The sequence below is a fragment of the Phycodurus eques genome, chromosome 10 (assembly GCF_024500275.1).
Source record: "Phycodurus eques isolate BA_2022a chromosome 10, UOR_Pequ_1.1, whole genome shotgun sequence".
Lineage (NCBI taxonomy): Eukaryota > Metazoa > Chordata > Actinopteri > Syngnathiformes > Syngnathidae > Phycodurus > Phycodurus eques.
In genome coordinates this window covers 4,028,707-4,133,274 of record NC_084534.1, presented here as the reverse complement: position 1 = coordinate 4,133,274, position 104,568 = coordinate 4,028,707, and the positions used below count along the sequence as shown (strand labels likewise).

General features: G+C 42.0%; 3 protein-coding genes across 5 annotated transcripts in view; 2 read left to right on the top strand and 1 right to left on the bottom strand.

Annotated features, from left to right (window-relative positions):
• The first annotated feature begins 11,483 nt into the window (after window positions 1-11,483).
• phactr3b (phosphatase and actin regulator 3b) lies at window positions 11,484-71,214 on the top strand. 3 transcript variants are annotated; one of them, XM_061687795.1, is made up of 13 exons: window positions 11,484-11,820; window positions 39,496-39,654; window positions 39,795-39,869; window positions 40,044-40,184; window positions 41,456-41,647; window positions 41,739-41,946; window positions 43,390-43,541; window positions 49,041-49,194; window positions 64,174-64,229; window positions 66,561-66,622; window positions 66,775-66,915; window positions 67,463-67,539; window positions 68,922-71,214. In XM_061687795.1, the coding sequence occupies exons 1-13, from the start codon at window positions 11,712-11,714 to the stop codon at window positions 68,935-68,937; spliced, it is 1,542 nt and encodes a 513-aa protein (XP_061543779.1). In that variant the 5' UTR covers window positions 11,484-11,711; the 3' UTR covers window positions 68,938-71,214. The 3 variants fall into 3 exon arrangements, with proteins under 3 accessions (XP_061543779.1, XP_061543778.1, XP_061543780.1); XM_061687794.1 differs by having other exon boundaries at window positions 43,351-43,541; XM_061687796.1 differs by lacking the exon at window positions 11,484-11,820 and adding an exon at window positions 31,291-31,387 and having other exon boundaries at window positions 43,351-43,541.
• Window positions 71,215-79,363: 8,149 nt separating this feature from the next.
• Window positions 79,364-80,263, bottom strand: ppp1r3db (protein phosphatase 1, regulatory subunit 3Db). The gene has a single exon (XM_061688719.1). The coding sequence runs from the start codon at window positions 80,261-80,263 to the stop codon at window positions 79,364-79,366; it is 900 nt and encodes a 299-aa protein (XP_061544703.1).
• Window positions 80,264-91,585: 11,322 nt separating this feature from the next.
• LOC133408922 (solute carrier family 41 member 1-like) overlaps window positions 91,586-104,568 on the top strand; it is a 13,776-nt gene continuing 793 nt past the window's right edge. The window contains 11 exon segments of the mRNA XM_061688310.1: window positions 91,586-92,536; window positions 92,538-92,628; window positions 94,167-94,274; window positions 94,383-94,454; window positions 94,887-95,031; window positions 95,124-95,270; window positions 95,524-95,668; window positions 95,741-95,820; window positions 99,760-99,894; window positions 100,084-100,232; window positions 102,074-104,568. The exon segment at window positions 102,074-104,568 is cut by the window's right edge and continues 793 nt beyond it. Coding sequence (XP_061544294.1) covers window positions 92,436-92,536; window positions 92,538-92,628; window positions 94,167-94,274; window positions 94,383-94,454; window positions 94,887-95,031; window positions 95,124-95,270; window positions 95,524-95,668; window positions 95,741-95,820; window positions 99,760-99,894; window positions 100,084-100,232; window positions 102,074-102,238 — 1,338 coding nt within the window. The 5' untranslated portion in view covers window positions 91,586-92,435 and the 3' untranslated portion in view covers window positions 102,239-104,568.

Sequence of the window (104,568 nt, the reverse complement as noted above, 5' to 3'; positions counted from 1 at the left end):
ACAGCAATTGATATCAATGTTGGTGAAATTAGGGTTTTGTATTTACCAAAAACGTCCATCCAGCTGTCCCACAAGGAGTGTTGATTGAGGGTCCGTAGACCATCGATGGCTCTGGTCAAGCTGCCATCTGAAGCAGTATTGTTTGTTCTCCAAACATACCGCAAACACCTCCCTCTCTTGCAAGGAGCATGTCGACAGCTATGCGGTTTTGGAACGTCCTTGAAGAGGTAGCTTTGAGCTGCTCATGCACAGCTTCCAACCCACTCTGAGTCCAATTTCCTAATCTCTGTACATTGAAGTGGATATAGTTTACCCCATCAACATTTTTATTAATCGTACACCACCAGCATATGAAGTATTCAAATCCTCCTGCAACTTGGTCAGCTAATTTGTATTGATTAGGAACCCCACGAGGAACACCTATGGCGTTGATGTATATTTTATGTTGGATAATTTTGCCTCTGCCAGGATAAATCTATTTTTTGTCTATGTTCTAGATTGGACAAAAACATTGGTGCCCTTTCCATTAAATCTTGAACAGGCATAGGGTATACTGACACATGCAATATCAAGGTGATAATAGTGCACAATCCAGATTTATCTTTAGGTAATCTATCAAACAGTCTATCATCTCCGGACCACCACCAGCTGCCGCTCCGTGATACTGGCATCAATTCTGGTCCGACTTTTAAGGTTACTTTACACTGTGTGTCGTTAAGTGGTCCTATTTTATTATTTTTTTTCCTTTACTAATCATGTTTATACAAGTGAAATTATTTGGTGCTACTAAAGTAGAAAACATTGGTTTGTGTTTATCTGCTTTTGTTACGGGATATATAGGATCCCACGATTTACACCTCGCAGTTGGTACAGTAGCGTTCATTAATGGAATAATACAATCTTGTGATAATTGTGCCGGAACTATGCGCAACAAAGGCCTGGGACCCATGCAAACCACACAATCTTTTCTCGCTACATTTGCTGCTTGTTCCACCAATAGTAACCAATTGTTATTTTGTCCTGAAACTCCTGTGACTACAAGGAACCAATCATCAGTAGTTATGTTATTAACCATTAAAATGTGTTCACTTTTCTTTGAAGTTTTTTAATGGCATTTCTGGTTCAATACGGTTGCCATAACACAATGCTACTCGGAAGTGGGGATCTTTTCCGCCAGAATATGCCCACAAACTCATCATCAAACACACTGGGTGACTTGATTTGTATTTCAATATTAAACTATGGGCCGTTTTGCTTATGTTAAACTTCTTTCTATATTCTTTTGCTATTTTTTGTGACCAACTGGACCAATCATAACCTGTTTCACCAATCCCCAATTCTGCCCATTCTCTTGAGCATCATTGGTGAGAGCCGCATATGGAATTATGATTAAAGTATCTTGATTTTGGGGGGCACAAAATATTAAACTGTTTTGCCGCATTTGGAGGTCATGCCCACAGTTCTGATCATCAACTGTACTCCTTTTGATACGAGTTAATGATTCCAAATTTTTTATTATTGGGTTGGTCATATTGGTCCAGTTGGTAGGTGATTTCCTATCTAAAAAATGCGTTGTATCATTTAGGGTGGGACGTCCCATGTACCACAAAACAAAATCAACACTATAGTAACCAAAGTTGCTATGTAACAACTCATCGAATCTCGTAACCAACGCGGGTGTGCCATTCTGCTGAGTTCTCACTAAACGGGTTGGTGTCTTTTTTCTTCACTGACCAGCAAGCGTTTTCAGAATCTACACATCTGCTCCCGCTCCGTTATCAGACTTTTGCTCACCTTCCCTATTTGAGTACTCAGCTGAAATGACCTCTTTTACAGTGTGTTAAATGAACCCACGTGTTTCTTTCTGCTATTTTTTATTGTCCCGTTCATTCTTTCCACTCGACCTACACTCTGAGGGTGGTAAGCACAATGGTTTTTCAAGTGGATGTGGAACATGGTTCCTATTTCATTGATTATTTGATTTACAAAATGAGTCCCATTATCGCTGTAAATGGTTTCAGGTATGCCATATCTTGGAATGATGTCTTTACATAGTGCTTTTGCCACCGTCAGAGCATCAGGTGATTTTTTGGGAGAATAATTCGATCTATTTAGAAAATGCATCTATGATAACCAAACAGTACTTCTTTCCTTCACTTTGACTTAATTCTATGTAATCCATGTGAATGCGTTGGAAAGGGTATGTAGACACTAGAAATTTACCTTGAGTAGGTCGCAATTGCCCTTGCGGATTATGTCGTGCACAGATCATGCATGCTCTACAATAATTCTTTGAATATAAATTGAAACCATAGGTTGTAAAGTGTCGATGTATCTGTGCCACCATCCCTCCTGTTGAGACATGTGACACACCATGGCTCAATATAGCAGCCCATTTGAATAGGTTTTTTTTTCTTTCTCTTTGCTAATGTAAATTTCATTTTGTAGTTTTGCACTTTGAATTGCTTTCTTGTTGTGGAACCCTCATACTGGCTATCAGTATAGATTGTACCATCTTTATTTATTTTTAGTTTGCATGCCTCGGTTAATGCTACTAATTCAGCAGTTTGTTCGGCCAATTCCTGACAATCATGCTGCGTGCCTTCATCAGGTAAGGGTATTAGTGTGGCTGGATTTAAGGTTGTGCATCGCTCAACAGTCAAATGTGGTTGTGACAGCAAGATGGCCATGCAAGATAAATGTTTTGCAGGTGATAAAAACGCCATATTGGTTTGCAATAGGAGAGCAGACACTGTATGTGGGACCTTAAGAGTTAATGGATGAAATAACACAATCGTGGAACTGCTCTCAATTGCCATCGAAGCTGCCACAACTGCTCCGACACAATGCAGTAATGTACACGTCACGTTGTCCAATTTAGTCAAAAAATAAGCCCAGAGTCTTAGCATATCACCGTATTGTTGTGTAAGTACGGAGGTCATGTCATAGCTTTTACAATCTACCATTTGAATGAATGTTTTATCATGAAATTTGGAAGGCCGAGCGCAGCACTGGACACCAAATGTTGTTTAATGTCACAGAAGGTCTTTTCCGCCTCTGTATTCCATAGAACAGGTGATGTCATTTTAAGGTTTGCTTCATACATCAATTTTGACAATGGTGCAATAATTTTTTGCATAGTTTTGAATCCATGCTCTCCCTTAATTTGTCAGACCTAAAAATTACATCATATGTTTCTTTGTTTGTGGTTTAGGGTTTTTTAAAACTGTAGCTTTTCTGTCTTTAATATAGTCCTTCCTCCTACACTTAGATTATGTACCAGATATTTGACTTGTTTTTTACACCATTGCAATTTATTCTTGTTAACTTTATGTGCCTCCTCTGCTAGATGACACAGTAAGGCTAATGAATCTTTGCATGTCGCTCCCTCCTGGGGGAGTGAATTTAGACATGCTTGTTATTATTACTTGTGAATAAATGGTTGGACTTTCACAGTAACCTTGTGGTAATCTAGTAAATATATATTTTCTCCCTCAAATTTAAATGCAAACCAAATTTGACTGTTCTTTTCTATTGGTATAGAAAAGAAGGCATTGCTTATGTCAATATTTCTTCATCAATTTCAGTGAGGATCATTTGGTCCAATCATACAGGATGCATGTGTCTCCCTTCATCAGCCTGCGTTGTCCAAAACATCGCATTCCTGATTAGACCAGTTGACGCACTGTATTCCAGTTTGTTTTCTACTTGTCGCCAATCATTTGTCTCCTATCCTTGTTTCAGTAATGTTCCCACATGTTTCCATTGTGACCCATAATCTTTGCACAATGAAATACGTGGGACACGTATTTCAATTTTCCTTTAATTTGTTCGCTAAAATAATTCCTGTCGCGACTTTTGCTTCATTGTCTGAGTACAGATAATCTACAATAATTTTATCAGGTGTCGCATGTCGTAACTTGTTTTCATCTACTGGGTCTTGCATTGGCGTGTTTTTGTACCACAGTGTTATATGCAGCTCATTATTGTTTATTATTATTATTTTTTAATCTTCTATTTGTGTGATAAGCTGCAAGGCTGCAGACAACAGGGCCTCTCCCATGTTTAACGGTGGTTTGTCTGGGATATCGATTGTATAATAGAATGTACTCTCTCTGTTTTCTCGTGTCATATCGAGGTTGTCTCTTTTTAAGTCATGTTTTCACTACAATATTTCCATTTGATGATGGAATGAGTATAAATCCTAGTTGGAATAAGCCATCTCTTCCCAACAAATTCACAGGGCACTCCGGGACTTCGAAAATTGGTATTTTACAAGTTCTCCCCTGAGGGAGAACTCTCTCTAATCCACACAGGCTCACACAAGTTCCATGGCAAAAAAAAGTTCCATGGCAAAAGTAATTTGCCTATTTGTAAATTTAACTATTGCCTTATGTCCCGATAGTTTGGAACCTGGGATCTTTTCCCTACATGCTTTTGTATCGCAAGGAAATTTCATTTCTTTCCCATTTATTGACAAGGTTATTTCAGGTTTTTTTTTTTTTTGTGTCCAAACTCAGAATGTCCTGTAAATTGAAATCCACTTCCTCATTCTCTGTAATAATTAAACAAGAGGATTTGTTGAGTTGGGAATCAGGTTGGCTTAGTCATGCGGTTGTTTGTCCGTATTCTCTGTTATATTTCTTAGGGCAGTTACGTGCGATGTGGCCTTTATCTCCACAGCACCAACAGATGGTATTATCATAACATTTTCGACCATATCTTACTCTCCCACGGCCTCTGCCGCGTCCTCTAAAATGATTTCCCTCTTTGCCTCGATAGTATTTCTTTTTGTCCTCTCCTTTTTCTCTTTTAGACGCCATGTTTAGCCAAAAAGTAAGTCGTCAAATCCATCTTTTTCCATTTGTGATGTATTATTTTTGTGTCGGCCCTCTATTTCGTTTCGAAGTTGAACTAATTTTTGCGAATTTAGCTGGACAGCGAAACCGTATTTGGTGATCCACGTGTTTAAATGTTTTATTTTGGAAGGGTTTTGAAGTTGTACACATTTCCAATCTTTACACGTCAGGCTTTCTGTTGGATTCGTTTTATTGTTATTGTTTCCCATTTTTGTGAATTTGGAAGTCAGTTTATTCGCACCTAGAGTGACCTAATACTGACTTTATTAAAAAAATGACTGGGCGACAATGAATGTCTGAGTTCTGGTAAACCTCAACCTTCTACCCCAAATGGGGCGGAGGATTCTTGCCTCTGCTTCCAAACTCAGTTGTCACTTACAATCCAGTCTCATACATCCATACTTTTACACACACACACACACGATATTAGTAACGTTTTAACAAACACACGAAAACATGGAAACACGGAAACACAAAGGCACGGAATTTTAAGCACGTCTAGGACTCCGCCGTCCTTTATTTTTTTAAATTTTTTTATTTTATTTAACACGGAATTTTAGCACGTATAGGACTCCGCCGTCCATCAGTTACTTGCCAGTGACTAGTATTACACAAGGTTTATTTCGCCGCAGACTTCTTTGTCGCGCAATACATTCATCCGACTCGAAGGACCAATTTAATGTTGGATTTATCTTGCCCAACATTATAAAAAATAGACACAAAAGGAATGAAGACGCTGGTTTCTTTTTCTCATGAGGAGGGCGCATGGGAGATTGTTCAGATTACAGCCTCTCAACATGCTCTAAACAATCTCTCCCGTCGCTCCTGCATTTATTTGAAAATAGGGAGGTTTCTAAGTTTACAAGACATAACGTACTAAGCTACAAGACACAACACACTAAGGGGAGGGTTTCAAGGTGAAAACATGGCACCAACACCTGCCACGTCCCGGCCACGTCCTTCTCTCAGATGTTTCCTGCTGAGTCATCTTCTTGAAGGCGAGACATCTTTCTTTCTAAAAATTGTCCATAATACTAATGCAAGCTAAGCAAATAAATGATAACTTCTACAATATATCCAACATTTATCAACCCGAGTGTGTCACAAAGAAAGCGAAGAAGGAGGTAAAGCTATAAAACTCCATTGTATTATTCACCAAAAAGTTCTATGTGCCAAACCGTTTCCGTGGATCTCGTTTCCGTGGACGTTCCAGCCCACCTGCAGTTGGAGCTCATTGAGCTGCAGTGTGACACGGAGTGTCGCAGCCGGTACCAACGACTCCCTCTTGTCAACTTTTACCAGCAGCTGGATAAAGACAGGTTCCAAGAGATTCGTACATTTGCTAAGAAAATGTTGAGCTTGTTTGGCTCGACATACTTGTGAGAAGACATTCTCAGTCATGAACATGAATAAGAACCGCGTGAGGACACGACTAAGTGACTCCCACCTGCGTGACATCTTGCGTATTAAAACCACCGCTTTTGAGCCAGACCTGCCCCATTTACTGCAGTCGAGATCTCAGTATCACCCTTCACATGAATGCAAACATGTTGTTTGTTGATTCTGATGAATAAAGTTTGAGTTTGAGTCAAATTTCATAAAAATACTTTATTTTGCATTTCATTCATTTTTATTTTAACATTCATTTATCCAGGTCAGGCAGTTATAAGATCTACCTAGCAGCAGACAGCATAGTAAAATAAAAATACAAAAAAGCATTTCCCTCGTCGGTAGCATGCCAAATTAATGCTGGCCCGCATGACAATTTTTTTACAGCAATGTGGCCCCTGAGCCAAAAAGTTTGGGCACCCCTGTTTTTGCATGTCTCACCCAATAGATAGCAGAGTGAGCTAAATAATGCACTTCTGAGCCACTAAAGTGATGAAAAGAAACAGGACCGTTTGGAAGAAGGAATAATTAAATGGAAGTGAACTGTAACGACAAATTTGAGATATATAAAAATGTTTCACTCAAACAATGACCATGTTATATTTTATCCTGTTTCGTATTTACACAGTTACTATAACACATTGGGTTTCAATATAAACTATACATTAAAATGTGCCTAATTTTAATTAGTTTTGACTAGAAATAAAATATTCTTGATAAGATTTTGAGTTTTTGCAGAGTATGTCCATTTTTTCTGACCCATACTCTTAAAAAAAACATGTACGAACACACCCTATCTTGGCATAAGATACTTCACAGAGACAATTCATATCGTATCAGATACACTGGCAAAACTCTTTGCTAGTCAATTAGCTAGCGATAGCGCCAAGTACCTAATTAGCTTATTAGCTAACAGCTACGCAGTAGGCACCATTACAAGCCGCTGCCGACATACAGCAATTCAAGAGGAGGTGTTGAAACATCGCCGTGCGGTCAACTGTCATTTCATAGATTGTGTCAGTGTTGTAAATCAAGCATTACCAGGTCATGAGCATTAACACAGCTGAAAATGTGTGTCGTGGTTCTGACTATAGATATGAAGACTTTTATAGACCAGCGGGTTGCAGCAGCCCAGCTAACCGACGTCCCTATGTGGCAGCCATGATGGGAAGGTCGATGTTCCCTTCAAAGGCAATGCATGGACATTGAAATTAAGTCATAACTTGCTCATTTTCAACCGATTTTCACAAGGTTTACTTTTTTTGTCAACTAAAAAACACGTGTTATCACCACAAAACATTTATTAAAAAAAAAAAAGAAAGATAAAAAAATTATTTCAAATTAATTTGAGGACCAATTTACAAGTGAAAATAGGGCTGGCCGAGCCACTGGTCCTATCTCAGCCGATGGCAGGGCACATATACACCGTTTACAACCATTCCCACTCACATTCACATGCTCCTAAGGATAATTTAGAGTCTTCAATAAATCTACTATCAATTTTTTAACTTTATATTATTATTATTATTAGTATTAGTAGTAGAAGTATTAATATAGAAGCACTATCAATAAACCACACGGGGTCACTCAGGGTATCACAAACTCATTCCCACACATCTCCCCAAAACACAAAGTAACCATGAAATTGGAAGGGCACATATAGCCAAACAACCATTCAACGCTCACGTTCATGCCCCCCGTTTCCATTTAACCGAATAAGCCTGTTTTTGGAATGTGGAAGGAAACCCAGAGAAAATCTATTTGAGCAAGGGGAGAACATGCAAACTCTACACCCAGAGAGACACAACGGATCCACTATTCAACTTTCTGATGTGTTATTTAATATTTAGTTTTTGAATTTCAGTTCATCCCACTGAATAAAGCAATAGGTGTCAAACTCAAAGTCTGGGGTCATCATTTTATATGGCCCATCCATCCATCCATCCATCCATCCATTTTCTACCATACTTGGCAAATAAAGATGATTCTGATTCTGAAGCACCCCCCACAGGACCCCCCGAGGGACACGGTCGAATGCCTTCTCCAAGTCCACAAAACACATGTAGACTGGTTGGGCGAATTCCCATGCACCCTCGAGGACCCTGCCAAGGGTGTAGAGCTGGTCCACTGTTCCACGGCCAGGACGAAAACCACACTGCTCCTCCTGAATCTGAGATTCGACTTCCCGATGGACCCTCCTCTCCAGCACCCCTAAATAGACCTTACCAGGGAGGCTGAGGAGTGTGATCCCCCTATAGTTGGAACACACCCTCCGGTCACCTTTCTTAAAAAGGGGGACCCCCACCCCAGTCTGCCAATCCAGAGGCACTGTCTCCGATGTCCACGCGATGTTGCAGAGGCGTGTCAACCAGGACAGTCCTACAACATCCAGAGCCTTGAGGAACTCCGGGTGAATCTCATCCACCCCCGGGGCCTTGCCACCGAGGAGCTTTTTAACCACCTCGGTGACCTCAACCCCAGAGATAGGAGAGCCCGCCTCAGAGAACCCAGACTCTGCTCCCTCATGGGAAGGCATGTCGGTGGAATTTAGGAGGTCTTCAAAGTATTCTCCCCACCGGCTCACAACGTCCCGAGTCGAGGTCAGCAGAGCCCCATCCCCACTATACACAGTGTTGGTGGTGCACTGCTTCCCCCTCCTGAGATGCCGGATGGTGGACCAGAATTTCCTCGAAGCCGTCCGGAAGTCTTTCTCCATGGCCTCACCGAACTCCTCCCATGTCGGAGTTTTTGCTTCAGTGACCACCAAAGCTGCATCCGCTTGGCCAGCCGATACCCATCAGCTGCCTCAGGAGTCGCACAGGCCAAAAAGGCCCGATAGGACTCCTTCTTCAGCTTGACGGCATCCCTCACCATTGGTGTCCACCAACGGGTTCGGGGATTGCCGCCACGACAGGCACCGACCACCTTACGGCCACAGCTCCGGTCGGCCGCCTCAGCAATGGAGGCGCGGAACATGGTCCACTCGGACTCGATGTCCCCCGCCTCCCTCGGAACATGAGCAAAGTTCTGTTGGAGGTGGGAGTTGAAACTCCTTCTGACAGGGGATTCCGCCAGACGTTCCCAGCAGACCCTCACAATACGTTTGGGCCTGCCACGTCGGGCCGGCATCTTCCCCCACCATCGGAGCCAACTCACCACCAGGTGGTGATCAGTTGACAGCTCCGCCCCTCTCTTTACCCGAGTGTACAAGACATGCGGCCACAAGTCCGATGCCACGACCACAAAGTCGATCATCGAACTGCGACCTAGGGTGTCCTGGTGCCAAGTGCACGTGTGGAGACCCTTATGCTTGAACATGGTGTTCGTTATGGACAATCCGTGATGAGCACAGAAGTCCAATAACAGAACACCGCTCGGGTTCTGATCGGGGGGAGGGGCGTTCCTCCCAATCACGCCCTTCCAGGTCGCACTGTCATTTCCCACATGAGCATTGAAGTCCCCCAGCAGAACGATGGAGTCCCCAGCGGGAGTGCTCTCCAGCACCCCCTCCAACGACTCCAAAAAGGGTGGGCACTCTGAACTGCTGTTTGGTGCATAGGCACAAACAACAATCAGGACCCGTCCCCCCACTCGAAGGCGGAGGGAGGCTACCCTCTCGTCCACTGGGGTGAACCCCAACGTACAGGCGCCGAGCCGGGGAGCAATAAGTATACCCACACCTGCTCGGCGCCTCTCACCGTGGGCAACTCCAGAGTGGAAGAGAGTCCAACCCCTCTCGAGAGGACTGGTACAAGAGCCCAAGCTGTGCGTGGAGGCGAGTCCGACTATATCTAGTCGGAACTTCTCGAACCTCACACACCAGCTCGGGCTCCTTCCCTGCCAGAGAGGTGACATTCCACGTCCCTAGAGCCAGCTTCTGTAGCCGGGGATCGGATCGCCAAGGTCCTCGCCTTCGGCCACCGCCTTCGGCCACCGCCCAGCTTGCACTGCACCCGACCCCTATGGCCCCTCCCACAGGTGGTGAGCCCATGGGAAGGGGGACCCACGTTACCCTTTCGGGCTGTGCCCGGCCTGGCCACATGGGTGCAGGCCCGGCCACCAGGCGCTCGCCTTCGAGCCCCAACTCCAGGCCTGGGTCCAGAGGGGTCCCCGGTGACCCGCGTCCGGGCAAGGGAAACCGAAATCCATTAATTGTACTCGTCATAGGGGTTTTTGGAGCCGTGCTTTGTCTGGTCCCTCACCTAGGACCTGTTTGCCATGGGTGACCCTGCCAGGGGCATAAAGCCCCAGACAACGTAGCTCCTACGATCATTGGGACACACAAACCCCGCCACCACGATAAGGTAATGGCTCAAGGAGGGGATGTGGCCCACTAAAGCAAAAAATAAATAAAAAACAAACAAAAAAGTTTGTCGACTTCACGTTTTTTGTTAAATATATTTGTTCATTATTTTGGTAGTTCTATATTAAAATTGCAATTTTTGTATCCTTTTAACATATACAAACATTTTGCCCCCACCAAATCACTTCTGAACATTAACTGAACAATAGTTGTCACTGTTATTAAATATTTGCCCGCCAAAATGTTCATGACTTCCGATTTCAAAATCAATTTGTTGCTGATCTATAAAAACAATCAACTGTGTGTCATTGGTGTGACTTTCAGCTTGTCCCACCAGGGGTCGCCACGGAGAGTCACTCGCATTTGACACAGCATTTATTTCTTTATTATTTAATTTCTTTATTATTATTTTATTTTTTTAATTTATTCCTGACGCAACACATCCTGACCTGGGATCGGCCTGTGCAGTGGCTGGGCAATCAAACCGCGTGTAAACAGATCTGAACGAAATGCATACACCTGTACATTTATATGCTTTTCACAGTCACATATAGGCCCTCTGAGGGAAATCATAATTACGATTTGGCCCGTGACGAAAAATAGTTTGACACCATACAGTCAACATTTATGGCTAATTTGGAAAGCAACCTCCTGCATTACCTATACCTAAAAATGTAAGCAGCATTTAAAATGTCAAGAGAGAGAGAGAGAGAGAGAGAGAGAGAGAGAGAGAGAGAGAGAGAGAGAGAGAGAGAGAGAGAACCTATCAACTGAAATTTAATATTGGGTTGTTGGTTGTTTTTTCTTGCCTATGCACGTCCTCCACATAGGTGTTGCATCATTCCCCCCCCCCCCCCCCCTTTCTCCCCCCACGCACATACAAACATTGAAGAAAGCAATTCTGTCACATACTCTCGACAGAATGGGTAATCTCGTTGACAAGAAGTGGTTAATAGGGTTGTATGTATCTGCGGGTGTACGCGTGGTACTTGAAGGCGGCATGATGCGACGTGCGTGATGACTTTCCTCCGCGCTGCTTCTCAGCGAGGACCAGAAACCGCATCATCGCGCTGGTCCAGCTGCATTATTACATCGTCTGCACCACTTGATGCTGGTCACCTTGGTCGGCGCTGGGCACGACTACCGGCTTTCTCTTTATCATGGCATCGTCAGACTGCTCTGGAGATGACTGCATCTTACAGCGGGGGAGATCTCAGAGTGACCCGAGCAGCACCACCGAGGTCCGCCTGGGTGAGGCGCACCGAGCAGGTAAGAAGAGAAGGGGGGGCACTTACACGCACGTTTATCCGCTATCTCATCCATTAGCAGGTTGGTTTGGAAATGTTATTTCACGCCCGGGATCACTTGCAGCGCGTGGACGCATCGGTCAAATCACCTCACAGCGATGGTCAGTGGAGAACGTGCGTCACGGCATTACCCCGTTGTGTATGTACAGTATGAGTCCTCACAGTTCCATGATGCAATTCGCAGTATTCCATCATACATTGCAGAAAAATAGCAGATGACGTCCAACTGCTGTGGTGTAGTCAGAACTGGAGTGATTTCCCCTTATAGTCACTCTGGAATGCACGAGGTTGCAGATCACACCCACATTTATAATAATGTTTATTAGAGTATACATATGTAGTTTCCCCAGCTGAGTTCTCTTCCGTCCGTTTAAACTAACCCATTTTCTGCCATAACACCAATTTGGTTGGAAAAGCGCTTTTCCATGAGTCATGATGATGACGATAGACAGAAAGAAAGAAATTGGTATCATGCAGATAAATGAACCAATGTTATTTGTTTTACTGTACTCGTTTGGGGTACAGCGTTGACAGATTGGGAGCAAAATCTGCAATCACATATGAATTGTAGTATGTTGAGTTGAAGCTGATGGGAGTGCTCCTTGTGTATTTGGTTGTTTCCATGGTGATATAAATGGCAGGAGGCAGTACTTGGCATTCTAAATGTGAGCTGTCATGGTGTTTGTTCCACTAAGTGGACATTTTGTTTCAGAATACACAGTGTAAAACAACACGCTTTTAGCAGTTAAATATCACACACAGTAATTTGTGCGATTAACACAGATTGAGTTGATCTAGTTAGATTCCCCTGACATTTTGGTAGTAGCATCTCCACAAACTGTATAAATTACATCAATTTGGCCTAATCTGCGGCCAGTGGTACTGTATGTCTCAATCGAAAGCTTACATGCCAAATTAGTCAGCCCGTGTAATACTGTGAAGAGTTTGCATGCTGTGCTTGTGTGGGTTGTTTCCAGGTACTGTACTGAAGTATTCTCCCACACTCCAAAAACATGCACATCAAGTTCATTGAAGACTCTAAATTGTTCATACAATTGTGAATGGTTGTCTCTATAGCAGCCTGATTGATGGGCAGTTAGTTTGTCTTATATACGTGCATTGTAATTGATTTATAAAGTAGTATCTGTTGTGTGGTGAATACATACATGCACAGCCTGAGGTGTGGGGCAGGTGGAGTAGAACATTTGTACACTTGTACAAGGTTTATGTCTGTATTTTTCTGTACGTGATGCCCAGAGACATAGAACACAGAGGATGTTCAAGTACTGTCCACGAGATATTATTGAGTCTGTGCCCTCCATTGTGAATCCAGTACTTGGTTACATAATGTGAAAGTAGCAGGATCGCCCCGTGATGCATCATTCTTTTAACTCTAAGTCAACTTCAAAGACAGCCTCAAGAAGAACTGCAGCAAATTTCATCTGGAGCTGATGACTTGTGCAGGAAGATGTGGAAGATAATACAGCAGTAAAATGTCACATGCAATCTTTCTGTTAGCTCTCCTTAGAAATAATACTTTTGTAGCACTGCTAGCACTTATTAGGCTCCGATCAGCCATGTTTCCTGGAAAAAGAGTACATTTATTGAGACATTTTCATGGAACCATGTTTGCTAAATAAGACAGAATTGAATGAATATAAAAATGACTTCTAATGGATGGTGGGAGTAAAGTAAATTCCCCCTCCCCCTCCCCCCATGTTATCACAGCCTTAACCTGACGTTTTGATGTGATGCCGTAGTTATTTAGGTCATTCCACCTGAGATCAGCTTTGACAATGCCTTCGTCTCCCAGAGACTGTGCAAGATTTTCTCTGCTAGCCATAAGCACGTACTATATAATAATGATACCATTCGTTCTCATGGCATGCATAATGAGCTGTGTTAGAGATGAATAAATGCATTAGTGCTGTCCGAACATTGCATCTCAATCGAAATGTTGCATCTGTACTATATCAAACATATAATGAAAGGACCGGGACACTAACGCTTTCATTCAACTGAATATGAAGGGTTGTTGTATGCCATTATGTCTGTATGCCAAGCGTGGTACAATGAGCGCTACTCCCCAGACAGCAAGCCACTCATAAGGCAGCACTTGTCCTTTTTAACAATGAAATGTGCATTTTGTTAAAATGTTATGGGGAAATTATAATGGGATATAACTATCGAATCTTGGACGCCAAAGCGGACTACCAAGGATGAGCAATTAAACAGGGCTTTATTGAACAACGGTAGCATGTTATTGTGATAAACAAACACAAAATACCAATGAAAAACAACGACGCCAAATAGTCGACTGGACTAATTGCACAAACAATAGAAAATAGTGATGAATGGAGCCACATTGGAAGGAACACGCCACTAAATAGCAAAGAAACAAAATCTCAATTACAGAAGTTAAGAAAACCAAACTAGCACAACAGAGGACACAATCCTAATTACACAAGTTAAGTATCAACGAGGAAACAAAAAACAATAGTTAAACTACTTTCGTCAACAGAAGTAAACCAATAAGGTTCAAGCAAACAACCAAACTCTAGAAGAGGCAATGCTAGCAAGTAAGCAGTAATCATGGAAAAATCTGTGTCCCATCATAAATTGTGACCCTACGGGCCAATGTTGTTTGAGCTGTTTTTGCTTGGGAGCTTAAGGGTTCTGCGCAGGATCTTAGGTGTTCCAAGTATTGCGCTCTTTTAGACGGAGATCTCGGATGTCCTTCCTGGTATCTGCTGGAGCCATCCCCAGTTTGGGGGTTACTGCCCCAAGTGCCCCAATCACTACGGGCACCACTGCGATTGGCCGGCAACCAGGTCAGGGTGTACCCCACCTCTCGCCCAGACTCAGCTGGGATAGTCTCCAGCTCACCCGTGACCCTATTGAGGATAAGCAGTACGGAAAATGGATGGATGGATGGATTTTATGATTATTTTATTTTGGCAGGGAGACCCTTGCCAGTTGTCCGACGATATGACAGCTGATGTTGCCCGTGGATCTGTCACACAATGCCACAGTGCACCCTAAAGTACCGTTTGTCAACCATAGTACCTCTTTTCAAACATCGTTGAGGCATTTGTGATGCAATCGATACCAAATTAAGCTGACAAAACCCTTTTATATCTGCAACCACTTACCTCAGAGACGGCACCAAGTCATTGCTTTGCAAGTCACAAGTAAGTTTCAACTCTTGCCCTCAAGTCCCTAGTCAAGTCTCAAGTCGCACGTTTTGCGTTTTGAGTCCTTTCGAGTCACAAAATAAAAATCTATTTTAATATATATAATATTTAAATTTATTTAATATGTATGTATTATATACTGCATTTATATATCTAATATATTTAAAACTCAATATTTATTTATCAAAACAAATTTGATAAACAAGACATGATCATTAAACATAACATAACCATAAAGAAATTAATGATGGTTGTTCAGTCATCAGTCATATTTAAAAAAAAATAAATAATAATAATAATATTTCAGGCGGCACAGAGAGCGTCTGCCTCACAGTTCTGAGGACCATGGTTTCAATACCCGGCCCCGCCTGGGGGGAGTTTGCATGTTCTCCCCGTGCCTGTGCGGGTTTTCTCCGGGCACTCCGGTTTCCTCCCACATCCCCAAAACATGCGTTGTAGGTTGATTGAAGACTCTAAATTGCCCGTAGGTGTGCATGTGAGTGCGAATAGTTGTTTGTTTATATATGCCCTGCCACTGCTGACGACCAGTTCAGGGTGTACCCCGCCTCCTGCCCGATGACAGCTGGGATAGGCTCCAGCACGCCCACGACCCTAGTGAGGAGAAGCGGCTCAGAAAATGGATGGATGGAAGTGCAATTGCATTGAAACTTTTTAAGAAAACTAGGGGGCAGATAAATACCACTTGGCGTGTTCCATACTTATTACCTGTCATTTCACATTGTTACACATAACTTAATTTCTGAGCTTATTTGTTCTTCTTTCTTTGGATATATGGATTACTTGAGCTGTTCCCAACATCTGGTGAAATTTTCATGTCAATAGCACCTTTGGAAATATAGTTAGTGTGAAAAATAGTGACGTGTTAAATACTGTAGTATTGCACAAGGTAGGTAAGTGAATGTACAGCAGACAGAACAGTGCTAAATTAAAGTGCTCACCAGCTCTACTTTCCTTTCTTCGTGCAATTTCAGATCTCAAACGTTTTCGTTTGTCTTTGAGTTTTGGGGGTAAGTCAGTCTTTTCAAGTCAAAGGGCTCAAATCCAAATGAAGTCTAGAGTCATTGCTTTTCAAGTCCAAAAGTCGAGTTGCAAGTCTTGTAACATTTTCAACTCGAGCTGAAAGTCATCAAATTCATAACTCGAGTCTGACTCGAGTCCAAGTCATGTGACTCGAATCCACACCTCTTGCCATCTTCATACTAAACACAAACACACCTAGGGCTATATTCTCCCGTCTGATTAAGTCAGAAAAGGCCAGCAGCCCTGCGCTTTTCGCTCTCTGCCATCCACTTACTGTAAGTCTATCACTTATGCGTCTTCTGGCCATGTGCGCACTTCAGGTGGAGGAACCCTAAAATGTGGCCGTTCCCTTCCATATCTGGCCTTGCACGTATTCTGCCCAAGACTTAAGCGGGGTAAGTGTAGCGTCCCGGGGTGGTGAAACATCATATTGCACATTTTGATTCGCTCGTGTTCTCCGAGCCTCTGACGGCTGGTGGCGGCCGGGCGACTCACTCGGCATGCTGACGGACACCTGGCCCATATACGCTCACAGACTGCCCAACGGCCGTAAAGTGTCCTTGCCACATTACGCCGAACGACGTCAGAATGACGTCAGAACATCGACATTCAGTCATTCATTGATTCTCTGTATCGCTTCTCCTCACTAGGGTCATGGGCGTGCGAAATGATTACAAGCCAATCGTAGGGCACATATAAACAAACAACCATTCACATGCACATTCACACCTATGGGCAATTTAGAGTCTACAATTAACCCTGGTCCTCAGAACTGTGAGGCAGATGTGCTAACCAGCGTGACATAGTTCCCAAATAGATTTCTACGTGATTCAAATGTCTCAGGAAAACTCCACATTCTGGGAATTCTACCCACCCGCAGACTTCAATAAGTCACACCTCTCAAACTGGCCGGGTACCTCATAATGGGAGAATCGGGGCATCTTGACAACGCACAAGCCAGGCGCGTAAAATATCGACTTACGCACCAATGGGAGAATATGGCCCCTATGCAGTATATACTGTAGTGTACATCATATCAAAAACAACTATAAAGCAAAGGTGTGTCTTGGTTAGAGACGTTAATCTACGGAACAATTATGAAACAGAATTGAAAAGCAGTGAATCACTCGCTGTGTTCAAAAAATATAGTAAACAATATATGTAACTCAGGTATAAACATGAGAATGTGCCAAAATCTCAGAATTTCTGGTTGCTTTAGTATGAGCGTAACAAAAATATATGTATGTATAAATGTGTATGTAGGAGTACAAGGGTTAAATGATAGAGGGGCATGATTTTTGTTTTCTTTTGAGATACATAACGACATATGAATAATCTATTGAGTATTAACATTATATGAGTCAAGATGTATAGGCAACTAGGGGTAGGACTAGGTGAGTTTTTTTTACTTCTTCCTAATTCTGTTTGAACATGTAAAGGAAGAAATCTATTGATGTTCTTTTCCTTTTTAAAAAAATACTTTTGTTATTATGAATGAGTGTTACGTTTATATGTTCAATAAAAAAAAAAACACTCAAATATATATAAAAATACAGATTTAAACATACACATATTTACAAATGCACATATATACTGTACATGTAAGTGTCCAAATATAGAGATGGCATGTCTAAAGATTGATTTAATGACTGATGGAGAGAGTGAGACATCAATTTCCACATGTAATATACTGTACAAGCATGAGCAGGGACAACACAGCAGTGAACAATCATATATAATACAAATATCAAACTTGCATACTCTTTACTTGACCTTGGCTGACTTGTGTCCTCATTGATTTAACTATGAGGTAATTTCTCCACTGGCCACCGTCAGCAATCATCTATTTAATGACCAAACTCCTCTAATCACCCACATCAAGACCATATTTAATAGTCTATGCCAGCAGTTAAGATTCACAGCGAGTGTTTTTTGTGTCTGTTTATACATCTTGTATTTTGAGCAAATTGAGTAGTTTGAGACGACTGGTTAGCCCATCTGCCTCTCAGTTCTGAGGACCGGGGTTCAAATCTGTTCTTCCTGTGCCTGCGTGGGTTTTCTCCAGGTACTCCGGTTTCCTCCCACATCCCCAAAACATGCGTTGTAGGTTGATTGAAGACTCTAAATTGCCCGTAGGTGTGCATGTGAGTGCGAATAGTTGTTTGTTTATATGTGCCCTGCCACTGCTGACGACCAGTTCAGGGTGTACCCCGCCTCTCGCCCGAAGATAGTTGGGTTCGGCTCCAGCACGGCTGCGACGCTAATGAGGATATGCGGTACAGAAAATGGATGGCTGGATGTCCAGTGTAAATTTGCCACTTACTGACCCAATGTCAGTTACGGTGAGAAACCTGAAATGACAAGATGGCCACTTTATTTTGCCGAGCCATGTATCCTCATTTTGTGACTCTATGACCTCCACGAGAAACAGACACAGCACACCTTTTTAGCAGAGAAGAGGAAAAACTCTAATCACACTTTTGTATGTTTGCCGATACCAGAACATTACGTTTACTGGCCGTGACTGTGACTATCACCCCCCCCCTCCACCTCCCACGTGGGCTCAAGCAGTAAGAAAAGGAGCATGATTTCATATCATATTGCTTTCAATGGTACATTTTAAGTTGCTTGACCATATGTACAAATTCAATCACCGAATACCACAGGATTTAATTACTGTATATTATCTTAATGACATACAGTAATGTGTTGTGGTATCACTCGTCTCATCCCCTTCCCCCACTACACACATATGACACAAGCACACACACACACACACACACACACACACACACACACACACACACACACACACACACACAACCCTGTCAACCCTCCCCCAACAAAATTCATAGTCTGGCATCAGTAAAGTGCAAATGCCACACATACAGTACAGTAGGTCTTAAAATGCTCTCTGTTGTGTTTTTGGGTGACATTTCAAACAGAGAAGTTCTCAAACCATGGCAAAAAATACTCTATTCCCATCAACAATTATCATTTGTTTTGAAAATTTCATATCGTGTTTTCTTATTGTACCCACTCCCCCCATGTTTTCTCTCATAACACTTCTTCAATCCATTTTCCATACACATGTCTGCCCTTTATGTGTTGGCATTTGCAGTGGTGGAATTACAATCCTGTTTGCCCCATTAGGCGTAATCTTGAGGGTTGATGTACACATGAGATCTACCCAGTGACTGAGTTAATGGGCCATATTGGAAGATTTGACTTAATTTGTCAACCATTTACATCAGGGAGTGTCCAAAGTCCGGTCTGACTCCCCAGGCCATTTCAGTGACTATATAATAACAAGCAGGTTGGCGAATAATGTTTTAAGTGCAGGAAAATCGTCATGAAATCAAGAGATGTGCTAACTGTTTAACGTCATTGCAGTATGATATACTGTAATTTTAGAAGACACGATGAAGAGGCAGCACAACATGGGTGGCACATCTACATTTTGAGTTTTGGGATTTGTACAGTTTTGGCCGTAGAAAAGGGATGGAAGGATGGATGGACGTTATGAAAACAAACATGTATGTGTGTCAACAGAAAGTCAGACAGAAAACTGCTAATATGATAGATCAACAAATGTTTTATGGTGCTGAAAAACAAATGCAACAACCACCAGCCATGATGTAACTCATTTTAAGTTCCTGTTGTAGGAAATGAAACTGAACTTTATTTGAGATTAATCAGAGGCACATTAAATGGTGGCATGTGTGTGCTGACTCCCTTTGAAAGAGTTTCAATGTGATTGGTTAATTCTGGACAGAGCCGCATCCGCATTCCCAGCTATAAGAGAGTGTGCACAGTTGTGCAACTGCATTACATCAGGTTTTTATTTTTACTTCCCCTCTCGAAATGATGAAAAAAATCAATTGAGTTGTAGAGGGTTTAGGACACATTAATTTCGTCTTGCTGTTGTTGTTGTTTTCAGAATCAGAATCAGAATCATCTTTATTTGCCAAGTATGTCCAAAACACACAAGGAATTTGTCTCCGGTAGTTGGATAGTAGTTTAGTTTAGTTTGATTTTTAAAATGTTTTACTTTCAAAACGCAAAGCCATTATAAAAAAATGCCCGTTATTCATGTAATTGGTTCACTTCACCACAATCAATGATGATTAATTACTTTACAGCTCCCACTGGATCCAATGTAATTTGAACTCTGGCAGACACTTCTCCTCTCAGTATGGTTTTCAAATTCCAATTTTAAACGTTACGTCCGCATTGGCATATTGATAGACATAGCACACTTCATTTCACTTCATGCGACAAGTGTGTGTGTTTTGCAGGTCTTTATAGCTGTCTGACAAGGGTTTGTGTTTGAACTTGTCATCGTTGACTTTGGATTTTCTTCCAGTACTTGACTGTGCTCTGTTCAGTCGCATTCTCTCACAGATGGAAAATATACTAGCTAGGTTAAATGGCCATTCCAGATTTCCTCAAAAGCAGGGGTGTCAAACTCAGTTGTGTCGGAGGCTACAATGTAGTAATTGCTTCAGTTAAAGGCCTTTTATGACTATGAAAACATCTAAATGTATCATATTATGTCATATACACACCAAAAGAAATGATGGATAATTTTGAAATATGAAGGTAGACAATTACTTCAATTTTTGTTCAATTTATTTTAAAAAGTGTTTTGGTAACGAAGAAATGCTTGCAATCTCTTCATGTTATTAAACGTGAAGACAATTTGCTAGTTTGGAAACGATTTAGCACATGAAACATGAAGTAGATGCACATGATTTGCTTTCGTGGGCCACATAAAATGATAAAAATGAAAAGAGAAAGAGTGAAACCTGGCTAGCTGCAGTTTACAAGTCCGGCCTTCCTGGCAAGTTTAAGGCCTGGATATACCAACATGGCATTCTCCCATGGATTCTCTGGCCACTCTTGGTCCACGAAGTTCCCACTTCTAAAGTAGAGGGCTTTGAGAGGAGAGTCAGCAGATTCCTTTGGAGGTGGCTGGGACAACCGTGGAGCATGAGCAGCATCGCTGCGTACGGTCATAACAACAAGCTGAATCTCCCTAGCAGCCTGAGTGACGAGTTCATGGTGACCCGTTTCAAGGGCGTGCTGCAATACCGAGGGTCCAGTGACCCAAAAGTAGCCCAGGCGGGCATCGAGTTCAAGATGGAGAGGAAGCACAGTTAAAGCACACAAATCATGGTTAAGGTAAAAGGTGCTGGTGGGCACGGTTGTCCTGACCTGGCCAGCAGCAAAACACCCTACTACGACAAGGAACAGGGGAAAGACAGGAGGTGCGAGCAGCAGTTGATTAGAGCCAAGCCAGATGGTTGGAATGTGGCAGCAGGGAGCCTGGACAAGATGGAAACAAGCGGAGGGTCTCATCAACTGAACTTTGGAAAGCTGAGCTCCATCGGATAGTTCTTGATCCAGGCTGTCTACTGTATGATGTTTTGCCAAGCCCATCAAACTTGTTCTGCTGGGGTAAAATGGAGTCCAGCCCAGTGTGCCCTCTGTGCCTGAAGAGAAGAACCCTAGAGCTCAGCTGCTGTTCAAAAGCCTTGGGTGAATGGTGCTACTGTTGGTGGCATGACCAAGTCCTCAAGGCCATAGCTGATGCTATCTGCAGTGGGATCAGCCAGAGCACGTCCCTTTGTCCAGTAGGGAACACCATCTGTTTTACCAGAACTGAGTAGAAGCCTACAGCAGCCGCTTGAACTACCTCCTCTGGCCTATTAGCAATGGCACAAGACTGGTAGCTCAAAGTTGATGTGGGGAGGCAAATGAAGTTCTCAAAAGCTGTCGCCACAATATTGCTCAGGCTGGACATAGTGTTCATCTTAGAAGCCTCCAAGGGGGTCATTCTCATGGAACTCACCATGCCTTGAGTGGACTGCATCGAGGAGGCCATTGAGAGGAAGAGGCTTCTACTACGAGTTGGTGGAGGAATGCTGGAGCAATGGGTGGAGGGCGAGGTGTGGGCCTATTGAGGACGGATGCAGACAGTTTGTGGGCCAGTCCCTATGGAAGGACTACAGGATGATGGGCATCACAGGGGTTAGCATGAGAAGGGCAATCAAGGTGGCACCTAGGCAGCAGACGTTGCATTGTGGTGGCTGTGACTCAGGAGAGGAGAGCCGTGGATGGGGTAAGTTGGGGCTTGATCAATCCCGGCTGGGTAGCCTGGGTAAGGGTGTCTGATAATTGAAAGACCCGACACACTCAACGACCCCAGGTTACATCTCTGAAGATCTGTCCAGGTGCATCCCTCGTTGATGTATGCCAAAATAATCAGTCCAGTTGCTATTTTTAAGCAGCACACAAGTTTTAAATGTTTTTTTTTTTTTAATCAGTAAGGAACATAAGAATGCCTACCTAGCAAATTACACTGTATATGTACCTGTACATCATATGATGGATGCATAGATCAACTGGGCCGGCAATACTGTCATGATCCAAAGTTGATTAGTTTTGTACCACTACCGTGAACTGGCCTTGGACAGATGAATGACATCTCTACTGAGGTCAATTCCGTCAGTTTCAGTAGTTGTGGGGAAGAGACTCTACAGTGACAGTTCGACTATGCATAGGTTATGGAAATTGTTTCCAAGGATATAATCCATCATGTAAAATATGTTGAAAACCCTTATTTCCAATGTCCTGTCTATGATTAACTGTTTTTGGATGAAGCAAAACAAAAATACTTTTTTATATATAAAATAGGTAGCTCAACTGTTACTGACCAATGGTTGTTCCGTAAACTGTGTCAAAATATGCCTCTATACTTCATTTTTGTTTTATTTTATATATATATTTTTTGTTGTATTTTGTTGACAGGAATATTACTTGACTGGCCCAAAATCTGTACTCTTGGTTGGTCCATAAATTAAATTCAGTTCCGCCAAGAAGGGTTTCGATAGCTTTTATCTACAGTAGCTACAAAAAGCAACCAGAGGAATTAAAACTTACCAAGGCACATTTAACCAAATATTAAATGTGGTGTATATATAATTTTTAAACCCTGCACTGAAACAGATATAATTTAGAAATGTTTTGCTTGGTGTATGTAACCTGGACACAGTGAAGAATCTGTGCGGCGGAACTACCAAGTTATAATACATATAGTACATTACTGTTGATCAAGTATAATACATTCAAACAGATCACACTTTACTGAACCCGGAATCCTCTTTAGTTTGTAAAGGGACAGTATCAATCAATCAATCAGTGAAGACACATTATACTTGAGTGTGGCAGTTATTTCTAAAGTATTTTGCTACAAATTGCTCCACAAATGAGCACTCTAGATATTGCTGATCGAACCCACATTTCTCTGTTCTCTCCCTGGTGGCTCAACACACCCACCATCCATCGTGTAAAGTGACAATGATGAAGGACCACACCAGTGACACTTTATTCACTGCAGTGTCAGCAGAATAAGAAAAACACCAACACGTTGTTATATTAGTCTTCATAACAAATGCACTTTTGTATCATAACATTGCATTTGGACCTTTTAGATCATTTCAATTAAATACAGAATTGGAATTTATTTATACTGAGCCCCTTGTCTGTTTGTGTATTCTTTATTGGAAGGGAGGCAATGTAGTAGATTTGTCCCAGTAGCTCAGGCTTATGGACTTAATAACAAGGGAGGAATTCAGGGGTAGGAGATAAATTACACTAATAACATGAATGTCAGTGAGTTGAATGGACAGGTCAGGGCCTTGCGAGTAGCGAGAACAGAGTCGCGTAGAATAGAATACAATACAATACAATACAATTCCACTAGATCTTATTGTACTTTTATTTTTATTCTTATCCTCAACACATCTTACTTCAGTTTTTAATGTTTATTATGTTTTGCTTTGTTTTTAATTTCATATATGTAATTATCTGTATTTTAGTGCTGTCTTCTTTATTGGTGAGCGAAAGACAAATTTCCACCACAGTGGACAATAAAGAATGATTCTATTCTAGTCAAAATTTTAAAAATAAAACAAAAATGCACATATACATAAATAGTTAATTTGGAAATGCAGTCATGTACAGCATAAAATGAAAAATACAGCAGAAGTGGAGGTTAGTAACAATGAGAACTTGTAATTTCCTGAATTGAAAATTTACTTTCTGATGGCTTGGTGGATGGAGCTATTACAGAACCTGGGGGTCCTGCACCGAATGCTACGGTATCTCTTTCCAGAGGTCAGCAGGGAAAACAGACCATACTGGAGTTATTACTTTCTTGATGTTTTAAATACTGCAGTTGTACCCCACCTCTCACCCTGCGTTAGCTGGGATACGGCCCCAGCATGCCCGCAATCCTAGTGAGGATCAGCGGAACGGAAAATGAATGAAGGAATGAATACTACAGTATGTTGAGTAATGTCACTGGCCAGTCAGTGATTGTATGAATGTGAATGTGAATTGTCTCTATATGCTCCCTGTGGTTGACTACCGTCCGTCCATAGTCAGTATAGAAAATGGATGGATGGATGTTGAATAAGCTCTGGATTGTTTGTTGTTCTTATTCATCCTCAAATCTTCTGTTAGGTTGTTATTAACCTGTTGTCAATTTCTGTTGATATTTGACCCACTGTTTTAAATCAAGCCTTGTGAATATTGAATGAAATCCATATTCACAGAGTAGTCTTTGGCTTTGTTTATGTTCTTTGCTTACTGCTTGTATCCCAGGGGAGAAATCCAGCCATTGACTTTTATTGTCTGTGATGTACTCAGCTTTCCTGCTGTTGTGTTTGAGTGGCCCTTGTGAAGATCGATATGGAACCGCAAAGCTTCTGTTTACACATCTAGTAATGTTGTCTGAATAATTGATTAGGTGCAAGCGAACGCAGGCAGCTCATTTTAAAACAATCACCGACCACAGGATTAGATACGTCTTCACAATCTTAGACATTTCAGTATGATACAGAGCATCAAAGAGAACAAATAAACAAACAAACAAACAAACTAACTAACTAAGGTAACTGAGTGAGTGAGTGAGTGAGTGAGTGACTTAAAGGCTTGGTTTTTCGTGTTAAAACTGCGAGCAATATTTGCATGTAGCCCCACTTCACGAATCTCTCCACCCCCTCGAGTCTCTGTCCAAAGCCACAGCCCTTACCATTGTGCAGATCTGTGCTCTCCTCATTAGTCAACTTTCAAAATTTGAATTGCCGGCACACACCCTCGCAACGTTAGAGATTACAAAGCAAAGCAAATCAAAGCAAATGTATTTATATAGTGCATTTCACACACCAGGTAACTCAATGTGCGTTACATGATTAAAAGTATTTGAAAACAAAGAAAAACAAAAAACAGCTGATAAACATTTAAAACAAAGAGAAAAAATAAAATACAATAAAAACAATGTATATTCTCAACGAGCTGCAGCTGTTTCATGGTCTTTTTGGGGAGTCCAGTCAGGAGACCATTACAGTAGGCAAGTATACTTGAGATTAAAAACATGGATGAGATTATCCAGGTCTGCATGGCAAATTCATTTTGGATATGTTCTTCAACTGGTAGAAGGCTGTTTTAGTAATCGATTTGATATGACTACAGCTATATGACTACGACTACCTCCTTGAGCCGTCACCTTATCGTGGTGGAGGGGTTTGTGTGTCCCAATGATCCTAGGAGCTAAATTGTCTGGGGCTTCACGGCCCTGGTGGGGTCACCCATGGTAAACAGGTCCTAGATGAGGGAACAGAAAACATGAATACAATAAATGGAAATAGATTTCCCTTGCCCAGACGCGAGTCACCGGGGCCCCCCTCTGGAGCCAGGCCTGGAGGTGGGGCTCGAAGGCGAGCGCCTGGTGCCCGTGCCTGCACCCATGGGGCCTGGCTGGGCATAGCCCGAAAGTAACTTGGGTTCACCTTCCAATGGGCTCACCACCTGTGGGAGGGGCCATAGGGGTCGGGTTCAGTATGAGTTGGGTGGTGGCCGAAAGCGCGGACCTTAGCGATACGATCCCCGGCTCCAGAAGCTGGCTCTAGGGATGTGGAATGTCACCTCTCTGGCACGGAAGGAGCCCGAGTTGGTGTGTGAGGTTGAGAAGTTCCGACTAGATATAGTCCAGCTCACCTCCACACATGGCTTGGGCTCTGGTACTAGTCCTCTTGAGAGGGGATGGACTCTCTTCCACTCTGGAGTTGCCCACAGTGAGACGCGCCAAGCAGGTGTGGGTACCGTATTTTCACGACCATAAGGCACACTTAAAAGTCTTCAATTTTCTCAAAATGGACGGGGTGCCTAATAATGCGGCGCGCCTTATGTGTGCACCAAGTTCCAAAATCTGTAAATGTTGTTGTGTGACTTTAATGAGCGCTCCGCTTGACTGACTGGGAGCATTTCCTGCCGACACGCTGCTTATATAGAGGAAGGCGGACGTTACTGAGGACAGCATGTTGACGTAAAGCGGGAAGGGTGCGCGTGACAGAGGACGCTAAAGACACGCCCCAGTAGGTATATAATTCCGGTATGTGCATCGGTTTGGCTAAGGACCCCTGAAAACGGCACCTACGAAGAGACACGCTTACGAAGCACCGTTTAAACTGCAAGCTATTAGTTACACAGAGGAACATGGGAATAAAGCAGCCGCGAGAGAATTTAAGATCAACGAATCACTGGTTCGCAAGTCAAGAAGACGAATCTGAATTTCCGCGGAAACAAGGCGAGGTGGCCCGAATTGGAAGACCAACTCGAGCAATGGATGAAAAGAACAGCCGGGAGAAGAGTCTCTCCAGTCACCATTCAATTGAGGGCAATAACGCTTGCATAAGAAATGAAAATCGAACATTTTCAAGGAAGTCCGTCTTCGTGTTTTTGTTTTATGAAACGGCGGCATCTATACATCCGGGCAAGGACTACCGTGGCGCAGCAACTTCCGGCGGATTACAAGGAAAAGCTGGCCATTTTCCGCTCCTACTGCAGTAAAAAGATTGCTGACAAACACATCTAGCCCAACCACATTACCAACATGGACGAGTTGCTGCTCACTTTCAACATCCCGGGGAACCACACTGTAGAGAAGAAGGGGACCACCACGGTAGCGATACGCACAACGGGGCACGAGAAGTCGGGCTTTTACTGTTATGCTTGGTTGTCATGGTAATGGACAGAAACTGCCACCTATGGTGATTTTTAAGAGGAAGACGCTGCCTAAAAAAAGGTTTCCAGGCAAAGTCATCGTTGAGAGAGTGGCTGAGTGAGGTGTACGTAAAGAGACCAGATGGTTTTTTCCACGCGTCACCATCCCTGTTGATCTGTGACTCCATGCGTGCCCATCTCACAGCCGCTGTGAGAAACCAAGTGCAACTAAGACTGGGAGGCAATGCCGGGCGAGTTACGCCACCATATGTGAATGGATTGTGGATGCTTGGGCTAAGGAATCTGCTTTGACAGTTGTCCGAGCGTTCGTGAAAGCTGAACAGCCCCCCGGCAACGAGACTGACTCTGACAATGGCGGGAGGGAACCCGGCATGTTTGTTGGAGAATTTGCCCAGCTGTTCATTTCGGATACAGAAGATGAGGACTTTGATGGATTTGTGGATGAGGGTTGATCAAAAAATAACGTGAAAAATAACGTGAAACATTGTTAAATACTTCAATAAAGTACAACCCGCCGCCTTTTTAAAAACATTGTTTTAGCGTGCACGCATGCTACCGTATGTTTTAAGCTAGCATATGTTTTACCATGCCTGCCAATAATACGGTGCGTATTATGTATGTGTTAAATACAGAAATAGACCCTGTAACTGAGACTGCATCTTTTAATACCTATACCTATGGGCGTGAAAATGCAGTATACTTATTGCCCCCCAGCTCAGCGCCTGTACATTGGGGTTCACCCCAGTGGACGAGAGGGTAGCCTCCTTCCGCATTCAGGTGCGGGGACGGGTCCTGACTGTTGTTTGTGCCTATGCACCAAACAGCAGTTCAGAGTACCCACCCTTTTTGGAGTCCTTGGAGGGGGTGCTGGAGAGCGCTCCCGCTGGGGACTCCATCGTTCTGATGGGTGACTTCGATGCTCACGTGGGCAATGACAGTGAGACCTGGAAGGGCGTGATAGGGAGGAACGGCCCCCCCGATCATAACCCGAGTGGTGCTCCGTTATTGGACTTCTGTGCTCACCACGGATTGTCCATAACGAACACAATGTTCAAGCATAAGGGTGTCCAGACGTGTACTTGGCACCAGGACACCCTAGGTCGCAGTTCGATGATCGACTTTGTGGTCGTGCCATCGGACTTGTGGCCGCATGTCTTGGACACTCGGGTGAAGAGAGGGGCGGAGCTGTCAACTGATCACCACCAAGGTGGTGAGTGGGCTCTGATGGTGGGGAAGATGCCGGTCCGACCTGGCAGATCCAAACGTTTTGTGAGGGTCCGCTGGGAACATCTGGCAGAATCTCCTGTCAGAAGGAGTTTCAACTCCCACCTCCGGCAGAACTTCACCCATGTCCTAGGGGAGGCGGGGGACATTGAGTCCGGTGGGGAGAATACTTCGAAGACCTCCTCAATTCCACTAACACGCCTTTCTATGAGGAAGCAGAGTCTGGGCTCTCTGAGGCGGGCTCTTCTATCTCTGGGGTTGAGGTCACCGAGGTGGTTAAAAAGCTCCTCGGTGGATGAGATTCATCTGGAATTCCTAAAGGCTCTGGATGTTGTCTGTTTGACACGCCTCTGCAACATTGCGTGGACATCGGGGACAGTGCCTCTGGATTGGTAGACCGGGGTGGTGGTCCCCCCTTTTAAGAAGGGAGGTTGTGTTCCAACTCCAGGGGTATCACACTCCTCAGGCTCCCTTGACTCCGCCAATGCTGCCCTCTGGTACCGATTCTGTTCATAACTTTTATGGAGAGAATTTCTAGGTGCAGCTGCCTTTTTAAAAACATTGTTTTAGCGTGCATGCATGTTACTGTATGTTTTAAGCTAGCATATGTTTTACCATGCCTGCGCCCAATAATACGGTGCACCTTATGTATGTGTTAAATACAGAAATAGACCCCGTAACTGAGACTGCGCCTTTTAATATGGTGCCCCCTATGGTCGTGAAAATACGGTAGTTCATATTTCGTCTTGTTTTATCTCAGTACAGTATGTTGCTGACGGGCTATTCCCCTAAAATACTGGCATTTCATTTTTCCATTGTTGCCACCCATTCTGTCCACACTATTAGCCAGCTGTAGCTTTCACCCTACAATCTCAAAAACATGAAGAAAAACTTGTTGATCGAATGGTCTTTTTAAAAATCATTCAAACAAAAAAAACAAAAAAAAACTGGACTTTTGTCCTTAATGCGCAAAAACAGGCAACACAGTATGACAGGAACAATGCTGAAAGGATATTGATAACTTTGCATTCCTCCCAGCTCTGGCTGACTATATTAACAAAATATTATTCCATCTATTCTTATACATTATATTCTTATATTACAAAACAAAATACATTCCATATCATAACAGCGGCACGGGGAACGACTGGTTAGCATGTCTGCCTCATAGTTCTGAGGACCGGGGTTCAAATGCCGGCCTCGCCTGTGTGCCGTTTGCATGTTCTTCCCGTGCCTGTGTGGGTTTTCTCCAGGTACTCTGGTTTCCTCCCACATTCCCAAAAAGATGCATGCTAGGTTAATTGAAAACGCAAAATTGTCCGTAGGTGTGAATGTGAGTGCGAATGGTTGTTAGTTTATATGTGCCCTACGATTGGCTGATCTTCTCGCCCAAAGATAGCTGAGATAGGCTCCAGCACGCCCGCGACCCTGGTGAGGATAAGCGGCACAAAAAATGGATGTCCATCATCAATTGTCTCAGTGCACTGCAATGACTCATGTACACACAAGGAAATGGAGAGTTGAGTAAAAAAATTAGACCTTGCCATGGAGCAGGAAGTGGAACAATTTGTAATTCTCGTGATTTGGTTCTGAAACGTGGCACGGTGGACGACTGGTTAGAGCGTTAGCCTCACAGTTCTGAGGACCCGGGTTCAATCCCTCCTGTGTGGAGTTTGCATGTTCTCCCCGTGCCTGCGTGGGTTTTCTCCGGGCACTCCGGTTTCCTCCCACATCCCATAAACATGCATTCATTGGAGACTCTAAATTGCCCGTAGGTGTGAATGTGAGTGCGCATGGTTGTTTGTTTGTTTGTATGTGCCCTGCGATTGGCTGGCAACCAGTTCAGGGTGTACCCCGCCTCCTGCCCGAACACAGCTGGGATAGGCTCCAGCACGCCCGCGACCCTAGTGAGGAGAAGCGGCTCAGAAAATGGATGGATGGATGGTTCTGAAACGGATCTCCTTGTCAGTGAGGGCGGCACCGTGGGCGACTGGTTAACACAGCCGCCTCGCAGTTCTGAGGAGCTTTTTGCGTGTTCTCCCCGTGCCCATGTGGGTTTTCTGCACGTACTTCGGTTTCCTCCCACATTCCAAAAACATGCATGGTAGGTTAAGTGAAGACTCTAAATTGCCCGTAGTTGTGAATGTGAGTGCAAGTGGTTGTTTGTTTATATGTGCCCTGTGATTGGCCGGCGACCGGTTCAGGGTGTACCCCGCCTCTCGCCCGAAGATAGCGGATAGGCACACCTGTGACCCTAGTGAGGATAACCGGTTTAGAGAATGGATGCATAGTTTCTTTGCATTTTTGCATAAAATCTGAATAAATGTTTTTTTTGTTATATTACTGCATCGCCCTGTAAGAAGCGCGATACTTGCCTTGGGCCTTGTTAAATGTTACTTTTAGTATATGACAAGGACTGCGGAAAAAAAAATGGACGTTGGGCCACAAATGGCCCCCAAGCTGCATTTTGTCTCTTTCTTTATCGACCATACTTTTTGCACACAAAGGTACCCTTCCCAAGCTATTCAAACAGAGTTGGAAGCATAGACTAGTCCGGTGTGTCTCGGTGAAAATGAAGAATTCTAAATTTGGGACTTAACTCCTCTGATTGATTTATTGTTTGATAGGTTGGTTGGTTGAGAGTGGCATCTTGTATATTTTGTCGATATTGTATAGTGTTTGATGAGTGTGCTTAACAGGAACTAAACGCTTGAACAGTGCACGCACTGTGTCGCGCGCGCGTGTGCGCGTGTGTATGTGTGCTGGTTTAGTTTCCCCATGCTGTCCGGAGGGGCGGGGTCCACATGGCGCGTCGCGCTTGCAGCCTCCGAGGCTGCTTTTTCACTCCTGATTCCAACCACCCCCCGCCCCCATCGCCGTGAAAGCAGATTTTCAGGCGTTTTAGCTATATTCTCTTTTACTTTCGTAGACAGATGTGGAATGATAGGTCGAAGAGTACAGCGGTGCAGCGTTTTACACGTGAGTGACATTTTCCGATTCGCTCAGTACTACTGAGATGTGTGTTCTTTTACTTAATTTACTTATAAAACATGTTTCTGTTGGGCGTTAATGAGTTAAAAGCATTGCAGTTGCTGATGGTACTTGTTTTTGTTATTTTGAGCAACAGTCATCCAGCACCACTGAATGCAGAATTGAGTATGCGTGCGATGGATGTGCAGTACTACTACTACTTGTAGTAATGTTCTGTTTCCTGAATGGTGCTTGATTTCTCCTCTTTGTGCTCGCAGAAAAATACAAGAAAATACAGTTTTTAATAAATATTTCAAGAAAAGTTGCAAATTAAAAATACAGTGGCTTACATTATGCATTATTATCTGCTGAGCTATGATTGGTTGCAGTTTTCTGTCTCTCTGTGTGGCAACAGCCTTCCCATCCACCCAGCAACTCCCAATTTCTTCTGCTGTGGTGATTCTCTGCCTTCCAGGGTCTTTTTCTGCAGCATCCAGTGTGGTAACCATGGCAACGGCAGCCTAACCCTGTGCGTGCTGTAATAGCGATGGCACGCTTGACCTAAATTTCTCATCACATCATATGGAGGCAGACATTACTTGGGCAGTTGACCTGCTTCTGATTGTTGGTGGTCAAGGAGCTTTGTATCACTGAGAGTCAAAACATTTATTTGATGCCTGTGGATCAAATCGATGATTGGTTGTGGTTGGTGTTGTGTTTTTCATCAGGTCTCTAGCTCGTTTGTTGAGTTTTTACACGATGCCTCGGTAGGCAGATGGAAGAGCTGCAACAGTCAAGAGCTTGCATGTTTTCATAAAAAGTGTATGTTCAACATAGACGATAAAGGGAACCTGTGTATTAGTAATTTTATATTGTAATTCACATACGACTTTGACATTTCTCTGGAAATAATCTTATGTAGCTGGGGATGGTAAGTGTATATGCTTTATTAATTTCTTAGGTGACGAGTGAGCATATTTTGTGGATTTAGGAGTTACTGACAGAGACGTGAAAAATTCATGGAGCGATACTTTTGCGCAGCCCACGACTCAGCTGTAGCCTCCCTGAGGTGTCAGCATGTTGTCAGAGCCAGACTGTGTAGGAGTGCCTATTTTTGTCTGTTCTCAAAGGAACATAGTTCTCACTGTACGTTCAATGCAGCACCACAGAAGTGGTCTCAATAAACTTGGGTATCCATCACAATGATCAATCCTCTTGCGTAGCACAGCTTACAAGTGCAGGGACAGCTGTTGGTAATCCACCTCTAACAGCACATTGTATAGTAGCTCTTCTCACTGATAGATATCAATGCTAATATACATTTTGTCTACAGAATCAGCCTTAACAAACAGCTTTTCCTGATTTACTTTTACATTATAATGAACATTAATCAGAAAAATCCATAATGTAAAAAGATCAGCACAGCTCTCATCATCTGTGCTGAAGCTTTTGGTGATCCACAAAGCCCAATCTTCGGAGTTCCCCTTTTTTTTCTGAGACTCAAACGAGAAGTTTGTTTCCTGTTTGAGACCCAAACTGACTACAATACACATCTATTGGCATAAAATCTGTGAATGATGTACATATAAACAACGTACATAGAAACAGAAAGAGAACACAGCCCTATGGGGGCACAAACCAATGCAAACTGTAGGCCGGTCCAAGCCCGGATAAATGCAGATAGTTGTGTCAGGAAGGGCATCCGGCTTAAAACTTTGCCAAACAAATATGAGCATTCATCCAAAGAATTCCATACCGGATCGGTCGTGGCCAGGGTTAACAACATCAGCCAACGGCGCCGTCAACCTGCAGGGTGCCGGTGGAAATTCAGCTACTGTGGGTCGAAGTCGAAGAAGAGATGGAAAGCAGGTTCTTTGGCAGGAAGAGAAGAGGAAAGCACAGAGCCTAGAACTGAATGTGGGGACTTTGAATGTTGGGACTATGACAGGAAAATCTCAGGAGTTGGTTGACATGATGATTAGGAGAAAGGTTGATATATTGTGTGCCCAGGAGACGAGGTGGATAGGCAGTAAGGCTAGAAGTTTAGGGGCAGGGTTTGAATTATTTTACCATTGTGTAGATGGGAAGAGAAATGGAGTCGGGGGTATTTTAAAAGAAGAGTTGACTAAGAATGTCTTGGAGGTGAAAAGATTATCAGATCGAGTGATGAGGCTGAAACTTGAAATTGAGGGTGTTATGTATAATGTTATTAGTGGCTATGCCCCACGGGTAGGTGAAAGAGAAATTCTGGAAGGAGCTAGACGAAGTAGTTCTGAGCATCCCAGACTGAGAGAGAATCGTGATTGGTGTAGATTGTAATGGACATGTTGGTGAAGGAAATTATGAAGTGATGGTTAAGTACGGCATCCAGGAAACGAACTTGGAGGGACAGATGGTGGTAGACTTTGCAAAAAGGATGCAAATGGCTGTAGTGAACACTTTTTTTCAGGCAGGAACATAGGGGGGCCTACAAGAGCGGAGGTAGAAGCACGCAGGTGGATTACATCTTGTGCAGACAATGTAATTTGAAGGAGGTTACCGACTGTAAGGTAGTGGTAGGGGAGAGTGTGGCTAGACAGCATAGGATGGTGGTGTGTAAGATGACTCTGGTGGTGGGGAGGAAGATTAGGAAGACAAAGGGAGAGCAGAGAACCATGTGGTGGAAGCTGAGACAGGACGAGGTGGCAAAGGCCAAACAAGAGGCATATGATGACATGTATGCCAGGTTGGACACTAAAGAAGGAGAAAAGGATCTATACAGGTTGGCCAGACAGAGGGATAGAGATGGGAAGGATGTGCAGCAGGTTGGGCTGATTAAGGATAGAGATGGAAATATGTTGACTGGTGCCAGTAGTGTGCTAGATAGATGGAAAGAATACTTTGAGGAGTTGATGAATGAGGGAAATGAGAGAGAAGGAAGAGTAGAAGAGGTGGTGTGGACCAGGAAGTGGCAATGATTAGTAAGGGGGAAGTTAGAAAGGCATTAAAGAGGATGAAAAATTGAAAGGCAGTTGGTCCTGATGACATTCCTGTGGAGGTATGGAAGCATCTAGGAGAGGTGGCTATGGAGTTTTGGACCAGCTTGTTCAATAGAATTCTAGCGCGTGAGACGATGCCTGAGGAATGGAGGAAAATTGCGCTGGCGCCCATTTTTTAAGAACAAGGGTGATGTGCAGAGTTGTGGGAACTATAGAGGAATAAAGTTGATGAGACACACAATGAAGTTATGGGAAAGAGTAGTGGAGGCTCGACTCAGGACAGAAGTGAGTATTTGTGAGCAACAGTATGGTTTCATGCCTAGAATGAGTACCACAGATGCATTATTTGCATTGAGGATGTTGATCGAAAATTACAGAGAAGGTCAGAAGGAGTTAAATTGTGTCTTTGTAGATCTCGAGAAAGCCTATGACAGAGTACCCAGAGAGGAACTGTGGTACTGCATGCAGAAGTCTGGAGTGGCAGACTATGGCAGACTATAATTAGTGGTATGTTAGAATAATACAGGACATGTACGAGGGCAGCAGAACAGTGGAGAGGTGTGCTGTAGGTGTGACAGATGAATTTAAGGTGGAGGTGGGACTGCGTCAGGGATCAGCCTTGAGCCCCTTCCTGTTTGCAGTGGTGATGGATAGGCTGACAGATGAGGTTAGACTGGAATCCCTGTGGACCATGATGTTTGCAGATGACATTGTGATCTGCAGTGAAAGCAGGGAGCAGGTGGAGGAACAGTTAGAAAGATCGAGGCATGCACTGGAAAGCAGAGGAATGAAGATTAGCCGAAGTAAGACAGCATATATGTGCATGAATGACAGGGGTGATGGGGGAAGAGTGAGGCTACAGGGAGAAGAGATAGCAAGGGTGGAGGACTTTAAATACTTGGAGTCAACCGTTCCGAGCAATGGTGAGTGTGGTCAGGAATTGAAGAAACAGGTCCAAGCAGGTTGGAACGGGTGAAGGAAGGTGTCAGGTGTGTTATGTGACAGAAGAGTCTCTGCTAGGATGAAGGGCAAAGTTTATAAAACAGTGGTGAGGCCAGCCATGATGTACGGATAAGAGACAGTGTCACTGAAAAGACAACAGGTAGCAGAGCTAGAGGTGGCGGAAATGAAGATGTTGATGTTCGCTCTCGGAATGACCAGGTTGGATAAAATTAGAAATGAGCTCATCAGAGGGACAGCCAAGGTTCGATGTTTTGGAGATAAAGTTAGAGAGAGCAGACTTTGATGGTTTGGACATGTCTAGAGGAGAAATAGTGAGTATATTGGTAGAAGGATGATGAGGATGGAGCTGCCAGGCAAGAGAGCTCGAGGAAGATGGATGTCGTGAGGGAAGACATGAGGGCAGTTGGTGTTCGAGAGTAGGATGCAGGAGATAGGCTTATATGGAAAAGGATGACGAGCTGTGGTGACCCTTAAAGGGACAAGCCGAAAGGAAAAGAAGAAGTTTGCAGCCTGCTGAAACTTTTGTTTACCTTTAGAAAAGGCCTTTATGCTGTCTTAAACATTGATCCATTTTCTATACTGCTTGTATTATTAAGTTCACTGGTAAATTTGAGTCTAACTCAGCTGACGTCAGGCAAGAGGTGGAGGAAATCCTGGCTCCTCAGCAGTCAGTTATTGTTGGACATATACTGTCGACAATTTAGAGTCTTCAAATAACCTAACATGCATGGTTTTGCAATGTGGGAGGTAGACCCAGAAACTTCACACAAGAAGGTCCATATTCAAACCCAGAACCTCTTGACTTGGATGCAGATGTACTAACCTCTGGAACACTGTCCTGCCCTTGCCTTAATCAGATTTCATTCACAATGTCAAATTTTCTGTAGGGCGGGCGCGCTGGCTCCTCGCCTTCTCCTGGATCTTCTGATTACGGGTGCTACCTGTCCCAACGGCTTTGGTTGGGTGTCTGTGTTGTGGGTGGAGTTTCTTTCATTTCCTTTGGGCCTGTCCGCCCAGGGTACTTTTGCCTGTGCACTTTGGTGGCACCGGATGGCATGGGCTCCTGGGCCCCCTGTACCTTCTCAGGGATGGGGTCCAGGTTCTTCCTTGGCTTCTGTGTTTTGGAAACTAGCCTTGCTTGGGCTAGCGATGGGCACGGCAGTTCTTTTGAGTATAGTAAATCAGTAAATCACTAGAATCAGTTTGTTAAAAAAATTTGTTCAAAAGATTCCTTCACCGAATTGTTCTGTTATTTTTCATAAATCATTCAAGTGCTTCCTCATTCAGTTCATGATTCAGCACTGAGGATCATGTTCACTCAGCACGTTCACTGAAGGACGATGCCCTGTTGTCACATATTGTAAATTAGGAAAGGTGGGGAGATTTAAAAAAAAAAAAAAAATCACCTACCTCTCTCTCTCTCAGCAAGCTCTCGAACACCCAGCTTCGTTTGTGAATTGTGAACATCTGTGCGGCGAGCTCAGCTACCTCACAGATCCTTCCGCATCACCTCTACATCAGCACAGGCTCCTGCCGGCCGGCAAGACTTCTCTTCATTCCACCGCGGTGGACAGCTTTGTTGACACCAGCACCCCGCCAGCCGAGCTTCCTGCTCACTCTACCTTACTGTTATTGTCATCTGATTGGTGTAAAGCATCTTTTAGTGTCTTGAGAAGCGCAATATAAGCTTGATGTATTATTATTATTATTATTATTATTGTCACTCATCGTACTGGTTCGCAGTGAACTTCTGCAGAATAGTTCACTGCATACGTAATAGTATGTCGATCCGTTTCAACAAACGCAAAGCAAAGGAAAGTAAATTTATGTATGTAGCGCATTTCATACACAAGATAACTCAATGTGCTTTACATGATTAAAAGCATTAAAAACAAAGAAAAAAAAATGCTTATAAACATTTAAAACAAAGAGGGAACAATAAAAATACAATTAAAATAGCATAGAATGCAATAAATATAATTTAAAAGTGGAAATGCTCTAAAAAGCATGAGGGGAAAAAAACCTGGACTTAAAAACATGCACACTTGGGGTTGACGTCACTTCTGTTGGCAACTTATTCCATTTGTGTGCAGCATAATAGCTAAATGCTGCTTCACAACTCTGTGCTCCACTATTTGACCTGAGTCTGTCGATCTCAGAACCCTACTGGGTTTATATCCCATTAGCATTTCTTTCATGTATTCAGGACATAAGCCATTTAGAGATTTATAGACCAGTAGCAGAACTTTAAAATATATTCTAAAGCTGACTGGGAGCCAGTGCATAGACTTTAGAATTGGTGTAATATGCTCTGACCTCTTTGTTCTGGTCAGAACCCGAGCTGCAGCATTCTGAATGAGCTGCAGCTGTTTAATGCTCTTTTTGGGGAGTCCAGTCAGAAGACCATTACAATAGTCAAGTCTACTTGAGATAAAGGCATGGATGAGCTTCTCCTGGTCTGCTTGACACATGCAAGCCTTCACTCTGGATATGTTCTTCAGATGTTAGACGGCAGATTTAGTAATTGCTTTGATATGACTGTTGAAAGTCAGGTCAGAATCCCTCTCCCATCTGCACGCTGGCTGCTCATTGGCTATTTGACGAAGATTCAGAAGTGAGTGACGGAATGCTGCAGCAATTCAGTTTCCACTCCCAGCCGACTTGCTCACGGTGGAGGCCAAGCTCAAAGAATGAATCATTTCATAAACTGATTCAATTCAGTACGTTCACTAAAAAGATTCGTTATTTTGAGCGAAATGTTCGCGAATGATACAACACTGACATGGGGTCGGGATGGTCTTACCACCTTGTTGCACTTGTGAGAGGTTGTCTGAGTGATCTCAGCCCAATACATTATCAACTACTGTATGCTGGTCTTGGCAGGACTGGAAAAATGTTCAGCAAACGAGCCTGCAAATGGCAAAAAAAAATAACTTGCATGTATTCTTCCAACAAAGCCATGTACGTAGAATAACTCTGTTGGTAATGTCATAATGATAATAGTAATGATAAAATAAATAAATAATAATAATAGCAATTTATGGCCCAAAGTGTGGGCCACCGTATTTGTTGACCCACCTAATTAGCACAATATATCTCTAATTATCAATTAGGAATCTCCAAGCTGTGATTGATTGGAATGTGTAAAAATGATGTCTTGAAAGTAATTGGGCTGTTTCACTGTTCAGCTTTACATTTCAATATTTGCACATGATTTGACTGTGTTAATTCTTATCATGCTGATGCATAAAAAATTTGCATGTGTTGATTTATGAAGTTTAGAAAGTGTGAAGTGGATTGATTATTAATGAGCATATTTATACCCCCATGTTCACATACACTTATTGGGGTTATAAAAACTACTGTATATATGGTATTTAGCAATTATAGCCGTATATGTTGATAAGAGCTGTGATTTAAGGTTTTGGTGTGAGTCCAGAGGATTTTCAGCTTTCAAATTGGACCCTGGCACTTTTTAATTTTGGGAATGATGAAATTAGTATTTGATTTGAAACATGTCAGAACATGAGAAACGCTGTTGATCAGTTTTCCAAGCAGCCCAAACTTTTGATGTCCATGAATGTCTTGTTTTACTTAAAATGCATCGAATTTGTCTAAAAATAATGACAAACATAATTTAAAACATTTATACTTGCTTTTCATTTTATGTGCAACAAATGGGTGGGACAAATGATCTTTTACATTTTATTTATTTTTGTGTACAGTGTTCCCGTTGGGCATAATAATTAATATAATTATTTGGCTACCTAGGCTTTACTATCATTGTCAAAACAGAGTTTGACAGTTTTGTTAATTTGGTCTTTGGACACTATGGCGAGGAGCAGTTAAATGCGAGAGGATGATGATTTGCTCATAAAAGTTGGCTTACTCCTGAACAATTTCTCCCCACCCACTTTTGAAATGCAGGCTTCAGACCAATGCCTGCCTCAGATCATCCGAGTTTCACATAAACAATGCAATTCTCTGTCTTTCCCCGCATCCTTAGTTTCCCCTCCAGATTTAGACGAGAATCTACTGTATTTAGCATGTATCGCCTGTGACCCACATACACGGCTCTCACGTGATGAGGTCTCAGCCAATTGTGTGAGAAGGGATACGAATAAGAAATTGCCTGGTTCTTATTTTAGTGTTCCACTGTCTGCTCTTATCTTGAAGATGTGATGGACCAACAGAGGGTACTGCAGTCTGGCTGCCTGGTCTCGGGGGTTCGCACACCTCCTGTAAGACGCAACAGTAAGTTAGCCAACCTGGGACGCATCTTCAAGCCATGGAAATGGAGGAAAAAGAAAAATGAGAAGCTGAAGCCCTCAGTGGGTGAGTTGATCTATTTTGTGTTCCATCAGTGATAGTAAATACTGTACTTTCAATTTGAGCTGGCATTGGCACTTCAACTAGAACTTTTACACTATTCGGTTCCATCACTGGACTCTTTTCACAAGTGCTTTATTTTGCAGTTGTGGAGAAAAAGGCAGCAGTACGACAGAAGCGAGATGACCTCCTTAAACAGAACCCTGGGAAGATGGAAGCAGGTGAAAAAATTAGACACACAATCACGCACGTATGCCCGTGTGCACGCACGCACACACACTCACACTCACACGCACACACAGACACTCACACATTCAAGTTAATTACAGGTTATTACTTTTCATTTGTTTTGCCAAATGATGTCTGCATGCATCAAAAGTCATTCTTGCGTGCAGATTCAGACCTTGCTTGTGGAGGTAACAATGAAGATCAGGACACTCCAAACCACTCAGATGGAGATGACAGAGATGAGGAGCCCATAGCATCGCCGGCCAGTACCACTGAAGACCCGGGCCATGATTTTGAAGCTTTAACAGGTATAAAAGGAGAAGGACCACTGCAAATGGGGCTCGCAAAACATTAGAAACTACAAGATAAGATCCACCGGCACCCAACATTTCCAAAGGTTTCTACACCTGTCCCTTCTGTCCTGCTAACTTTATGGTTCAATCTTTCCCCTTGTGACAGACATCCCTGACCTTATTCCGGATTCCAAATCTTCTACTTATCTTGATGCTCGAAAATTCTTGCCATCCTCATCTAACCTACCGATTCTCTTCAAAATACAGCATCTCAGCTGGTACAAATCACTAATGTCCAATTCATAGTACCAGATTCTGGAATTTGATCTCATCCTTCTTGATCTGAATGTGGCATTTGACACCATTTCCTAAAATATCTGCATTGGCTTCTTGTCTTCCCTTGGACTCATAAATATACCCTCCACCCACACTTACAGTAAGTCATAAAACTGCAGTGCTTCAATTTTCATCCATCTCCTGTTAGCCACTTTGAAGTTTGACAGTTTTGAGGATTTTGTAGACGATTATAATAATATTAGATTTTCTTTTCTAACAGCCTTATTTTATTTAATAATTGTTCATTGAAATGTATTATTCCATTCAGAATTGTTTACATCTGCATTACAATACATCTAAGAATAGAATAATTTCTCCCTCACTAATAATAATAATAATAGTAACAAATCAGTTATTGCACACACACACAAAAAGTCTCTTTGGTAGGTATGCTATGCAGGCAGATATCCATCCATTCTCGGAGCCGCTTCTCCTCACAAGGGTCGCAGGAGTGCTGGAGCCTATCCCAGCTGTCATTGGGCAGGAGGCGGGGTACACGCTGAACTGGATGCCAGCCAATCGCAGGGCACATATAAATAAACAACCATTCACACTCACATTCACACCTACGGGCAATTTAGAGTCTTCAATTAACCTACCATGCATTTTTCTGGGATGTGGGAGGAAACCGGTGCGCCCGGAGAACACCCACGCAGGCACGGAGAGAACATGCAAACTCCACATCGGCGGGGCCGGGAATTGAATACCAGTCCTCAGAACAGTGAGGCAGACGCTCTAACCAGTGCTTTCGCCGCAGGCAGCTATGTAATAATTCAATCCAAACAAATATAATTCAAATAAAGGTTCAAGATGTTTGTTTTGCTTATATTACAATACTGAATACACTGAAACAAAACAGAGAATTTTCCATATGTAGTAGTTCCAAAAAGTGTGCTCTTGGTGGAGACAGAGATGTCTCAAACGGAACTATTCAATTCTGCCACTTTTAGTGCAAGATGTGATGGAGGATTGCAAGGCAGTGGAAGATCCCAGTCAAAGTGAAAACGGAGGTCCCTTTGATGAGCATTTGGTGGAGTTCTCTGACTGCAGAAAGGAACCGGCCCCTCCTCAGAGACGTGCCAGCACCCCTCCAGGACCCAACCTCCAAGTCAAAGTGCTCACCAGACTGGGCAGCCTTGATGGTGAGTTTAGATAGTCGTACTCATCTTGGGCGTCCGTGCTGCTTCATCTTCCACTCGCATCTGACGCTGGCTCATATATATCCCTTCTCAGGTGCGCCACCAGTGCGAGTGAAAAAATCTCCAGCCACCTTACCCAGGAATTTCACGCTTCCCAAAGACCCTCATGGCTCCCTGTTGAGAGGCCGAATGTCCACACCAACTGGCTCCCCCCACCTTGGCGCAATCCATTCTCAACTACCCCCCAGCTGCATAATCGAGGAACTGCACCGTGCGCTGGCCACCAAACATCGACAGGACAGGTTGGACAGTGTGTTATATATTATATTGAAATCACAAATATACGCTACAAGTATTATATGAATAACAAACATTCATTTATGAATTGACAAGAATAGGACAATGGCAGTTTTACGTTATTGAGTTAGTTTTTTTGTCTCTCTCTAGCGCTCTCTCTCTCTCTCTCTGTTTGTTGGTTTGTCTCTCTGTCTGTCTGTCTCTCTCTATTAGTACTGATTAGCCCTCAATTAAAAATTTTTTGCATCGTTTCCCCACGTTACTTGGGCTTCCTTTCTCAATTATTAGGTTCATTTAAAGGTTTAAATTGTCCATAGGTGTTATTGTGAGTCTGAATGGTTGTTTGTCAGCCCTGCGGTTGGCCGGCGACCAGTCCAGAGTGAACCCTTTGTCTCGCCCACTCATCTGGGATAGGTTAATGAGAATGAGCAGTTTGAAAAAAAAAAAAGATTGGGTATACAGTATATAATATCCTAATAGTTTTGTCCCTGTCATGTAACTAATGGAGCTTACTGTGTGTTCGAAACATATTGTTAATTAACACCTCTAAATTAAGACTTCCCTGACAGTGTCAGTTATGATTACCTTTATAAAAGCAGAACATTTGATACAGGTCTTGGATAAAATATCATACTGCCATTGGAAGTGAGAACATTTTCTGGATGTTTTGCTGAATGACTTTTGACCTAATATACATAAATTATATCGTGTTAGATACCTTCGAAGATAGTGTCTGTACTTGACGTGGAAATCATCTTTAAACATCTAAGAAAGATTAGAAATGTCTTATCTGACCTTTGACATTTACAACTTTGGCCCATGTTTCGACCTCAAATTTGCCAAACCTACTAATTTAACACAATGAGCTTGCCACATTTCTCCACTCTGAAGTTATTTTAAACTATTGAGTATATTCATGGCGGCACGGTGGACAACTGGTTAGAGCGTCAGCCTCACAGTTCTGAGGAGTGGGGTTCAATCCCCGCCTGTGTGGAGTTTGCATGTTCTCCCCGTGCCCGCGTGGGTTTTCTCCGGGCACTCCGGTTTTCTCCCACATCCCAAAAACATGCATGAATTGGAGACTCTAAATTGCCCATAGGTGTGAATGTGAGTGCGAAGGGTTGTTTGTTTGTATGTGCCCTGCGATTGGCTGGCAACCGGTTCAAGGTGTACCCCGCCTCCTGCCCGATGACAGCTGGGATAGGCTCCAGCACGCCCGCGACCCTAGTGAGGAGAAGCAGCTTAGAAAATGGATGGATGGAGTATATTCATCCAACGTAATGAACTGTTAAATCAAAGCCATGTTTTCCTCAGTGGCTATAACATATCTGTAATCTTTGTGTCAAGGTGATACTAATTGTATGCATTTGAAATGGTTCCTGATGTTGTCATTTTGTATTTGGCTTCAGCTTCCAAATGAAGGAGGTGCGTGTATCTCCCAAACGCAGGCTAGATGGTCGCCTCTCCCGCACCTCCAGCACAGAGAGGGAGCCTGCTGGCGAGCCGGAGACCAAGAAGCAGTCTGATGAGAACAAGGAGAACCGGCGTCTGGATGAGTACTTGAGTGATCAGGACAGCTGGAACGAGTCTGTGATCTCTGGTACGTCTCCTCACTACGAACAGGGCTTTAGTATAATCCAGTCGTGTATGGACAAAGCCAGCTAAAGTTTGACATGCAGTTGTTGGATAGTGAGGCAGCATAATCTCTGCTGATGTTAACCGTATTTACATTGAGTGCATCCAATGACAGACTTACTCATGTTAAGTTTCATTGTCCTGCCAACGTCTGTTGGTAGGGACTTAATTTTTAACTCGTGATATGGGTCAGTAGTGCACAGCAGCATGGAGTGAACATATGTGTCATACTGTGGCGCAAGACTGTTATAGCATGCAATATGCCTGTCATTAGCACAGTATGATATTGCAGTCCATAATTTGATCTGGTTAAGTGTTAGCTGCTGTGGCAGAGGAAAAAAAAACATTGTCATCAAAATTACATTGGTTCAGCAAATGTGTGATAGGCTGTTCTCATGTTTCAAGAATTAAGAATGGAATGGTCTGATTGCTGCGATTGGCTGGCGACCAGTTCAGGGAGTACCCCGCCTCTCAGCCGAAGATAGCTGGGATAGGCTCCAGCACGTCCGCGACCCTAGTGAGGAAAAGTGGTACGGAAAATGATGAATGAATGGTCTGTTTGATGCAATGCTTGCTTCGACTGTTGCTCAGTCATCTTAGACTGACAACTCGCACTGTTGCAAGTTTAAACGCGAGTAATCAATGAGTGGCTTAATGAGAGCACCTGTTGCTCTGCTGCCTTCCCTGCTGTAGATTTTCGTGCAGAGTTACTCATTGCATTGACCCAGTGTGCTGTGGGAGGAAGCAACAGTGGAATCTGCTAGAGAGCAGCACTTAAAGAGGGATGCTAACTTAAAAAGACACATCAACAATGTAAATGAGTTCAGCCTTCAGAGTTACTTATTAACATAGCTCACACCTAATTATTGATTTGTATTAATTTACTATTTTATTTACCAGGTGTCTTAATAACATAACTGTAACATGCTTTCTTTCAAAGTACCCAAAGGAAGAATAATTATAGAACACTTTCCACCCTCTTTTTCTCAGGGATGTGCCGATCTGATCACGTGTTGAAATATCGTGGTGGATCACGTGATTTTCAGCTGATCGAGATTGGGTGAAAAAGATCGCTTTTGTTCATTTTCTGACATTTTGAATTTCACAAAGAGCCAAAATAGTCCAAAGGTACACATATATTGCCAAACAGAACAGTAATAGCTTCGTTTTACATTAAACAATGTAAATTTTCGGGGTATTTTTAGTACTGATATAATATAAGTGACTGAAAGAGACGCGCAGTGTTTGTATGTGCGTGCGTGACAGACACACACACACACACACACACACACACACATACGATAACAGTCCTTGCCCTCCCTGAGCGTGCTTTAAACTTTATAATGACACCCCAGGTGCAGTTTTCTGTAAAAATAAACCCGCAACAAAAAGAATTACACACATTCTATATTTAAATACAAGACACACCTGATCATTTTAGAAACCGCCAGCTAAATGCTAACAGGCAAAGGAAAACCCCATTGATGGGCTAGCTAGAATTAGCATTAGATCACGGGGGTAGTTAACTTCAAAGAACGAATATTTATACAGAAACTGACGGTCTTCTTCTATTCTTTTTGAGTTGACTGCAATAAGAGGCCAAGGCGCCCACAGCAGGAACAACAGATCGTCATTTCCCCCCCTAACTGTCCGAGATGAAATGAGACAAAATTTTCCCTATTTTTGTTATTTCTATTTGCTCAATGCTAAATATTTATTATGATTATTTAATATGATTATTGGACTAATTTGTTACGAATTTATTCTGTATATGTATCGGATCTGGACTCAGTATCGGCAGATACTTAAAATCAAAGAGTCGGGGTACAAAAAAAATTTGATTGGGACATCCCTACGCGTTTTAGAACCTCGCTCATTTTGAGGCGCCTCCTGTCTCGTGCAAATGAGCCACTGCTCATCCCACTCCCCTGTTTGGTGGGGTGTGCTCAAGCCTTAAAGTAGCAATTTGACGAGTTGGCGCCATCATTGTGGAATTTTCCAATCAAAAGATCTAAAAAAAGAAAAAAACAAGAACAACATGGAATGAACAGTTAAAACTCCTCCAAAATCCTCTATAACAAATAAATTCATGAAAAACAATCGATTGCTTAAGTACATGACCTATTCTACTGCCCACACTGCTCTTCTTACCAATTTCAATCTATTTGTGCTAGTTAAGTCAAGTTTTTAGGGCAAGTGACACCGATTAAAATGTCAAAGTACTTTTAACACGCCTCAGAATATCGGCCCCTGTGAGTGATTGGTGGACATTTTTAACTGAAACTTCTCAGCCAATCGGAGGAGACTCCCAGACTAGCAGATGAAATGAATTGGTTGAGGAGATTTGTTGAGAAATCACACAAAAACAATCCCCAAAAAGGCTTTTTTTTTTCCTACACAAAAAAAACAAAACTCAATTTCTCCAGAACCATTACCTAATTTTCAAAATTCTTGCTGTCTTGTACTCAGGTTCTTCATTTACCTTATGTTAAAACTGTCTGTATGACTTAACAGTAAAAATATTATTAAAATTCAGTGGCGGGCTGTGCATTTCGGATGCGGGCCTTTGCTCAGCAGCCAAGTCAAATGTGCTGTTTTAGCATGCAAAAGTACTACTGTGGTTTTGACGCCAAGTCTCTACATTACAGCAGTTCACAATCATTATTCATCTAATAACATGACAAAAACTGCAGCTATGTTGTTGAAGTGGCGAATAAATCCACACAAAAAAAGAAACATGCCATTTCTATTGTGGGCATTGACCAACAATGTTGAGTCTGAAGGCCCTGGGAAGATTACATTCATATTGAAACACACACAGAAGCTGAAATCTGGCAAAAAAAAAAAAAAAAAGAAAACCTTTAATGACTGGAGGCTGCTCTGCCAAGACAGAGACTATGAAAAGAATACAAGAAACTGTTGTAAATAATTGAATACAATTTTATGTAAGTTGGAAATGCAGGTCAGTGCTTTTGATAAGGTTTAAGTCAGCAGAGAAGATTCTGAAGGCGCCCACTGCACGACTCTGATTAAAATCTTTTGAAAAATCATCCCTTTCTGGCCCCATGTTTTGTCTCTAATATTGCTTATTATTTTAAATCTAGTCCTGCCGCGAGAGGAACAGCCTATCAGAGACTGTAGCGATAGAAGGCGTGATCGCATAGTGTGTGAATAGTTTTCTCTTGCACAACGCAGCGTGGCTCTCGCTACAACAAGCAGCCTCGCGCAGATCTTTTTATTTGGCAGGATTATTTACCTCCGATTAGCAGCAAAGGTTGAAAAGAAAGAATTGGATAGCTCTGGACAGTGACCTTAGTGACCTTTTTGCCATAGTTATAGTTAGCTGTTCAGACCCTTCCTGCAATGCTTTTTTTTTTTTTTTGTGACAAATCTAGCTACTTCTGATGTGATTGGAGACTTTTGGAGGCTCTGAGGCTCCCTCCCTGCTGCAATCGGAGCAGGAGCTACAGTATTCATCCTTCGAACACCATCATGATTGCCCAAAGCAACATCCCTGATTTACCCGGTGATTGAGAATTGTAGACGCATTGGTATTGAAACGATTGTCTGTAGAAAAAGATAGCGATACTAAAGTATTGAAAAACTACTCAAAAAGATTCCTTTCAAAGATACAATATAGACCTGAAAAAAATAGTTTATCTGGATGTTTTTTATTTTAATCCTGCTGACTGGCGACCAGTTAAGGGTATACTCCACCTCTTGCCCTAATCACGATAAGCAGCATAGAAAATTATAATGTGTTCTCACTTTCAGTCTTCAGATTTACCGTTCATGTCCATCTTTTTCTCAGTAAAAAGTGCTGTTTATTTCTGTCAGTGTCATTTTTGTATTCCAACTTCCTGGTTTGCTTTTAAGTTCCCTTTTTCAATTCCAACTATAATTGACACTGTTTCAGCATGTAGTGGAGCGGACGGGCGCCTCAAGGCTTTCAGAAGGAAGCAGAGCGCCCTCTGTTGTCTGCAGCCATGGATCCTGATGGTTAGCCATTATAATGAAATTGATTTAATTCTGAATGATGGGGGTCCTGCAACACCCTGAACATTATTACATGCTAATTTAATACAATTCATGAATGCTTACTGGCTTGAGTTTCACAGATTGACCCCAAAATGCTGCCAATGAGGGAATGACAAAGTAGTAGCAGATTTTTTGAGGGGAAAACTGCAGCTGTGTGTGTGTATGTGTGTTTAAAAAAATAATAATTGAGTAGAGATCTAGTTATCCGGGTAATGATAATCCTCAAATGTTGAATTGAAAGCAGTTCACAGTTCTCAGGACCTGGGTTCAAATCCGGCCTCGCCTGTGTGGAATCTGCATGCTCTCCCCCGTGCCTGAGTGGGTTTTCTCCGGGTACTCCGGTTTCCTCCCACAACCAAAAAACACACATCGTAGGTTGGTTGAAGACTCTAAATTGCCCGTAGGTGTGAATATGAGTGTGAATGGTTGTTTGTTTGTATGTGCCCTGCGACTGGCAAGCGACTAGTTCATGGTGCACCCCCGCCTCCTGCCCGATGATAGCTGGGATAGGCTCCAGCATGCCCGCGACCCTAGTGAGGATAAGCGGTACAGAAAATTAATGAATGAAATGGATATCCGATCTTAAGTCTATGAAATATCAATTGTTGTTTTTTTTTTTTTTTTTAATCATTTACATCATTTTTGTTTTTAATGGGTGAAAATCAAATTTCTGGTGAATGTGATCTGATTTAAGCAACATTTGCTACGTGCATATCGGGTCAGGGTCTTTAATGTAATAACATGCAATAATAACATATGCAATCTGTGTCTAATCCACATTGCACATTTGTCAACAATTTTGATTTAAAATGGGGAATCCACTTTGAATATGTTAAGATGCTCACATCTTTGTGAAATCAGAACAGGCTATGTTGTGCTTGCAGAGGAAATTCTGCATCTAGTCGTTTCATTTTTGTTCTATTTTTTATTTTTTTCCTCTGTGACCCAAATTACATCAAACGTTTTAACTTATTTTCCTGGAATTATTTGATCAGATCAAGTGATTTATTTATGGTGACAAATGTGTCAAGTTTGCTAAAGATCTGATTAAAATGCATGTATGGTTGCTTTTTTTTTTTTTTTTTTTTTTTGCATGCCAGTTTTTTAATACATAATATCAATGAAATGGTACTCAGCTGGAAGCGCAATGAACCCCCACGAAATGCTACAAATAATAATACATTTTTGTAGGTTAACGTTCAAAACAAAAATGGAATTGAAATGGAAAAAGTCACTTTACCACAAACTAACAAACATGCCAGTGTTCTTTCTCATTATTGTGCTGCCTTTGCAACAGTTTGCGCAGAAAATCGGTCAAAGGTTTGCGTGACACTTGTCCAGCAAAGGTGTCTAGCATTGGTCCAGAGTGTTGTGATGAAAACATTTAGATGATAACGTGTTGTTGTTTACCTCTATGTGTGTCCAGGGACTCTCCCACGCAGAATGAGGAAGGAGCTTTTGGCTGTGAAGCTCCGGAACCGACCCAGCAAGCAGGAGCTGGAAGACCGCAACATCTTCCCTGTCCGCAGCGACCAGGAGCGTCAGGCGATCCGTCAGCAGATAGAGATGAAGTTGGCCAAGTGAGTGGCTTTGTGTGGCCCCTTCAACATATCTATCTATCTATCTATCTTTTATTTTGACATAAGTGTGGTGGTGTAAAGAGGCAAAATCACAAAACAGCTATTATTCAAATACTTCGGGATCTGACTGTAAATGAAAGAGCGGAATGCTTAACATGCGGGACATATTGTTCTGGTTTTCCTTGTCTCATTGAAAGTGACACGATTTGTTTAAAGTGGATCAATCAGTATGAGGTCAATTACATAATAAGCTACCGGCGATTAGTTTAGTTTTAACTCGCAACAAAGATTCATATTGTTGCACTTGTGTAGTGGCTTTTTGGGGTCAACGGTTGTGGAGCGTACAAGGGGATTTTCAGAAATCCGGGAATGCAACCTAATCATACATTTTGTTACATAAATGGCAACACGCCGTTGCTATGGAGACTAATAGGATTCACATTCAAATCAGGTTAGTTTGTTAGTGAGTAGTACAATGTGTGCTGGCAGGGTTATGCAATGCTCTATGGGAGGGATAGTGCACCCATCACACCAATTGGTTTAGATATACAGCAGTAAAGCATGATGCGCCCCAACTACTATCTGATCGTAAACGGTTCACAACAGTGATAACTGACTTTTCTTAGGTTCTCAAATCACTTGACATTTAGTCATTTTTCATACAGGAAGTTGGGGCGCATCACCCCCCTCCCCTTGACTCTGGCCAAATACAGCCACTTGTTCACAAAGCCAACTTTAAAGCAGGTGGCACGTGGGCTTCATCCCCTCTCAATCAATTGATATTTTTATTGATTTTTTTTTAATGTAACGCACTTTGTGTTGCATTTTGTGTATAAAAAGCACTTACAAATACAGTTTGATTGACTGATTGATTGAATCACTTTGTCATGTAAAGGTTAATCAGTATATCGACAATTTAATTAATTAGTTAAATACCAAAATATTAAAAACACCACTTGATTTCATGCAGAGTCCACTTCAAAAGTGGCTCACACCTGACCCTAAACAAGATAAGCAGTAGAAAATGAATAAATTAATAGTCACGGTTGTCTTTCTCTGCTTATGGAGAGATGACAGCTCATGATTTCAACACCAAGAGCACATTATGAATGACTGTGTGGTAATTTGAGTTCCATTGAGTTCAACATTGGTGTAATTGAAATCTGTCAACAAGTGACACCAGGTGGCAAAACATCATGTGTAAAATTATTTTACATTACTGTAGCTGAATTATGACCCATCAGAGGAAATTCATTTGAAACACTACGATGTCAAACATGCTACATACACAGATGCCACAAGATTTAGCCACAAGAAAGGGGCAAATGTCAAAAACAGCATTATTTGTAAATGCAGAACAACATCTACAACATAAAATTGTAAATTAATTATTACCTCTCTGACAGAAAACTGGGCAGTATTATCCAGAGGTGTGGACTCGAGTCATGAATTTGATGTCTTTAGACTCGACTTGACAAAATGTCACAAGACTTGCAACTCGACTTGGACGTGAACAGCAATGACTTGTGACTTCACTTGACCTCGAGCACACTGATTTGAAAAGACTTACCACTTTTATAGTATTGAGAAGCAAAGGCTTTGCAGCTCTGTCTCTCTCAAAAAAAAAAAAAATCCACTTTGCATTGCGGGTATGCACGTTTTCGTTAGCATTAGCAGTTAGCTTTGTGAGCGATCATGCAAATAGTTACACGGCGGGCTGGCCGTGGGCTGTTTGGGCTTCCCGTTCATTCCAATCTGGTTTAGTCAGTGTAGTGTTCTTAGGAATCAGTCTTGTATTTATTTTTTTCACTTTATTTACCAATCAGCACACGACTAGTATCTATTCGACATGAAACTACGCTCTTCTTCGTGACCTTTTCTTCTTCTTCGCCTCTTTTTGATGTAATATATTTACACAGTGCCCCTTACTGTTCTGACTGAGATACCACAGTTGGATAAAATTGGGCCTTTATGAGAAGATGACAAACGTTTGTTCCTCTTTTTTTAATTATTGCCTTATGTTTTTGATACTCACAAGAAATCCATCCATCCATCCATTTTCTTTACCGCTTATCCTCACTAGTCGCGGGCTATCTTCGGACGGGAGGCGGAATAAAACCCTGAACCGGTCGCCAGCCAATTGCAGGGCACATAGAAACAAAACAACCATTCGCACTCACATCCACACCTACGGGCAATTTAGAGTCTTCAATTAACCTACCACGCATGTTTTTTGTATGTGGGAGGAAACTGGAGTGCCCGGAGAAACCCCACACAGGCACGGGGAGAACATGCAAACTCCACACAGGTGGGGTCGGGATTTGAACCCCGGTTCCCAGAACTGTGAGACAGATGTGCTAACCATTCGCCCACCGTGCCGGCACGCACAAGAAATGCCAAATTTAAACGGAACTCTTTTTATATTTGTGTTTTATATATATATATATTTTTTTAAAATGTCTCACTAGAAGTGTTTGTAGACAGGAAAATGCAGTTTCCACTATATGCACTAGGTGAATTTAAGAAAAATACTGTTGATTATCTAAAAGAGGAAACTAATTGGTCGTTCCTTATTAAGCGAAAAGTCTCATTTTCTGTTGTGTATTCATAATTGCTTCTTTAACCAAACAAAAATACATTTTATCCGATTACTTAATTATTCAATAGAATAGTCAGTAGGATACTCGATTACTAATTGCAGCACTGCTGGATGCAAATTGTCATTTGTGACAGGTCTGTTTAATGTAACTTCATAAATAAAGTGAGAAAAAAGTTAAGTCAGTGCATAGCATTTTCAACGAATAACTGAAAACGTAGTATTTAATGTTTACATATTAATTACATATAAAATTTAGATATATTAAAATATATTTTTATTTTGTTGGTAAAATGACTCCAAACTCAAAGTGTAGGAATTCGGGTCTTGCATGTCTCGACTTGGGACTTGAGGGAAAAGACTTGAGACTTTCTTGTGACTTGCAAAGCAATGACTTGATCCCACCTCTGGTATATAATATTAATTAAATATACAAACATTCATCCATCCGTTTACCGTACCGCTTTTCTCACTAGGCATGTTGGAGCCTATCCCAACTATCTTCGGGCGAGAGGTGGGGTACACCCAGAACTGGTCGCCAGCCAATCGCAGGGCAAACATAAACAAACAACCATTCACACTCACATTCAAACCTACGGGCAATTTAGAGTTTTCAGTTTACCTACCATGTTTTGGGGATGCGGGAGGAAACATGAGTACCTGGATAAAAAAACTACACAAACAAGGCGAGAACATGCAAACGCCATACAGGAGAGGCTGGATTTGAACCCAGCTCCTCAGAACTGTGAGTCAGATGTTCTAACCTGTCGTCCACCGTGCTATATAAACATTATATGAATGAAAATATATTATTACTTTGTTGTTAAAATGACTCGGAAAAAGTAGGACCGGTGACTTGACTCGGGACTTGCCTGTCTCGGGATTTTAAGTTAAAGATTTGAGACTTGTGACTTGCAAAGCAATGATTTGGTCCCACCTCTGATATTATCAGAATTGTTTATACTGGATCTTATTACACAAATCCACTGTGTGCCAACAAACAAAATATGATACAAGATCTGTGAATATGAATGAGAAACAATGCAGATTTACTGGAATTTGCAGACTCACAAGAACCAAAATAAAAACCGATGTGGATTCACATGTCTTCAAGCTGAATTTGTAACACTCAAGTACAGATGCATATGAAACTTGAACTAGTTTCGAGTCAGATTTTACAAAGAGAGGCAATCACTGTAGGACAGAACAGAAGCAGTCAAACAAAAAGCATCAAATCCTAAAACAGGTCAACCACAGTCATAATTCATGAGTGCAAACACAATAAATCACGCGGACGTATACACAATACAGACAAGATGAACCAGAAACAAAAAATAACAAAAAAAAGTTATGGAAAAATAAAGTCAACAATTAATAGAGTCGATACGGAATGATTGACATTCATAACAAATAGTGCCTGTGAACTTCTCCGGGCCTGGCATCACACATCTCCATGTGCTGTGTTCACACACCCTCACCTAAGGCATTTCACAGCTGTGCGTCCATCTGGACGGCATGAATAACTGCGCGTGCATCTGATGCGTGTGACGCTACAATTTCACGTGGTCCCTACCCACTCAACTCACGCCAACAGCGCACACTCTAGTAATAGACATTATTATGATCAGTTACTCCTGTTGGGAATTTACCATGAAAACAGTTTGCTAGCAGTGATAGCACACTACAGGGAAAAACAGCTACATTCCCAATCACTACAAACTACCTATGTAAATAACGCTTGCATAAACACAGGAAGCGATCAATTATATGTCATAAGGGGGAAGTGCGACTGCAAGGTCAGGGTTATGTGTCGTTTGTATAACGATGGTTAAAGAACAGAGGTCAGAGCAGCGACCTGTAATGAGCCACTTCCCTGCAGCTTATTTATGTTACATACATGTACGTTTCCTGACTGCTGCATTAATGCTGAACTGACATGACAGGAGAGCAAACAGTGCTTTGTGTTGTCTGCCATTCAAACAGACATTGTGTCTTAATGGGAATATAAGAGGATGGAGAAGGACGCAATTCACACAGACATTTTTTTTTGTCAGCCATACATGTCATTTATTTCCTAATACTACAACAGCCACAGGAGGGTTGCTTAAGTATCGGTGGATGATACCGGCAGCCTTCACGGGTACCCGATACATTGAAATAAGGCTGGAATCGACAGGACACCGATACCTAGTATCGATAGTCGCCCATTCCTAGATAAAACCATGAATTATATTATCTTTTTTTTTTTTTTTTTTTTTTTTTTTAGCTGTGTCACCTTTTAAAGTAAAATATTTTCTAATAAATGTTCTTAGGTTATGAAGGTTCGAATGAAATGATTGAATTGGGCAAGTACAGTCCAACAAAAACAGTGGCCAAGCACTTTGCATCCACAGTGAATGCCCAATTCTAATTTAAAGCTGCGGTGAGGAACGTCCGATGTTACGTAACACTGGTAACATCATGAAGGTAACACCTGAATGTTAATTTACAAAGCAGACTCCAGATTGCACTGACGATAGTGTGAAAAATCACACTGGTTGGGAATGTTATGAGGCAGAATGTGTCCCTCCAACAATACTTTGGTGGGTGAAGCTCAACTAGCATCCAGGTTGATTAAACTGCTTGCAGCCTGGTACCAATTGTGACTGACAGCAGGACTGACTAGTGTGCAAGCCATCCACATCAACTGACACAGAGTGGGGGACAGCTGAGGCATGCCATTGTGTGGGGTGGCTGCACCATTTGCCAACGTCTCTGTCCTACTGGCCATGTGCTCAGTGCATGAACTCGAGAACATGAACAAGAATAACCGAGCATGAAGGGAGTGTCTCTCGTGTACCAGGGACTGCACACACTGCACAGATACTCAAAGAGAGCAGTGTTTGTGTCTGATGCAATCAATCTATCAATCAACCAATCGACCAAACTTTATTTCATACATAGAAAGCAACACAAAGTGCTTTACATTTTTGTATAGCGCCTACTGTACCTGTAGTTGTGCTTTCTGAGACAGTAATGAGATATCATCTGCAGTATTTTGACCATGCATACTGTATGTTGTTGTACAAACCCCACAATTCTTCTTTTAATACGTATCCAACTATCATTTCATTGATTCCCCTTTTGTATATGTATAGTTGAAGATAAGAATTGAATCATGGACTTGGAACTATCATCAGATTTGATTAGTTTTTCATTTTGGAGAGACAGTTGTTTTTGTCAGAAGAATCTTTTTTTTTTAGGAAAATGATTTTTCAAATGACTTGCTTGTTTTCCACCAATATGCCATGCAACATATCCACTAAAGGTTCAGTCGAACCGATTTGTTGCGTTGACTTATTACCTAAGCTTGGCACTTTGCAGCAGAAAGCAGAGCCGTGGGCTGGCTTGGGGCAGCGGAAGGGAACCCTCTATTTCTAAATTTAGCCAAATGCTGCAGAGGCACTAGCCATAATCAATGCCCTATGTACGTCACAGGCAGCCCAGCTCTCCCTCACCTCTGAGCCTGTTTCTTCCTGATGAGAGATGGCAACCTCCCAGCCCATTTCCCCTCTGATTGAACTGTCTCTGTTCCCTTAAGGGGCTCTTGTAGTGATCTGGTCACAATTAACTGTCTTGATGAATGTCCCCATTTTAATCCTTTGTTACAAATTCACAGACATGCTATATATAGGCCAACCTGGTATCACTGAGAAATTGTACTGTGCGGTGATGATATATGGACTGATTAATATTTCATTCAAGTCAAATTCTTACCAATGGAAATGTCTTACTGCTGTTCTCAAGTGCAATTTTTTGGTCATTCAGTAAACTATCTTGCAACATTTTGAGAACAAAATGTTTAAATAACAAATGACTGAAGCAAAAAGGCTCACAGTTTGACCCCAGGGCTCCAGGTTAAAGGGCTGATATTTTATATTCGCTGATCACAAAACCTCAAGCTATTGAGAGACAATGATAAAATGGAATAGAAACTGCATTGCACCAGACTGAGGGCATTCGTAACAGGGTGTTTTATTTAGAATTTCGAATATCTTATTGGGGACATCAGTGGGACAAAGCAACATTGAGGCTATCCATTTCATGGGAATGTAGCCCATCTGTATTCTTTGTGTGACATATATTCATATTAAATCTGACTATAACTGGAAATGTACTGTCACAGGACTGGGATAAGATAATTCCACATTTACTGGTTGTTTTGTTTTCAGTGATACTAAAAACATTCCAAAACATGAATATTTCGCAATTAAATTAGAAAATGTCAGGTGTGTACGAGACAAGGGGGAAGACAACAACCAGAACACACACACATGACAGCAGCTCCCTTTGAGAACGAGGGCAGAGCAGCGAATGACAGCTGCTGTCCGTGAATAAACGAATACATTGGCCACACAACAGCTGAGTGTACCATCGCTATATTAGTCAGGTCCAGTGGAGGATTTGGAATTGCTTTGATTCTTGTTAACCAAACAACAGCGCAGTCTTACAACTTAAAATGTCTGTAAAGGACTGTCTGTTGGAAAGACATGGCAGAGACAAGGCAGGCTGTATGTGAACCTGCTGCTCTTCTTCTCTCAACAATTTAATTTTTTTTTTTTTGGAATGAAAATACATCTTGGCATTGGCTATGGTTGTGTCTCCCTTGGTGAACAGATAGTTTGTGATCTATGATCCAGTCATCCATTTTCTATCTCGCTTGTTGAGGCCAGAGTTGGGTAGAGGAGCCAGAAATTGTCCTCAAGTATGAGTTTTGATATTTTAGGATAATATGACTCAAGTCAAGGTAAAAAGTAGTCTTCTAAATAATTACTTCAGTAATAGTATGTATTGATTTAAAAAAAAATAATAATAATCAAGTACGAAGTAACAGGTGAGTAGCTTCAGATTTATTTATTTTTTAAATTGTGCATGAGTTCTGCAAACTTACCGGTACATCTTTATCTGCAGTGTTGTGCATACATTGCAGATTGTTTTTTTTTCATCCTCCTTTTGTATGCCCAAACTGCAATTTGCATTCATGTGCTGCGTGCGGACATGTGACTGCCTGGCTCCGTTTGATTGGTCAAATGGAAGCAAACGTCACGAGTAACTAAGTTATATAGTTATATACATACTGCATGTGGCATGAGGAAAAAATAATTCCAAATCACATGTTGTCAACACAACAGATCAACCCTTCCTCAAATACAATAATTAATGTTATACAATGGGCTTTTTTAAGGCATCCAGCTGCAAGTACCATCTAATTGAAGTGTCAATAGTCAGAAAGCATGTGCACCCACTCTTCTTCTTTTTCCTCTTCTTCAGTACCTCCCCCTTGTGCCAAATTAGAGTTGGATCACAGGCGTAATTAGTGATATATTTGACTCATTTTGACAGTGATCACCTTTTCGAGCTGTAAATAAAATAATAGGGCAGGGTTGGTCAACGACATCATTCCAACCTATGATCTAGACTTTCTGCTACTAAATGAAACATGGTTAACAGAAAGTAGCTCTATCCATCCATTTTCTGAGCCGCTTATCCTCACTAGGGTCGCGGGCGTGCTGGAGCCTATCCCAGCTATCATCAGGGAGGAGTACACCCTGAAGTGGTTGCCAGCCAAGGACAGGACACATACAAACAAACAACCATTTCCACTCGCATTCACACCTATGGGCAATTTTAGAGTCTCCAATTCATGCATGTTTTTGGGATGTGGGAGGAAACCGGAGTGCCTGGAGAAAACCCACACAGGCACGGGGAGAACATGCAAACTCCACACAGGCGGGGCCGGGGATTCAACCCCGGTCCTCAGAACTGTGAGGCTGACGCTCTAACCAGTCCCCACCGTGACACCGAAAGTAGCTCTAATGCCATTTTAAATGAACAGCAGCAAATTTTAATTTTAATAAGTGTGGAATAGGGAAAAAAGGGTTGTTATTTTTAAGTCATCATTTCAGTGTAAATAAATTATACTAGGTGAGGTACATAAATGAGAGTACCGCTACTAAGTTTATGGAGACCATAGTTGTGCCACAAGCTCTGAATGCTGAGGCAGTTGATGAACTTTTGAATAATTTCACCTGGAAAATCTCAAATGTCATGAATGCTGTGGCTCCTATTAAAACTAAGAAAATCTTGAGGTGACCTAGAACACAGTGGAGGAGCACAATGATGGTAAAGAACTCTAAATCAAAGTCTAGGAAAGCAGAACGGTGGAGAAAGCAGTGGAGAAAGACTTAGCTCCTAATTGACTATGGCCACTACAAAGTCTTTGTAATTTAAACCAAGATTTAGTCAGGGCTAGACAGCAACACTTTTCTGAAATCATCAGTAAGAACTTCAACAATACTTGCACTCTGTTTGCTGTGGTTGGCAACCCTCTCGAATCAGATAACTCCAGAACTCCTAACAGCAGATAAATGCAATGAATTTGCTTGTTATTTTAGTGAAAAAATAAAATCCGTCAGGTTAAATATCAGCACAAATCAGCAAAATTATACTGCATCTGAAGCCACCTAGGAAAAAGTCTATTACCGTGTCAGAATTTGATAGAGTTGACCAAAAAACTGGAGAGAAAACGATTCAGCAGCTGAAACCATCAACGATCTGTCTTGACTCAACACCATCTGACTTTTTCAAAGCTATTGTGAAGTCTGTGCAAGCTAATTTGCGGCAAATAATCAATTGCTCACTCCAGCCAGGAGTGTTTCCTAAAGCTCTTATAGAAGCTGGCATTAAGCCTCTTCTAAAAAATAGAATTCTGGACACTTCCATGTTAGCAAGCTATAGGCCCATCTCAAATTTCCCTTTCATAGCCAAGATTGTTGAGTAAGTTTTTTTTTTCATCAACTCAGCAATTTCTTGAACTTAAATGGACTTTTTGACAAATTTCAATCAGGTTTCTGAACTCATCACAGTACAGAATCTGCTCTTATCAAAGTGCTAAATGATATATGGTTGAATACTGACTCAGGAAAGGTATCAATTCTGGTCTCGTTGGACCTCAGTGCAGCTTTTGATACGGTAGATCATAATATACTGCTGAACAGGTTGGAAACGTGGGTAGGACAAAATGGAAAAGTCCTTAAATGGTTCAGGTCCTACCTGGAGGAAAGGAGTTATTTTGTAATCATTGGAAATGTTCAATCTCATTAATTGGCATTGACCTATGGGGTCCCTCAAGTGTCAGTTCTTGGACCCCTCCTGTTCAGCCTGTATATGCTACCCTTAAGTCAAATTCTTCAGAACTTTAATTTTGACTATCATAGCAATGCAGATGACACACAGTTATATCTAGCAGTGTCTACTGATGACCATAGTTCAATTGAGCTGTTGTGTAACTGTCTAAAACAGATAAATAACTGGATGTGCCAAAATTTTCTTCAATTAAACCACAACAAAACTGAGATAATTGTTTTTGGCAATAAAGAAAAGAGAATCCTCTTTTCTGTTAGTAAATACCAGGAGTGACTCTCTTTACAAACGAAAGACCTTGGTGTACTGATAGATTCCGACCTGATTTTCAACAGTCAGATCAAATCAATTACTAAAACTGCCTTCTACCATCTGAAGGACATATCCAGAATGAAGGCTTGCATATGCCAAGCAGATCAGCTATATTTTTTCCTGACAGTTTGGCTTAATTTGCAAATGTTATTACCTAGGGCATTCAAATTCTGATATTCGAATGTAATTTGGAACTGATGTGCTTGAAAATCCCGCAGATAAAGACCATGTGACCCTGTTGCTCTGTGACCTGGGGACATGTTCAAAGCTGAGCATGGTTTTTTGAAGTCACCTCTTTCACACTTTGCTCCCAGTAGGATGCTGACATTATACCCCGCTCGATCTGTGGTCCTGCAGTAAAGGGCAGAACATCCAAAGCCTAAATCAGCAGTCGGATTAAGAATTGATTTGTATATTTCACATGTTGTTCTTTGAATGTGTCCCATTCATGTAGCACAGGAGACCTTTGGATGGTAGGGAACTCTAGGAAAATGTATCAGTTTTGCAAAGACAAAATGGAAGTTGATGCCAGAAAATACAGCAAATATCAGAGCACCACTTGCCAAAAACACACTCACAGACTACATCAAATCTGTGACGTAAGAATGGAAGAATTCCAGGTCTACAGTTTTGGCATTGAAGTTGCAAAAACAGTTCAGTTTTGGTAGTCTATGATGAACGAGGTTTCCTTAATTTTTACTGGCATCTCAACCCAAACTGTCCTCCACGCACTGCATCTCTGAGGCAGGTCTGGTATCACGCAGATTCAGCTGCATTGAAGGGCGGCCCCCCTGTCCTCGGGCTGTGCCACTGAGGAGGAAAGAGCGAGGCATTAGGACACACCTCAGTGGGCAGCAGCAGCCTGAATCGTCATGCTCTCCTCTGCTCGCGGTGGCCTGACATTCGCATCAGCCCTTTCTGTTAGAGGCAGCTCATTCCTTTGACATGCTGGTGAGTTCATTGAACAAACAGGGAGCTTTTAGCTCTGACCAAGCAGAGTGGGGGAGTACTTGTGAAGCACACATCACTGCAGGAGCTTGTGACTAAAGTCCTGTTGGGATTATTTGGATCAACAGAAACAGTCTGACTCAGTCTTCTTGTGTTTGAGGAAGTCCCCCCCCCCCCCCCCCTTTCTATATTCACATTGAGTATTAAGAATATAATGTTCATCGGGGGCGATTAGGGAATGGCTGTTCTGATTCAATTCACACCCAAGAGGTAAATGCTAAATGACTGGAATGAGTTCACTGACCACACATCCTACTATAGCTTGGCGCCATTTATCTTTGTCTACCGTCCTCTTTCATCATGTTGTGTCTGTGGGTATGTTCTGGAAGCCCTCAGGGGTCCCAGTCACAGCTGAGCTTGCAAAAGCTTATTTTAGATATTTGTTCAAGGTGCTATTCCCCCCTTGTCAGAACTGTGTAAAAAAATAGCACGTCAGCTGAAGTCACATCTTGGAATTGGTTTTAGATAATACAGAATAGGTGGCACGGTGGCCGACTGGTTAGAGCGTCAGCCTCACAATTCTGAAGACCTGGGTTCAATCCCTGGCCCCGCCTGTGTGGAGTTTGCATGTTCTCCCTGTGGCTGCGTGGGTTTTCTCCGGGCACTCCGGTTTCCTTCCACATCCCAAAACATGCATTAATTGGAGACTCTAAATTGCCCGTAGGCATGACTGTGAGTGCAAATGGTTGTTTGTTTCTATGTCCCCTGCGATTGGCTGGCAACCAGTTCAGGGTGTACCCCGCCTCCTGCCCGATGACAGCTGTGATAGGCTCCAGCATGCCCGCGACCCTAGTGAGGCGAAGCGGCTCAGAAAATGGATGGATGGATAATAAAGAATAAAAACTCAAATGCTCCTTCAATCCTCAGAAATTTTACAAGGCAATTCTGGAGCACACATTATTTTTACTCAGCAGTCATTTTGACATAATAATCAGAAAATAGTGGTGCAGATACATAGTTTAGTTTCGCAGACTCTGTATTGTCGGGTGGCACATGGGCCAAAAATAACTTTTTCGATTTTGGCGAGGATCTGTATAAAGGTGCAGGAATTTTCACCGATTGAGTTACTCTGGCTTCCGCGGGAGAGATGCAGATCCCACAACTTGAGCACATGCAGCTATTTTTCTGTGCTCACCAATTGGTGGCTTTATTTGTCCAAAATGCATGTAAATGTGGTACCGTCATTGCTCATAATCCTCCATCTTTTTCATAATAAATCTTTCAACACAACCAACATTTTGCACCGTTGTACAAGCAAAAATGATTTTAAAAAAAGAAAAACATAAGATTTAATCCCTACTGTAGGTCCATGGTTTGATTGGATCATCACCATTGACAGTCTTATCTAGTCTGGTGATGGTATTATAGCATACTGGAACAAACACAAATACGGTAGATCTAATCAGGGAAGTCGCCAGGCTTTTCACCTCAACGTCAATTCCGCTTGTTGAAAATTCAATTTTCTCCGGCTCCGTGTTCGTCATGGTCACTAAGAATCTTCATCTTGCACACTGCCCAAGCCTCTTTATGGTGCCCCAGGGTCTAATAATTATGCAAAAATGGACAGAAATGCGTCTTTTGGGTTTAAAGATTTTACTATGCTTTAAGAAGCACATACAAAGTTACGATCAGTTGTATTCTTACTAGACTTGAGGAAATGAGACAATAAGGACATCTATAGACAATGTGACCATGCTCTGCTGAAAATCTGAAATATTTTCTCACCCCTTTAATAAAGATGTGTAACGTGTGTATTTCTGTGTGGCATCTGCATCCGCCAACGTACATAATCAAAGTCAGAATTTTCCCCCCTAGCGCATTTACTGAATTCTTTTTTTTATTTTTATTGTGTACATCAGTTGCTCATGATTAAAAAGTGGTAACCTGACATCATTTTCTTCCGAAGCATATTGCTGCCACACCCAGAAAAAAGTTAGATATGACGTTATAACGGGATAGGTTTCATGTTTTCACGTAAAAAACGCTTCACGTTTTAACATGACAAGTTTAAGATTTTAACGTGGTAAGTTTCATGTTTTAACGTAATAAGTTTTAACGTCTTAAAGTTAACATTTTAACATGATACGTTTTTTTTAACATAATGTTCCACCCTTTAGTAGGATCAATTTAAAATTTGATAAGTTTAATGGTTCAACGTGATAAGATTTTGGGTTTCCTGGTCTTCTTTTTAAACACTTGACGAAGAGCAGTGTATTTGCATAGCTAGTAACATTTAATTTATAAGACTTGATGCACTTTTCTCTCCCTTCATTGGGCCCCACCAGTGATCTGAACCGGAAATAATTGCTTCCTTTTGTTTTGCCGAACGCAAAAGTTACATTTATCATGTTTTCATGTCATAATTTATATAACGTGATACAGATTAATTTTTTTTTGGGCAGCAATACGCCTCTGTAATTTTAATAAAATAATATACATCAGTTTAGGACATTGAAATCATGTGCAATGTACATGTGCCAATTAAGTCAATTCTAAGGACTTTGTTTCAGTGGTGTTCGGGAACGGAAGTAATATTTAACGTCTTTGTTTGTGAACAGGGGTGTTTGTTATGGACGTGTATTGCATTCACTTGGATTTTAAAACAACTTCTGTTTTTCTGAGTAATTTTTTTGAGGGCTTCGATTTTTTGAATATTTTTTTTCTGTTTTTCTGAGTATTTTTTTTCTTTTTTTCTGACTAATTATTTTTCTCAGGTTTTCTGTCAAATGTCCTCCCCCCCTGTTTTATGACTATTCCCCCCCTCTTTTTCTGAGTATTTTTTTCCCCTGTTTTTTTTTTTTTAGTAATTGCCCCCCCCCCCCCTCCCCCCTCCAAAATGACCGGCCTATATAGTTTGATCAAGTTTTATTTTGATATGGGTTTAAGACACTGGGAGATACTCCTGTTTTTGACTCACGTAGATGGTATTGTTATTAGTCCAAATTGGGGGAACATCATTAGTCAGAAAAACAGAAAAAAATACTCAGAAAAACAGAAAGAAATATTCCAAAAAACATAGCCCTCAAAATAAAAAAATATTTTTTTTTTTAATCCAAGTGAATGCAATACGCTTCCGTAGTTTGTGAACCGAGGTTTCCCTAGAATTACAATTTCTTATGAGGTGATGTGTTTTCATTGTAACAACAGTTTCATCTGGCACGTTGAGGGGAATGCTAAAGTTCAGATGATGTGGAATGCTGACTCATGAATCGTGACAGATTGCTGTTTGCTGACTGGTTAACAACGTGACGCGGTACCAGCGCTGTGATCACATGATCTCTGTCATACCGGCACATGTACAAGTTATAAGTTATTGTGTATTGTTGGAAAGCGATTACAAAATCAGTTGGTCAATTCATGGAAAGAAAATGCAGTCCCCACCACGGCCACCACCCACATGGTGTCGATTGACTACTTCTGTTCTGTTGTAATGCAACTGCAGCACATGGCTAAAAGATTATGACCTTGCGTGGCAGTGCGCGCGCGCGTGCGTGTCCCAGCCCTTCCCGGTGTGCTACAAAGGAGGCGGCGTGTGCTGCGTTCACGCAACTCCACTCACAACGCATCAACATCCTCCACACGTCCAACTGGGAACATTTGCTCAGTTTTCCCGTTCATGGGATATCAGCTGAAACTTGTTTTTAAGGGGAATTTCTTCGGAAGTGAATTGGACGCGTAATCCGAAAGAGGTTTTTGGAGTTTTGTTCCGATGTGGATTCATAAAGGCTTTAGGAGCCAAGTGAGGTGCATTGGGGAGGACGCGTGGACGTGCGCCTCTTGGAGCTGTGCCCGCACGAGACACACGCGCCCCAAGTGCTGGTGGAACTGAGAGCCCACAGCACCAAAATGGTCCAGAACGTCATTTTGGTGTTTTTTCGCAGGAGACTGAGCCAGCGTCCGGCGGTGGAGGAGCTGGAGAGTCGGAACATCTTGAAGCGTAAGTTACAAACATGTATTCAAAGTTTTTATTCACGTAAAAAAACAAATCAAAAACAAATCTCACGCCTTTCCCACTTAACTAGCTGAGGCATTTCATTCATTTTTTCCATACATTTCCATACAATAGGCCTATGCCATAACTTGCATCTGCTTGCAAGTTATGGGGGGGGGGGGGGGGGGGGAGAAGTTGTATGATCATAAATACAAAAATCCTGAATACGAGTGTTTTATGGAAAGGGGTCAACACAAATGAGAACACCCCAACCGATATGTCGGAATTAGAAAACCTTGTATTTCATTTTACAATCAATGGATGTCATACACCACACTGAGATGTGAAATGACATGTGAAATGAAAATTAGATTATATTTAATCGGAAACAAATTTAATACACTCGATAATGTGGCTCAAATGAATGTATGGATTAAAACAATTATAATTCAACCACAGATGTGCCAAACATTCATCATTTATGTTGAGAATTTTAGAATTATATAGACATGTATTTGGGGTGGGACTTGATGAAAAACAATTTTATTAGAGACTTTGCAGTTAATCTCGACTAATCACATTTTAATTGTATAACAATATTTGTCCTAAAAAGCAACATAGTTTAATTTAAATGGATTTTAGTGACGACTGAATCAAATGATGGACACAGACAGGAATATTGTTAACGCTGGAAAAATGTATTTACTTGCATTTCAATGAAAAACAGTAGAAAGAAATAATAGAAAATATCCCTGGCCAAAATTAAACAGACCTAAAGTTAAAGTGCCATTTTAGGACAATTTTTTTTTTTTTTTTTTGTATTAAAGGGAAATGTATTCCCTTTAAATGGTGCTCCTGCGTGGCAGTCGAAAAGTTGGATCACATGTTGGAGGGTTGAAACTCCTTTTTGCACAATTTGCACAAAACCAAGCTGACATGTGCATCATTGTAATCGGTGTATCAGGAAATTGTGCACTCACAAAAGGTTCCGTGTTGTTTGGAAAACAAACTGTGGTAATGTTTAAAAGTAATTATTTTATTTTATTAATTGTGATTAATGTGTTAATGTCCCATATATATTAGGGGTGGGACTTTAACATATATATATATATACATACATATATATATATATATATATATTATCACAGACACACACAAATTATCCACTGTTATGATAAAATGAGCACTTTTCAATCCCTCATTACACTTTTTAAAATTAAGATATTTCATGAGCTCAAGATGCTATTACTTTAGTTGTTACAGTTTATCAACCCATGTTGAAACTGCTTCACACTCATGTACAAGAAAGACATTGCATTTATTTACACCAAAGACAAAGTCTTTTTGAAATAATCTTGATTTTAAAAAGTACTGGAAGTGATCCAAACGTTAGTTCGTCATGGCTCGAGTGGGTGCATCGGTCGACTCTTCCGCGAAATTAAAGGCATCTTCGACTGTAACCAATCAAATGTTTTTCTGCTGTCAGGCAGTCAGAAACTTAATAGGATAGAAACTTGTGGGACACATTCATGCAGGGAATGAAGATGTACAACATTTGTCCTGAGCTCAGACTGGCCACCTGTGAGCCTGCGAGCAGCTGCTTGTGCCATCTAAATCTTGTGTCCTTTACGAAATACACCACAAGATCACTGCGCTGAACCGACTGAGAAATGCTTCAATGAATTTTCCAATGCATTCTAATGCAATATTTGTGGTGTTATTTGCCAGCCAGGGAGTACAAGTTGTGAAAAATAATCATTTTATTTCCCCCCCCTTGCCCAAACTTTCACTACAGTATATATAATATTGTATGTTGATTCCCTCTAGTGGAATACAAAAGAATAACTGCCCAAGTACTGTTCAGTTGTATTTTACTTTTTAGTACAATACATTTCCGCTTAAGATTTAAGAACAGTTTGTTTTCAAACTTTTATTAAGGTAGAATTATTGTGAAACTTGTATGTACAATACATTTGAGTTGAATCATTTCGGTATTTTTTCCCGCCCTATGTTTAAGCGCACTGTTATTGTTCAAACTGTGCATAACGTAACAGTGGCTTACAGTAATATTAAATTAACTTTTTGGGAATAAAAGCGCTGTCTTGTTTTTGATTAACACCTGTGTCTACTGCACTAAAGTATTTTAAAGTTGTTGATGACAGTGGCACTTGGAGAGCTCAGTATTTCTTTAGTAGGTGTAGAAAGTTTGAGACCCACTGGCTTAGTCAATTTAACCAGTTCCACAATTAAAACAGTGAATATATTTCCTCACCGAAAGGGCTTAATATTACTTGAATAAAAATGGCCCTAATATTTATTTTCCTTGGTTCTCAACAGAAAGAAATGACCAGACTGAACAGGAAGAAAGGCGAGAAATAAAGCAACGCCTGAACAGAAAGGTATGCAGCTGCAGTTTCTCGAACAGTATTCATCTTACAGTATACAGTATTTGGATTGCACAGGGCAGCTTCAAACACATCGAGCCTGACCAAAAAGTTGAAAAGCATATACGTAGTAGCAGTAGCACTCACTCTGATTTGTATTTGCACAGCTCAACCAGCGACCGACAGTGGATGAACTGCGGGACAGAAAGATTCTCATTCGTTTCAGTGACTATGTGGAAGTGGCCAAAGCTCAGGACTATGACAGGAGGGCAGACAAGCCCTGGACCAGACTGTCAGCTGCTGATAAGGTAGCTAGAAAAATTTTAGATACAAATTTCAACGTAATGATTAAGGGTTTATAAATGTCTATAGATTGGATATTAATTAGGTTCTTAACAAGACCTAGCAAACCTCTGAAAACATTGAGCGTGACTTTGTCACAGTAAGCACTGCACTGCTTATCCCCTTTCTAGTAATAGGTGGTTGCTCATTAATTATTTTTGTTCCGTGTCACATGTCCCTTTTTAAAAGAATAGATAATGGAATAGATAATTGAGAGCCAACACGTGGTTGTTGTACCCGGCCTCTCGCCCAAAGTTAGCTGGGATTGGTTCCAGCTCAGCTGCAACCCAAATAAGGACAAGTGGTACAGTACTGTAAATAGATGGATGGATTTATTGTTATTAACTGTCAAATATCAGTTATTTCATAAAGTCACTTATAACGTATTTATAAACAATTGGTAAACCCTTGTCGTTAATATTGCATAATGTGTCAGAACAACATACTGTACATGTATCCCCGGAGGAAGCATGCATGCAGGGCATCATGCTGAATGTTGCTTTTGTTCTGCAGGCGGCCATCCGTAAAGAACTGAATGAGTTCAAAAGTACGGAGATGGAGGTTCATTCTTCGAGCAAACACCTGACAAGGTTAGTGTGTCAATGGTCTTCCTCTTTATATTGTGACATATCAGTGAGTGCGCATGCTGTGCAGTATGGCCACATTTAGTTTAGCTCTCCACTGTATAGAAGAGGTCACATACAGTATTGGAGAAACATGGAACGGCGGTGAACCTTCCCAGGAGTAGCCGGCCTACAAAAATTATCCCGAGAGCACAGCGACAACTCATCCAGGAGGTCACAAAGGAACCTAGGAGATCATCTAAAGAACTGCAGGCCTCCCTTGCCTCAGTTCAGGTCAATGTTCATGAGTCAACAACAACAAAGAGACTGTACAAAAATGGTATCCATGGCAGAGTTCCAAGGGGAAAACTACTGCTGACCAAAAAGACTCGTCTTTCTTTAGCAAAAGAAAAAAAAAATTGAATGACTCCCCAAGACTTCTGGGAGAATATTGTATGGACTGACGAGATGAAAAATTTAACTTTTTGAAAAGTGTGTATCTCATTACATTTGATGTAAATGTAACAACAGCATTTCATAAAAAGAACATTGCACCAACAGTCAAACATGGTGGTGCTAGTGTAATGGTCTGGGGCTGCTTTTCTTATACAGGACCTGGATGACTTGCTGTGATTGATGGAAACATGAATTCTGCTCTTAACCAGAAAATCCCGAAGGAGAATGTTTGGTCATCAGTTGGTGATGTCCTCAGGCTGACGCACACTTGGATTTTGTAGGAGCACAATGATCTAAAATACAGCAGTAAATCCGAGGTTTTGGAGTGGCCTAATCAAAGTCTGGACTTGAATCTGATTGAAATGCTGTGGCATGACTTTAAAAGGCCTTTCATGCTTGAAAACCCTCCATTGTTGCTGAATTCTAACTATACTGCATGGAAGAGTGGGCCAAAACATTTCCACATACACAGACTCATCGGCAGTTATAGATAACACTTGATTGCAGATATTGCTGCTGAGGGTGGGCCAGCCACTTATTAGGTTTAGGGGGCAGGTAGCGTTCAATATTTCTTTTCTTAATAAATAAAATCACCTTTGAAAAACTGCATTTTATGTTTACATGGGTTACCATAGTCTGATATTTACATTTGTTTGATGATCTTAAACATTAAAGTGGGGAAACTATGCAAAAAGAAATAAGAATTTGCAAAGGGAGCAAAGACTTTTTCACAGCACTGTAGTTCACATTTTGCTTGTTCAAGACAGAATCCCTCGAGCTAAATAGTCCCTGGAGTATCTGCCATTGTGCTTACACAAGACTCCTTTCTTGTGCAAAGGCATTGGCTGCTTTATGATTCCTCTGGGCTAATTATAGAACTGCTGATTTATGAAACCCCAGTATGGGACTATATAAGCCCAGACTCATCCCCCTTTTTTGTCCCCCCCCTGCAGGTTCCACCGGCCTTAGCAAGGTTTCTTCTGTGAAGAGTTGCTGATATTTGGTTCAGTCAGTGAAGACCTTGCACAGAGTCTTCCAGTGTACTGGCCCACAGTCAGTGGGTGTCCTGATATTTGGGTCCAACAAACCTTGGAGGCTATGTCTCTAGAAATGGAGCCACGAGTAGACGAGACGACATTCAGCCAGATCTACTCACAGGATCATTTCACGGACCTTCATGGGACCTTGTCAGGAGAACAGGAAACTGTTCAGAGACTTTTTTTTTTGTAAACTGACTATTTTAAAATACTTATTTGCAATGCCATAGGTGTGGGGGAAAGGTGCATGTGGCCCAGTGGCCCTATCCCACTGTTGTTTGAGACGTCACCTCCCCGTTCTGTCTGACTTTCACTGGTTCAATTGGTGATGAGTTTCATATCGACAGCATCTATGTTCTTAATCAAAAACCTTGTCTGTGAACAAGGCAACCTCCCTTTGTAAGCACTATTTATTGTCTGCACAATACAGGTTTTCAATTTGTAAGAAACATTTGCGTGTTCATTGGAGTTCTGTTGTGTTTTTAATCTTTATTTAGATATCACAGCATTAACATGTCATTACTAGCAAGTGTGAATTGTAAATGTCTTTAAAGAGCAGTTCTGAATCATCAATGAATTTCAGTCGCCACAATAAAAAAAAAAAACAACAACAACCTTGTTACTAAGCTCTCCATGCTGCCAAAAGAAAAGACATGCAATAGGTGGATAGAGTAAAAAAAAAAAAAAAAAAAAAAAACATGCTGTGAAACCTTCTGTAGCGACATCTCAGTCAGGTACTTTCAACTGGCCGTGGAATTTTTGCTTCATTTTTGACATCAGCAAACGTCTCGTGTGAGTCACTGTGTTCTCTTGGCAATAGAAAGGCTACAGATGGCAGCGTGGGTTCAATTTTGACTGTACACTCACACAAACAGCTCGCTCTTTGGAGTAATGGATCCAATGTCAGCTGTGGCAGATCGTGAGGTGTCTTATCCACAATAGCCAGAAACCTGTGGAGGGGTACGACAGAAAGGCATGCTCCTGTGAGTGGAAAGGGGGTATCCTGAATCACAGGTGTCATATTGGCCATTGGTGACTCACAGCATCTACTCATCGGTTTTAGCCAATTTTTAGTGTGGCGACATTGATTTAATCACATCATACATCCACCCTTAGCTAACTTCCTTGTTGTCTACAGACATCTATCTTAAGTTAATAGAATTATCTATATTGCCCATATATGATTTGGTGGGATGCTGGGAAAGCGTCAGAAAGAACATCGCTGAAACCATGTCAATAAACCTCATTACACATTTTCACGTCATACTACACTTTTATGAGGCATCTGTTTAAGGCATCAATCTATTGATTGACTCCGTTCTAGTCTAGTCATTTTCCGAAACCAGGCCTTATTGTTGTATCAATAATACAACCCATCTCCGCAAAAGTTGATTTGAGGAAACTGTAGTCTTCTTGTTTAAGTTGTTTCCCCTTTAATCCAAAAGGTTTCTGCAGTTCTAAATTTTACACAGCAAATACCCCAAGTCTTACCAAGAATATTATTTCTTTCTGTCTTATTTCTAGTCAAAACTAAACTGATTACACCTAAATTAAGACTCATCACCGAATAGGTACCATATTGTTAGACAATTTTGTCTTGTTTCTGATGAATGTTTTCAAGCTAAGTTCAAGATAATGTAAATTTGAAATAGCTAGGGGGACAAAAATATACTCTAACTTACTGATTTACTTACTCCTACTCAGAATCTTACCAATAATATTTGTCTTATTTTGAGTAAAATATAATTAAATTACACTCAAAATAAGACTTTTTTGGTGATTTAAAAAAATATATAAAATATTACTCCATTGGCATTTTTTTTCCTACTTTAAGTAAAAAATATCTTGAAACAAGTGAAGATTGTCTTAAAACAAGTTAGTTTTTTTGTGTGATGAGTCTTATTTTAAGTGTTGTGTCTTCCTGATTGTATGAGGATCATTGTTGTTGTTATTGTTGTTGTTGCTCTTATAATTGTTGTTGTAGTTGTTGACAGGCGTGGCTGGTGAATGAATGATCATTTTGCATAACAACTGTTTGTTCACCTGCCTGGTGTTAAATTGTCTCATTAGTGGCCACTATTCCCATGGAGTGAGACAATCTTTGTGGGAGAGAAGTTCAAGTTCAATTTCCCCGATTCAACTTTTGCGGCGTTCCATGACCTGGACAACTAAGAATCTACACAGGTGTCATTCCTGGCTGTCGGTGCCTTTTCCGTCCCAATGAAAATACTTTTAATATTTTACTTCCAATGAATAAAATGCATATTTTGAAAACATTTTACGATAGATTGTGGTCTTCCTCCTTGCATGGACACAAACTAATACCTGGAAAATTTTCAAGCAATTGAGTTTCAAAGAGAAATATTTTCATTTAAAAAAAACAAACCTTTATTATTGATTAGATTTCCTTAAAGTCTGTCTAAATATAAAAGTAGTATACTGTATCAATGGTAACAGTGCTTTTCATATGTTTAAAAAAAAATGTGTTTCTCGACCAATGAATTGCATCAGTCTCTAAATGTTGCAAAGTACATACTAAGCACACACAAGATGACGTTTGTGCGCATAAATTAAAGTTTATTAGCAGTTTACAACACAATGTACACAGAAACACAACTGCAACAATATTTCAATAATCACAGAGTAACCCGCTCACACAGTTATCCACTCACACACACACACATAATTACACACGTACACACACACGCACACACACACACACACACACACACACACACACACACACACACACACACACAAGAGCTATTCACTCACACTCTGTCTGTCCACCTTACCGTTACCTGACTTGCTTCTCTTTAAAAATAAGTTATATAGCTTGTCCCCGTCTTTTCATTTCTCAACGGACCCTATGAAAAAAAACAGGCCAGTTTTGTTACTCTTAGCATCAATTACAATTGCACAATGTTATCAAATCCCCACTTCAAGTCTAAAAAATGTCAGGAGAAATAGACCACTTCAGATGTAAGTTTCATATTCAAACTTTCAGCTACTCAATGGTTGCCAACTGCTTTTGCCTCAGGAGCCAAATTTTAACTTAGATATTAAGTCACAACCGACATTTTTGACATTCTTTAGCAACTCAAATTTATTTCACAAAAAAAAAAAAAAATAGCCCAGTAATACAGTGAAAACAACTGAAAACAATTGATATACAACCCCAATTCCAATGAAGTTGGGACGTTGTGTTAAATCGATCCATCCATCCATTCTCTGAGCCGCTTCTCCTTACTAGGGTCGCGGGCGTGCTGGAGCCTATCCCAGCTATCATTGGACAAGAGGCGGGGTACACCGTGAACTGGTTGCCAGCCAATCGCAGGGCACATATAAACAAACAACCAGTTGTACTCACATTCACACCTACAGGCAATTTAGAGTTGTCAATTAGCCTACCATGCATGTTTTTGGGAATGTGGGAGGAAACCGGAGAAAATCCACACAGGCACAGGGAGAACATGCAAACTCCACACAGGCGGGGCCAGGGATTGAACCCCGGTCCTCAGAACTGTGTGGCAGACGCTCTAACCAGTCATCCACCGTGCCGCCCGTTGTGTTAAACATAAATAAAAACAGAATACAATGATTTGCAAATCATGTTCGACTTATAATTAAATGAAATATTCAACACAACAAAGACAAGATATTTAATGTTCAAACTGATTAACTTTATTGTTTTTAGCAAATTATCATTAACTTCGAATTTTATGGCTGCAACACCTTCCAAAAAAGCTGCGACAGGGTCATGTTTACCACTCTGTTACATCACCTTTTCTTTTAACAACATTCAATAAACGTTTGGGAACTGAGGACACTAATTGTTGAAGCTTTGTACGTGGAATTCTTTCCCATTCTTTCTTGATGTACAGCGTCAGCTGTTCAACAGTCCGGGGTCTCCGTTGTCGTATTTTACGCTTCATAATGCGCCACACATTTTCAATGGGAGACATGTCTGGACTGCAGGCAGGCCAGTCTAGTACCCGTACTCTTTAACTATGAAGCAACGCTGTTGTAACACATGCAGAATGAGGTTTGGCATTGTCTTGCTGAAATAAGCAGGGGCGTCCATGAAAAAGACGTTGCTTGGATGGCAGCATATGTTTCTCCAAAACCTGCATGTACCTTTCACGGTACGGGACGGTGACGAGTCTGCGTATCGACAGGAAGTGGAGCGGCTGGAGCTGTGGTGCGGCCGACACAACTTGGAGCTGAATATGCTCAAGACTGTAGAGATGATCGTGGACTTCAGGAGGCATCCTTCGCCACAGCTACCCCTCACGCTGTCCTGCTGTCTTGTGTCAACCGTCGAGACCTTCAAGTTCCTGGGAATTACAGTCTCTTAGGACCTGAAGTGGGCGATCAACATCAACTCAGTCCTCAAAAAGGCCCACCACAGGATGTACTTCCTGCGGCTTCTGAGAAAGCACGGCCTGCCATGGGAGCTGCTAAGGCAGTTCTACACTGCGGTCATCGAATCAGTCCTGTGTTCTTCCATCACAGTCAGGTTTGGTGCTGCGACAAAAAAGGACAAACTCCGACTGCACGGACAATCAAAACTGCTGAAAGGATTGTCGGTACCACCTACCCACTCTTGAGGACTTGCACATTGCCAGAACTAAGACAAGAGCATGCAAAATCCTCTCGGACCCTCCACATCCCGGTCACCAGCTCTTCCGGCTCCTTCCCTAAGCTAGGCGCTACCGATCAATGAAGAAGAAGAATCACCTTTTATTGTCATGAACATGCATGCATCCACACGAAATTTGTTCTCTGCATTTAACCCATCACAGTGCACACATACACGTTAGTGGAACACACTGGAGCAGGGGGCAGCTGGAGCGCCCGGGGAGCATTTCGGGGTATCAGTGTCTTGCTCAAGGACACCACAGCCGTCAGTCCAGGGGATGTTGGCGGATGGTCCAGTCGGAGTCTTGAACCTAGGTGCCCCATGGTGGCAGGCGATGATCTTAACCATTGGGCCATCATCATCATCATGCAAACTAGAATTTGCAGACATTCCAAACAGCTAATTTACAATTCCATTGCAACATGCTGCCAATTTCTTTTGTCTGAGTTTGTTGTCACATTTCTGTCGGGCCAATTATATACTACTCGTGCACTCACTGTAGTAGTCTCTGTTGTTGACCAATACTGGCCACTCATGCCAGAGTAGCATCTGCTCCATTTGCACACTGATTGAGGAGTATCTGCAACATTTGCACAATCAACATTGTCACAGATTATCGCACTACTCGTCACTTTGAACTGCATACACTCCTTTAAGTCTCGGCGCCCTTTGCACAATGGTCATTGCACCAGACTATTGCTATATTAGTCATTCAAACTGCTCTAAGTGCAAGAGGACTCTGCATCTTTTTGCACAATTGTCAAAAAATAAAAAATAAAATAAAAAAAATTGTACGAGCATTACCAGATAACTAGCAACCCTTTATTGCTGAGTGACTGTTTTTCTCAATGTCTTTATGTCTCAAAAGTGTTCTCTGTCAATTGACTGTCTGTTGTCGTACTAGAGCAGCTCCAACTACCAGAGACAAATTCCTTGCGTGTTTTTTGGACATACTTGGCAAATAAAGATGATTCTGATTTCAAAATACAAACGGCTCCTTTTGACAAGACGTGCGATGCTGTGATATGTCAATCATCAGGGGGGCATCTGGGGGGTCCAATCAGAAATACAGGGGGGTCCAGTGCTACCCCGGCCTCCCCTCTGGCTCCGATCCTGGCTGTGGTGGTTGGCCTGTCGGACCCAGAATGCCATTTTGTGCGGTATCACGCTTCGCAGATATTAATTTTTGCCACTGCTCTTGGCTTATCATTTAAAAACTTCCTAACCGTTTTATAACATATCTTGCAGGATGCTACAAGATCATAATTAATGTTTCAACAAATTCAGTACATGCAGTAAAGCAGCGTGAGAGAAGAGGGAAACATTTGGTTGACTCAGTCACGATGACTTCATTGTGCCTGTCAGGCAAAGCCAAGGACAATTCCCTCGAAGGATGTGTTGTCACCTCCTGGTTGTGGAAAGAAGATACACTGGAAAACAAAGGCAACCAGCTGTTAGGAGGGGATAATGTTGGGACTGGCAGGGGTGTAGCCATCATTTCAGAAGAGGGGGTGGGGGACACAATGTTCAGAAGTAAGCCACCTTTAATGTTCAAATTATCATCCTCTTGCATTCAACTGCTCCTCTCTAATATGCAAAACAAAATAACTCAACCGTTGAACATTTGGTTGCGTTAAAATGCATATAACCACATAATTAAATGTCAAATGGCAACACTACACCGAAAGGTATGTGTAACATTGTTTATGCCTAAGCATAATGTTTATAATTAGCTTAATGCATAAAAAATGAATGGAAGTAAAAAAGGTTTTGAGCAATTTTTATATTTAAAAGTACAAATCATCCTATTTCAGCCTCTCAATACAGCCCTATGGGGGGGACAAGCCAGTGCAAACTGTAAGCCGGTCCCAAGCCCGGATAAATGCATAGGGTTGCGTCAGGAAGGGCATCCGGCTTAAAACTTTGCCAAACAAATATGAGCGTTCCATACCGGATCGGTCGTGGCCCGGGTTAACAATGCCCGCCACCAGCAGCGTCAACCTGCAGGGCGCCATTGGACTTTCAGCTACTGTGGGTCGAAGTCGAAGAAGAAGAGGTGGAAAGCGGGTTCTTCGGCAGAAAGAGAAGAGGAAAGCACAGAGCCTAGAACTGAATGTGGGGACTTTGAATGTTGGGACTATGACAGGAAAATCTCGGGAGTTGGTTGACATGATGATTAGAAGAAAGGTTGATATATTGTGTGTCCAGGAGACCAGGTGGAAAGGCAGTAAGGCTACAAGTTTAGGGGCAGGGTTTAAATTATTTTACCATGGTGTAGATGGGAAGAGAAATGGAGTCTGGCTTATTTTAAAAGAGTTGGTTAAGAATGTCTTGGAGGTGAAAAAAGTATCAGATCGAGTGATGAGGCTGAAACTTGAAATTGAGGGTGTTATGTATCGTGGGATTAGTGGCTAGTAGGATATGACCTAGAGGTGAAAGAGAAATTCTTGAAGGAGCTAGACGAAGTAGTTCTGAGCATCCCAGACCGAGAGAGAGTCGTGATTGGTGCAGATTGTAATGGACATGTTGGTGAAGGAAAAAGGGGTGATGAAGAAGTAATGGGTAAGTAGGGCATCCAGGAAAGGAACTTGTAGGGACAGAGGGTGGTAGACTTTGCAAAAAGGATGCAAATGGCTGCAGTGAACACTTTTTTCCAGAAGAGGCAGCAACATAGGGTGATCAGAGAGGCAGGCAGGAGTACTTGGTGTATCTTCTGGCAGGAAAGGAGAGAAGGAGACTTGGTGGTGGAACCTCACAGCACAGAAAATCATACAACGAAAAAGGTTAGCTAAGAAGAAGCGGGACACTGAGAGAACCGAGGAGAGGCAAAAGGAATACATTGACATGCGACATAGTGCAAAGGTAGAGGTGGGAAAGGCCAAACAAGAGGCATATGATGACATGTATGGCAGGTTGGACACTAAAGAAGGAGAAAATGATCTATACAGGTTGGCCAGACAGAGGGATAGCGTTGGGAAGGATGTGCAGCAGGTTAGGGTTATTAAGGATAGAGATGGAAATAAGTTGACTGGTACTAGTCGTGTGCTAGATAGATGGAAAGAATACTTCGATGAGTTGATGAATGAGGAAAATGAGAGAGATGGGAGAATAGAAGAGGCAAGTGTGGTGGACCAGGAAGTGGCAGTGATTAGTAAGGGGGAAGTTAGGAAGGCATTAAAGATGAAGTGAGTATTTGCGAGCAACAGTATGGTTTCATGCCTCGAAAGAGTACCACAGATGCATTATTTGCCTTGAGGATGTTGATGGAATAGTACAGAGAAGCTCAGAAGGAGCTCCATTGTGTCTTTGTAGATCTAGAGAAAGCCTATGACAGAGTACCCAAAGAGGAACTATGTACTGCATGCAGTCTGGAGGGGCAGAGAAGTATGTTAGAATAATACAGGACATGTATGAGGACAGCAGAACAGTGGTGAGGTGTGCTTTAGGTGTGACAGATGAATTTAAGGTGGAGGTGGGACTGCATCAGGGATCAGCCCCTTCCTGTTTGCAGTGGTGTTTGATAGGCTGACAGATGAGGTTTGACTGGGATCCCCGTGGACCATGATGTTTGCAGATGACATTGTGATCTGCAGTGAAAGCAGAGAGCAGGTGGAGGAACAGTTAGAAAGATGGAGGCATGCACTGGAAAGCAGAGGAATGAAGAAGTAAGACAGAATATATGTGCATGAATGAGAGGGGTGGTGGGGGAAGACTGATGCTACAGGGAGAAGAGATAGCAAGGGTGGAGGACTTTAAATACTTGGGGTCAACTGTCCAGAGCAATGGTGAGTGTGGTCAGGAAGTGAAGAAACGGGTCCAAGCAGGTTGGAATGGGTGGAGGAAGGTGTCAGGTGTGTTATGTGACAGAAGAGTCTCTGCTCAGATGAAGGGCAAAGTTTATAAAACAGTGGTGAGGCCAGCCATGATTTACGGATTAGAGACAGTGGCACTGAAGAGACAACAGGAAGCAGAGCTGGGGGTGGCAGAAATGAAGATGTTGAGGTTCGCTCTCGGAGTGACCAGGTTGGATAAAATTAGAAATGAGCTCATCAGAGGGACAGCCAAGGTTCGATGCTTTGGAGACAAAGTTAGAGAGAGCAGACTTCGATGGTTTGGGCACATCCAGAGGAGAAATAGTGAGTATATTGGTAGAAGGATGATGAGGATGGAGCTGCCAGGCAAGAGAGCTAGAGGAAGATGGATGTCGTGAGGGAAGACATGAGGGCAGTTGGTGTTAGAGAGGAGGATGCAGGAGATAGGCTTACATGGAAAAGGATGACGCGCTGCGACCCCTAAAGGGACAAGCCGAAAGGAAAAGAAGAAGATCCTATTTCATCCTCTCCAATGTGAAAGCTTTCTGATTTTGTCAGTCCTCAATGAAAGCAGATAAATGATCTTTGTATGTTAAACTAATTTTAAAAAAGTACGCACAAGTTTAAATACCCATGTGCTTGACCTTTTCACACCTATTTTACCAATTTACTGTATTTCTATTATCAACAAATCACTTAAATGTCAAATATTTAATCCCTACCCCCCATCTTTTCTTTTTTTTTTTCTTTTTTATATATTCCTCAGTGTTCGAGGTTTGGTTTTGTGTGAGCATAGTAGAATGAGTAGGAGGAGCCAAGCTTCAGTTATTCAAACTAATTAAACATGTGAAATGCAACGCCACCAGCAAATGACTTGAGTCTGGCAGATTCCTTAAAATCTGGATAGTATTTGAGCTGCATAACACATACTTTGGTGAACAACAGGTTTGCTTCAAGTATACTTAACCCAGGTATTCCTGGATGCACTCCTTTCCATATAGTGAAATAACTAATATTTCGACTCTCTCGTGTAGGCAAACAATCATTAACACTCACATTCACACCATTGGACAATTAGAGTCTTGAATGAAACAAGGTTGCATGTTCTTGGAATGTATGATGAAGCAGGGGAAATGAGAGAAAATCTACACAAGCACAGAGAGAACATTCACACTCCACGCAGGATTGACCCGAGCTGAGATTCAGACCCAGAATCTCTCGAGTTTAAGACAGATGTGCTAACCACATACATCCGGATGTCAGCCAAAGAGCCATATTTACTTATTCAACAAATATTGACTCCGCATGTCTCAATAAGATCAATCAATGAAGCTCATTATATTGTGTAACTGGGCACAAGTTTTGATGTGATTTTTAATGCTTTTAATGTCATAGTGTCACATTGTCGTACCAATCTAATTTAGTGATGAAGCGATGAGATCTCATATGACAGATTTGTCTTGCATTTTCAATATTATATATAAATACATATTTTTTAAAAAAAAAGAATAAAATAGGCTTACCATCCACATGTAACACATTGTATTTGTTTCCCATCACATACATTCTCTTTGTGATTACATTCGTACTCAAATAGGGCACTTTTTCCCCTTTAGTTTAGAGCCACTAATTTATAGTTAGAATTAGCATTTAACAGTGAGCATTATTAATGATATGTCTGGTTTAAAGCATGTCAGTTACAAATTCAACCAAAGGCTATAGCATGCCAGGCACTTCAGTGCAGTTAATCTAAGTGCTTTTTACCACAGACGGTGTGTGTCAATAGTATTTGAGCAAATGTAAGTGATTGTATCACAGCAGCGTTTGCAATAGTGTCAATGAAAGAGTGGCAATAACTGCTATACGATAGCTGCGCCAATGCAATAGCGCCTTTATGTGGTCACTCAGGTAAAATGCAGCATACTATCCTCACATTCCCTCGGTACAGTCACCTTGTAGCTGTGACAAGTCAGTTTGTAATTGCACCCATTGTTGTTGTCCCAATAATTAGAACCTTTGGCATGATAGCAGATGGCGAATTCCAATAAAGCTCCTGGCTGCAAAATGAAAGGCGGCACCGGCAGACGAAATCGGAAGACGTCTGTCCCCGGAGCGTCATATTCTCCCTGGGCCCCGCTTGATACCCAGGATGCCGTTGTATCCGTGGATGTTCTCCAGTTGGTAAAAGAGTAGTGCACTGTGACCTTTTTCTCATAGTCTAAATTAAGTACTTGTATAGTGCCTACTATCCCCAGCTCTGAGCACACAACCTGCTCCAGACACACGGCCTGTGCGCGCACACGCTTCAGGAAGTCGGGTTGAGCTCCCATATTCTCAGGGAAACAGGGTTTAAAGTGAGGCAGGGACAGCTCCAAAGATTTCCCGAAGGCTCTCTCAGAGCTCATCAGTAGTCTGAAAATAACATGTTGGGGTATCAGGGGCCGTTCTTTAACTTCAAACACTTTTACTTCCTCTAAATCAAGGCCCAGCGAGTCCACAAAGCGAACCTGCTGGCTCCTGAGCGCTCTCCTCCTCTCCGCAGGTGAAGAAAGCGACTGAGCTCGTCTCCTCATCATTGTTTTGGTTGGAGGATCGCCGGACAAGCTGAGCTTTGAGCCCTGTTTTACCGAGGGAGGTCTCGGGCCTGGAGGACGGATCAGAACTGGGACCTTGGGTGATTGAGGTTTGGGATCGTAAATGTACCGAAGACGAACGGCGGTGGTGGTTTGGGGGATGGCCGTCCGGCTCGGGGCAGCCATCGCAGCGGAGTTTTCGCATCTCCATTTCTCACTTGCCTTGTCCATGTTTGTCACATTAATCAACTTTGTAAAATAAAACAAATGTTCAATTTTAGTTGATCCTATTGCAAAAAAAGCAACATTCGAATAACATTCAAAACACGGCTGCAGAAAACAAATGTATGAAATAATGCTCGAACCTTTCCAGTTTGAACTCCCTCTGTTCAGAAGTTTTGTTCCTGGATGCAGTTAAACCAGTAATTGCCAGTGAAACTCAGTAGAAAACAAAAATGCAGCTAAATATAGAAAATACAAGTGGCAGTCGACAACAGATGATGAGCCAGTCCCACTGCAAACACAGGACAAACAACTGCAATATATTGCTACTTTCAGTTTAGCCCTTGACATATAACTTGAAACCTTTACTGGGGATGGGAGGTGTACTTAGAATATTTATAGCAGATAGTGGTGGGCTGTCCCTTCCTTCTCTAATAATCCCTGCAGTGATTTCATGTCATTTCACTTAATAAGTAAATATTTTGTTTTCTCCGTATGTGGAGCTATTCTCACGTTTATCGCCAACATATGAGTGCAATACATTTTAAAATTGTAATCAAATCAATTTTTCAAGGTATTTCATTTCTTGTCTGCCAGAAATCAATTTAATTGACAAATTAAAAATGTTGTGTTCTGGAAAGTCTAACGTTTAGAATGATTAAAGTAAATACATTTATTTCACAATTTAAACAGTCCCCAGATGCCCCTGTCCGTTGCTCTTCTGGTCGCCCAGCTGCCAGATCACAGGCCGAAAAATTTTACGTACATTTGCCACAATATGGCAAAACTCAGAACGGCTCATTTCTTGACACATATTCTTAAATAGTCAACTAAATTTGGCTGGATTTTAAAAGCTTGAAGTGATATTAAATGTGGAGCTTGTGGAGTTCTCATGTTGACTAAGAAAGCTGTCCAATTTATATTGTTGTACTGATTCAGTTTGACTCCGTATATGTGAATCTGATTCATGACCTTACAATTTATTTCTTCGCCAACTGTGCCCAGAATAGATCTTCTGGTTGAACTTTTACCAAGCACATACCTTTCATTAGTGTTGAAAAGACATAACTGTATTTTAAAATAGCAGCATTGCTCGGGTTGTAAGGGCGTGTGTGACAAAGGCAACTGGAGGACAACAAGCTCAACAACACTAATGTGGTACTTTCCCACAGAGAATACCCACATTCACAGTTCTTTTTTCTTCCCGAAACACCTCAGTTACTTGCGCACAGTAGGCTAAAAAAAAATCCCCTTAAAATAGGCCTAATGACACCACTGGTGTAGGCTTGTTTCGTTGGAATCGATCACTGTAATGCCTCCTTGTAGAGAGCAGCCAGCTCAGGAAGGTGATTCATTTCTGACGATGTTTAAGAGTTTTGTGAGGTGTTCCTTGGGTTAATTGCATCGCTCACTTTTGAAAAATTTTTTTGGGAAGCTGACATAACACAGGCATTAGCATTTATTAAGTTTTTGTATGATTGGTATGTTTTGGCATATGTAACTGCGGACTTTGATGGGCACTTGCTGGCTGTCAACATGGCGAACCCTGGCTATCATGGCGGCGTGTGCCTATTTTATCAGGCTTGGACACTTGAAAAAAGGTTTTTGGACAATGACTTGCGTGAGGGTTTCAATTTTGTGACATATTAAAGGATTTTTTTTGGGGGGGGGGGGATCAGCTGGTTTGGAACTTTTCTTTTTGTCCTCTTCGGCTGTTAGGTCAAGCAGAATGGAAAATATGTACCCCTTTTATGCCGGAACAGTTTTAATGTGTCACAGTTGAGTTTTTAAGCTTCCGCTGTGGTTTCTTAGTATTATAATTGAGGTTTATTGAGAATCAGAGTCCATCAGTCGAACAGAACAGAGTTTCTAGAGTGGAGAGAGAAACAAAGACATAAGACAAAGCATTAATTGTAAACAGGATGAGAGAAGTAAGTCATTACATTATCTACAACAATGAAACATGAAATATGAGTGTTGCATGGGGCTGTAGTGCTACACCCTATGAGGGAACGACAGGACAAGATAGAACAGGACAAAGACAGGAGAAGCAGCATGCAGACAAGGGTGGTGAACCCGGCTGTACAATTGATGTGTGGTGGGATTAACTATGTAAATTATAAAAATCTACAGGACGAGAGTATAAGTGAGGGGATACACAAGCAATTCGCATATTCATGAGTTATTTGTCGCAATAAGTAAGTAAGTGGTACTTCACCCAGTGAAAGAGTCCCAGGGGTGTGTGCCTGCGGACCCATGCAAGTGAATTGACACCGTTTTACATGCACAAAGACTGACCTGTAATTGCTGTGCCCGCACCACAGAGGCTGAGGACCCTGTCTATCAGTGTCCTCAACCCCCCACCCCTCCACCCCACCCCGAGTGGTGTGGTGCATTAAAATCTGCAGAGATCACTGAGCCGAGGGGGCTTGTGGGGGGGTGGGGGTGAAATCAAGACTAAATCCCCCCCACCCACGACCCACCGCCCCCCAGAGATGGGTGTATGTGGTGTATTAAAACGTGGGAAGTGTGTGTGATGCATTTAAAATACGGGGGGCAGGCAGGGCGGAGGGGCAGGGCGCACCCTCCCGACCCCATACCAGTCCCCCAGGAACCCTTTGATATGTATATGTACCCAGATGTGATTAGTGAAAAAAATGTAGACAGTGAGTGGTGTGGGTGTGTGCTAAGTGAGTGTTAAAGAGGCATGGCTCCTGCAGGTCGGCCCTATTAGGCCGGACAACCACCGACGAAGAGGGCTACCCCCATCCAGACCCGCAGCACCCACTACCTGCCCTGTGGACCCCCCCCCCCTCCCCCCCCCAAACCAGGCAGGGAAAAAAACTCCACAGCAGGCCCAACAACCCGCAGGGGACTGCCCGGTTCCCCCACGGGAAGAGGAAAAGGCGACCGCAGCGGGACGCAAGGAACGGAGAGAAGAGGAGGAAGCAGGCCCGAGGACCGATAGGGGGACCCCACCGCCCCCACCAGTATCCAGAGCGGGGGACCCAGGCGGGTGCCAGCCGGCACCGCCCCAGCACCTACGGAACATGGGCGAGTCACCATCACACCCCAGGAGGTCACCCCAGTGGTTACCCCCCACCCCGAGATCAGGAAGGAGTGAAAAAAGTCCCGCCCCCACAGACGCCGGAACCGCAAACACAGGGACAAGAAGAGAAGATCCCTGCTCCATGCATGTGTCCTCTCACCATGCAAACTAGTTATCTGGTAATGCCGGTACAATTTGTTTTTATTTAATTTTTTTGACAATTGTGCAAAATGATGCAGAGTCCACTAGCACTTAGAGCAGTTTGAATGACTACTATAGCAATAGTCCGGTGCAATGACCATTGTGCAAAGGGCGCCGAGACTTCAAGGACTGTATGCAGTTCAAAGTGACGAGTAGCGCGATTATCTGGGACAATGTCGGTTGTGCAAATGTTGCAGATACTCCTCGGTCAGTGTGCAAATGGGGCAGATGCTACTCTGGCATGAGTGGCCAGTATTGGTCAACAACAGCATTAACTATTTATTGTAAAAAGCAGTCTTTTATGGACTAGTATTGAGACTCCTCTTTGTTTACAGTTATAAAAGGCCGATATAACCTGAGTGAAATTCGAGTCAATGAGGCATTTTTCTTATGACTAAAGGCCTCTTTATACACCCGCGGCCGCGTGAGATATGCAAATAGTGCAGCGTGGCGAGACTACTACAGTGATTGCACGAGTATGTATAATTGGCCCGACAGAAATGTGACAACAAACCCAAGATGAAAAAAATTGGCAGCATGTTGCAATTGAATTGTAGGTTAGCTGTTTAAGAAGTTGATGTCAAGAGGGAAGAAGCTGTTGGAATGCATCACGTAGTAGTTTGACGCGCACACGTCAAAAATTGTTGCTGCGCGTCGAACGCCCCGGAGATCATCTCTCGTGATTGGTCCGTTTTCGTCACGTGCTGTGATGATGTCTCCCGGTTCCACGTGGCAAGTACGCCGCCGCCTTCTCGATCGATTTTGCAGCATAATTAAATGTATCATCTGGTCATCTAGGTCCACTTGTTCGAGCAGACACTGTTCCACGGTCGCCAATGTTGTTGCTTTGTTCCTTGTTACTGAAAAGAAAGTAAAAAAACGGCTACTGGAAAGGGCCAAAACAATGCAGAGGAAACTCCACCCTGTGCGATGTCAGCTTGCTCAAAGAGCAGTATCTCCCAGTGTCTTAAACCCATATCAAAATAAAACTTGATCAAAACTAAATAAGCCGGTCATGTTGCTTTCTACGGAGTCGGCAAAGAGTCACTTGCAGTTCGCATGTTCTCGCGTGAGTTCCATGTGTCCCGATAACTCAGAAAAAAATAGTCAGAAAAACAGGGAGGGGGGTGGGGGGGAAAATTAGACAGAAAACCTGAGAAAAATAATTTGTCAAAAAACAATAAAAAAAAAAAAACAAAGCCTTCAAAATAATTACTCAGAAAAACAAGAGTTTTTTTTTTTAAATCCAAGAATGCAATACGCTTCCGTAAGTATGACATATAATGGGTGTGTGTATCATAACTTTAAATAGATTTGGTAGTATGCATTCTTTGTTGTTGTTGTTTTGACAGTTTTCGGGAGATCTTTTGGTATTGTGTTGACGAATGTTATTTAGCGACTTTTGAGCGATTTGTGTGTTTGGTGCGTGTGGAAACAAGCAGAGCAGGAAAACAGAGAGATAGGAGTGAGGATTCATGCTGGTGGCATACGTGATTCCGTTTTTTGTTTATCTAAGCAAACGTGGAAAGAATGATACAAAATGCAATACACTTGACAATTCATAACGACAACAGATCAAAAGAAGCACTTATCTAGAAGAGCCAGGACGCGACGTTGGCATCACGAAACAGTTGGCCGTCGACAACTAACCACGCTCGTTTGCCTTTGTCGCGGTAATCCTTCATCAACGGGTACAACATTTTACGCCTTTCGTTAATTTCCTCGGGGAACTGGTCGTTCATTCCAAACGAAGTCCGTTTGAGCTCCTGACCTTTGGATTTTACAAACCCTTTTTGCTGAAAGTGTTCAAACTTTGCAACGATGGGACGTGTTCAGTTTCCTGGACGAGGGCCTCCCAATCGGTGGACACGGCGAAAAGTAACCTTGTCGACTGTATCTTGATGTATCATGAGCGCGGACATCATAAACTTTTTAATCTGCTCCACGGGGTCTTCCGGAGCATTTTCTGGAATGCCCGAGAAAATGAGATTGTCGCGCATGCTGCTTGATTGAATGTCCAACGTAGTTTCTTTCATGAGTTTATATTTCAATCTAAGAGTTTGTAGTTCTGCTGACGTTGACATCATGTTTGATCGAAGCGCAGCATTATCTAATCTTAGCTCGTTCACTTGTTGTTGCGTGAATTCCAAGCTCTTTCTGAGTTTGGCGATCTCCCGGCGAAGCAAATCAAGTGCAATCGACAATTTCTTGTCGATTGAAAGGAGGACACTCGTCTGTATCTCTGTCGAATCAAGCAAATCCTCAATTGAAGTGGAATCATCAGCTTTTTTCCTCTTCAGCGGCAGCTCGACACGCTGGCTTGGATCCTCCATGACAGACGAGCGGCGTTGCCGTAGCTGCGTGCATAGCAAGTGGCTCTCCACAAGTTATCGCTGCTAGCAGAGCTGGCGACGGAAAAGAGAAAAGAACGAAGTGACCATCCGCCGTTGAAAAAGACCTGTGAAAAGAGATTTTATCTTGTAGAAGCTGTTTTTTTTTTTTTTTGTCAAGACTGCGCAAGGGGCGGCGCCATGTTTTTGGTATTTGGAAATCACGCAATCACACACAGCAGGCTCCCTCCCTGGCCTTTCTTGTGAAGACCTGATGAAAATACGCTTTTGGTTGGGAACTTTGATGGGCCCGGGTGACTGTCATAACAGCGAACACAAGACAAGGATCTCCCGGCCAAGAGCTTAACGTCCCTTAATGTCCCAAAACTGTAATCAATCGTCATCTAAATTTAGATGGAGATCTCTATTTCTGCTCACTTTTACACCTCCGAAAATATCAGAACAATTGGCCCAATATCTTTTTATTTTATGGAGGCTAAGCATTTTCAGCTCCATTGACAATCACTTGAGAAAACGGAACATGCGTAACGTCCATAAAATCCATAATATTTGGGCTATCGTTATGATATTTTCAGAGATGGAAGGGGGCATTTCCATATAAACTTTAGGTGACATTGAGCAACGTTGAGCTTTTTTTGTATCGTAAGCGCATGTATGGAGAGAAAAATGCTTAACAATCATAAAATCCCAAATATTGAGCCGATCGTTGTAATATTTTCAGACGTTGAGGCTACCACGAGTAGAGATGTCCACATACATTTTGGTGATGATTGGTGACCGTTTTGGGACATTGGCACAGCCACATTTACGATTGCTCGGGTTCATGAGGCCTAAAAAGTTGTCATTTTGGCAGTGAGGGCATTCCGTTCGACAGCTACGATATCTGAAATATGAGTTAATATTGCCACTTTACGTATAGTACATTCCTTTGTCCACACCGGCCCTTCAGTGTCTTCAGTCATTTAAAAAAAAAATCCTACAAATTTACCATTTTGGAGGTGGGGGGATTCCACCCGACAATGACATTATATAAAATATGAATAAATACTGCCACTTTATAGTATCTTACATTCATTTTCCCACACCGGCTATGCAGGGGAGGGGGGGGGGGGTTGTCGATTTTGGCGAAGAAAAAGAGGCGTTCCAAAGGAAATTACTTATTTATCAATTGTTCCAAAATGGATTGATGTTATTGGAAATGATTGTCAGTTTCATTTTCATGTGCAAAAAAATAAATAAATACACAAAATCAACTTGTTCGTGAAATATGGACCATTAAGACCCCATACCTCCTTTACGGCTTCATTTGAACGTTCATCACTCCAAAAAAAAATCAATAAGTAGGCAACTTATATACTGGCCTATTCACATTTAGCGCCCTTGGACAATGAACAAATGATTGGCTAATCTGCAGTGTCAAGGAAGGCCGGTGATGTCCAACAAACTGTTCATGTGTCTTTTTTTCCATGAAGTGGGAAGATTGCATTTAAAGGAACTTCTTTTAACAAATGAGATCCCACATAGGCACAAGAATTTATAATCACACCTGATAAGCGCTAAACTTGTTACGAGATCATATGTCAAATAAAAAATCGCTGTCGAAATGAAGTTTGTGCTAAACGCTCATTTGACAAATTATGAGCCGACATAGTGTAATTGTCATGCTGCCAGAAATCCATTCATCTCTCCATTTTCAATACTACATATCCTGTTCAGGTTTATGGAGAGGTGGAGCCTTTCCCAGTGGACTTTGGGAAAAAGGTGGACGACACCCAGAACTGGCCACGATAGGAGGAATTTGTCATACAACATCCTGCTCTTCAAACACAATTGGGATTTCAGTTGTTTGCATGTTAAAAGTTAGCGCACCGGTGAATGCTACACTGATGCTGACATAATGGTTGAGGAAAGGTTCCGCATCTCAGCACATAAAGAATCTTCCAGGGTGATCTGCCTCCAGGTGATGCCTTCATATATGCTGGCTGGCCTCGGCATGGTGACGGCCGGCATGCTACTGGATCAAGTGCAGGTCAGTGACACTAGATAACTATAGCAGCCATTTGTTGGGCAAGGAACTACAATATGTGTCCTTTTGAAGGTCAGTTTTACAGATGTACAGATTTGACTGATATGAGTATTTGAATTATTGGCAGCTGTATATGCATCAAAAGGTCAAAATTGTTGAAACAAAAATGCGAAAGTAATATTTTTTTCTAACTTTTAATGCCAAAATGTCCTTAGCATTTGGTGTCCGAAATAAAGTTTCATGATTTGCAACATGTTTTCTGAAGATGCTAATTACACTTTTGGATATGTAGCATTTTTCTCCTTTTGCTTAATATGCCTTTTCCATGAAAACTAACACAAATGCATCTTAGCGTCTTCAGAGTTGATTTTCTTTGAGGGGATTCTTTTACAAATGGTCCTTTTTTGTCACTCATCCTGTCTTGACCACTGGGAGAGCCTCATTATGTTGTTACAATACACCAGAGGGATCGGTGATCTGGAGTGCCAGGATGAGGCAGCCATTTTGCATTCCCACAATAGCAGACAGCAAAATAAATGTTATTTCTGAGATATGAATGAATATTTATGAATTTGTGAAAGTGAAGGAACTATTGCATGTCTTAACTGTTGTTAAGATTGTCGAAAGACAAGCGTGTAATTCGTTTAATTGAGTAGTTAGGATCATTTATGCAGAATTTGAAGGGCAACACGTAAATTGTGCAACTCACATGAGTTTTATTAAGCTGCTTGTCTTTACCATTATGCACTTTGCCTTTATCCATCCATCCATCCATCCATTTTCTGAGCCGCTTCTGCTCACGAGGGTCGCGGGCGTGCTGGAGCCTATCCCAGCTGTCATCGGGCAGGAGGCGGGGTACACCCTGAACTGGTTGCCAGCCAATCGCAGGGCACATACAAACAAACAACCATTCGCACTCACAGTCACACCTACGGGAAATTTAGAGTCTCCAATTAATGCATGTTTTTGGGATGTGGGAGGAAACCGGAGTGCCCGGAGAAAACCAACGCGGGCACGGGGAGAACATGCAAACTCCACACAGGCGGGCCGGGGATTGAACCCGGGTCCTCAGAACTGTGAGGCTGATGCTCTAACCAGTCGCCCACCGTGCCGCCTCCCTTTGTCTTTACCGTTATAAAAAGAAGTATATTTCAGTGCGCCACCAACATTTGCTCTGTCAATAAGGATGGTCTTTCCTATGCGCGCCAAAAATTTTAAAACAACTTTTAGAAAATAAGACTTTAAGCATGGCTGTTTCAGCATGGAAGACGTTTATCCATATAAAACCAAGGCAAAAATGCAAAATTTGATTTTGAAGTGCCTTTACCATTATTGAACAAATTATATCAAAAGGACCCAGATTCTCACCTCATACTTTACTTTACTTTGTGCAAAACTAATATGTCTCAAGTACAACCCCAATTCCAATGAAGTTGGGACGTTGTGTTAAACATAAATAAAAACAAAATACAATGATTTGCAAATCATGTTCAACCTATATTTAATTGAATACACTGCAAAGACAAGATATTTAAGGTTCAAACTGATAAACTTTATTGTTTTTAACAAATAATCATTAACTTAGAATTTTATGGCTGCAACACGTTCCAAAAAAGCTGGGACCGGTGGCAAAAAAGACTGAGAAAGTTGAGGAACGCTCATCAAACACCTGTTTGGAACATCCCACAGGTGAACAGCCTAATTGGAAACAGGTGGGTACCATGATTGTGTATAAAAGGAGCTTCCCTGAATTGCTCAGTCATTCACAAGCAAAGATGGGGCGAGGTTCACCTAACCCTAGCCGAACAGTTTAAGGACAATGTTCCTCAACATACAATTGCAAGGAATTTAGGGATTTCATCATCTACGGTCCATAATATCATCAAAAGATTCAGAAAATCTGGAGAAATCACTGCACGTAAGCTACAAGGCCGAAAACCAACATTGAATGCCCGTGACCTTCGATCCCTCAGGCGGCACTGCATCAAAAACCGACATCAATGTGTAAAGGATATCAACACATGGGCTCAGGAACACTTCAGAAAACCAATGTCAGTAAATTCAGTTCGGCGCTACATCCGTAAGTGCAACTTGAAACTCTACTATGCAAAGCAAAAGCCATTTATCAACAACACCCAGAAACGCCGCCGGCTTCTCTGGGCCCGAGCTCATCGAAGATGGACTGATGAAAAGCCATCGGTGATGGTATAGGGTTGTGTTAGTGCCAATGGCATGGGTAACTTACACATTTGTGAAGGCACCATTAATGCTGAAATGTACATACAGGTTTTGGAGAAACATATACTGCCATCCAAGCAATGTCTTTTTCATGGACGCCCCTGCTTATTTCAGCAAAACAATGCCAAACCACATTCTGCACGTGTTACAACAGCGGGGCTTCGTAGTAAAAGAGTGCGGGTACTAGACTGGCCTGCCTGCAGTCCAGACCTGTCTCCCATTGTGGCGCATTATGAAGCGTACAATACGACAACGGAGACCCCGGACTGTTAAACAGCTGAAGCTGTACATCAAGCAAGAATGGGAAAGAATCCAACCTACAAAGTTTCAACAATTAGTGTCCTCAGTTCCCAAACGTTTATTGAATGTTGTTAAAAGAAAAGGTGATGTAACACAGTGGTAAACATGACCCTGTCCCAGCCTTTTTGGAACGTGTTGTAGCCATAAAATTCTAAGTTAATGATTATTTGCTAAAAACAATGTTTATCAGTTTGAACATTAAATATCTTGTCTTTGTAGTGTATTCAATTAAATTCTGTTTTATCATCTGAAACAAAGTAAAATAAAAATCCTTGTCATGAAAAATACAAAAGTCATGAACGCTACTCGGGTCTGTCTATCTGTTCTTGTAGCTGACCGACTTGTCTCTTTGACGTGCCAAGATTTGATTTGTGAGCTTCAGCTGTTTGGCGGTCGCAGTGACCTTGCAGGTGACCATGCTCCATACAAACAGAATAACTACACAGCTACTCAGTCAAATATACACTTTGACACACTGATAGTCGACCATCTTATATAAATAGAGATTGCAACATTGATAAAGATAGACGAGCGAGGCAAATAAATATTTGAGGGATATTATCAACATACTAAATTATGTTTATCGTCTAATTACCAACCATCCATTTTCTATTCTGCTAACTCCTGTACTATAATGCCGTTAACAGTTTATGTAACTGTACTGTTCTTCTGCAGCCTCATTATTCAAAATACAGTCAGAAGTCAGAAGGGGAAGCTGCAGAGAACAAAGAACCACTCAAAGCAATTTCCCATCTCCCAAAGTCACATTTTAGCTGAGTCATTGTGCGTGTGTGTGTGTGTAAGGGTCATTTCTGCATTGCTTTTTTTTTTTTTTTTTTTATAAAGCCAATAATTCTCATAAAAGGTCATTACACTTTAAAGGGTTTTTAAATGCATATGCAAGAGCATGTAGAATGTCCACGGTATCCGTTAACCTCTGCAAGACAGATGGTTACTTTAACGGAGAGCAACCTACAGAACATGTGCTTCCCACGTCAAAGAGGATGCACAGGACCCTTTTCAGGCACCAGCAGCACGTGTCAGTGACAGGTACAGCACCTGATGCGTCACCCACCAAGGGCATCGAAGAGCAGAGGAGGGAGGAGCTATACAAAGAGTCGGGAAAGAACAGTACAGCAGCACCTTCTAAAAACAATCAAGAGGAAGAGGAATACTTATGCCGGTCTGGTCATCGTCAGTGTACAATCTCCAGTCTTGCTCCTACTTGCGCCTCCACACACGGATGCTGCCTGTATTTTTCCTGCATCACGAACCACCGTTGTGACTTTCCTCTTCATCTGGAGTTAGACAGAAACTGGGAGACTGACACTGACAAGGCTCTGACTCTCACACCGCTCACCTCTGAGCATCCTTCACAGTAATTTGGTGCCTGGAACAGACATCCCGGCATTGCCCTGATGAAACTGAAGAAGGTGCTTCAGTTAACCCAAGAGAGGGAGCTGCGGACGGAGATGGAGGGGAAGGAAGACATGAGGACTGAGAAGAAGCTGCTGGCCTTCTGGATGTTCTTGTCCGACCGGACCTGGACCCTTTTTAGGCCCCGTGAGAGACCTGGCTTCCAGCGCTCGGCCTCAGCCGCCCGGCTACTCTAAAGTGAGGCATAAGGAGTGTGTGTGCGAGTGTGTGTGCTTGTGTGTGTGTGTGTGTCAGGTTCAAGTGTTCAAAGAAGCCTCTCAGATCTGCTGTCATGATTTTGTGGACTGTGTGTGCAATCGTGTGCATGTGTGTGTGAGTGGTTCAAAGCTTTCAGTACCGTTGCTCCACCATTTGACAGGAAGTTACAGGTGGAGCTGATTAGTGGCTATTTGACGAGAACTCTGACATCAACAAAGTTTTACATGGCGTGAAGGAAAAGCTGAGACAGTCCTAAAAGTGGTCCCTCAAAGTGGAAATGGATATTTGACTACAGCAACCATTTGGAAGCTAATTTTATATACCCCAACAGAAGATTTTCAGCAAAAAAAAAAAAAAAAAAGGGGTTAACAGGGACCAGGCATGGTGGTGAGCCATCTGGCACTGGAACTGTGTTTCCAGGGGAAGAAGTTGAGGGGCTTCACCTCCAAGCTGACCTGCTCAGCTCAAGGCTTCCTCCCAGAGCGCTTGGATCGTCGCAGCCCAGGTGCTGGTGCCTTACGTGGTGTCCGGACGGGGCATGGTGGCGGCAGGGATAGTCATGGAAACAGTGCAAGTATGGAAAAGATGCTACAAGCTTGACAGTTTGTGTTAAACAATGTAATCGTCTATTTTCTTTTTCCCACTCAACAACTGTCTTGTCATGTGTTCACTGTCATGTGGAATGAAGACAAATAAGTTTGTTGCAGTACTGAGTAAGTCAGAGAATGGTGACTGCTTTTTAGGATTAGTTATTGATTGCAAATAGTTAGCAAACACAGAGAAGTTCTCATCTTCACCCTCCTTTCATCATTTAAATGACTATATCCAATCATAGTAATAGTAAACTTGTGACAAGCTTCTGGTGTTAAAAAAACACATATGGGGAAAAGAAGTTTTGTTTTGTTTTTCAGTCGTCACAATTAGCTTTAAACTTGATGTTGTGCTTGCAAAATTAGCAAAACTATTTTAACACATGGCGGCACGGTGGAGGACTGGTTCGCACATCAGTTCTGAGGACCGGGGTTCAAATCCCAGCTCCGCCGGTGTGGAGTTTGCATGTTCCCCCGTACTTGTGTGGGTTTTCTCCGGGTACTCCGGTTTCCTCCCAAAAACATGCAAGGTAGGTTCATTGAAGACTCTAAATTGCCCGTAGGTGTGAATGTGAGTGCGAATGGTTGTTTGTTTGTATGTGCCCTGCGATTGGCTGGCAACCAGTTCAGGGTGTACCCCGCCTCCTGCCCGATGATAGCTGGGATAGGCTCCCGCACACCCGCGACCCTAGTGAGGAGAAGCAGCTCAGAAAATGGATGGATGGATGTTAACACATTGTTTTGATATAGCATAAAAGCCCAAGCCAACACTACCGAGCTTTTCTTTCTTCTCATTACAACCACTAATTAAATCAAAGAGGGGAACTGTTTTGTCTTTTGTTGTTCTACCAAGATACCAAAATGGGTATTATAAATAAATGACAGTTAAACAAAAAACATTTTACTTCTGTACTTAAGTATATTTAAGATTGTGCTTTTATACTTTTACTTTTCAACTTTTACAAGTTGAAACAGTATACTTTTACCAGATTATTTTAATGTACGTACTTTATATTTAATTATTGTAAGTACATCATGTGAGTATTTTTGCTATCTCTTGAATATAATCAGAATTTACTAAATCCCCAAATGTTTTTTTTTTGTTTAGTTTTGTCGCATTGAATGAAAGTAGAAATGTAAAAAAGTAAAAATTAAAAAACGTTTTAAAAAAAAAAAGTAAAAATCACCATCAAACATGTTTACTTGATGTTGTTTGCTGCCAGACTCTTTTACGAACCAAATTAATTTACATTGTAATATAAAACTTGAAACAAACATTTTAGCATGCTTTTAAGTTTGTACAAAAAATGCACAGACTTGTCATTCTGCTAATATTAATGTATAAAGGTTTCCAGGCTGGTCAACCAGTATTACAGATCACTAATGAAGATGATCCAAGGTCACATTGGTAATGACAAAGTCACTTGTCTCCTTATTACCTGTATAATTTAACCATTACAATTCCAATCCAGTCATTATAAGGTGATGAAACAACACATGATTTAAATTTTTGTTTTTCCAGCACTGGGAGGTGTTTCAAGAGATCTCTGAGGTTTTTATCTTGGTTCCAGCCCTGGTGGGACTCAAGGGGAATCTGGAGATGACATTGGCATCCAGACTGTCAACAGCAGTGAGTGGAAACACACTTCCAAACATACAAAGAGAATCCCACACTCAACAAAATACTTGTGACTATTCTTTTTTTGTTGATGCGAGCCCCTCCCCCTTCCATCCACAGGCCAACACTGGGCAGCTGGAGGAGCCGCAGCGGCAGTGGAGGACAGTTTGCTGTAATTTAGCTCTCATCCAGGTGATACCCACATCTCAGATCATCCATCCATTTTTAGATACCACTTGTCCTCAGTAGCATCGTATGTGACATTGGAGCCTATCACAGCTGACTTTGGGCAAGAGGTGGGGACACCACCCAGTCAATCACGGGTATGAAAGGAATGGGTAGAAAATTGTTCCCTTGATTTTTTGTTTTTTTAAAATTAAAATTAGTACTGCAGTTGGATAGCCACTGTTGGTGCAGTGATACATTCGCCTGACTAGGGTGCGGACAGCGTGGGTGCGGTTCTCTCTCAGTGACGGCGGGAATGTGAGTGTGATGGGTTGTCCGTCTCTACATGTGCCCTGCAGCTGACAGGCGACCAGTCCAGTGTGCCGTCCGCCTTTCACCCAAAAGAATTTATAAGAATACTGATAACATGACATATATGTGAAATGTATTCCCATGAAGGTCCAGGCCACAGTTGTCGGCTTCCTGGCCGCGGTGGCAGCAGTGAGTCTCGGGGGTCTGACCAGAGGTAGAGTGGAACTTCTCCACGCTGCCATTCTGTGTGGCAGCAGTGTCACCACCGCCTTTATTGCTGCGCTGTCTCTAGGTCAGACAAAATACGCAACATACAGAGGATGTAGACACATACAATAAGTCAAAATAAATAACAGTGTGGTTATCATCTTGTAACACTGCCAGGCCTTGTGATGGTGGCAGTGATCATTGGCTCCAGGAGAGTGGGCATCAACCCAGATAACATAGCCACGCCCATCGCTGCCAGCCTGGGTGACATCATCACGCTGTCTTTGCTTGCTGTGGTCAGCACCTTCTTTCTCTGCTACAGAGGTGCGAATCCAATCAGGGTTGCGGGAAATGTGAGGTATTGTTTTCCTAGAAACTTTCCAGGAAACGTTTGGGGAAGGGAAAGTTGGGGGTATTTTAAATGGTAAGGCTTTGTTTTTAGATCAAGAGACTCGTTAAGCTGCATTCGCTGTGCTGGCTGAGTTGAATTAACTCTCAAGTGTCTGCATTGTTTGTAGTGGATTTCTAAATGTATCGTATTTTTAAAATAGTTATTTTTTGCTATAAACCTGTCCAGACATGTGGTACCTGCCTCTTGCGGTGTGTGCCTTTTTCCTGCTTCTTGTGCCAGTGTGGATCCTCATCGCCTACCAGTCTCCACCAATCAGAGAAGTCCTGAGGTCAGGCTGGCAGCCAGTTATTTTTGCCATGTCCATCAGCAGGTGAGTTGGTAGTTTACATTCTCTCTTCTCAAAGAAGATCAAGTATTTTGGTTTGACCAGTGTTGTTTTCAGTATCGGTGGTCTGATTCTGGATAAGACAGTGAGCAATCCAAACTTTGAGGGTATGGCAGTGTTCACTCCAGTTATCAATGGTGAGTGGAATACGATCATTACTGTTAACACACTGAACTCCATGGATGTCTTATGAACCCTTTTCAAAAAGATCCTAAAATATTACAATTCATATTGAAATAAGAATGAAAACAAGGAGGCATCACTTACTGTATGTCAAAAGACATACCATCTTTAAGAGAAGTTTGTAGGTACAACAAGAAAATGTTATTAAAATCCATAGGAAAACTTGAATACTGTATCTGTATCTTGTGTGCTTCCTTCTAAAGCCCTTGTCATCGGAACACTCTTCCCTAATAATGGATATAAAACTGCTTTTCTAATTAAATAAATAACAAAGCTGGTAAACTGGAGTCTATCCCAGCTCGGGAAGGGAATCAGAAACTCGTTCTTTTTGAGAGCCGGTTTTCAGTAATTCCATTCCTAGGAATAATTTTTTTGCCTGACGATTCCACTTATCAATTACTCTTAAATCGCAAATGAGTGATGACATCACATGCAAGAAGTGTTTGTTGGTTCTGAACTTTTCCAACATGGTTTAAATATATAAAAGATATACGTTAGCTATAAGCCTCTTTAATTTGAAGTGGACCGCCGCATACCTTTTCAATTACTTTTCAAATCTTATTCTTTTTATGGGGGAACCAACCCCCGAAAACATTCTTGGCAGTTTGTCCCACCTCATTCAACAATTCTTTGGGGCAAAAAAACAAAACAAAAAAACATTTCAATGCAATTATAATGGCTGTCAATTATCCGTGGATTTTCACTATTCACTGTCCGTGAATATCAGGGGTGAATATCAGGGGTCCACTGTATATTGTTATGTTGATGTATGGGGTATTGTGTTAGCTCCATTGTTACATTACGTTGCGTCTGAGAGGGTAACAGAACAACAGTCGCTTTTCTATCACACATCACTCTTCAGACATGACCAATCAATCCACACCTGGAGGTGAAAGATGACGTGCTAAAAGGCCACTGTTACTGTTACACTGGTCACATGTAAACTGAGTTTAATAAACGGATTCTGTGCAGTGTGGTGTGTAATGAAGGCCATTACGTGCTGTGCCAAAGTATGTTAAACCTCACTACTTGAGAGCCTTAAGAGTAGCGTTAGAGAGTGAGTTAGCAGCCCGAGCTTTCAACCTACTAGTTAACAAATTCAGCTCTTAACCTGGGTGACGGTGGGTTTAAACCTTGGGCGGGAATCGTGCTCGAGGACCACCGTCACACATGCACTCCAAGAGAGTATGACCGAGTGAGTCTTTTTTTTTTTTTTTTGTTGTCTGTGTGACCAGTTTGATTTTAGGCGCCCTAGATCTCAGATGCTGCATAATGTATGAATTAAGTTTAATTTAGCTGCAGCAATGCTAGCACTTTGCGGTAGCATTTTTGGATTATCAAATACTCTTTTACAACACTGCTTGGGGAGCATGGAGATAAACAACATTGTACATTACATGCCATTAGAATATACACAACAACAGGTACATTCCTTGAAAACTGGTTGTTTTACCATAAAAATCACTAAATTCTTATGAATTTCCATCATTAATCCCAGTTGACATTAGGCGACGGGTGGGTTACACGCTGGACTGGCTGTCAGTCGCAGGGCAGGTTTAGAGATTATAATTTTATCCTGAGGTGCTAATAATACCAGATTACACGCATGAGATCTGAGACACAGTAGCCTTAGGGCAAAAGCTTTAATTTTGGGACTTCGGATTGCAAGATCATTTGATTGGAATGCCATTAAAATGGCGTCTTAGTGAAGTAACAGAGTAGTCTGACACCTTTGTTTAGATTTTAAGAACTTTAAAAAATATACACAATTTAGTACTAAGAGACCTGGTTGGTATCAAAAGATCACTGGTTTGTTGTCAGTGGAGATTAATAGCATTTATAACATTTCCTTACACAACTGACATAATTGGACGTTTTTTGGGATGTAATTGTTATAGTGAAAGCAGCTTGTTATACACAGTACATTACTATGTATCCATGCTGTTGCATTAAAGTCGTAAACGGATGATGCACACTAGGTTGACTGAAACAATCTGAATCACCTGAGCTGGCAGTATTATTACACTGAAAGACAAGCTTGACTTCAATGCCAACTGTGCATTGAGTCTTCTTTTTTTTGCTGCATCTCTCCCATACAGGCTCAGCAACCACCAGAGGCACCGACTGCATGAATTGGCTTCCCTATACAGGAAGTGCTTTTGCATTCCAGTTAAGGACTTAACCGCAGCATTGACTACAATGCTGCTTCTGTTTGGTCCTACCCATGCATTTGCATGCAAGCTTTGCAAGGACGGTGATGCCATGTTCAATTGGTTCGTTGTTATTGGTTAAGTCAAAGGGATCACAGGTGTATGAAAAGCTCGAGTGTGGAGTTTGGATTTTCTTCGGTGTGTGTTTTTTTTCTTTTTGGTGGATACTCTTATCTTCCTCCCACATTCCTAAATTATGTATCATAGGTTAATTGAGGATTCTGTATTCCTCACAGGCGTGAATGTGAGTATGAATGGTTGTTTGCTTATCCAGTATGCATTCAAAGTCCTTAACTTTAGTAGTTATCTTGAACTGACATTCAATTAAATGAATTTAGTATTCAATGATTACACTACTACTACTACTTATAATAATACTAATAATCCATCCATTTTCCTCCGCTTATCCGAGGTGGGGTCGCGGGGGCAGCAGCCTCAGCAGAGAAGCACAGACTTCCCTTAAGCTCACAATGCACCCGACACACAATGCACCCGACCCCTATAAAATAAAATAGGAACAAAGCTTTTTTTATGAAGAGAAACATGTCAAGCAGAGCAATGACTTTGATGTGAAAATTGTTTGCTTTTGTGACCCCTCCAACTATAAAACAAAAACAGGACTGAGAAAGGGCTTTTGATAGCAAAATAATACTTTATTTACAGATATACAACAAAGAAATGCGCTGTGAGCAAGGCTGACTCCCCCCATGGCTTGGGTTGTACTTCAGTGGCCTTTTGACATTCACTCACTTTCATTCACTTACGTTCAGGCCATGAACTGAGTCATCTTTTCTCACGAGCGTGACAAACTTTGTATTGCCAACGCCACATACTGTGTTTGAGTGTCAGTTGCCTAAAATTGTCCCACCTCCAATGACTTGGCTCCCTCATAATTGACAAAACAAGCTTCTTTTTCCGGTGAAAGAAGAGGGTCTATACTCTTTCTTTTTGTAGGTTCAGTGCTTAAATTGTCCCAGAAAACAATACAATACTCTTGGGTCTTGAAAGATCCGTTTAAATGTTCTTAAATTGCTGGCAATATGGGGAATGGCTGTCAGTCAATGAATTAAGTAGTATCTCCCGAGTCAACAAAGCAACCACAATGCACATGTTGACAGGCCTGTCAACATACAAGCACTAACGGGCTTTATTCCAAGAATTCCAGTAATACCTATAAAACACAATTTTACTGCAAATACCTTCCCATTCCCTGTCCATTTGAGTTCTTTGAAGCAGCTTTTCATTGCAAATGGTGTGGGTTTGCTTCCCAGCCAGTGCACCAATACCCAGCCACTGGTAATCCCAAGACAGGATAAATGGGATGGTTGCATCAAAAAGGGCAGCCGTTGTTAAAACTGTGCCAAAATAATCATACAAGTAGTTCCACTGTTTTCAAGTTTAAATGATATTCCTCAGATTTAATAATATTAGGGATTATTTCTCTCTGACAGATCAAGAACCTTGTGGATTTGTGGTTATATCTGATTCCAATTGGCGTGAGTTAAACGTTAGATTGGTGCAACCATCTTGTCAGCACATTGCTGGTTGTTTTTAACAGAATTTTGTTGTTGTTCTGCACATCGTTGATTGCTTTGTGAAGATTCTGCACCTTTGTCTGCAACTGTGTAAAACAATGCACTAGATGGCTAAGACTGGTATCAGCACTTTTCCTTATCCATGTAGGTGTTGGAGGAAATCTGGTAGCCATCCAGGCCAGCAGGATGTCTACCTACCTTCACTATTGGAGCATTCCTGGAGCTCTGCCAGTCAAAATCACCATGGACTGTCCTGGACCCTATGCTACTTTCTGCTCTTCCGGTCAGAAAGACAAGATTTTTTTTTTATACATGACTCTTAACTGACAACATTTTAATATATAACCTAAGAGGGGGGAAAAGTGGTAGAGTGTTGTATTTTTTTCCCATGCTGTACTGTAGAGTTATATACTATTAATCAAAAAGGACTCATCAAATATACTTACTTAATTTTCTTTCTGAATCTGTTCAGACCTGAATTCCAAATCAGCAAGAGTCCTGATCATCCTTGTAGTCCCAGGTCACCTTCTTTTCCTATACATGATCCATCTTCTGCAGGCAGGGCACACAACCATGACACCTGCCTTCATCATTTGTTACCTTTCTTCAGCACTGTTTCAGGTAAGATCATATTTGCTCATTCAACAGAATTCCCCAAGGGGAACAATTAGCTTTTCTGTTGCTGTTAGCGAATAGGAGTGAAACTTTTACACTGCATTTCCTTATTATAATGTGACTTCTTGATCAGTCTGACACAATCTGGGTCATACCGATTGGGGAAAATTTTGAATAGTTATTTATGTTTTTTTAAGCCACAAGTATTGAGATATAACTGGGGTAAATGTGGCCCGTGAACTAAAATGAGTTGGACACCCCTGGTGTAGAAAATCTTAATTGTAAAGTTTGACAAATACCTAAACTGAAACAATTCAGCCAAGGCCTAAACCTTCTGGGACCCCACATGAAAATAGAGAGCAGGGGAACTATTTGACAAATGGTCAGCAACACATCTATCTAGTTTGTGGAATTACAGTGTCAGGTATCAGACATCAATTAAAAAGTCATCAGGTGTCAGGAAAAAGGTTGTCATATGGAATTGCACTAGAAGAAGAATCACCTTTATTGTCATGAACATGCATGCATGCACACGAAATTTGTTCTCTGCATTTTACCCATTACAGTGAACAGATACACATACACATGTTAGTGGAACACACTGGAGCAGGGGGCAGCTGAAGCGCCCGGGGAGCATTTCGGGGTATCAGTGTCTTGCTCAAGGACACCACAGCCGTGAGTCCGGGGGATGTTGGCGGATGGTCCAGTCGGGGTCTTGAACCTAGGTGCCCCACGGTGGCAGGCGATGATCTTAACCATTGGGCGGCTATAGATGGAAAAACATCTGTTGTCTATTGAATTACACTGTCGACCATCAAACAACACGACATCCGACGAAAGACCCTCAGACGAATGGCTTCGGACCAATCAGTGACAGCTGAACGGCTGTGGGCTAGCGGTTTAGCTTCTCAGCTAATTTATCCTCTTTAACAACGTATTAATGCAAATGCAATGTAACTGTTATGCTTGGTCTCACACACACTGTTAACCATAACCTCCATCCATCCATCCATTTTCTGAGCCGCTTCTCCTCACTAGGGTCGCGGGCGCGCTGGAGCCAATCCCAGCTGTCATCGGGCAGGAGGCGGGGTACAGCCTGAACTGGTTGCCAGCCAATCGCAGGGCACACACAAACAAACAACCATTCGCACTCACATTCACACCTACGGTCAATTTAGAGTTTCCAATTCATGCATGTTTTTGGGATGTGGGAGGAAACCGGAGTGCCCGGAGAAAACCCACGCAGGCACGGGGAGAACATGCAAACTCCACACAGGCGGGGCCGGGGATTGAACCCAGGTCCTCAGAACTGTGAGGCTGATGCTCTAACCAGTCGTCCACCGTGCCGCCTAACCATAACCTGATAAATGTATATTATAATTAAATTTGTGTTTAATACATTTAAGAAACACACCCACAAACCAACACCTACTGTACATTGAGCTAGCCCGTGTCCTCACCGTGGTGTTCACCGAATGACTGAATGGTAGCACAATTGAATGACCTTTCGTCTGTGTAGTTGCCATTTCTTTGTGAGAAAGTTTCATCTGATACCTTTTTCTCTTAGAACATCTTGTCTGATGACCTGGTTTGGTTTCCTCAGACTTGACAGGTGTTTTCCAGGCAATGGTGCAATTCCATAAACATGAACTTTTTTTCCTGCCACCTGATGCCTTTTAAGATGATGTCTGATACCAGATGCCGCAATTCCATAAACCTGACAGATCTGTTGCTGAGACCTAATGCTTTTTTCCTTCACGTCTGACAGTGGACTCTGACGATTGAAGATGTCCTAAAACATACAACGCACTTGAGAGATTTCTCATCCCGCTGCTGTCATTGACCAGGTGGTGATTCTTCTGCATGGAGCCAACCTGATGGTGAAGTGGCTGTGGCAAAGGGGCTTGGACCCAGACAACTTCTCCATCCCCTACCTGACGGCACTGGGTGACCTGCTTGGAACGGGGTTTCTGGCCCTGAGCTTTAGACTCATTCAGAAGAACAGCTGCTGAGGAGTTGGGATTTGATCAACACCATCAAAGTACTGGGACCTGTACACCTATGCAGGACTTTGGAGTTACTAAGGTACCTTATAGGTGAACACTGTGTCATAAAGTAATCCATCCTTCAAGCAGGATATGTTGCTGCTTGCTGTTCTGGAGCAAATACGAAATACGAAAGAAAAATACAAACTCCTGGGGACGGAAGTGATATTTAAAAAAATAAAAATAAAAAAAAATAAAAAAGGGAACGTAAAACACACTAAGCACTTCCTACTGGCCAGTTTATTATCTTAGGCAACATTTTGGTTATCATTTAGGCTTTGGTAAAGAAATGTAAGTGTCTGAATACAGACTAGTAACTTAAAGTACTAAAGCTATGCATTTGCTGACCTTAGATATGTAAGCAACCCTGCTTGTGGATAAATAAAATAATACTATATAAGAGTAGATCAAAGGTCGATAGCAATTTCTGATGCAAACTAGAAACACATATTCCATTAATAACATTAATAGTCTACTTCAAAACAAGGTATATGGACAGAATGGATAAGAAAATTAAGCATTTTACAGTTAGGTCCATGTCAGTCGGTAGGTCAATCTCATAGAGTTCGTTTGGTTTTGCTCATCTCTGAGTTACCACGTCAACGTTTTACGAATCCAAATCTAGAAACACATATTCCATTAATAACATTAATAGTCTACTTCAAAACAAGGTATATGGACAGAATGGATAAGAAAATTAAGCATTTTACAGTTAGGTCCATGTCAGTCGGTAGGTCAATCTCATAGAGTTCGTTTGGTTTTGCTCATCTCTGAGTTACCACGTCAACGTTTTACGAATCCAAATCTGGAAAACACTTGTTCATTGAAAATGCTTGTTGAAGGTGAAGGAGCAGTCACAAAATAAGTCAGTTCACGTTGAGTACTGGATGCATACTACTATTTAGATGATGCAACCTATATCAATGCTGCACTGTAATGGTGGGATTTTACACCTATTGTCAGATCTTGTCTTCAATAGCAAATAATTGTATAGTCGGAGCGTAACTATAATGTACAGTACTATATATGTGTGAGTTGCTGCAATGTCTGAATGAATATTTGATTTTCTTGCGTTTTCTAAAATTATGCATATCCAGTAACTGGGATGAGTTCTTGGATTTCTATGAAGGGTTGAGATGAATGTGCCTATTGATATGAATCTGCTGTGTGTTAGTATGTTGCATTACTTCTGTAGACTAAAAAAAAAACCAGAAGAATATGACAAAAGAGATCAACGTTTCCACTTTTAGTTGCAAGGTATTTACATTTGGATCTGATGCACACTTTATTGGATAGCATTATTAGTAATGTAATGTCAAATTTTTGGTCGAGCAAAAGTACTGGAAAGATTAAGCCTGTGACAAACTGACATCAGCAAACCTCACCACTGCCCCTCTCAATTGTTCTGTTTTGAATGGTTACTCCCTTCAGTCTTGCGCTATATGATAAAGGTTCTCCCAATCAGTTTGGTTGCATCTTTCTTTAAACAGGCTGACAAAATATTTTTCCGAATTTACCTCCTGTGTTATGTTACATCAATGAAAACAGGTGAGCCCATTTTAAGGGAAGCCATGCAACACTAAGCCATGGCATTACCTCCATTGTGTTTTACAGATGAGCTTGAATATTTGTGATCATGAGTAGATTCTTTTTTTCCTCCTTTAGCCTTTCCATCACTTTGGTAAATGTCAGAATTTGTCTTATCAATCAATAAGATGTCTTTTTAGCAGATTCCAGGTTGGTCTTCATATTTTCATTGTGAATGAGTGGCTTGCAGCTTCTGGTGTTTCCTCAATACCTTAGTTCTAGAGGTCTTCTGTGAACAGTACATTTTGATACCTTCACTCCTACCCCACCGTTAGTGTGTGTGTGTGTGTTTTTCTTAACAGCTCATCATGTTTTTGTAGTCAACTGCAGTTGTTTCCCTTTATCTATCAGATTGACGTCTGTGATTTCACAGAGCAGGGGTTCCTTTCTTCAGGACATTGAAAGTGGTTATGTGGCCAACATTTGTCCAATGACTAACAGATTTTCCTTCTTCTCTTGGCATCACAATTGCTTTTTTCACCCCACCCATAGTGTCGTGACCGAAAGAACAAGATCCCGGATACAAGGGACCGGATTGAGTTTCCTCCGCAGGATGTCCGGGCTCTCCCTTAGAGATGGGGCGAGAAGCTCGATCATCCGGGAGGATCTCAGAGTAGAGCCGCTGCTCCTCCACATTGAGAGGAGCCAGATGAGGTGGCTGGGGCATCTGATTCGGATGCCTCCCGGACGCATTCCTGGTGATGTGTTCC

What these genes read in the sequence shown, in the direction of transcription:
- ppp1r3db (XM_061688719.1), bottom strand. Translation starts at nt 80,263, where the DNA reads ATGGACAAGGCAAGTGAGAAATGGAGATGCGAAAACTCCGCTGCGATG.
- phactr3b (XM_061687794.1), top strand. Translation starts at nt 11,712, where the DNA reads ATGGCATCGTCAGACTGCTCTGGAGATGACTGCATCTTACAGCGGGGG. An exon ending in AGCAACGCCTGAACAGAAAG is followed by an intron (nt 66,623 to 66,774) that starts GTATGCAGCTGC and finishes GTATTTGCACAG; the next exon opens with CTCAACCAGCGACCGACAGT. An exon ending in GACTGTCAGCTGCTGATAAG is followed by an intron (nt 66,916 to 67,462) that starts GTAGCTAGAAAA and finishes TTTGTTCTGCAG; the next exon opens with GCGGCCATCCGTAAAGAACT.